At 37.4% G+C, this 117,835-nt stretch overlaps 12 protein-coding genes, 2 long non-coding RNA genes and 2 pseudogenes across 22 annotated transcripts; 10 read left to right on the top strand and 6 right to left on the bottom strand.

The window, feature by feature from the left end:
• Positions 1–1,355: 1,355 nt before the first annotated feature.
• On the bottom strand, positions 1,356–7,390 carry LOC110753341 (PHD finger-containing protein 6-like; annotated as a pseudogene). Its single transcript, XR_015836002.1, has 9 exons — positions 7,186–7,390; positions 5,498–5,583; positions 4,472–4,983; positions 3,394–3,564; positions 3,023–3,107; positions 2,493–2,723; positions 2,272–2,402; positions 1,892–2,110; positions 1,356–1,792 (listed from the first exon to the last, which is right to left on the bottom strand). The product of XR_015836002.1 is annotated as a PHD finger-containing protein 6-like (transcript).
• A 416-nt stretch (positions 7,391–7,806) lies between these two features.
• Positions 7,807–9,965, bottom strand: LOC110753412 (PHD finger-containing protein 6-like). The gene is made up of 5 exons (XM_088253587.1): positions 9,860–9,965; positions 9,178–9,301; positions 8,626–8,856; positions 8,407–8,531; positions 7,807–8,054 (listed from the first exon to the last, which is right to left on the bottom strand). The coding sequence occupies exons 3-5, from the start codon at positions 8,832–8,834 to the stop codon at positions 7,951–7,953; spliced, it is 438 nt and encodes a 145-aa protein (XP_088109713.1). The 5' UTR covers positions 8,835–8,856; positions 9,178–9,301; positions 9,860–9,965; the 3' UTR covers positions 7,807–7,950.
• LOC148294627 (uncharacterized) lies at positions 9,352–11,956 on the bottom strand (annotated as a pseudogene).
• A 10,939-nt stretch (positions 11,957–22,895) lies between these two features.
• LOC110753369 (uncharacterized) lies at positions 22,896–26,817 on the bottom strand. Its single transcript, XM_021954267.2, has 4 exons — positions 26,620–26,817; positions 25,867–26,106; positions 25,728–25,761; positions 22,896–23,672 (listed from the first exon to the last, which is right to left on the bottom strand). Exons 1-4 carry the CDS (start codon positions 26,672–26,674, stop codon positions 23,300–23,302), a joined length of 702 nt encoding a protein of 233 aa, XP_021809959.2. The 5' UTR covers positions 26,675–26,817; the 3' UTR covers positions 22,896–23,299.
• Positions 26,818–29,257: 2,440 nt separating this feature from the next.
• Positions 29,258–34,610, top strand: VIP4 (leo1-like family protein). 2 transcript variants are annotated; one of them, XM_088252844.1, is made up of 12 exons: positions 29,258–29,494; positions 30,379–30,698; positions 30,951–31,077; positions 31,181–31,366; positions 31,710–31,886; positions 32,162–32,293; positions 32,511–32,690; positions 32,778–32,909; positions 33,191–33,295; positions 33,379–33,624; positions 33,958–34,115; positions 34,270–34,610. In XM_088252844.1, the coding sequence occupies exons 1-11, from the start codon at positions 29,426–29,428 to the stop codon at positions 34,090–34,092; spliced, it is 1,809 nt and encodes a 602-aa protein (XP_088108970.1). In that variant the 5' UTR covers positions 29,258–29,425; the 3' UTR covers positions 34,093–34,115; positions 34,270–34,610. The 2 variants fall into 2 exon arrangements, with proteins under 2 accessions (XP_088108970.1, XP_021809945.1); XM_021954253.2 differs by having other exon boundaries at positions 29,262–29,539.
• Positions 34,611–36,008: 1,398 nt separating this feature from the next.
• On the top strand, positions 36,009–39,470 carry HSP101 (heat shock protein 101; the record flags this gene model as incomplete). Its single annotated transcript, XM_088252843.1, has 6 exons — positions 36,009–37,170; positions 37,292–37,473; positions 37,591–38,213; positions 38,295–38,574; positions 38,666–38,863; positions 38,967–39,470. Coding segments are annotated over 6 exons (2,742 nt in total), but the record flags the coding sequence as incomplete, so codon positions are not given.
• A 2,569-nt stretch (positions 39,471–42,039) lies between these two features.
• On the top strand, positions 42,040–45,117 carry TT7 (Cytochrome P450 superfamily protein). The gene is made up of 3 exons (XM_021954222.2): positions 42,040–42,537; positions 42,754–43,197; positions 44,223–45,117. Exons 1-3 carry the CDS (start codon positions 42,100–42,102, stop codon positions 44,871–44,873), a joined length of 1,533 nt encoding a protein of 510 aa, XP_021809914.1. The 5' UTR covers positions 42,040–42,099; the 3' UTR covers positions 44,874–45,117.
• An 11,965-nt stretch (positions 45,118–57,082) lies between these two features.
• On the top strand, positions 57,083–66,392 carry LOC110762303 (dentin sialophosphoprotein-like protein). 6 transcript variants are annotated; one of them, XM_088253871.1, is made up of 11 exons: positions 57,083–57,348; positions 59,240–59,297; positions 59,404–59,645; positions 59,796–60,332; positions 60,414–62,434; positions 62,617–62,741; positions 62,824–64,803; positions 64,943–64,991; positions 65,093–65,343; positions 65,459–65,563; positions 65,747–66,392. In XM_088253871.1, the coding sequence occupies exons 3-11, from the start codon at positions 59,456–59,458 to the stop codon at positions 65,979–65,981; spliced, it is 5,493 nt and encodes a 1,830-aa protein (XP_088109997.1). In that variant the 5' UTR covers positions 57,083–57,348; positions 59,240–59,297; positions 59,404–59,455; the 3' UTR covers positions 65,982–66,392. The 6 variants fall into 6 exon arrangements, with proteins under 6 accessions (XP_088109997.1, XP_088109996.1, XP_021820599.2 ...); XM_088253870.1 differs by having other exon boundaries at positions 59,408–59,645; positions 59,796–62,434; XM_021964907.2 differs by having other exon boundaries at positions 59,802–62,434.
• Positions 66,393–68,471: 2,079 nt separating this feature from the next.
• On the top strand, positions 68,472–69,502 carry LOC110762400 (asterix-like protein). The gene is made up of 3 exons (XM_021965037.2): positions 68,472–68,719; positions 68,822–68,922; positions 69,268–69,502. The coding sequence occupies exons 1-3, from the start codon at positions 68,477–68,479 to the stop codon at positions 69,332–69,334; spliced, it is 411 nt and encodes a 136-aa protein (XP_021820729.1). The 5' UTR covers positions 68,472–68,476; the 3' UTR covers positions 69,335–69,502.
• Positions 69,503–69,650: 148 nt separating this feature from the next.
• On the top strand, positions 69,651–72,083 carry LOC148294626 (UDP-glycosyltransferase 83A1-like). Its single transcript, XM_088253868.1, has 2 exons — positions 69,651–70,935; positions 71,076–72,083. The coding sequence occupies exons 1-2, from the start codon at positions 70,434–70,436 to the stop codon at positions 71,948–71,950; spliced, it is 1,377 nt and encodes a 458-aa protein (XP_088109994.1). The 5' UTR covers positions 69,651–70,433; the 3' UTR covers positions 71,951–72,083.
• Positions 72,084–74,154: 2,071 nt separating this feature from the next.
• On the top strand, positions 74,155–76,173 carry LOC110762259 (Ribosomal protein S19e family protein). The gene is made up of 4 exons (XM_021964864.2): positions 74,155–74,353; positions 75,407–75,497; positions 75,618–75,801; positions 75,922–76,173. The coding sequence occupies exons 1-4, from the start codon at positions 74,270–74,272 to the stop codon at positions 75,992–75,994; spliced, it is 432 nt and encodes a 143-aa protein (XP_021820556.1). The 5' UTR covers positions 74,155–74,269; the 3' UTR covers positions 75,995–76,173.
• Positions 76,174–76,887: 714 nt separating this feature from the next.
• DGK1 (diacylglycerol kinase1) lies at positions 76,888–82,155 on the top strand. Its single transcript, XM_021964892.2, has 8 exons — positions 76,888–77,098; positions 77,618–79,006; positions 79,388–79,754; positions 80,380–80,456; positions 80,793–80,912; positions 81,075–81,239; positions 81,517–81,654; positions 81,810–82,155. Exons 2-8 carry the CDS (start codon positions 77,837–77,839, stop codon positions 81,957–81,959), a joined length of 2,187 nt encoding a protein of 728 aa, XP_021820584.2. The 5' UTR covers positions 76,888–77,098; positions 77,618–77,836; the 3' UTR covers positions 81,960–82,155.
• Positions 82,156–85,115: 2,960 nt separating this feature from the next.
• LOC148294625 (uncharacterized) lies at positions 85,116–88,782 on the top strand. The gene is made up of 3 exons (XR_015835736.1): positions 85,116–86,343; positions 86,486–88,227; positions 88,390–88,782. It is a non-coding gene; the product is annotated as an uncharacterized LOC148294625 (long non-coding RNA).
• A 1,341-nt stretch (positions 88,783–90,123) lies between these two features.
• LOC110762287 (uncharacterized) lies at positions 90,124–94,862 on the bottom strand. Its single transcript, XR_002527513.2, has 3 exons — positions 94,588–94,862; positions 91,977–92,039; positions 90,124–90,382 (listed from the first exon to the last, which is right to left on the bottom strand). It is a non-coding gene; the product is annotated as an uncharacterized LOC110762287 (long non-coding RNA).
• A 1,646-nt stretch (positions 94,863–96,508) lies between these two features.
• LOC110762320 (UDP-glucose 6-dehydrogenase 5-like) lies at positions 96,509–98,958 on the top strand. 2 transcript variants are annotated; one of them, XM_021964928.2, is made up of 2 exons: positions 96,509–96,760; positions 97,293–98,958. In XM_021964928.2, exon 2 carries the CDS (start codon positions 97,324–97,326, stop codon positions 98,764–98,766), a length of 1,443 nt encoding a protein of 480 aa, XP_021820620.1. In that variant the 5' UTR covers positions 96,509–96,760; positions 97,293–97,323; the 3' UTR covers positions 98,767–98,958. The 2 variants fall into 2 exon arrangements, with proteins under 2 accessions (XP_021820620.1, XP_021820619.1); XM_021964927.2 differs by having other exon boundaries at positions 96,517–96,760; positions 97,307–98,958.
• Positions 98,959–99,324: 366 nt separating this feature from the next.
• LOC110762319 (serine/threonine-protein phosphatase 7 long form homolog) lies at positions 99,325–104,177 on the bottom strand. Its single transcript, XM_088253262.1, has 9 exons — positions 104,093–104,177; positions 103,350–103,384; positions 102,637–103,248; positions 102,366–102,548; positions 101,938–102,259; positions 101,528–101,795; positions 101,355–101,426; positions 99,839–101,203; positions 99,325–99,624 (listed from the first exon to the last, which is right to left on the bottom strand). The coding sequence occupies exons 2-8, from the start codon at positions 103,380–103,382 to the stop codon at positions 99,841–99,843; spliced, it is 2,853 nt and encodes a 950-aa protein (XP_088109388.1). The 5' UTR covers positions 103,383–103,384; positions 104,093–104,177; the 3' UTR covers positions 99,325–99,624; positions 99,839–99,840.
• Between the last annotated feature and the right edge of the window lie 13,658 nt (positions 104,178–117,835).

Below are 117,835 nucleotides of genomic sequence, written 5' to 3'. Positions count from 1 at the left end.
GAAGCTACTCACCGAGTTGATGCCTCTGTGGTTTGGAGGACGCTGGCTAGGGTTAGGGTTCTCGGCGGGCTACTAAGAAGAAGGTCGGGAGTGAAAGTTTAGGGTTTTATAGGATTTATATGTGCTTCGTGATGACACGGTGGACGGCTTTGATTTGCTGAAATACTTAGATAGATCTCATCCGTTGTTTTTAAGGGTTATCGTGGGCTGGAAACTGGGTTGGGATATTTCAGTCCGCTCGAAACTAAAATGAATTGGGCTGACCCATTTCGGGAAGGTTTGGATTAAGAATTTACCCCAAATTCAATTGCAATTAGGGCTTCTATTTAGCGACCCAAATGATCTTTGTTTTTAGGTCGAAGACCGAAATGATCTTCTTCTTTTTGTCGAAGACCCAATTGATCTTAAGTCAATGACTTGGTTTTAAACTTGCAAAAAATTTTGGAGGCAGCATAGTCAAGGCCCAACTTGGAGGCTCCGAAAGAAAGCCCAGAAAATAGTGTGAAAGATTGGTTTGACTGAAACTTGGCCTAAAGATTGATGCTCACACGCTTGAACAATAACTCTATAGTGAGGACCTTATCTAAGGCCCTTAGATGAGGCCCTATCTCTTAATCATTGATTTAAATTGGTTAACCATTAAATCAAATTAATTAGTTTGATTCAACAGTTAAAATATATGAGTATGACCTCATATAAGGGCCTTATAGAATGACTCCATGTTTGAATTGAATAATCAACAAAGACATAGTTTCAAGTTCGAAGAAATCAAGTTCAAATGGGCTCAAACTTGTATTGAATTGAATAGCTCAAATCTCATCTTTAGAGTTTCAAAATGGACCTATAAGAGGTTCATGGTCCTATGAGATGCTACAATGGAGGGGGGTGGAATGAACGGTTCAATCTAACCATCCAATTATTAAACAAATTTAAGTCCAATATTTTCTCTTTCTTATTGAATAGTGGGATTGAACCTTTGTCACAACCCCCTCGTTGTAGCATTTCCATATAGTCCCCTAATCTAATTGCATAGTATTAAGTTCTGAGTCAACTTGCAATCCCTCACCATAGCCCCTCATTACGGTATTTCAAGCTAGCGATTCCTAATACTTGGGCAGCATGATTTCAGTGTATCCCACACCATTGTATCTCTATGGTGGATTTCATTTTCAATTTACCAAATGGTTTATACATTATCTGTGAATTCATCAACATTTTTAAGGTTCCAAACACTTTTGAGAAAATGCATCTACGGCTACCTCGTGTTGTATATATTATAGTGATTGTAGAATGGCCTAAAAGAAAGAGAATATGTATTGCAAAAACATGGAAGAGCGAGCATGCACATGCCAATGCCATATTTAGGTCAATCGAAGGAGGCTCTATAATAATAGACACAACCAAGCCAAAAAGATCCAATACAAGTAAGAGGCGCTACAAACAGAGGACTCTGTTTTTTCTTTAATGGGTTTATATAATTTTTGTTGAAGCTAGCTATCTAGTCTACTGTGGTCATGTCTGATGCAAAGGGGTCCTAGATGAAGCCTAGTCTACTGTGGTTATGTCTGGTTAAAAGTTGGTGATGACACTTGAGCTGCAGTTTCAATCTCCATGGTTAATTAACAGTTGAAGATTCCCCTGTCATTCCCTCAGTTGAACCAGTAGCACTTTGAGGGCTGCCCTCATGAAAAACCTGGTGGGCCTGCCGATTCCTCCTCCTCCTCTGTTTCAGGGGGGATTTTACCCTCTTCTTTTCCCAAGTTCTTTTGCAAGCCACATCTGGTCTTCATTTCTGACAAAGGTTCAGGATAAGCAGCGTCAGTATGTTCCATTGATAGATCAAAAGAAAGTTCTTGTTTAAGGATCGAATATCAAGGTTTATAAATAGTACCCGATGAGGATTTAGTGTTCCAGATAACCTTTGAATCCCTCGGAACCACTATATCAACTCTTCCCACCATCTTTCCACCTACCATGTCAACTTCCATATCCACAGTCTTATTGTCATCCACGTTTTCTTGATCGACTGTTGACGGGAGTCCTTCATGTACCTTATTATGAGCAACATCCTTCTTTATACAACGAAAGATTCCCCATAAGAAGTCTGCCACTGTTGACATGAACCAGAATGTTAATGGTAGATAAGCAATGCATCTAATACAGAAAAAATCTAATTAAAAACTCCGAAAAAGGTAATCCAAATGGACTACACACACAAAAGAAAGCTGAAGTCATTGCAAGAGAGGAGGAAATTTATAAGAAAAAACTAACCCCGTGAGTCTAACTGTAGACTTCCTGATGTAAATATCAGCAACTCCACCCCCTTGCCATCAAAGCAAATTCGCATCATTGAATCTTGGTTCTCCATGCGGTTAATCAGCCGAGCATGGTTCTCTCTTGATCTACAAATCAGTAGGGACAAAATGTTATGATAGTTGCATCACCAACAAAACTCAAATATCAAAACCATGTAACCAGAAGACAAAAAATACCTCTCAATGTTTTCATCAGGGAAAAAGTAAAGGGCAACATCTTCAAGGACAGGGTCATCGTCTTGGAAGATATCAGTCCAAATACTGGATCGAGGAAGCCAGTTAGCATTGAGGATGAGAGGCATTTTTTGTGAAAATGCATAGGCTTTAGGATGGACCTTACATGGAGGTAGTGCTTGGAACCCACCAATGAATTCTCCAGGTGTGGCTGCATCAAGGATGAAGCCTCCCCTAAAGAAAGAAACATCAATGAAGCTTTTGAGAGCACTTAATTAACTTGATATATGTAAATATGTAAAACAGCAGCCATGACAAAACAGTGCATTCAGAACATCAACATAGGATGCAAAAGCGAACCCACCTAGAAGATTTAAGTTGGAAAAAGAAAAAACCACACGTATTCTTAAGGAACATTTTTCTCATCAACTTTTAATACAAAACAATATATTAACTCTAATTCAAATCAAAACATGAGTTGGCGAAATCATGATAGAATACACATATGTAACATCTTAAAAGAAGTTACCCACTTCCAAGGAGCATCTCGAGCAGGAAGATTCGAAGGCTTTAGATTGAGACCATCAAAAATATTCACGAGATCTGTTTCTTCACTATCTGCATGATTATGTTCAACAACACGAGTGTTACCACATAACTTATAAAGGGAGGAAGGTAGGTTCAATAAATGGCAAGCAACAAAATTACCCACCACAGTCACAACTGTGCTACAATTTCAATGTTGAGAAGATATATACTCTTAACTTGTTAGGAAAGAATTGGACACCCAAAAATAACACCTAAATATATTACCAATTTTATCGAACTTAAAAGAGGACTTAAAGAATAACTAATTCTGCAGTTCCAAAATAAATAATAATAATTTGTAAGTCATAACCCTTGCCTGGACTGGAAATAGGTGATGAGTGCCTCATTGTTGAAATTGTGCGTGGCTCCTTTTCTGTTTTGGACTCCATCTTCTTATAAGAAATTTCACCAACTAAGACATCCGTTAATTGCTTCTCCCCAATATACTCATTTCCAGAAGCTACGGAACTCTTTGTTTCTCCTATAACTGAGATAAGAGATCATAAGCATTGCACATATAGCATCCATTTACCATAGGAATAATATGCTATCTTCACACTTTTAATAACATATCCAAAGTATTTTGAACAAAAAGAGCTAGTAGATACAACAAGCCTCTCTCAACACTTTTACTAACCAAATTCTATTGCATGAACTCTACAGTAAGAGCAATTTATAATTTTTCTTTCTATAAGAAACAGAAATTTAAGTTACAAACTTTCATTAAAACAAAGAAAGAAAATTACAAGAAAGAGAATTGTATTTACAATTGTCCAACAAAAGAATATATTACTTCAACTCATAGCTCCCCCTCTGATCAAGATGAATAATGAATCAAACTAAGAAAAATATCTCTATAATACTTTGTCTAAGACGTCTAATAAAGGCTAAAAATCTAGTCTGAGAGTAAAAATCTTTGTCCAAGGCATCTCAAACAATCCTCATAAAATCGTTATCATACACCAATTGCAATTGCACCAATAAGAGCAACCAATTGCACCAGTAATAGTATAGCAAAAAGCAAAAAGTTTCACTATCTAGCATGTACTCAATCATCCATATATACAAGGGGAGAATGGAGATGATGTGGCTCATAGAATCAAAGCACGATAGGTAAAATGGAGGGTTTTGTTAAGCACATATATAGCGTGATCATCTTATTTTGCTAGAATTGAAAGCTAAGTTTATAGAACATCTATTAGACCAGCCATGCTATATGGGACTGAATGCTGGACAGTTAGAAAACAGACATATTCATAGTTCCTGTAGGCACATATTAGCCAAATGTTACAACCAGCACCGTGATATGCACACCTCTATCTCTGTTTCTCTAATGGAATATTAGCCATTATTAGACACAAATTCTTAAGAGATTAGATTAAAATATTTATCACCTTTTGAATCCTTCAAAATTGGAGATGTTTGCTGAATAATCTTTGCTAGGCTTTGCATTTTGACACTCCCGCCACATCTAGGAGGGTTCACAGTTCTTGAAGGCATAATGCTAGGATTTGCTTTGATCGCAGACATAGGAAACTTTGGAGTCACAATTCTAGACCCAAAAGGAGTCCTTTTGGGGATAGGTGCCATGAAATTTAACTGACGAGGTTTGGAGCCGAAAGTACTTCGCTGAGATCTAACTCCTGATGATAGCCTGATGACTTCTTCATTTGGAATAAATTTAACTTTTCCAGTCTCAACAGGTTTTTGCCTTCTGGAATGAGCTTGCCACCCTGAATCATCAAGAACTCTGCTGGGACCGGCTGGATGCATGGCATCATGGTGAACTAAATCAGCAGAGGATGCCATTATGTCTTCTTCCTCATCAGGTTTTGGAGAAATCACTTCACATGATTCACAAACCCAATCATCTGGAAATTCCATTGGAATAATCCGCATGCAATAACTGAAACGGAGATATCACAATAAATTACGATAACTGAACTCACCCCTCCAGAGCAGCTATATTTTTTGGAAATGTCTAACTGAACTGACGAAAATAATTCAGCAACTGAACAGGGGAAGAAACTAGAGATCAAACCAACAAACTTGTGGTTCAAAATACCATGCATGGAAGGGCATACAATGGTGATGAGAGTAATTTAAAATACTTAGGAAGCTAGCAAGAAACGTCTTCTAGAAGGATCTTTTGTGGGATAAGTTCATTTTTGACCAACTTTGTGAAATTTGGTTTTTCTACTGAATTTTGTCAAATAATATTTTTCTTTATCAGTTTATCCGTGCATATTGGAAGGCTAGCTGGTGAATTACGTTTGTAATTAGAACTGATTGTTCACCTTCATTGTATTTTGATTTTGATTCACTGATATTATTGAGACGAAATACTATTCAGTTCTTAATTGAAACAGGCAAACAAAGTAATCAAATGCAGAGAGAGGGAGAGAGAGAGAGAGTCATACGGGTGTTCAGTACTTATATTGCATTTAATGCAAGTTGCAACGAGATTTTCATTAGTAATACCACCACACACATCACATTGTCCGACCTGAAAAGTAGAGCAGATCACATTGAAAAGATTAAAATAACTCAGCTAACTGAAGCTTAACTTAAGCAAAAGTTTCTTAGTGTCGGTCTAGCATTATTTATCAATTAGTAGAAGTACATATAGGACATGGAGATGTCATCTTTGGTGAACAACACAGTACATGAAAAAGTGGAAATGAAGTTTGATGAAAAATATTATGGCAGCCATGGTGGAACTATGAGGAATATGACTGAATGGTTCTTCTATAGTACTCTGCATGCATATCCACATTTTTCACAACTTCTGTAGTAGTTTATTATTCATCTAGTCAGTCCTTAAATAATCTCACTAAGAGCCAGACTTGCAAAAAAGCTAAAGGCATGCTAATGGATACAAACTGGGATGGCAATCAAGTTGTATAATATGTTGTATTTAAATACACAAAACTTCTCTCCTACAGTCCTTGAGGCATTTAAACAAGGCCATGTTTCTCAGTTGTTCAATCAAGTATGGATGGCTGAGATGCTCTCAACCATCCCACGCGTGATTTAATACCTAAGAACATAGACATCATTTACTTAGAAGAGAGCATTGAATATGTACAAACGCATCAAAAATCTTACTCAGAAATTTTAAATTGTAGGATATTCTAATTGGTTCTAACAAGAGATTATTCAAATCAACCAAATCATATCCAATCTTGTCAGGGAAGAAAAGTCAACAAAATGTGTTACAACTCTTTTTCAAGAGTTGACATTACGTGAATACCAAACAAAATGCAAATGCAACAAGAACACCATATGCAAATTGATCCTCTGCCTCTTCGGCATGACTTTTCCACAATTTACACAAAAGCCATCTAAATTTTTTTCTTTATATACTAGATTTCAATGTAACATTTAAAATATGTTCGAAGCATGTATAACATGCATTTGGTTTGCAAGTCCAATACATGCTTAACAAGGCATTGCTTCTTTCGAGACCAACCATGCCTTGTAAAAATAAAAGGGTGGGGAGTATTAGAAAGTGGCATAACCCAACTTGAACCAAATTCAAAATTATAAACGCATGATTTGGATTTCATTAAGTGTTGTTTCATAATCATCTGCTTACTATTATAGGCACTCTGGGGCAAAAGGAAGCTTAATGGCAATCATAAAACCAAGAAGAAAAAAAAGGACTTTATACAAAAAGAACTTAAAAATACATAAACAAATGCCAGAAAAAAAAAAAAAAAATTAAGCAGAACCAACGGAAAAAAAATAAAAAATAAATCAACTTACAGCCAAAGGAAAACAAAAATCAAGAATAACTTATATCACCAACAAAAGTAACCAACCCACGTAGCTAAACCATAAAGGAAAAAACAAGAAAATGAGCATTACTTAAAAATGTTTATAAAAAAAAAAAAACTACAATGGCCCATATAAACAGTAAAAAAACCAGACTTTCCAACTGCAATGTACTGAAATAACATCGAAATGCAAAAAACTGATGATTCAAACATTACATTTACAGAGCCGACAATAATAGATGGAGGACAGAGAGGGTGGGTCGGCAGCAGCAAATGGACAAGTAAGGAGACAAAAAAGGAGGAGCTTTAGGGTTAATCGATACATTTACCAAGTGGGTCTCCTCTGGTTGCTCCATATTGTGCTTGCTTGGGATTGTTTTTTTTCAGACTCTTTTTGGTCCCCTCTCTCCCTTGTCTTGAAAGAAGTGTGGAGGCTATCTTCTAGCAGCTGCTGCTCATGAACTCACTCACTCTCAAAGAGAGAGAGAGAGAAAGAGAAAACAGAGAGAGAAAGCAATTATCAAAGCAAGTCTGTTTTCTGAAAAAGAATGTATCTTGACCAGATTTTGAAGGAACTAATACAACTGTACGGATGGGGTGTCGTGGCATTTGCCTATTGGCTATTAAGTGTTGTACATTGTACCCGCTATTCACGAGCCTTAACACAAAGCTTCGTGCATGCGAGCTGCGTGGACTGTGGTTGATAAAATCATATTTATTTGATTTACGAACCAAATGTTGGATAGATGAGTTAAATTAATGTTCTTTTTTCTGGGCGGGAGTTAAATTAAACGTTAGGTAATAGGGACTATCACCATTATGTTGGCCAAAAAATCACTATCTGTTGTTCTCGTGGTCCATTGTAATAATGTCATCAATGTGACAAGCATTTGCGGACCTCAATTTAGGAGCCAATATCATGTATGAAACTAACAATTTGTAATTTGCTTGACTTTTGCTTGATTTTGAGAAGGAATTTAATATCGTTCACCACTGCTAATTACATTGTAGCCTCTTTAATTTCCAGTGACTATGGTTACTCTCGGTTGAAAGTTATCACTGGGTTTGTTAATTCATGCTATGCCTATGAGCAGCTAATCATGTTCTTGGGAGTCAGAGAAAAGAAGAGAGGGAACTGCCAGATGGCCTTTTGCAGGGCAATATACTCCCCACAGGAAGGATTCCATTACTTCCAGTCCTACAAAAACATGGACACAAATGAATAGATTAGATTACATTGCAAAAACCCAAGAAAGCTTTCAATTATTCCGCACGAGCTGAGTGCATGTTATGAAGTCCCAAGAAGCTTAGATTTATACTCAAATTTAATAACACTTACTGAAAGAGAGAAGATGATGGAAGAAACTCAACCCACACAAACTGGGTGTGCAGTTCTCGTTTATATATTAAACTCATGTACAGAGAGTTACAAGTTTACAAGAATAACAATAAGCTATTTATGGATACAAGATAATGATAACAGTTGATATCAAACTCAGATGAGATGTAGCAGCAGATCACGTCGAGTCTGGATTAGGTTTATCACTTACCACAAGAATCTAGATTTAGCCTCCTAGAAGACAAAATCAATAGATTGACACCATTTATATGACTCCTCAGTGCCATATCTCGCATCTCTAGAAGTCCCAAGAGGCTAAAATACTGTTGTGTAGACCTACGTAAAATAATTGAAGGCTTCCTCAAATAGCATACGATCATCTATTTAGCAATTGCATATTAAGCACTAGAGATTTGATTCAGGAACAGACCTCTCAAAATCGCCAGGGGAAAAGAACAGTGCCACATCATTTACAGTGGGGCTGTCATTCTCAAAGATTTCTGCCAATACACTGCTACAAGGGAGCAACTTACACCAGAGCACGTTAGGCACGAGCCTTGAATACTCTACAGCTTTAGGATGGACTTTCCCCGGAAGATGAGCCCGGAACCCATCACAAAATTGACCACAAGAATCCATATCAAGGATCTCAAGGCTTCCACTAATCACAATCATCAAACAACAAATACTAATCAGATAAAATACAAGTTATAGGACTAGCTCATGAACAAATTCTCGTTTCGCCGACAATGATAGAGCTTTGGTAAAGGGAAGAGAGAGGTTGAATTAAAGTAAAGTAATAAAAGTCTCTAGCCAATGCTAATAATCTATCATATATTGACAGTATCATGACAATTTCAAAATAAAAAGTGGTGCTCTGTGCTCAGATGATATGCAGTGTTTGTGGGTGCATGCATGCTTGCTTTTCGCATTTATCAATAAATAAATGATTACGCAACTACATGAAATATGAGGTACTCACCACCAGGTAGCATCTAAAATTGGGTTACTTGGAAGATTTGTCTCAGGTTTGGGCAAAATGTTTGGCAGACCACATCCTTGAATGATAGAGTTCTTGGGTTTAGCATCAGCACATAAATTACCTCCTGAGAAAACACATATTCAATTAGCAAGTGACAATCACATAACTGAAGCACCATATTGCACACCAAAACATTATATTAAGTTATCGAAATTTTTTTTGCTTCAAAAGTTGATGCATGAAGTATGCAGTGACTCTGTCTTGCAAAGATTTTGAATCTCATACTCGATAGGGGTTGCTTTATCTGAAACTGAAATTGCAAGGTCAGTCATATTCATAAGGTACATGATTACCTTCTTACAGCATGTACAGTGGATATACAGTATAAAGAAACATATATCTTGCACATACACACACACAGACGCATGCAAGAGCTGATTCTCAGTGCTTAATATATAGCTGAGGACTTGTAGTTGATATGAGTAGAAGAGTCAAATTTAACTGCCGCTTTGTTCAATCATTCTCACCATCCATCTGGTGGGGGCCTATACTCAAGACCATGCATACTCAATATGTAATGCATAAAAAGATTTGAGATACTGCAACAATTAATTTTGACCCTTGTGTTTGCCAAATTTTTTTAGAAAAGTTTTCCATGCAATAAATGTTAGAGTTATCTTACATTTTAATTCAGTACAAGATTTAGGCTCTGGTGCCGGAGTGATTGAACTGATTTTTTCACTGCCATGTCCAGAGAGCTTTAAATCTCCAGCAGGGAAATTTTTTTAGGGGTAGATTTTAACTCAGTGGAAGCCCTTCGAGACATTGTTTCCATGGTATCTATTCGGATAGAGCTTGAGTGCAATTTACTTGGTGAGGGCAATTCCACCTTTTGAGCTCCAGATGACATTTTAAGAGCTTTTTCAATAGGAATAAACTTTACTTTGGCAGTTCCCAAGGAAGTTGGCTTTCGAAGATGACCTGAACTGCCTGACTCTTCAACAAGCCTTCTGGAACCCACAGATCGAGACATGTCAGAGTGGATTATCTCAAAGGTGTTTGATCCTTCCTAAAGCCTTCTGAAAGAGTATTTTTCTAACAGATTTTTGAGTGACTGATCTCCAGAACGACATGTCTCACAAAACCAAATTTCTGAAACATATTTAAGGAGGACCTGTATGCAATAGCTGGAAAGAGAAACAGTAACATGTTTGGAATAAGTGTCCAAATCGGCTATACAAAATACACAAATAAAAAACACACTGCAACTGATTATTCAATATTAACAAAAGCAAGAGGATGGATATTCTGCAATTCCATTGAGATATAGATACAAATCAAGCGGTATAAGTTATACAGCCATTAGGAAGTGGGTGACAACTGAAGCTCATTTGGTTATGTGATTAAGCAATGACCAGGTTTATTAAGCAAAGAAGTATGTTCTTTTAACTAAGTCTTTCAGAATATGTTCTTTTAACTGTTTATGTTTAAATAGGAAAACAAAGGGAATAACAACACGCAATCCCCTCTTCCCCCAACGAGTGCACTCATGGTTCTAGAAAGTTCTAAACGTATATCAACAAAGTTATCAAACAGAAGACAACCTTAAAATCAGAACTGCAGTCCAATTTTAACAGAAAGATATGAGCTATACAAGTGGTAATAGGAACCAAAATATAAAAATAATGAAAATAAGAACATAAGAACATATATACATCAATGTGCATGGCCACTAAAACACAGGGTCACACGTGCATGTGTAGGCGGACACACACACAGGCACACAATCACAGAAAAAACAAATATACAGATAGATAAATATATGCATAAGAGAGAGAGAGAGAGAGAGAGAGAGAGAGAGAGAGAGAGTACTTTTAATTCATACACGTGTTCCCGAGCTATTTTAAATTGAAAGCAAGTAGCAATCAGCTCTACAAAGCCTGTTCCAACACATACATCACAAGGTTTGTCCTACAGAATAAGAAGATCGAATTAGACATTATAGACAAGTTTCTTCATAGAGATAGGTCCATTTGCCTCAGATATATATTAAAGAATACTACATATAGATCTTTGACATCCCGTACAAAACATTGTAAGGCATAACAGAACGTATGTGGTTTCAAGTGGCTGCAGATTCTTGCTGGAAGTACATACAGGGCAAACTCGTGGCTTTAAAACTGAACAGGTGAGTGGTGCTTTTAATACTGCAGGCTTGGTTGTTGTTGCTTGATGACAGTAGTTAATGTTGGGGAAACACCGGTTTCCCCCTCGTCACAACATAACCCGATGGAAGAAATAAATAAACAAACCAACAAACTCAAGATGACAATGAGTAAATACATGAGAGAACACACCAAGAATTTACGGGTTCGACAGATAACCTGCCTACATCCCCAGAGAGTCACCACCTTCACTATAACATGAGAAAGATACAAGTACAAGAATAACCACTCAAGAGTTTTATACCCAAACCCGAGTCCCGTATCCAATAGGATACACCCCTTGTACACCCTCTCTCATTCAAGTGAAAAACACTCTCACCCCAAGAGATATACCCTCTCTTGAACCCTTGATGAACCCAGCTAATTCCCAGCTAAAACATCCTCCGGGAGTTTATGGACTGCTTGCTTGCATCTCACAAGCAACCCACTCTCCCTCTCTACCGTGCTCTCTCTCTGGTGCCTTTCCTTGGTGCGGCTGAAGCACACCAGCCCACACCCTCATGCCTTTGGTGCGGCTCCTCTGCACACCCACTCACATACCCTTGCATGCCCATTGTATAACCAAATGAAAGGGCTGATTTTTTATCTCCAAAAAAATGATGTTGGTCAAAGAACATCCCCCATCATTGCACCTTGTCTCCCACCAAAGGCATCATCATTCAAGACAAAAAAAACTATTCCTCCACTAAGGAGGAAACCCAAGGCGCCGAAAGCATGTGTAGCTCCCCTATTTTTCTCCTCCTTTTCAGCCATTAATTATTGACCATGCATGCATATTCCATACATGCATCCGTGTGCTTTGAGAGGGAAAAAAACAACAGCCGCACATCTTGACTCCTCTAAGGAGGGATTTCCAACAGTTAAGAAATAGACTTTAATGAGCCTATGAAAAGTACAAGGAGATTGCTAAATGAGCAAAAGGAAAGAAAAAAAAATTCCATGCTGGCTGAGCACAGTGTCATTGTCAAGTTGGGCTTTCAGCGATGAACATCCAAGTTCAGCTTTAATGAGGCAAATGCAAGGACAGAGATGGTTTTAGTAAAGGCTTTGAAAACAGGAACTTGTAACTACACCAAGAACCACAGCTATAAGATACAGCGTTTACAAATTGAAATTTGATAATTTTGATTGATTATTGGATGAGAAGTGGGAACTGCTGAAAACATTAAAGAGAATGAGAAGAATCTGAGAGAATTGAAGAAAAAGATTTTGTTTTCTATTTCTGTTTCTTACTGATAATGAATGAATTACTGCCTACACGATTCTTATGTGTTGTTACATTGTAATCTTCTCGACTAAGCAATCTAACTAACTCAACAAATCACAACATGACACTTGTCATCTTATAACAGGTACAAGTGCCTTTATATCCTATCATCCCCCCTCAACCGCATGCACAGGAGGACCAAGCATGAGGTTGGAACAGTGATAATCAAATTGAGGAGAGCAGAGGCCTTTAGTAAGCACATCAGCAACTTGCTGGGCAGAAGAAACGTGCTGAAGAAGGAATTCACCGCGAGTGACTCTCTCACGAACAAAGTGACAATCGATTTCAATGTGCTTGGCACGAGAATGAAGCACAGGATTAGAAGACAGAGCCATGGCAGAGATATTATCACAGCATAAAACTGGTTTCTTAACAAGAGGACAATGTAGATCAGTAAGAAGCTGCTGAAGCCATACAATTTCAGCTGCTGTCACAGCCATTGCGCGATATTCGGCTTCAGTAGAAGAACGTGAAACAGATTGTTGCTTCTTGGAAGACCAGGAGATGGGGTTTGTGCCAAGAAAAATAACAAAACCAGTTGTAGACCGACGATCATTTGGATCCCCAGCCCAGTCAGCATCAGTGAAAGCAGTCATGTCTAAAGAACCTTTTTTATACAGCAAACCATGAGACATAGTACCCTTCAGATAACGAAGAATACGTTTAACAGCTAAGTAATGAGTGTCCAAAGGATTATGCATAAACTGACAAACTTGATGCACGGCATAGGCAATGTCAGGCCGAGTAAAAGTGAGGTATTGAAGTGCACCAACAATACTGCGATAGTGAGCAGGATCTGAGTAAGGAAGACTACCTTCCTTGAGCAGCTTATGATTGGGATGACATGGGGTAACACAAGGTTTGCAGTCCAAGAGATTGGCCTTAGTAAGCACATCAAGAATATATTTGGACTGATGAACAAAGATGCGATTTGCTGGATATTGAATCTGAAGGCCAAGAAAATAATGAAGATCCCCAAGATTTTTCATATCAAACTCCTGTGAAAGTTGATCAATAATCAATTGAACAACAGCGAAATCAGATCCGGTGATGATAATATCATCGACATATAACAAAAGAAAGACCAGAGAATCAGACTTTTTGCAGACAAATAAAGAGGGATCAGCATAAGAAGCTGTGAAGCCTAAAGTAAGAAGACACTTAGTGAATCGGTCATTCCAGGCTCGAGGGGCCTGTTTGAGACCATAGAGAGATTTAACCAACTTGCAGACATGATGGGGATGGGAAGAATCAATGAAGCCAGGAGGTTGGGACATGTAAACCTCCTCGTGAAGAATACCGTGAAGAAAAGCATTCTTCACATCTAGTTGTTGTAGTTTCCAACCAAAGGTAGCAGAAAGAGCAAGCATTAACCGAACTGTAGAAGGTTTTACAACAGGACTAAAAGTCTCTGCATAATCCAATCCAGCCTCTTGAGAGAACCCCTTTGCAACCAAACGTGCTTTATACCTTGCAACAGACCCATCTGAGTTTTTCTTAATTCTATAAACCCACTTACAACCTACTAGATTGCGATTGGGAGGTAGAGGAACCAACTGCCAAGTACCCTGAGCTTTTAAAGCATCCATTTCTTCTTGCATAGCTAACTGCCATTGAGGAACTTTAGCGGCTGAGGCATAAGTATGAGGTTCTGAGATAACATTGTTAGAGATATCCGTAGTGAGAAAAGCTTTATGCTTGAAAATGCCAGATTTACTTCTTGTTTGCATTGGATGCCGATTTTGAGATGGAATAGGAGAAACCATATGCAGATCAGGAGATTGAGAGGTAGGAGCACTAGAATCATGAGGAGATGCAGAGATAACATCTAGGACAGAAGTAGTAGCTTGACCCGGCAAATATGGTGAAGATGATGAATCTGAAGGAAGCACTGAACCAGCATGATCCACAGATGGAAAGTGGGGAAAATATAAAGGATTAATTGGTGGAGAGCATGTGGAAGACATAGAAGAAACTGATGTAGAACCACCCTTGTCCTTGAGTTGACCAGAGGGGAAAACGATCTCATCAAATAGGACATGTCGAGAGACAATCAGTTTGTTGGCATAAGTATCAAAACAAATGTATCCTTTATACTGAGAAGCATAACCAAGGAAAATACATTGTGTAGTTTTAGGCTGCAATTTATTGTGATTATAAGGCTTCATAGAGGGATAACAAGCACAACCAAATATCCTGAGATGGTGAAGAGAAGGAGAGGATCCATACAACACTTCATAAGGCGATTGCATATGTAAAGGCTGACAAGGCAGTCGATTAATCAAGTAAGTTGCAGTTGCACAAGCATGAAACCAGTATTTTTCAGACAATGAGGCAGCTTGCATTAAAGTGATGGCAGTTTCCATCAAGTGTCTATTCTTGCGTTCGGCTAATCCATTCTGTTCTGGTGTGTAAGGGCAAGATCTATGATGTAAAATACCCTTAGAAGCTAAAAATTGCTGAAACTGATTACCAATGTACTCCCCCCCTCCATCACTTTGGAGCACTTGAATAGAAGTAGAAAACTGATTGAGCACAAAAGAATAAAAGTGCACAAAATGAGAGTAAACTTCTGATTTATTTCTCAAGGGAAAGATCCAAGTGTAACGAGTACATTCATCAATGAAAGAAACATAGTATCGAAAGCCTTCAATAGAAGTACAAGAAGATGGTCCCCAAAGGTCACTATGAATGACTTGAAATGGTTTATCAGACTTAATAGGAACTAAAGCAAAAGGCAGCTTAGTAAATTTGCCCTTCAAACAAGCTTCACATATAGCAGAATCTGTAGAGGATGCAGAGATACCAGATTGATCCAAAGCAAGTTGCACAACTGAGTTTGTAGGATGTCCAAGTCTGCAATGCCAAAGATCTGAAGTGACCTTCTGTCCAAGCAAGGCAGCAGAAGAAGCAGCGTGATTAAGAGGACGAGGCATAGGATAAAGACCATTACTGCTCAGTCCTTTGTACAGAAGTTTCCCTGTAGCTATGTCCTGTATATATAAGCAAGTGGCATCAAAGATACATCGGCAATTATTTTCTTTGCATAATTGATTGACAGATAATAAACCAGTAGATAACTGAGGAACATGAAGAACCGAATTAAGTTGAAAAACATGACTTGGAGTAGGAAGAATAGAGGCTCCAATGTGAGCAATATTGAGACCTGCTCCATTAGCAGCTGTGATAGTATCAGCATTAGGATAAGAAGCAGGTGTAGACAAAGCAGAGATATCTGCAGTCATATGGTTGGTAGCCCCAGAATCTGCAATCCAAACTTCTTGAGAAGGAGATGTTTGAGCAGACATGGCACTCATCTGAGGGGAAGGAGAAGCATAACTATCTCGAAAGTGACAAGTGAGGGCAGTGTGATTCCTTTTCCAACAAATTTGACAAGGTTCAATATCAGCAGATTGAGATGAGGTAGATCGATAATTGCAAGTTGCTGCAATATGTCCTCTTTTGTTGCAAATTTGACAAGTAGGCACAGAATATGAACCAGAGAATGGAGGAACATGTTGAGGCCGGCCAAGAATCCCACTTGAATTATTGTAATTACCATTCTTACCAGGAAATCTTTGAAAAGTATTATAGGATAGACGACCTCTACCACGATCTCGAAAAGATGAACCACGAAATCCAGAAGATGAATTGGGAGAATATGACACAGATTGAGGTGGCACAGGAGAAGGCACAGAACCTGCAGCATTTGGCGTGACAGCCATAGCTGAAAGCAAAGGAATTTGTCGAGCCGTTTCTTCAAGAGTAGATTCCTCAGCCTTAAGTTGAAAACGAAGTTCTTTCATTGATAAAACACTCTCCCGACCACGAATCACGGCCTTAATAGTATTGTACTCAGCAGGTAAGCCTTTGAGAGTAAGAATCATGATATCTTCATCAGAGATGTCGACACCAACAGCAGAAAGTTGATCCCTGGAATCCTTGATCTTCTGAAGATATTGATCAATAGACTCAGGGCCCTTTTTAATATTCTGAAGATCGGTTTTCATCTGGAAAATACTTGTTCGAGATATGCTTGCAAATCGCTCCTTGAGATTGAGCCACATGTCACGAGAACTCTGACTACCAATGACATAGGAAATTGCAGAGGAGGACAAAGTAGCAGTAATTAAGATCATCAAGGCATTATCATGGATTTTCCAAACCTGATAGGCATCAGAGACAGTGCGATTTTCAGCAGCACTAGTGAATTGAGCAGGACAGGGCATAGAACCATCAACAAACCCTAGAACGCCATGACCGCGAAGCAAAAGCTCCATTTGGAAATTCCAGGTAACGAAGTTCGTATCATCGAGTTTGACAGTCACTGTATTACCAACAGTAGGAATTAAAGAAGAAATCGGAGATTGTGCAAGAACTAACTGAGAAGCAGTCACCATTGTAATCAAGAATTTCTGAGAAATCTAAGAAATTGCAAGAAATTGGGGACAAGATCGAAGAAGAAGGATCAAGAATGAAGAGAGAAGACGACAGCGGAATCAAGATCGAAGAAGAAGAAGCGTTAGCCTTGTGGCTCGTGATACCATGAAAACATTAAAGAGAATGAGAAGAATCTGAGAGAATTGAAGAAAAAGATTTTGTTTTCTATTTCTGTTTCTTACTGATAATGAATGAATTACTGCCTACACGATTCTTATGTGTTGTTACATTGTAATCTTCTCGACTAAGCAATCTAACTAACTCAACAAATCACAACATGACACTTGTCATCTTATAACAGGTACAAGTGCCTTTATATCCTATCAACTGCTACCTTTTAAGGAGATTTTACCAAGTTCTTTGTTAAGAGCTCAATATGAATATTCCATCCAGCGAGATAGCAAACAGCATTTAACCCAATGCATAGGACCAACAAAGCTCAGATTTAACACAAAACTCAAAACTCCTGTCCAATCAACTGCTATTTTTATCCACAGAGCCAGAAGTTTATGGAGAACAAGTTCCTTGGGAGAATTTTTTAAAATGTTAGCCATCTTGGTGTTATAAATTATGAACCAGAAATCTTGGAGCAGTTTGCAATTACGTTTATTGAGATAGAGTTTTGTACAGAACCAACAGACTGTCAGAGCAATGCTTTCTTGAATCTTGACCACCCATTTCAATTTTGAAGACTTGCCCAAGAAATTCAATCATATATTACAAAATAAATCTTCAATTGTTGGTACACATAATGAATGAATGAAATGAAAGAATAAGACCAAATTACTTGAGAGAAAGAAGTGTGAATTCTAGCATTTTGCTGCTTCTCATTTTCTTCACAATCTAAAGAGCTCAAATCAAGGCACTTAGGGAGTGTACAATAAAGATCATATTCCACATTACATCATAATCAGCCAAATAGTTAGTAAAAAACAAATAAATAAATAAAACAGCAAAACAGGGTGTTCAAGTTCAACAGTAGCTATATGTGGTAAAATCAAGTACATTGAAGTTTGAACAGTGAAGAGCAACTATCACAGATTCACACACTAGACAAGCAAAGCAAGTAGAAAATAAATAAGGAAAACAAAAGCAGAAGCAGACAAATGAAAAAGAATGGAGAATATTGATGAAAGAGAAGGGTCTTTTAAGGGTGTTTACCATGTGGGTCTTTCTTGGACCTCTCGCTTTTGCTAATGGTATTCTTTTGCAAAAACATTCTTGGTGCTCTGCTCTCTAATGGCGGCTAAAGCTGGCGGGTACCGATAGAGAGATTCGCTCAAATAGCAACACGAAAATGCACCTGGAGAGTGATTTTTAATCTAAAATCAAAAAAAGGTACAGCATATTAAGTGTCAAATTCATTTTAATTAGTTCGAATGATTTGGCATTTCGTGAATAAGGCTAAATATATAATGTCGTTATTAGTACCCTATGATATTACAAAAACAGCGATGGCATTGTTGGCTTTTCACGGTTTGGGTTGCGCCTGACGTCGTCGTTTTGAAGTAGGAGATATGACTTATATAATGTGTTAAAGTATTAAACAAAAGTGGGCCCTTGGTTGCGCCTATCGTAGCTCCCTTCAGATAATGCTGCTACTTAATATGAATTTTTCAAAAAAGGATCCCAGTATATATAGCCCAGCGGCTATACTATTTATTAAACAAAAATCAAAACAAAAAAAAAACTCAGTACAGCCGGGCGGCTATACTATTTTTAAAATTTTAAAAAGGGTTATTTGCAGCAATGGTCCCTCAACTATACCCCAAGTTACACTTTGGTCACTCAACTCAAATATTAGTTGCAGAGGTCACTCAATTAGGTGTTTTGTTGCACCGTTAGTCCTACCGTCAAGTCTGTTACTTTTTCTGTTTAAAATAATGACGTGGCATGCATGTCTTAGATTATTGATGGTCAAATGTGACTTTTCAGTAAAGATTATTTGTAGCAATGATCCCTCAACTATACTCGGAGTTACATTTTGGTCACTCAATTAGGTGTTGTGTTGCACCATTAGTCACTACCGTTAGAGAGACTTGACGGTAGGACTAACAGTGCAACAAAACACCTAATTGAGTGACCTCTGCAACTAATATTTGAGTTGAGTGACCAAAGTGTAACTTGGGGTATAGTTGAGGGATCATTGCTGCAAATAATCCTTTTAAAAAAATAGAGAGGACCTGCCTAGCCCTTGTGGGCTCACGTGTCAAAAAACGTATAGCCGAGCGGCTATACTATTTTTTTAAAAACATTAACAAACAAGGTATAGCCGACCGGCTATACTATTTTTAAAAAAATTAGGGAAAATCACGTATAGCCGCGCGGCTATACTATATATAAAACATAATTAAAAAAAGGGAACCAGCCTGGCGCCTCCTAGAGATTAGGCGCCCACGTGTCGAAACGGTATCGCCGCACGACTATACTATTTGTTTTTTAAACATTAAAAACTGAGTCTAGCCGTTCGTCTATACTAATTTTAAACAAATTAAAAAGGACCGGATTAGCACCTCCTAGCGATTAGGTGCTCACGTGTAAAAATAGTACAGCCCCGCGGCTGTACTATTTTTGAAAAACATTAAAACCCGCGTATAGCCGTGCGGCTATAACATTTTTAGAAAAACCGTATATAGCCGCCCGGCTATACTATTTTTTTTTTTAAAAAAAAAAATTTATAAAAGACCCGCCTAGCGCCTCCTTGCGACAGGATGTGTAAAAATAGTATAGCCGGCTATTCTATTTTTTTCGGTCAAACCGAAGTATACCCTTTATATACATTATATTTAAAAGGTATAGCTGCGCGACTATGCTATTTAATAAAAAATAAAAAAAGGACCCTCCAAGTTTCATCAGTTTATACTTTATAGATATTAATTTGCTAGTTTCAACATATCCAAATGAGATATTGAATAGAGAAATTTCTCAGTAAATCAATTTGAGAGTTGAATTTTTTATTTTTTTTTTTTTTTTTTGTGTGGGAATGGTTTATATGAATTTTTCTTTTTCTTTTACTCAATGTTGATGAGAATTCGAATTTAGGATTTCTTTCAACATTAGAACGAGAAATATCTATACTAATAATTATTTGGTAATTTTCTTCTATTCTTTTTTAATATAAGCGATAGTCTCAATTATAAGAGGAGAGGATGGGGGTTCATATATACTACTAAGGTGTTATGAGGATTCAAACTTGAAGTCATAAGTTAATACCATTTTCCTCTATTCGTAAACCACAGTTACGAAGACTATAATATCATAAATTTAAACCACATTTGTTGTTGAGTATATGAGAGGATTAATGTATACTTATAAAATCAATTATTATGATATTGTATTTAATACATGCGTAATGTGATTATTACCTTTACTCTTTCGTCCAAAAAAAAATTATTACCTTTACTCACTTGTTAACTAAAACAAGAGACACATGGTATTGCATTCAGAAACCTTATGAATTATGAATTAGTCCCTTGAGCCTCATAATATATATAATAACAAGAATGATACAAGGCTGCTTACACAGATAAAGCTTTGCAAACAAAAGCAAGTCCAAGTAGCTAGCTAGTAGTAACTACATGAAGAAAAACTCTGAGTGAGAGGTAATTAATTGTCAATTGAAATTTTGGTATGTAGCATATAACTAATACAAGTTTGGCCTAAAATCACTCAAGCAAAAAACAAGATTAAGTAATTAAGAGTGTTTATCTATTCACCGAATTCAATTATTCTCCTTGAAATATCGATTGTGAAAGAAAGGGTTATTTACTAAAATGGTTCTTAAATTTATAACCGAGTTGCATTTTAGTCTCTCAACTAAATTATTTGTTCAGATGGTCCACAAACTCTTTATTAATAGACGGATTGGTCCTACTGTTACAAAGGATTTGGGCTAAGAGATTGAACCCTTTTTCTCTTTTGGGTCAAGGCTATGAGATTGAACCTTACGCTCAAAGGGCACTTGAGCCTTTACAACAACCCCAAAAAAGGGCGGTTGGGTATCACATTTCGCATCCTCCATGATGGTGATGATGTGGTGATAATGATAATGATGGAAATGATGGTATTGATGATGGTGATGATGACGATATAACACCCATCAATGCTACACTCATCACATTTTTATACCACATGATGTGGCATTTCCATATCATATGCCACATTAATTAAATTAATGAAGTGTATTTTAATAAAGAAATTTTAATTAATAGTGTTTTTTTAAATGTTAATAAATCATAAAAAAATTTAAATAAATTTAATTTATGTGGCTATCCACCTCATCAGCCACATAAAGTGATATAAAAATGTGGTATATAAATGTAGTAAGAGTAGCATTATTCATCTAAAAAAATAAGGGAGAGAGAAGAACAATATTTGTTGCCTGACATGGAAAGAAGGTCCTCACATGGCAAAGTAATTTATCTTGGATTTCACTCTTGGGTTACATAAATTGCAATAGATGGGGAGTGGAATCTACGTTAGAATGAGGGGTTAGTGTGAGGTGTTATAATGAGGGGTACTTAATAGCCGTTTGATTCAGTGAAAAATTATTATTGGACTGTTGAATTGAACTCTCTCATTGTAACTCCTCAACATAGCCCCCAAACGTGGAATCTAAATAAATGCAAAAGAGTATATATTGCAGTGACATTTGAACTACAGCATACCCTAAAATAAACATTCAGAAGAAAAAAAGTGGTAAAAACAAAAGAAAATCATAACGTGCTTTTAGCTACAAGAAGAGAAAACCGAAGCCCATTTCACAATATTCTAATTTCTCATGACCAGTTTGAATATATGAATCAAATTCTGAAATTCAGAATCAGAATATGGAGCACAAGTGCACAACAACAACGACCGATGTTCCAGATATCCCTGAAATGTCAGGACATGCAAAGCACTTTATAAGGTTAAAAATTTGAGTTAAACAAATGATGGGAAGTGGGAAATACACGTACAATTGGATTTAAAAATTGTTGTAACTTGTAACCATGTGGAGGGGAGGGTCTCCATTGATCTTGCAATCTCTCGTATTTCTAGTAAACCTTTCTGTACGTATATAATAGGATATAATTATTTTAACGAAGAAAACTTCTCTACCCGGTTGCATTGTCCCCTTCTTCCTATCTCTCTCTTCATGTCACTTAGCAAACGAGGAGAGAGCCATCGATTCTCAACAGAAAATATGGGAGCTTCTAACAGAAAATATGGGAGCTTCTATAATGAGGAGGTTGAGTGAGGAGCTTATTTGAGGAGGCTATCTCACCATCAAAAGGGGTGTGGACCCCCCAATGCACCCCCGTGCTTTGTTTTTAGTTGTTGATGGTGAGATTTCACCTCCTCAAATAAGCTCCTCACTCAACCTCCTCATTCTAGCCTCTCCAAGAAAATATAGCAAAGTGAAGTGCAGATCTTCCTTTTTGGTTTCCTTATGATTTTTACATTGTAATTAAACCCAGGCCTGCGAGTAAAAGTAGGAGGTTGGTGAGAGAAACTAATGCTTCAATGAAAAGCTTGGTCCACCACCATGATCAATGTGGACCAGAGCAATAAAAGGATCAGACTGCAACTTATTAAGGCCTATGTCCTTTTCAAAAAATTCACCAAAGATCATGTTCTGCCATGTTAACTGGTATGAACCTTTATATAGTTTTCATTTTTTTTCTTTTTGGATTTATACTGAAGGCATTATAAATTTATTGAATGTACAGTACACCCTGGCAGGATCACGAGGTAGCCAACACCAAACAAGATAAAAAATAATCTAAAATAATGGGCCAAGGAGCAAAAGAAGAAATAAATAACCATACTGAAACAGGGTTCTCCAATACCAACTAGGAAAATAGGTGCCAAATACTCATCAAATTAATAGACTAGCTAGCTAGCAGTACACTCAGATTAGATCTAATGTACAAAAAACTGAGAAAAGTTGGAGACAGAAAGACAGATGCTTTTCCATAGTCACTCCCACTAAGCAACACCACCCAAAAGGAATCAAAAGCCCATCTGCTTTTTTTCCCACATAGAGAACTTAGAAGGGTGAAGATAAAAGACAAAAACTTGGCAAGGCTGGCCCTAAGATGAACACCTACAAATCAACAGCAGACTCACATGCATCATACTTGCATATTGAAATCCAGCATCATCTCTGTTCCACCCCTACCCCACCTCACACCCTCTAATTTCTTTCTCAACCCCACCAAAGCATCAAGCCTGAAACGAATAAGGTTAGAATAGAAGAAAACAAACTAGCATCAACAAGTCTAATCACACCGCTGTCGTCCGAGTTGATGCCAGCTCCTGATGGCCCTACGCCCGTGCCAATCCCTCCTAATACCCCAGGAGTTGCAGTGTACGGAGTGGTGGTTGTCGGCGTTGTAGTACCAGTTGTGGGAGTGGTGGAGGTCGTTGGGGTTGTGGTACCGGTGCCGGTGCCTGTGCCAGTGCCGGTGGATGGCGTTCCAGTGCCAGTGCCGGTGGATGGCGTTCCAGTGCCAGTGCCGGTGCCGGTGGATGGCGTTCCTGGAGTATTTGTTACTGGAGTTGTAGTAGTGCCTGCAGTGCTGAAGGACAAAACGGAAAAACAGCATTCAGCGCAGAAACCACAAAAACTAGAAATTCCAGACAGAAACCTCCAAGCACATGATCATCATAAGCACATTGAGTGAAAAGTAAAAATTAAAAAATCATGGGTGATACACAAGTTCATAATTTTGCAAGAAATTTACCGTGCCATATGGTTATACAGTGTCTGAATAGAGACCATGTGGCATCAAGCTTACCACCTTGAAAATCTAATGTGTTCAATAACACCCATTTGGACTTTATCATATAGAGTTATTCATAGGTCCTACTGCTTTGGGATGGAATCATGGAAGATGATATCATTAGTATTATAAGTCATGCCATTGTAATTCCTGTATACTATATTCCTCACGTCATCTTGAGCCATGAAAATATTCAAATAGAAGCTATAGCATTATCTTTTGAAGATAAAACCGTCCTATGAAATTCATTGTAAAAGAACAAACATGATCTTGCAAATGCAGTTGAGCTAAGAGAGATGCTCAAAAGGCAAGCTTTGATCTTTGTTCAAAAGAAATGAGCTTCCTGTGAGATTGCTTGCACTCTTCGTGCAAATACTTGCCAGTCTTTTACTAAAGATAATATCAGCCTATTGATTACCTAGTCCATTGAAGTACTTGATATTGTATAGGCGGTGACAATTAGCACATGAATCCTAAAGAATAACCAAATCAGACAATCCCAGTCAAAACCATCTAGTATAGTAACATGCTATTATTAACATCTAGATATACCTCCATTTTTCATTACTAAGTAGTCCAGGAACAATGCTCCCTCACAAAAAACACTGTCTAGATCTACTTATATGTGAGAGGAGAGAGCATTGCTGCTGGAGAACTACTTTCAAACAAAACAACAGCATAAGTAACCAGCATATAAATCATCAAAGGTAGTTCTTGAAAGCTTTTGAAACAAGAAAGCTAAAGTATTCATATAGGTATAAATGTTAAAAAGTTAAATGAGATATATCAAAGGTAGAAAAATAATAACTGGGAAAGTTAAAAATAAAATAAAAAACAAGAGACAAATAGGAGCAACAGTAATGCATGATATGTAAGAACATGAATAAAAAGAAAAAGAAAACTCAGTTCAGAGGAGTAGGATTAAAAGGCACAGCCGTCGAGGATACAAAACTTCAAAAAGTTAGCTCAAATCTCAAAAAGTTTATCATCCCAAAGCTTTGAGGTAGCTTTTGAATCTTATTGAGATTATATATTGTCCCACTATATAAGTGGTACTGTGCTTTTTGCCAGGGACAAAATTTGCCCCATCACAATGTGGACAAAATACCCCTTAACCACAGTTAATGGTGGCCACTACTTTTGAATTTTGACTCTGAAAAAAGACCAGGCAAATGTAAAATGGGGCTGTGTGGTGTACCTAAAGCCAAAAAAAGGTCCTGGCATAGGTGGTTCAGTAAGGATCAATTTGTAATTTTGTGAGATATTACCCTTTGCACTGTTCAATTCAACAAGACTTAACCTTTTGGTAAAAAGCATTGGATCCCAATTATTTGCAGCATCTTTTGTGAAAAATGAACTGAGCTCCACTACCAACAAATGGGCAATCAGTCAGGGACATCATGATGCAATTACAATATTAGTCAAACGGAAAAAGGAGCTCATTTAGATTAGAAAAGCAAAAAGAAAAAGGAGCGTATCGGATGTTACATGAGATACATCATACATTGAAGGTATTCACAAAGAAAACAGTTAAAAGTAATTGTGATTGGTTTGAAAAAAGCATCCTTTTTTCAATGATAAAAGCAAAGATGCCTATTCCACCAAGGGAAAGATGTAATGTAAAATGTAAATGCAGATTGCTTAAAGGGCAACTACTTGTCTCTTCAAACGGGCTACTCCTACAGTCCTACTCATGCTTTATGAAAGAAAGTAGTAGTACATTTTGAGCTCTCCCCCAAAATTTGAAATACAAAGTTAAATGATGACATTTGAAAGATTCAAGCAGTGGTAACAAAAACTAAACAAAAATAATATCCATGGAAAATATAGAAAATGGGTCCAAAGCCATACCTGGCGCTAGAGGGGTAAACACAACCAGTTATGCCTGTAAATCACCATGGTAGAAATGAAAAGAGTTACAACCTTGCTCAAAACTATCTGAACCTACCCAAAAAATTAAAAGGACAGAAGGAGTTGCAGTTGGGCTTACTGGGATCAGATGTAACAGGGTTTGCTGTGCCAGCAAAGTCACAAGAGCCTTGAGCTTGGCCCTTCTTCTGAAAATAGCTGTTAACAGCGTAGTTGCAGTGAGCTTTAACAGTGTTGGGGTTGTAGCAACCCCCATTTGAATGGATGGGGTTACAGTCAGCCCCAGCTCCACAAGCATAGTCCAGTGTCTTCTGCCAGACTGCGTCACCTAATCCCTCTTTGCAAACACACCAATTGGCACCTATACAATTCCAAAGAAAATAAGCAAATAAAAAGTAAAAGAGTACAAATAAAAAAAAGGGAGAAACTTGCACATCTAAAGCGAGAGGAAGAAAGGGAGAGTATATAAGGTAGGAAGATCAAAGATCAGATCTTTTTTTAAAATAAATAAATAAAAATGGGAACATAAATAAAAGTAAGAATTTAAAACAAACAAGCAAGGTTAATTAAGGCCCTTGAGCAATTTCTTTGTTGATAGCTTCCACTACATGAAATGAAAAGGTCTAAGCAGAAAAACCATTATAACATACAATGGAAGGGTGCACTGGCTTCAAATCCACAAAAGATAGACACATTACAAGTAAAGATGTCATCTTTGAAAAGATTACATGATTTTAGAGGTTCCATTTAGAAATAAAGATGGAAAGCAAGAAAGAAAGAAAGAAAGAAAGGCTGAAACAACCATGCCTTATAAGGAAAATATGGAAAATATTATATAGATGTGCGAGTATGTTTCAGCTAAGCAAGGTCTTACTTGACTGGCCAGCCATGGCTAAGAGAAGCAGTGCTGCAAAAGCTAAAACAGCCATGATTGAAGAGAGAGTAGTGTGTGTTTGAAGTTAAACAATGGTGCTCAAAGCAAGCTAGCTCCTGCTGCAGTCTGATACAGAGAGAGAGAGAGAGAGAGAGAGAAGGAGAAGTGGTATGTGGGGGTGTGTGTGTGAGAAAAGGGAGATGGGTAATATCTAGAAGAAAATAAAAAAAATGAAAAGAAAAAGAAAAATTTGTGAGAGAGAGATAGAGACAGTGATGTTGACGGTGCGGTGATAGTGGCCCTGTGTATGTGGTGTCGGCTTGAGGGTGCTTTTCTCTTTTTCTGTGTCTTTCTATGTGTACCATTTTTATACACTGTTTATATCTCTTTTACCTCATTCAAAATTAAAACTAGTTTCATTTCATTTCATGGGAAGTAGCATCTCAATCAATGTGGCCGAATGTTTGGCTCTGCGGGATGGGCCTGGCCCATGCTATCAACAATAGCTGGAGTAAGTGTTGAGCAACTCCACCCATTTGCCCCTTGCCATGGCAGGGGGGCTAGAGTAGCCACTATTCATGTGAATAGTGGTTGCCCTTGCAAATAGTATATTTTGTGTTTCCACCCGTTGCCATGGCTAAGGGCAATTACTATTCATTTTTTTTGTTTTTTTCACAAATTTTTTTACCTCAATAATTAATTTGGATAATATTTTCGGATAAGATTTTTGGGTTCGTACATGTCAATATTTATTATAAAATTCATATCTCAATCGGATAAAATTTTGGTATTTATATAAAAAAAATTAGTAATTTTTTTTTTTTTAAAATTCGATTTTTTTTCATTTTTTTTATTGCACAAAAATTGGCTGCCGTTGGATTGGAGAAAAAAATTTGATCGGAGAGCTCAGAGCGCGACACGTGGACTTTAGTTGCACTGTAGTGGTACTGTAGCATGCGAGCACTGTAGCACGTACTGTAGCGCTGACGTCGCACATGACGTCATCCAAACCGCGAGTTGGACCTCGGGCTGAACTGGCCTTCGGGCCAGCCCGACTTGCTGGGACCCGCACCTTGCCCGGGCTTGGGCTCACCGCTGGAAACTGCTTTTTTTGGTTTTCTCCCCCCAGCCTTGGGCTAGGCTGATGGCTGGAACTGCTCTAATTGAAGGTGAATCTAAACTCGTCATTGACTGTATCAATAACAAAGTGTTGGTTCCTTGGAGCATTCGTCTCTTGATTCAAGACGTTAGATTGCTCAGCTCCTACTGCGAAGAAATCTCTTTCCACCATGTCTTTTGGGAAGCAAATTTTACTGCTGATGCTTTCGCTAATTTAGGCCATAAGTTGAACCCTTTCCACCTGTGGGAGCAGGGGCTTCCTCTTAGTTATTCTATTCCGTTTTATTTTGATTTAGTTGGGTCTGCATGCCCTTGTGGTTTTCGGTTGTAAGTCTCCTTTTCCTATAAAATTTAAATAAATAATAAATAAAAAAACAGAGCCTGCGTTCTGGTCTTGGTAATCAGTTGCTCATATGCCAAGCCATAGCTAACTGCACCACGCTACAACTGGGAATTTGAGGGGAACAAAAAATATGTACTTTATTAAACTACATTAAAGACAAAATTGGTTGGCCATGGATACGATTCAAGAGACAAACTTTGACACAATTTTGCCTGGTAAAGCATGGGTTACTTTATATGTTTATATATATTCTTAAAAATAAAACAGCAATGCAAATCAAAATATTTCCTTTTCATTATATAAATCCTAAACCCTAAACCTGCCGTGAAGACATTTCCCTTCGAATTTTGATCTGTCCCGACAAATTGTAGGAATTTTTTTTGAATTCAGGTAAGGGGCCCTCATTCAAAGACCCCAACGCTTTTTACAGCTGAGATGAAAGTTAAAATGTGATATTTTTCCATTCTAATTGTATTTATACGCAACTTGACTTGTGTGAAAGTATTCTTTTATTATTACATGGCTCGTTTGTGAGTGATTTGGGAGAGGCCAATAATCACTTTTATGAATAATCACTTAAAGTAATTTTAAGTAAGTTTATGAAGAAGCACATCATCTTCCTATAATCATTTAAAATCACTAAATGTGATTTTTTTGGAGAAGAACGTGGGAGATTCTTATTCCCATAATATAGAATCACTCCCAAATAATTGTATGGAGTGCTTCTCCCTAGAATTACTTTTTTATTTATTTATAATTTTGCCGAAATCCCTAGAATCACTTGAAATCACTACTGATTATGCCCTATCTAGAATCACTCTCAAATAAGCCCATAATTTTTTTTCCTTTTTTTTTTCATAAAAATGATCCCATAATCTAACCCCAAAGACATGCTGCTCTCATTCTATTTTTTTTCTCACAATTTCCTTATCAATATAAAATGTACCTATTTCTCACAAATATCCTAAAGTGATACTATTATTTTGTTTATGTCTTATCGTTCCTTTAATAAAAACACTAAATATATTATAAATGACATTGATGGATATGCCATCAAAACGGGAAAGAAAATTAAAACTAGTGTATACCCTTATTTAATTGATGTATATTTACTAATCAGCGGTGCTCAGGTCTGCCCCGTCCCGTCCATTTGACAACTAGCGTACGTAAAATAAAATTAAAAAACTACGTGATTTAATGGGAAATTAGAGATTTTTATTTTTTACTATATAGATAAATCACTGTCGTCGTGGAAATTTGGATTAGAGATAGAGAGGAGAACAAAATCAATCGGAGCCAGATCCGCGGCCAAGTAAAAGCTCCGAGCACAACGCGCACGCAGAGATGGGGGAGGAGAAGAGGCATCAGATGATGCAGAACCTGTTCGGCGATCAATCCGAAGAAGAAGAAGAGGTTGATTCCGAGCACGAGTCCAATCCCCAGCCCAATTACCCTTCTGTATGATCCCCCGATTTTCTTTTTCGTTTTCAATTCAGATACCAATTGCATATTTGTAAATTTTTAGGTTTCGATTTTCAACTTTACCTGTCTTCATCTTCAACTTTGAAGCGATGCTGTGCTTTTGTTAATGGTGGTAGATGCTTTGGTTAGAAGAATGTGTCTTGAGGATTTGATTACGGTTGTTTTTAGGGTTGGGGGTTTATATATATGTGTGTTTTTATTTTTTATTTTCCTGAAGAAGAAGAATGAAAGATAAGAGATGGGTTGTGTTGAAGAGCAGAAGCACTTTTGTTTAACAATGATTGACACAAATATCTAATGCATTTAAGCTGAAATTGCACAAGCACAAGTTATTAGTCTTATCATATTACTTTTCAGTCAATGGATAGTGGGAACATAAATTACGTGCGAGAAGCTCAACATGCATTGGTGTTGAAGGGATCATGAGCATTTTGATTTTCTTAAAGTCATCGCTAGTCATGACTCATGAAATAATATGCATCATTTTTTAACATGTTCAATTTTAGAGATGAAAATGTGCGGAAGGTGTTTGTGGAGGAATCTTGTGATTGTAAGGAACTAAAGGAAGTCTCTGGCTCACTAAAGTAGTTGGGAAAATTGCAGGATTTTGTTTGGCTATTAGTAATATGAGTTGCATCTTATATGATGTAGTGATTATAAGTTATTAGGTCGACATGTATTTAAGTATGTAATTGTTTTAATGTATCGTCATTATGCTTATGCTGAAAGTTTGAAACAATCCTTTAGCACTTGTAACAACTATACCAGCATCAAGGTGCTTTGTGAAAACATCTTCGTGATGGTTTTGTTTTCAGGATGAAGGGGAGGGAGCACTGGAGCCTGAGGGTGAGGGTGAAGTAGAGGGCCAGGGGGAGGTAGAGGTAGAGAGTGATGCTGAGCAGCGTGATGTTAACCCTGATCCAGGAGAAAGTGAGGGCGAGAGAGAACAAAGTTCCCAAGAAGTAGAAATTGGTGATCAAAGAGAAGAAAGTGATGGAAAATATACAGACACTGATGAAAAAGAAGAGTTGACAAGCCGGAGACGAAATGTGATTGAAAGTGGGTCTGAGAGGTCTGAGGAAAACCATTACCCTGACAATGAAGATGACGAGGTTAATCAGGCTAGAAGTCCGAGGTAATCTCTCTCTCTCTCGCATAAAAATATACACTTGTGCTGAGTGAATTTTAAAGAGCATACCTGAAGCAAAATTTTTTTCTTCTCGTTTATCTTAGTGGATCTTCATGGGAATGCGCTGGCATCAAGCACTGTGCTTATTTTTGTTTCCAGAGAAACAAAAAAACTTACTGTTAGCTTCATGTACATACACTTGTTTAGAGTAAGCAGCTGGCTAGTTTGACTAAGGGGAAACTTGATTTTTAACTTTAGATCCCCTGACGAGGAGAAGGACCATACTCACATCGCACACTCTGCTGTTCGTAATGTATTTGGTGACTCTGATGAAGAAGAACCAACAGATTACGCTGTTCAAAATGACATTGAGCATGAACCAAATGTGAGTACCAATTTGAAAACCAATATTCTTAAATCTTTCATTTGTTGAGGCTGTTGAAGAGTCATAAATTTTAAAATGATTTATACGTGTGTTCCTGCCTTAGAGATCCCCAATGGAAGAGGAAGGGAGCTATGGAAAGAGTCCAAGACTAGAGGATGTAGTGGCTGATGAAGATGCTAGATATGATTCAGAAGAGGACAATATTGAGGCTAAACCTAGAGAGAAACCGGTTGGCCCCCCATTGGAACTAGAGATTCCACTGCGTCCGCCTCCTGCTCATCCAGAAAAGGTTTGAATCCTTATTCTACATGGGGGACTCACTTTTAAAATATTAAATCTTTTGCTCTGTGTATGAGCATCTAAGACCACATTAGATGGATGCAATCTATTTTTTTTGTAAAAGTGCATTTAAGTTAAAGATGCTAAATTGGTTAGTATTTATGCTCTATAGTTTTCCATTCCTTCATCTTCTTTATTTCACTTGGGCACTTTTTGGGATACTTTGGAATTACTTGACTGCTATTGTTTATACTCACTATCGGATTATGAAATAATTAGATGAAATGTCATAACTATTTCAATTTTTTTGACTTGGTGGAACATTTTGATATTCAAATGTTATCCTTATGCAGATGAACATGATCAAAGTTTCAAATATTATGGGCATTGACCCCAAACCGTTTGATCCAAAGACATATGTGGAGGAGGATACATTTGTGACAGATGAATCAGGATCTAAGAAGCGTATACGTTTGGAGAACAATATTGTGCGATGGAGGAGAGTTAGAAATCCAGATGGCACAACATCGGTAAGTAATTATCTTTGTTCTATTCTGTTATACATGCAAATTGGTGCTTTTTTTTTGTCATAATAGGAAAACTTTGTGTGTTTGTGTGTATGAACCTTAACATTTCGATTTATCCTATCTGTTGTTGGGTCTTTCAAATTCTCTCTTTTCATTTTGAAAGCCAATATAAGTTCAACTTCACCATAATACCCATTTTGTGCTGCACTGTTTACAAGTTTGTTTTCATACATCGTGCACTCAGTAGTGTTTAACCTATTGTTTCCTATGATTTGTAGTGTGAAAGCAATGCACGCTTTGTGAGATGGTCTGATGGCAGTTTGCAGTTGTTAATTGGGAATGAAGTTCTAGATATATCCGTGCAAGAAGCACAGCATGATCAAGCACACCTATATCTCAGGCATGAAAAGGTAAAATTCCTAAATCTGTTGGGTGTGTCCGTGTGTGTATGTCATTCATGAATATATGCATGGCATACTCTGTTTGCATCATAAATTTCAGAAAAGATTCCAAAAATGTTTGAAGACATTTCTGAACTGCCAACTTAGAAATTGCTCATATTCTGTTCTAGAAAAACTTGGTATCCAAGATAATTTGTTCCTAATTTCCTGTGCTTTGTACGTGCAGGGAATCCTCCAATCACAAGGAAGGGTTCTGAAGAAGATGAGGTTTATGCCATCGTCCTTATCATCAAATTCACATCGACTGTTGACTGCTCTGGTTGATTCTCGACATAAAAAAGTGTACAAGGTTAAGAATTGCGTTACTGACATCGATCCTGAGAGAGAAAAGGAGGAGAAAGAAAGGGTAATTTGTTGCATATTGTAGTTGATTCTGTTTTGTATGTTGTGTCACTGAACATCTAAATTGATTTTTTTCGTTTGGTGTTTGTAGGCTGAAAGTCAAACAATCAGAGCTAATTTACTTCTTAATCGGAAGAGGGAGAAGGTCAGTCGAAAGTATACACCGACTGTGGACAGGAGGCGCCAACTTTCACCTGGTTTCTTGGAAGATGCTCTTGATGAGGTATGTTCTTGATATAGGGGTAGGGGGTGAGGATGGAGAGTGGACAGGATGGGAATTCCTTTGTGTTCTCGTCATTTTCAAGGTTTTGTGTTCTTTTACAGTACACTCAAATGATTAGTAATTTTTCAGTTTATGCCATTTGAAGATTCTCATTTTTCATTCTTTTTGTGGATGTGGAAGGCCCTATAATAATTTTCTAGTACATAACTGGAATTTTTTGTTTATTTACCTATCCATTCAGACCCAAGTTAGGTCTCTTAGTTGATCATTTTGGTGTTCAGGATGATGAACCGGATTATTATGAGTCTCGTCATTCTCGCCGCCATATAGAGGAGGATTTGGAAATGGAAGCTCGAGCAGAGAAACGCATTTTGAATGCTAAGAAGGTCGTATAACTTGAGCTTTACAATTTTCCCTTATAGTATATTGTTTCTGCTAAACTTGTTGACTCTGGGAATGTTACTCACAGGGAACTAAAGACATCCCTCGCAAGTCATCCTTGCCAACTGCCAAATCATCTCGTCGTTCAATGGATTTCTCTGATAGTGAGAGAGGCGAGTCTGAGTATGAAACTGATGGGGAAGAAGATGAGATATCTCCTCCACGTAAGAGGGTTGAGGATCCAGAGCCAGAATATGAAGATGAGGAAGAAGAAGAAGAAGAAGAACACGAAGAAGCCGAAGTTAATGAAGCATCCGATGAGGAGGAGGCTGAGGTATGTCCCTCTTCTTTTGAGTAGAAATGTTTCTGTATTATAATTTTCAGCATGTGGTTCTGTTATATTGTTACCATAAAAATAGACTCGGAAAGTGTTGCATCACGAAGATATTAAATAGGAATTATATGGCTCCATAATTCTTTCTTCTGAGTTGGCTTGAGAACAATTACGATCAATTAACCATTCAGTTTTCTATTGAACCTACTTGCTTGTAATTCTTCAAAGGTAGGGCGATTTTACTTATGTCAAGAATTAGTACGCTTAATATGTTCTAGTATGCTTATTACAATTTAATATATTTTAAATCCTATTTCTTGGATATACTTGTAGGAACCTAAGCAAAAGGCTAGGGAGTCTGGACACAGTCACAAGCGCAAGGAAATCGAGTCAGATGAAGACTCACCTCCTAGGAAGGCTGCACCACATCGCAGAATGGCGGTTGTTTATGATAGTGATGAGGACTAAAATCTTCGTTTGGATTTTTGCATGTAAGTACTTCAGACTATAAGGTACCTGGTTGTTTTTTGTTCTTTTCGTTTGGGACATAATAGATTTGACAAAGTCAGTTCTTTTTTGTCCAACGTTGAGAAAGATGTCATGGATTTTGAGTTTTGCTCTTGAATTTATCTCATTATTTTGCAGAAACCCTGGCCAGCCTGCGCTCATCCTGGGGATTAACCGAAGACAAGATCAAATGCCATGGGTTCAAATGATAGATATGAACCGTTCGTTGCAACTGTCTTTGCATCCAAACTGCCATGGGGTTCATATCTATTTTTCTTCAAATGTTGGCTTTGGTGTTAGAACTCTGTTATCTGTCTTTGTGTCTTTGTGTCTTTGTGTATATATATACCCACAAGTAGTTTGTTGATTGTTATATTGGGAAATTGATACTGAAACTCGGGAGATCTGTCATACAGTTTTTGCCCCTTGAAATCTACAATCTTATTGATAGCAAATTAACCCACAAGTTTGATTTCTAATTTGAAATATTTCTTCTGATTACGTAGTTTGAATTTGTTTGGTTGATGAGAAGCTATACAGTTCCATTTGGGCTGAAAAAATAAATAATTTTTGTAGGGTTTTCAATTTCAATTTTAATTTTAGTCCTTGAATTAAAAGCCTAACACAAAATAGCTAAACAAACAAATCTTTCATCTTCTCTGATCTTTATCCACCCGTTGGACCTAAGAATTTCTGGCATGGTCACGTGTTAGGCCACAGGACTCAATAATTTATCGCATTAAGAGCAATATGGGAAGATTATATGAGTAATAAGATAAAAAGAATAAAATCTAATTTCTTATTTATTTATTTTAAAAATAAATAAATATTCAAGTATAATTACTTTTTCAAAGTTGAAATGATGAAAATTGAATAGAGTTTTTGAGTTTTTAATTAGCAACAAATTACTTTTGGGTTTTCGATATGATAGGTGATTGGAACGGGCGGAAGCTACTGGATGGATAGATGGTGCGTTTCGAAGCAAAAGGCTTTAATAGCATTGCCATTTTTTTTATGAACGAAGATTCTGGAAATTACGAAAAGCCCGTGAAAGCTTCCCGCTTCGTCTAGTACATTCTGGGTGCTGTCGTGTCGGCCAGATGCGTCTCCTTAAAACTCACTCTCCCACACTCCCAAGCTTCATTCAGACAAGAACACAGAATCGGCTCTGTTTTTGCTAAACTAAAACAAAAGAAGGCAAAGCAATCAAGCGCATAGAAGATCAAAGTAGCCAAACGCAATTCCACAATACCCACCATTGTCATAGAAAGTTGCAGCTTCAGCTTCCATCTTACAAGCACAAGGTATGTGGTGCAAGACTTCCTTTTCTCGTTTCTCTCTCTTTTAATCCATGAATTTCAGACTCTTTCAGTTCGGTTCTCGTTTTTGGGTTGAACCATTTAAGTTAATATGCTTGTAGCAAAGCCTCTTGTCTTTTTTCGAATTTTAGCGAAATAAGTTGTTGACCTAAGATTGTGTTTAGGTTTTTAATTTTAGCCTTGCTATATTGTTAGTGTGAAGTGAATATTTAGTGGTTCATTAATCTCCCAACACGCTGTGGGCATGTCTCGAATTGTGGTTTAACCCAACAATGCATTATGCATGCATCCTTGACTCAATTTTCAGAAACCCAGAAAAAAGCTTAAAAATTTCTTATTATTTTTTAATTTTCGCTTGCGAAAAACATTGTTTTATGTATTGAAGAAAACAATTTTAATGATTCATGAATTTCGTCCCATGCATGTTGTTTTGGATGAAGCGTTGTGCAGCTTTTGATCCTGACTTTTCTTTTTATGAAACTCTTGATCCTGGCTTTGCATATGCATTAATGTTGTTTTTTTGTTGTTGTTTGGTAGTGTTTCTTGCGTATCAATTAACTGGTGAACGAAAAGAACCCTGACAAGTTCACCCGCAAGACCAATGAGTCTCTTTCCGGGGCTCATGAGCTGGCTACGGATGCCGGCCATGCGCAATTCACTCCACTCCACCTTGCATCCGCGTTGATTTCTGACCCTGATGGCATTTTCAGGCAAGCAATTGCCAACGCTAGTGGCAATGCAGAGGCTCCACGGGCCGTGGAGAGAGTGTTCAATCAGGCGCTCAAGAAGCTTCCATCTCAGTCCCCTCCCCCGGAAGAAATCCCAGCCAGCACTACTCTCATCAAAGTGATTCGAAGAGCTCAGGCGGCGCAGAAGGCAAAAGGGGACACTCACTTGGCTGTTGATCAGTTGATTATTGGGCTTCTTGAGGATTCCCAGATTGGGGATTTGTTGAAAGAAGCTGGCATTGCCCCGGCCAGAGTGAAATCGGAAGTCGAAAAGCTTCGTGGGGAGGGAAAGAAGGTGGACAATGCCCATGGGGACACCACTTTTCAGGCATTGAAGACTTATGGACGAGATCTTGTTGAGGAGGCTGAGAAGCTTGACCCGGTTATTGGCCGAGATGAGGAGATAAGGAGGGTGGTTCGGATTCTCTCAAGGAGGACTAAGAACAACCCAGTTCTAATTGGAGAGCCAGGAGTTGGAAAAACTGCTGTGGTTGAAGGCTTGGCTCAGAGGATACTGAGAGGAGATGTTCCTAGTAATCTAGCGGATGTGAGGCTCATAGCATTGGACATGGGTGCTTTGGTGGCGGGGGCAAAGTATAGAGGAGAGTTTGAGGAGAGGTTGAAGGCTGTTTTGAAGGAAGTGGAAGAGGCTGAGGGGAAGGTGATTCTGTTCATTGATGAAATTCACCTTGTTCTTGGTGCTGGTAGAACAGAGGGGTCGATGGATGCAGCCAACCTCTTGAAGCCAATGCTTGCTAGAGGTCAGCTCAGGTGCATTGGTGCAACAACTCTTGAGGAGTACAGAAAATATGTGGAGAAGGATGCTGCATTTGAGAGAAGGTTCCAACAGGTTTATGTGGCTGAGCCCAGCGTTCCAGACACAATTAGTATCCTTCGAGGGTTAAAAGAGAGATATGAAGGTCACCATGGTGTACGAATTCTGGACAGAGCTCTGGTTGTTGCTGCACAGCTTTCAAGTCGATACATCACAGGTATGGACTCAATTAGCTAATGGATGTATAGTTTCTTGTTTTACATTTATATAAACTGAAGCTCTGGCCGTGTTGCTTAAATTTTCTTGGCATTGAATTTCTCTTTTCTTTTTATGTATAGGGCGCCATCTCCCTGACAAGGCAATTGATCTAGTTGACGAAGCCTGTGCAAATGTGAGAGTCCAGCTTGATAGTCAACCTGAAGAAATTGATAACCTCGAAAGAAAGAGAATGCAGCTGGAAGTTGAGCTTCATGCACTTGAGAAAGAAAAGGACAAGGCTAGCAAAGCTCGTCTGGTTGAAGTGAGTGCTAGACCTCCAATCTATTATTAGAGAATGTTTTTCTTCCCCTAAGTTGCAGATTCTGTTTTTAGAGAAGTTGTTCTTGTTCTTCTGTTGGCTCTAACATTTAATTCACAGGTGCGAAAAGAGCTTGATGACTTGAGAGACAAGCTTCAGCCCCTGATGATGAAGTATAGAAAGGAGAAGGAAAGGATTGACGAGCTTCGAAGGCTTAAGCAAAAGCGCGAAGAGCTCTTAATCGCTTTAGCAGAGGCTGAAAGAAGATATGATTTAGCCAGGGTTGCTGACTTGCGGTATGGGGCTATTCAGGATGTGGAATCTTCTATTGCAAAACTTGAAGGTAGTACCGATGAAAATCTGATACTGACAGAGACGGTTGGACCGGACCAAATTGCAGAGGTTGTAAGTCGCTGGACAGGCATACCTGTCACAAGGCTTGGCCAGAATGATAAAGATAGGTTAATTGGGCTTGCTGAGAGGTTGCATAAGAGAGTAGTGGGGCAAAACCAGGCAGTTGATGCTGTTGCAGAGGCTGTTTTGAGGTCAAGAGCTGGCCTAGGAAGACCCCAACAGCCAACTGGTTCATTCCTTTTCTTGGGTCCAACTGGGGTCGGTAAAACTGAGCTTGCAAAGGCTCTTGCTGAGCAACTCTTTGATGATGAAAATCTGATTGTGAGAATTGACATGTCTGAGTACATGGAGCAGCACTCTGTTTCACGCTTAATTGGTGCTCCACCTGGGTAAGTGCATTTGCAATTTTTATTCATACGTATGTTTCCTGAATTTAGCGTTATAAAATCTGACTCATTAACATTTTACAGGTATGTTGGTCATGAGGAAGGTGGGCAACTCACAGAGGCCGTGAGGCGGAGGCCTTACAGTGTCTTATTGTTTGATGAAGTGGAGAAAGCACACACAGCTGTTTTCAATACTCTCTTGCAAGTGTTGGATGATGGAAGGTTAACTGATGGCCAAGGTCGTACTGTTGACTTCAGGAATACGGTGATTATTATGACTTCAAACCTGGGAGCAGAGCATCTCTTATCTGGTTTAATGGGCAACTGTACAATGCAAGATGCTCGTGATCGAGTTATGCAAGAGGTATCTTCAGTGATCCCTAACGGTGATTTGGCATGCTTATAGAATTGCTTGTTTGGTACGGTACTTAATTTGAGTTTTGGTACTTGGACAGGTGAAAAGGCACTTTAGGCCTGAGTTGCTGAATCGGCTTGATGAGATTGTTGTGTTCGATCCTCTTTCACGTGACCAACTGAGGAAGGTTGCTAGGTTGCAAATGAAGGATGTTGCAGTCAGACTGGCTGAGAGGGGAATTGCTTTGGCAGTGACTGATGCAGCATTGGATTATATTCTGGATGAGAGTTATGATCCAGTGAGTATCTCTGCGCCGAATTGTATTTTGCAAATCCAAATTTATGGTCTGCTCTACTTTTGCATGAAATACTAAACGATTATTTCATTCTTCCAATTTCCAGGTTTATGGTGCTAGACCAATCAGGAGATGGCTTGAGAAGAGGGTGGTGACAGAGTTGTCAAGAATGCTGGTGAGAGAAGAGATTGATGAGAACTCAACTGTGTATATAGATGCAGGGCCAACAGGAAGCGAGTTGGTGTATCGGGTTGAGAAGAATGGAGGGCTTGTTAATGCTGTCACGGGGCAAAAGTCAGATGTATTGATCCAACTTCCCAACGGGCCAAGGTCTGATGCTGAACATGCAGTTAAGAGAATAAAGATTCAGGAAATGGATGAGGATCATGACATGGATGAGTAAACTTCTTTTTGTCTCTAACTTTTGGCAAAAGGGTTGTAAGGAAAGTGTTATATATGTGTTCTGCAGTGAGTTTGTGAGAGTTTCTTTTGGACCTAATCAACTATACTTAATGCTATGGTCCCGAGTGTTTGAATAGTGTTTAACCTCTTGTTCCCTTGTAATGGGGTTGTTTTATATAATCGAAAGTTTGTGTTTTCTTTTGTTTAATTTCTCTTCAAGGATTATTCATATCTGTCTCAAAGACATGCTACTTTTACACTTCCATGAAATATGACAAGTTAAACAGATGGCTCTGTCGTTTAAGGTCTCCAGCTCCATAGCTCCATATCTCCATTCAGAAGAGTCAAAACAACCTGACTCTGTTTCGGATTTTGCACAAAGAAGAAAAGAAAGAAACAGAGAGAAATCAAAATCAAAATCGCCAAACGCAATTGTTAGCAGAGATGTCTCTGTTTCAGTTTGTGTTAGCTCCTGTGTTTCTTTGTTTCTCTCTCTTCGAATTTCGGGGTTGAAGATTCTGAATCCATCATCCATGGATTTTATGGGGTAAAATTAGTTAATCTTGTCTTCTGTTTTTTCCAATTTGTAATAAGAGAATTCATACAGTTGTGAAATTTGGAACATCAGAAACATGACTTTTTTATATTTTGGTTTTTATATCATTATGTCTAGTTGAATTGAAGCTTTAATCAGAATGCGTAATGAGGAGGAGATAATAAAGGAGGGTAGTTGAGTTGAGATTCTCTCAAAGAGGAGAAGTAAGAAGAACCCAATTCTAAATGGAGAATTGCTGTGTAGTTGAAGACTTAGCTCAGAAGATGCATGCCCACTACGATGGGATGGGAGGCTCAGAGAGAGTCATGGGCATTGGATATGGGGGGAGTTTGATGTTTGAGCATAGGTTGAAGGCCGTTTTGAAAGAAGTGGAAGAGGCTGATTCTATACATTCAGCTTGTTCTTGGTGCTGGTAGAATACAAGAGAGGAGTCTATGTCTACGAAGCCAAGCCAAGAGAGCACCATCTCCAACCCATTATTATAGTGTGCCACCACATACCATTTAGAGCTCGGATTATAGGTTTCTAATCAAGTTGATGTAGACAAGTTTGAAGTGTAGGTTTTGCTTTCTCAGTTTTAATTAGGTAGCAAAATATCTGAACAAGTGAGTAGGTAGCTAGCTCTTCTGTGGTACACAGTAACTTGGGACGTGGGTGATTGTAAACAAGCTGGTACATTTGATTTGATTTCAGGGGCATTCAAGTTCAATTCAAAGGTAACCGTCACATAAAGAGACAGAGTTGAATATATGAACTTGTTGAAGTACATTGTATTTTTATAATCTGATATATATGTGTCAACCCAACTTCCCTAATGAATTATGTGCATATTCTTTTTCATCAGTTTTCCGTTCAGACCAGGATTTGAACACAAAAAATCGATGGAGGCTAGCTATATATATAATATTGGATCTTTTAATTACCTACAAATCAAAGTGAACTTCAGTCTTTGAATATCTAGAAGGATTATAGGAATCATGATCACATTCTCATCTAATTAAATAGTTAATATAAAGTAAGTGAAGATATAACGTGAACATAAACTTTTTAAGGACTTTCAGGAGAGAAAATGTTGCTATTTTCGGCTAATAACATAATTGGTATATGAAAAGCACCAAATAATTGAAAAGATTTGATTAACTTATATGGGTTGAAGATGAGGCCATGAGATGCTATATATAATATTGGATCTTTTAATTACCCACAAATCAAAGTGAACTTCAGTCTTTGAATATCCAGAAGGATTATAGGAATCATGATTACATTCTTATCTAATTAAATAATTAATATAAAGTAAGTGAAGATATGACATGAACATAAACTTTTAAAGAACTTTCAGGAGAGAAAATGTTGCTATTTTCGGCTAATAACATAATTGGTATATGAAAAGCACCAAACAATTGAAAAGATTTGATTAACTTATATGGGTTGAAGATGAAGCCATGAGATGCTAATATATATAATATTGGATCCTTTAATTACCTACAAATCAAAGTGAACTTCAGTCTTTGAATATCTAGGAGGAGTATAGGAATCATGATCTCATTCTCACCTAATTAAATAAACAATTAAATAATTAATATAAAGTAAGTGAAGATATGATGTAAACATGAATCTTAAAAGGACTTTCAGGAGAGAAAATATTGCTATTTTCGGCTAATAACATAATTGGTTTATTGTGCAATCACCTCACCTCACTGTAAATTTTACAGCTTCATAAGAATTGCGATATTTTACTGCAGCCAAGCCAATATGCATAGATTTAAGAGAATAAAACTTCAACTCATCTTACAATTTTCATATGCTTAAGAGAAAAACCCTTTTATTTAAAAAAGAAAAAGAAAAAGAAAAAAAGAAAATAGTATTAATTAAGACCCGATTTAAGGTCCTTGAGTTTTTTTTTTTTTTTTTCAACAAATATATTTGAAGGTTAAAGTACCATTTTGTCCTCCCGAGAGGGATAAATGACAAGGAGGAGGAGGAGGTCCGTGCACTTCTCTACATAATTAACAAACCTTCAAATATGTATCTACCATTCATTGATATATTACTAACCCTTCCCCCCCAAAAACCCATAAAAACTAAAAAGAAAATATTCAACCTAACCCACCGAACTGAGCAAACACGTTGTGGTATCCAAAAACACAAACAAACAAACACGTTCCAACCTACTCAACGCACCCCTCCCCCCCTCATCCCCCTATCTATATATTATCTCCAACACATTTGACTTCACATGTACAACAACCACAACACAATCTTGTAAACTCAAAACATAAAAATGTTTATTCTCATATTCATCACCGTCGTCTTCGCCGCCTTCTTGTACCGCCTTCTAGTCCCCGGCAACCGCCACTCCCTCCCTCTCGCGCCAGGCCCAAAGCCGTGGCCCATTGTTGGGAACTTGCCTCATTTGGGCCCCGTCCCCCACCACTCCCTCGCCGCCTTGGCCCGCCAGTATGGGCCTCTCATGCACCTCCGCCTTGGCTTCGTTGACGTCATCGTCGCCGCCTCCGCCTCCGTGGCGTCCCAGTTCCTGAAGACCCACGACGCCAACTTCTCCAGCCGGCCGCCCAACTCTGGCGCCAAGCATCTCGCTTATAACTACCACGATTTGGTGTTTGCGCCGTACGGCCCGCGCTGGCGGATGTTACGGAAGATCAGCTCAGTCCATTTGTTCTCCGGCAAGGCGTTGGATGATCTTCGACATGTTCGCCAGGTGACCAAATTTTGTCCTCATCGTCTTCAATGACTTGGTCTTGGTTTATGTTGATTTTCGGCTTCATAATTAATGCATGTATTATTATGAATTAAGGCACTAACTTAATGCGCTAGCTCTTCCTTAACGGACAGGGTCACTCTTCTAACCCCAAAATATGTTACATGAGTTGAACTGAGGGAAAAATTAATTGACACAAATAATTTTGTAACGCAGGAGGAGGTAGCTGTGCTGGCGCATAGCTTAGCAGGCGCCGGGTCAAAGACAGTGAACTTGGCTCAGCTGCTGAATATATGCACGGTCAACGCCCTAGGGCGGGTGATGGTGGGGAAGAAGCTGTTTGCTGACGGCAGCGGCAGCGGCGACGCGAAGGCGGACGAGTTCAAGGAGATGGTTGTGGAGATGATGGTGTTGGCAGGAGTGTTCAACATCGGAGACTTTATCCCCGCCCTTGAGTGGCTGGACTTGCAAGGCGTGGCGGCGAAGATGAAGAAGCTGCACAAGAGGTTTGATGCCTTCTTGACCGCCATTGTTGAAGACCACAAGAAGAGCAGCGGCGGAAAGCACGTGGACATGTTGACTACTTTGCTCTCGCTCAAAGAGGATGCTGACGGTGAGGGGGCCCAGCTCACAGACACCGAGATTAAAGCTTTGCTTTTGGTACACACTCTGTCTATCTCTCTCTCCCTCTTTATTTATTTTTTAATATTTCATCACTTTTATTTGTGATTTAAAAAAGGAAATAATATGTCAGTCTAGTCGATAAAATTACTAACTCAAATTACCCACACAAAAAAAGCTCAATTGGGTTTTGTTATTACATTAATAGGAAAGGTAATTTATATGATGCAATTACCTAAACAGGTTGGATGTATTTTTCATCTTAAAAATATAAATAATATTAGGGAGAAATAAATTGAACTAAGAACTTCGAGAGAATTTCGAGAGAGTAGAAAATTAGATGAATTTAAAAGAAAAGGAATATGAAGAAGCCCCACGAAACCTATAGGTCTTTTTTACCATCCCCAAAATAGAAATATATTTATTTCCTCTTTTCTTTCTTAGCAAAGGTTAGATAAGTTACCTCTCTAGTTGCCTCCATTATTAATTATTGTCTTCTTGTGGTGCTTCAGTCTCCGGACCGAAACATGACAGCTCAACGAATATATTATTATTATTATTATTATTAGTGGGGGTGGGGGTGTGTGGGCCTTTTATCGTCAAATGACGCAGACAATAAATTAGACAGAAATTATTAAACATATAACTCGAGCAAGGCCCACCGACGAAAAATATAGTAAAAACAAATATAGTAAATTAGACACAAATGCACGCCCCTAACCACCACGTTGGAGGAATTCTTTGTGGATCACTTTCCTTTTTTGTTGGATCGATTTTGGATCGTTAATGTGTTACTAAACTTTGTTATTGACATGTTATCAACAATGATATACATTATCGATATTGCATTAACGTTCGTCCTTTTATAAAGAATGAGTCTCCTCTCACATTCAATATTTTTACATGTTAGCCTGTTAAGTGACCTTTTTGTTTTCTTCAAGATGTAGGGATTTGTGCTTTAATTTATTTATGGCATGTTAATGTCTGCCTTTTTTCTCATCAAAAAAAAAAATGTCTGCCTTTTTGCTTATGTAATTGACTTTTAATATAATGCATCCATACAGAACATGTTCACAGCCGGTACTGACACGTCATCAAGCACAGTTGAATGGGCTATAGCAGAACTCCTTCGCCACCCCAAGATTCTGGCCCAAGTCCAACAAGAACTTGACCAAGTCGCGGGCCGAGACCGGCTTGTAACTGAATTGGACCTACCCAACTTGACCTACCTCCAGGCCGTGATCAAGGAAACCTTCCGGCTCCACCCATCCACCCCTCTCTCGTTGCCTCGCATGGCATCTGAAAATTGCGAAATTAACGGCTTCCACATCCCAAAGGGCGCCACTCTCCTAGTCAATGTATGGGCCATATCGCGCGACCCAGAGCAATGGAAGGACCCACTTGAGTTCCGACCTGAAAGGTTCCTACCGGGCGGGGAGAAGCCCCATGTGGATGTTAGAGGGAATGATTTTGAAGTGATCCCATTTGGTGCTGGGCGCAGAATATGTGCTGGGATGAGCCTAGGCTTGCGTATGGTCCATCTAATGGCTGCAACCCTGGTCCATGCATTTGACTGGACCTTGGCTGATGGGCTAACCCCAGAGAAATTGAACATGGACGAAGCATATGGGCTCACCTTGCAAAGAGCTGCACCTCTAATGGTGCACCCACGCACAAGGCTAGCCCCTCATGCATACAAAGCATCATCATCTTGATTCTTGAGAGAGAATTTGAGGTTTTAATGCCAATTTTATGGTAAATTTGGTGCCTCCTAGCTCCTACTATTTCTGTTCCATGTTTAGTTTGTATGTTCAGTTAACTAGAATAGTGGTTTTATCTGAATATCCTATCAACAAAAGTGGTTAGCTATCCGTGGTTTTAATGAAAAGGTGCTTGTAAGTTGTATCAAATCGAAACCCATCAAATAGGCTCCTCGCTCGTATCAATCATTTTACTCAATTTATCCCAAAATCTCATACAATCTCATATGTTAATGTGAATTAAAATCATTGTTTGTATCTTCTTAATGAATTCAAGTAAATGTTGAATTAAAATTGGAGGGCATACTTTTGATGAAATATATTTAAGTGAATTCATTCATTTTTTTATAAATGCTTTTAATGAAAAGGTGCTTGTAAGTTGTATCGAATCAAAACCCATCAAATATGCTCGTCGCTTGCATAAACCATTTTACTCAATTTATCCCAAAATCTCATACAATCTCATATATTAATGTGAGTTGAAATCATTGTCTATATCTTCTTAATGAATTCGAGTAAATGTTGAATTAAAATTGGAGGGCATACTTTTGATAAAAAATACTTAAGTGAATTCATTCATTTTTTTAAAAAAATTTCCTTTACGAATTAAATAAATAATAACTGACTAATCTTTTTATTTACTCGTAAAGGACGGTTCAAATAATATATATTTAAATAGGCTCCATTTATTCCGTTTAATTCGTAAAGGAAGGATCATGCTTATTAGAGTGACGTTCCTCAAGTCAAGAGAAAGGACCTTATGGATGAAATCACTGTGAGTGTGTCACGTATTATGTTAAATCCAATGTTTCATTATTATTAATTTTTATTAGGGTTAACATCATTTTACCCCCTCAAGGTTTGGGGTTATTCTTGAAATGGATTACGAGGTTTTAATTTTGTCAATTTACCCCCTAACATTTTAAAATTCGACCAATTTACACTTTCCGTCAGTTTGACCGTTTGGTCTTCTGTTAAGTGATGATGTGGAAAATGTGGGATCCACTTTTTTAGTTTAGGTGTAATTAAATATTAAGAAATAATATTTAAAAATTAAAAATTTTGACAAAAAAAAAACCTATGTCTTCTCTTTCTTTCTCATCTCTCACTTCGTTGGAATTTAGCAGCCCTTTCCTTCTTCCCCATCAGTTCCTTTTTTTTTTTTTCCTCTCTTTCTCTCAGCAACCCCATCCTTCATACCCAAGCAGAATAGTTGTTATGGCCCAAAAAATCCAAGGCTGGGCCCAAATATATTTCTAGCCCAGCAAGACACCTAACTTGGGTACGCAAGAGTTCGTCATATGCGCTTGTACACGTACCACGCCAAGCAAATAAGCAACATGTCACGCTACAAGCTTAAGTGGGCCCAAGCCACGTGAATGCCTGGGGCTTGTTGAGCGGGTTATGGTATGGATGGTTATGAGTATTCATGAGGCCCATTGATGGTCCAAGGAGTGGAAGTTTTGGGCTGCTTGGGAGTACCAAAACTCAAGCCCTTGAGGCCAAACATATGGGTAAGCATGAGAGAGAAAACCCAATAGCCCATCACCTTAGGAAAAGGCCCACAACACTTGAAAAAATCCCACATCAGCCAAAACATCCAGCTGCTTGAGCAAACTCACAAGCTGCTGGAAACAAAACAGCCCGGCGTTTTATATCCAACATCATGGAAATATCCAGCATCTTTCTTAAAACCAGATCGAAGCCAAACCACCAAAACCAAGCAAAACCATGTGATGATGGAATCACCTTTTGACCAGCACCCTTACCCATTCTTTCCTTTACAAGCTTTGGTGAGAAAACAAGAAGGAAAAGTGGGTGGCTCCTCACCCACATGGAGAAGTCCTGCTGCCTGAGGACCTTGGAACCCCAAAAAGCTGCGTGCCTATGTGTTCAGGCTAGGGAAATTTCACTAAACAAGATTAAGTGGAAGAAAGTGAAGAAAAGGGGGAGGAGGCTTGACAAAATTGAGGTTTCCAGCGCCCATAAAAGGAGCCACTTTCTACCCATCAAAACAACTCACCTTGGTTGCTGCAAGCCTCCCAGCAACCATGAGAATCGATCGAAGGCAAGCATCCCCTTTGGAATCCTTCAATTTCATGCTTTGTTTTTCCATCTTCTTCCTTTCTCTCTCTCATAACACACATCCAGAGAGCAAGCTTCCCTCTCATCTTCAAAACCTAGCAATTTCATGCACTATTCATCCTTCTTCCCCATTTCCCTCTTGGCAGAACTATTCCAGTACTTGACAGAACTTTCGTCAAGCTGCCGGAAACTTGCTCAAGCCACCCGTTCCTCTTCCCCATCTTCTTCCTCTCTCTCCTCAACAAATCCTCCCAAAAACTCTCTCTTCCCCTTACTTCGAGCCTCTGTTCCTCATAGGAAACCCAAGCCTTCTCTCTCTCATGCTAAACTCACAAATGCTCAGCTCCCATGCCAAGCCTAAGAATTTATCTGTAAGTCATTATTAGTTTCATTGGTGAAGGAGACCAAGGTGTTTCCTAAGGCTCAGCTACCCTTTCGAAGCACTCTTGGGGTCTGATCCTTGAACTCAGACACAAAGGGCGATTCCAGCCATTTGCTCTTTACAGCAGCCTAGGCCCATTCGTCAAGCTGCTAGAACGAAAAAGCCCCTACATAAATTGGCGACTTCACTGGGGATTAGGCTGCTATCTTCACCAATACCTCCAAAGTCGAAGACCAGAAGCAATACACCAGAGAAAATAAAGAGATAAGAACATTCTCTATTTCTTCTTGTTTTTTTTCCTTTTGTCGGCTATCTACTTTGCACAACAAGCACAGTAAGGGTTACTAACATGTGCCTTTTGCTTGTGTCTTAGATCTCCATTCTCAAGCAAAACCAGATCTTGCACGACGGCTGGGGGCTTAGGCAAATCCATTATTCATGCCATTGAGTGAACTACACATGCAAACTCCAAAATACTTAGGGGCTTGGTGCCAAGAAAATCTGAAGAAAAAAAAAAGGAGTCAAGCATAGGCACTTCAAAGTTTCTCATGCTAAACCAAGCTATACCTCAGTTCTAAGAGCCGTGTGATTCAACATTATTCACATCTTCAATATCTTAAACACTCTCCAAGCACTTGCCTTATTTCAAATCTTCTTAGCCCCTGCCCTATTTCCAACATCATGTTAGTGTATATGCTCCTTAACCCCCAAAGCTCAATTTATCCTTTCAACAATTCAACAAACTCCTTACATATGTGAAAGAAAACTCAAAGCAGCCTCAACAACTAGCTTGTTCTCTGTCTCATCTAAAGTGTCTCTGGTCAAGCAATTCAAATCTTCCATAAGCCTTCACATTGCAAGTCACAATGAAAATAACCAAAAACTCACATTTATTCTATCAAGTTCCCAACAAATCAGTAAGAAGATTAAATTTCTCATGCTTTGGAGGTTCTGAACAAGAGAATACGTTAGCCAAAATCAGGCGCCGAAAAGGTACTCATACATAAAGGGAGGCATTGGAAGCATAATTTTCTCAAGCAAATTCATCTATCAAGCATTTGACAAATTCACATGGTGTAATACCAATCCACATGCCAAGAAATTTCATTTCACTCAAGCATTACAAGCAATTCAGGCATTTCAAGCAAATTGAAGAACTCACGCTCTTACGACAATACCATTCAACATCACGCTCTCACGACAATATTGCTCAAGAACATGCTCTAGCAAACCTAGATCAGCACTCAATGCCAAGAGAAAGGACATGCCAAATTCTCAAGCAAAAGCAACATGCCAAGCAAAACTTATACACAAGCTTTCCAACCATTCTAGCTAGAACATCCCATCTTTAGAAATCACTATAAATCAAGTTTACATCCAACAAATCCCAAACTTTCCATATTAGAACTAGACATACCAATCCTCATTTTTCCAAAATTTCGTTGAATTTAGAGTTAGGGAAGCATGTCAAACAGATTCCTGAAACATCCCATGCAGCAGGAACTGCACAACTCCAGCAGCTTAACCCTTACTTTGAAATTCCATCGAAAATTCATTTTTGCTTCAAGTGACACAAGACCAATTCCAACAACCATTGAGAATTCCATTTTCATGTCTCAAAAGCTCCAACTTAGATTCGAAAAGAAACATTTCAAAAGTTCAAAAAATAGCCAGCAAGCTACTCTGAGATATTTTGACAAACACTTGGCATGCATTACCCAAGTGAGTTTGTATGACTCTTGTTTATCACCCAGCTAGAATCCTAAACCAGAAGCTCAACCTCTGAATTCGATTTCTAGTTCACAAATTCTGGGAAATACAGAGGAATTCAAGCGTTCATACATAGAAAACAAGCATGCAACAAAGGCATCAACATCAATTCATGAACATGCTTCAGAAAAATGAAGGCAGAGAACACTATAATGGTTGGATGATCTTCAATTTTGGATATGTTATAAACTATATAATTTTGAGCCCAACCGTACATCAACAGCCATCAACAAAGTCGTGAGAATGGGGTGATTGTGAGAAGGGCGAGGAAGATTTTGAAGGCTGAGAATGGGGTGTTGCGACTGGGTTTTATGTATTGTGTTGTGTTAGGCAAACGGTGCGAGGGTGGATACGAAGGATGAGGTTGCCAAAAGAGAGGGAGGAGCAACTGATGGGGGAGGAGGAGAGGTTGCTAGATTCTGACGAAGTGAGGCAGGAGAGAGAGAAAGGAGATCTATGGTTTTTTTTTTTAATTATAAATATATTTCAAAAAATTTAATTTTTTTAAACATTATTTCTAATATTTAATTACACCTAAGCTAAAATAGTGGACCCTATGTTTGCCATGTCATCACTTAACAGAAAACCAAATGGTAAAACTGACGAAATGTGTAAATTGGTTGAATTTTATAACGTTAAGGTGTAAATTGACAAAATTAAAACCCCATGGCCCATTTCAAAAATGACCCCAAACTTGAGGAGGTAAAATAATGTAAGTCCTTTTTATTATTAATTGCACGTTAACTATGACATAAACTTAAATAAACATGATTGTTGTCATTATGTCAACAAAATCATAGCTAGGCAGTTTGAAGTATTAAATAACTATGATTGTCGTGATTAAAATCGTTAATCAAACATACTTATACATTAAATATAAAAATAAAAAAGTTCAAAAACTTACAAAAAATACTACATCTTTACAGTAGCAACATCGCTGCCTTCGGACGAAGGTGGAGGCATGGTTTTTGATTTTGGGGATTTTGGGTTTTCAAATAAGAAGAGACAAAAGAGTATACGTAAAAAGGAAGTGAGGGAAGAAGTGAAGCTTTAAAAAAATTGCTTAAGAATGTGAAGACATTGAAGTTGTATGGTCAAGGAAAAAGCCGTACTTTTTCGGGGTTTATGGATAAATTTGCAATATGTATCAATCATGATTCATCAATGGATGCAAGCAAGAGGAAGTGACAACAAAATATCCATGATACCATTTTCAAACAAAAAACACATGAAGTGCATCGATATTTGGCTCGATTGGTGTATGAAGTTGGTATTCCTTTTCATGCGATCGATAATGATAACATCAAAAGATTTATGGAAGCGGTTGGCCTATTTGCCCCGGGTTGCCGACCTTGAAGCCAATACCAATTAATGAAGCCAATAATCCTTTTCATCGTTGCCTCATTTTTGGCAACAACATCGATGTTGATGATTAATATTTTTTTTCTTCATACAATGCGTTGTAAACTTGTTAGTGAGGAGAAAACTAGCTTATTATCTCGTGATCTTGAGACTATTGTTCAGAAAATATGTTCGATGTATCATGCTTATTGCAGTGACATTCCTGAAGAGAAGAGAAATGACCTTATGGATAAGATCACTATGAGTGTGTCACGTATTATGTTAAATATCAAATGTTTCATTATTATTAATTTTAATTATTAATTGCTCGTCAATTATGATATAAACTTAAATAAGCATGATTATTGCCAATATGTCAACAAAATCAAAGCTAGGCAGTTTAGAGTCTTAAATAAGTATGATTGTTGTGAATTAAATCGTTAATCAAACATACTTATATTATTAAACATAAAAATAAAAAAGTTCAAAAAGTTACAAAATAATCACTACATCTTTGCATTAGCAACATCTTTTTCCAGTAGGAACATCGCTGCCTACGAAATTGGATAAGTTGAAGTGTAAGTTGTGTGGGAATGTTGTTAGTGGTGGAACATATAAAATCAAGCAACACATATCCCACATAAAGGGTAATGTAGCCTCGTGCCTAAGGTCTTCGGATGAGGATAAGACCAAATGTAAAGCTGCATTAGAAGGTGAAAAACATAAGAAGAGACAAAAAAGTAGACATATATGGGAAGTGAAAAAAAAGTCGAGTTTCAACAAATTGAAGAAGAAGTGGAAGACATTGAAGTTGTAGGGTCAAGGAAAAAGATGGTAGTTTCTTGAGTCATGGATAAGTTTGCATCATCTATCAATTCTGATTATTCAATGGATGCAAGCAAGATGATGCGATAACAAAATATCCATGATGTCTTTTTCAATCAAAAAACAAATGAAGTGCATCAATATTTGGCTCGATGGGTGTATGAGGCCGATATTCCTTTGTATGCTATTGATAATGATAACTTTAAACGATTTATAGAAACTGTTGGATTATTTGGCCCGGGTTACCGACCTGAAGCCAATATCAATTAATGGAGCTATTATTGAAGCTGATATTGCTCCTCATTTTCAATAGCAACATCGATGCCTCATTTTCCGCAACAACATCGATGCTGATGATTAAAGTTGTTTTTCATACAATATGTTGTAAAGTTGTTAATAATGAGAAAACTAGGTTATTATCTCATGATCTCGAGGCTATTATTCGGAAAATATGTATGATGGATCATGCTTATTGGAGTGATATTCATGAAGTGAAGAGCAATGACCTTATGGATGAGATCACTGTGTGTGTCACATATTATGTTAAATATTCAATGTTTCATTATTATTAATTGCACATCAATTATGACATAAACTTAAATAAGGATGATTGTCGTCATTATGTTAACAAAATCATAGCTAAGAGGTTTAGAGTCTTAAATAAGTATGATTGTCGTGATTAAAATTGTTAATCAAACATACTTATACTATTAAACATAAAATAAAAATGTTCAAAAACTTATAAAAAATCACTACATCTTTATAGTGGCGAGATGTTTTTTCAGCAGGAACATTGTCGCCTACGAAGTTGGATAAGTTGAAGTGTAAGTTGTGTCCGAAAGTTGTTAGTGGTGGAACATATAGAATCAAGCAACACATATCTCACATAAAGGGAAATGTAGCCTTATGCCTATGGTCTTCGGATGAGAATAAAGCCAAATGTAAAGCCGCATTAGAAGGTGAAAAACATAAGAACATACAAAATAGTAGACATATAGGGAAAGTGAAAGAAAAAGTCGAGCTTCAACAAATTGAAGAAAAAGTGGAAGACTTCGAAGTTCTAGGGTCAAGGAAAAAAATGTAGTTTCTTGGGTCACAGATAAATTTGCATCATCTATCAATTCTGATTATTCAATAGATGCAAGCAAGATGTTGCGATAACAAAATATCTATGATGCATTTTTCAATCAAAAAACAAATGAAGTGCATCAATATTTTGCTCGATTGGTGTATGAGGCTGGTATTCCTTTGTATGCTATTGATAATGATTGTTTTAAAAGATTTATGGAAGCGGTTGGACTATTTGGCCCGGGTTATCGACCTCGAAGCCGATACCAATTAATGGAGCCATTATTAAAGTTGATATTTCTTTTCATTGTTACCTCATTTTCAGTAGCAACATCGCTACCTCATTTTCCACAGCAACATCAATGCTGATGATTAAAGTTGTTTTTCATACAATACGTTATAAACCTGTTAATGAGGAAAAACCATAACATCAAGGATTATTGCGACAAGCAACTAGAAAAAAGTAACCACTTACCAGAGTCATTTTCAACACTATTTGAGTCAATCATGCCATCTGCAATTTAAAAAAAAACCACTTTATTTTATAGTTCTGAACATTACAAGCAAAACAAAAATAAAAAAAGTTGAACTTCAATCAATTTTCTTATCAGCTGATGAGGAGGTGGCACGCCTAGTTCGACCAGGGTACCTGTGACGAGAACTCTCTCTCACTGGAGGATGGGGTGATGGAGAAAGAGTTCCGCTGGAGGACTGAGTTTGAGTGGGTGAAAGACAGCATGTAGAGACTGTCGGAGGTTGAGTCGGAGCTGCAGGACGAGACAAATGTCGTTTCTTTGAAATCGAAGACATCTGCAGAAAAAGAAAAGACAATTTATAATTACCATATCATTGAGAATTGAAATACAAAATTTCATAACAGATTAATGCAAACAAATAAAAATAAAATCCATAAGAAATGAGTTAAACTATAGAAAATGAAAAAAATAAAGTAGACATTCGATTTTACCTATACGGCAATTAGGAGTCGGAAAAACCAATCTTATCGTTGAAAACCCAAAGAGATAAACAGAAAATTCAGAAAGAATTGAGGGTTTTGCAGAGGGAGGAGAATCGGATGCCAGTGGGTTTTGCAGAGTTAAGTGATGGTTTAGGCAGAGAGAAGATGAAAAGCTAATCGTTTTGGTTATGAATAGGGTCCAGCACGCGTAGGCCCATTTTGCCGCTTTACCCAAAACTGTTTCTCGCAAAAGAAACTCATAGACGTCGTTGTACATGAGTGATATATATATATATTTCCGTTTTCTATCCCAACAAACAAATTAAATCTGTTGGCTATAGTCGTTCATAAGTTGTTTTTTTTATACAATATGTTGTAAAGTTGTTAATGATGAGAAAATTAGGTTATTATCTCATGATCTTGGGACTATTGTTCGGAAAATATGTATGATGGATCATACTTACTGGAATGATATTCCTGAAGTGAAGAGAAATGACCTTATGAATAAGATTATTGTGAGTGTGTCACATATTATGTTAAATATTCAATGCACGTCAATTATGACATAAACTTAAATAAGCATGATTGTCGTCATTATGTTAACAAAATCATAGTTAAGAGGTTTAGAGTCTTAAATAAGTATGATTGTCGTGATTGAAATTGTTAATCAAACATACTTATACTATTAAATATAAAAATAAAAAGGTTCAACACAAAATCATTATATCTTTATTGTAGCAACATCTTTTTTCAGCAAGAACATCGCCGCCTACAAACTTGGATAAGTTGAAGTGTAAGTTGTGTGAGAAAGTTTAGTGGTGGAATATATAGAATCAAGCAACACATATCCTACATAAGAGGATGCGACAACAAAGTATTTATAATACCTTTTTCAAGCAAAGAACACATGAAGTGCATTAATATTTGGCTCGATTAGAGTATGAAGCAGATATTCCTTTTCATTCTACCGATAATGATAGCTTCAAAAGATTTATAGAAGCGGTTGGCCTATTCGGCTCGGGTTACCAATTAATGAAGCCATTATTGAAGCTGATAGTCCTTTTCATCGTTGCCTCATTTTCAATAGCAACATTACTGCCTCATTTTCTGTAGCAACATCATTGTTGATGATTGAAGTTGTTTTTCATACAATATGTTGTAAAGTTGTTAATGTTGAGAAAACTAGCTTATTATCTCGTGATCTTAGGGTTATTATTCGGAAAATACGTTCGGTGGATCATGCTTATTGTTGTGACGTTCTTGAAGAGAAGAGAAATGACTTTATGGATGAGATCATTGTGAGTGTGTCACATATTATGTTAAATATCCAATGTTTTATTATGATTAATTGTATGTCAACTATGACATAAACTGAAATAAACTTGGTTGTCGTCATTATGTCAACAAAATCATAGTTAGGCGGTTTAGAGTCTTGAACAAATACGATTGTCGTGATTAAAATAGTTAATTAAACATATTTATACTATTAAACATTAAAAAATAAAAGTTCAAAAACTTACAAAAAAATTACTACATCTTTAGAGTAGGAACATCACTGCCTCTTTTTTAGCACGAACATTGCCGCCTACGAATTTGGATAAATTGAAGTGTAAGTTGTATGAGAAAATTTTTAGTTGTGGAATATATAGAATAAAGCAACACATATTCCACATAAATAGGAAATGTAGCCCCATGCCTAAGGTCTTCGGATAAGGATAAAACTAAAAGTAAAGCCGCATAAGAAGGTGAAAAACATAAGAAGAAATAAAAGAGTAGACACATAGGGGAAGTGCGGGAAGAAGTCGAGTTTCAACAAACTGAAAAAGAAGTGGAAGACATTGAAGTTGTAGGTCAAGGAAAAAGTCGTAATTTTTTAGGTCATGGATAAGTTTGTATCCTCTATCAGTCCTGATTCTTCAATGGATTCAAGTAAGAAGATGAGACAACAAAATATTCATGATGCCCTTTTCAAGCAAAGAACACATGAAATGCATCAATATTTGGCTCGATGGGTGTATAAAGCTGGTATTCCTTTTCATGCGATCGATAATGATAGCTTCAAAACATTTATGGGAGCGGCTGGCCTATTTGCCCCAGGTTGTCGACCTCGAAGCCAATACCAATTAATGGAGCAATTATTGAAGCCAATAATCCTTTTCATCATTGCCTCATTTCAGTAGCAACATCGCTGCCTCGTTTTTCACAGCAACATCAATGCTGATGATTAATGTTGTTTTTCATACAATACGTTGTATACTTGTTAATGAGAAGAAAACTAGCTTATTATCTCGTGATCTTGAGGCTATTGTTAAGAAAACATGTTCGATGGATCATGTTTATTGTAGTGACGTTCCTATAGAGAAGAGAAATGACTTTATGGATAAGATCACTGTGAGTGTGTCACGTATTATGTTAAATATCCAATGTTTCATTATTATTAATTTTAATTATTAATTGCACGTCAATTATGATATAAACTTAAATAAGCATGATTATTGCAAATATGTCAACAAAATCAAAGATAGGCGGTGTAGAGTCTTAAATAAGTATGATTGTCGTGATTAAAATCGTTAATCAAACATATTTATATTATTCAACATAAAAATAAAAAAGTTCAAAAACTTACAAAACAATCACTACATCTTTGCAGTAGCAACATCTTTTTTCAGCAGGAACATTGCCACCTACGAAGTTGGATAAGTTGAAGTGTAAGTTATGTGAGAAAGTTGTTAGTGGTGGAACATATAGAATCAAGCAACACATATCCCACATAAAGGGAAATGTAACCCCTTGCCAAAGGTCTTCGGATGAGAATAAGATCAAATGTAAAGCTGCATTAGAAGGTGAAAAACATAAGAAAAGACAAAAAAGTAGACATATAGGGGAAGTGAAAGAAAAAGTCGATCTTCAACAAATTGAAGAAGAAGTGGAAGACATTGAAGTTGTAGGTCAAGGAAAAAGATATAGTTTCTTGGGTCACGGATAAGTTTGCATCATCCATCAATTCTGATTATTTAATGGATGCAACATTATTGCCTTTTTTTTTTCTTCAGTAGGAACATCGCCGCATACAAACTTCGCCGAGATAGGTCAAGGTTTATTAAATTTTTAATATTTATTAATAATAATAAATATGTGACACGCATACATAAGCATGTTCTATTTTTTTCCACTGTGCACTTGTGATAGTGAATTTTAAGCCACCTAAATGAAAACCCTTAGTCTAAGTCATTCCCCTCATTCTAATTCTAATATATATTTTGAATTTAGCCTCCTCTAAAAAATATGAAATGTTATTTGTTTAATAACCTGTTTAACATGACTCGAACATGATATGATGCATTTATTAAATGAATTGGGTTTGAGTTGAGCATTCTTGACACATATTGGCAGCCCTAAGTCAAGGGAGATATATATAATATAAATGTAAAAATTCATTTAAAATCTTTGGCCAAAGATAATTTCTCTTTTTCGGTGAAGCCAATGATAATTTTTTGGTAATTAGTAATTAGATATTGTTTCTAATTTCGTGGAAAGTTTATATATTTCCCATTTTATTTTTCCTTTTGGCTGATTTTTCAAATTCTCATATTTTATAAGGGAAATATCGTGCGGGCTCCACAGACCAAGATGCCACATGGCATAATTTAATTGCAGGACTAACTAACGCTCACCCTCAACAACTCTTCAGAAACCCACCCGGGGGCCAAGGCCTTCGAAAAACGCCTCCCTTTCCCCACCTCAGCTTCGGATCAAAGCCACCCAGCTGCGACCTACGAACCTTAGCTCCGTCCCGAACCTCAGTTTTGTTCCACAGTTCGTTGAAAATTTCGCACTATTTCGATCACTTTCTATCTCTCTCTCTCTCTCTCTCTCTCTCTCTCTCTCTCTATCCGAGCTCAAAGGTACATTTCTCTCTCCGATTCAAACCCTAACGCTTCGCAATCTGACAGTCTCAGGGGATCAGTTTCGAGCTTCAATGGGGGCCTCTCAGCGTCACTGTGAGTTTCCCATCCATTTTTATCTCCGAGAAACCCTAATTTTCTGTCCATACGAACCATTTTTGTTAGGATGCAAATCTGTACTAGGGTTTTGGCATTTTATTGCTGGGCAGCTCTTTTAAAGCTTATACAGTTAAAATTTCAGTGTTCTGTTTACGATCCCATCTGTTTTAGCTATAAATGCGGCTTTAGCATTCATTTGGTTGCTCAGAAAATGAGACGACAAAAGGAAACAATTAGCAATGATATTTTAAGAGTATCTGTTAGTTTTGAGTTTCAAAAATGAAACCTCTCCACAGGCTTAGTTTCGTGTGGTTTCATTTCATGGGGGTTCTAAATGATGAAAAAACCTTTTCATTTTTTTCCTACTGCATACAATTGGAGGAAATGGCTATTATGTCAGATTCGGGTTGTGTTCATAAATTTCACATATCTGATTTCCTCCAGTTTGATTCGATACGGAGGCATTGGTTTAACCCCACTTGACCATTTTTTATGAGTGAGGCACTCAAGAGTGCATGAACCCTGTCGATTGTATGTTCCTTTTGGTTTGTTTATGATTATTGTTGCTTTGAAAAATGTCTAATTTTATTTAATGCCTTAAATATGTTATCATTGGATAACTGCACCTTTTGTTATTTACATATAGGGTTGAAATTATTTCTCGCAGTAGTCCATTTCCTATTTGATGTATGCATTTTCCCACCAGTAAATTTACATGCGTGTGTGAACTTAATTGACGTACACTGGTGCTGTGTGATTTGTTATAGTGACAAGTGTAATGTAAAGAGCTGACCATATGAAACCCATCTTGGAATTGAAGCCGAGTTTTCTCAATAATGAATTACATGGACATGATACAAGGGGATATTGAAAAGAGTCTATATATTGCAGGCATATATAGTGTATGCAATGAGAAAACCACATGAGTACACCTTACTTCATTTTTTTCATATCTTTGAGCGAGGTCCTGGTACTTTTATTGGTTTAACCACTCAATCTGTTATCCCCAAGTATTTTTTTTTTCAGAGTTAGAAATTTGACAAACACAATCATAGGGTCCATGTGGAGGCATGTATTCATTCTGGATTTGAGGCTGAGGCTGTGGGACATGCCTCTCTGAAATCCTTTATTTGAGTAAAGATTAGTTTGATTTGTGTGTTTGACTTTCTTCTAAATTTCTGGTGGTTGGAAGGGCCTTTTTTGGGTTTCTGCTGTGTTCCTGATGGATTTCTTGTCCATCCTGTTTTCTAAATCTCTCTCTCTCTCTCTCTCTCTCTCTCTTCAATAAATAAAATCGCCGTTTTCTATTAAATGATGCAACTTATGTGAAGATGGGGATAAAAGCACTGATAACCTTTCCCTTAATTACCCTATTGCTTTGAGGTCGTTAGACAACTTTCTCAAGTGGCAATAGGGTGATTCCTTGAGAAATGTTGTTTATGCTTGGTGATTCCTTCTGTCTATGCTTCTTTTTTTATTGAGAAATGTTGTTCTTTTGGGTTGAAAGGAATAGCAGGAATTTTAAGGGTAAAGTTGTGCCACAACCTCAAATCAATAGGACAAATAAAGGATAAAGTTGATGTCATTTAGGTGTGCATAACCGTAATTTAGTTGGAATTAGAGGCAATTTCTTAAGCCACAAGCAATTTTTGAAGGCAGATACGTTCTCTAGGTTTTCTCTTTACTGCATATCAGTTTTATCTGTTTCAGTTGGTGCATATTTTTGGCAGATTTTATCTCCGAGTTGTTTCTGGATTGTCATCAATAGTCTGGACGTGGATAACAGGAATTATCTTGATGCCTATACCAGATTGATTGCTGTCATTATGTCTCTAATACATGATCTAATGGCTATGTCCCTAACAACACCTTACACGGTTATATTCAGGATAAGTTTTGGTGGAGAACATGGCAGTTGGAGCAACACTAAATTATACTGGAACAAGGTGTGTTTCTGAATGTGATTTTGTTTGGTCACATTTCGTATGATTGTATGGTTTCTTAGAATCATAGGAATATTGTAGCTCTGAACTCTATTCATATTTTCCTTAGGTAGTTTCTTTCTCCAAAAAATTTCCGCTGCAAATTTGTGGCTGGATTATCTATGCCTAGAAACGAAGTTGGAGACAGGGTCCACAATTTCTTCGGGCAAGAGAACTTGTCACAGGGTCAGCATCATCCACAGGTTGATGGGAACTGGCCAGGTCTAAGTAACAACCTGTGGGTTGGGAGTCAGAGACAAATTGGAGCTCCAGTTAATTCAAGTTTAAAGAATTATAATGTACAGCAGTCAGGTAGGATTATTTTAACCTCTTGATTAGTTTATTTCTAATTTATTGTTTCTTGTTGTTTTTTTTTGGGGGGGATTGGGGGGTGGGGTGGATGGTTTTTCTTGTGTTTGAGGAGCCATTACCTGTTTCTAAACATCTCTCTTCCTTTATTAGTAGCAGATTCTGAGAGAGGACATGGGAGTCAGTCTTTGCATGTGCCTCATGGTTTGGATTTTATTCACTCAAATCAGAGGCCTGAGTCTGGCAGAGTTCAGTCTCAAAATCAACAGCCAACTCCTAATGGCTATGTGCATGGGCACCAGATGTTTCAGACAAGGCAGAATGAAGCTAACTTTTTGGGAGTGGATGCAGAATCTGATCGGCAAAATTTAACATCTAGAGGCTTGTCCATACTTGAATCACAGAGAGGAAGTGGCCCTGAGCATAAAAATTTTTTAATGAGTATGGAAACTTCAGAATCCCCCATTGGTTTTGATTTTTTTGGTGGTCAACAGCAAATGACTGGTCCGCATCTCAGCATGATGCAGTCTTTGCCAAGGCAGCAGTCAGGGATTGGTGACATGCAGCAATTACAGCGACAGGTTATGCTCACACAAATTCAAGAATTTCAAAGGCAGCAACAACTTCAGCAACTAGAAAGGCAACAGGTTCTTGCAAATCAGGCTTCCTCCATTACAAGACAGGCTGCTGGTAACCACTCACCAGCTCTAATCAATGGTGTTCCGATCAATGAGGCATCTAACAATCAATGGCCACCTGATCTTGTGGCAGGTAACACAAACTGGCTGCAGCGCGGTGCTTCTCCTGTTATGCAGGGGGCATCTAGTGGACATGTATTGTCCCCTGAACAAGCCCACACATTACGGTTGATGGGTTTTGTTCCTCAACAGGCTGATCAATCTCTATATGGGGTTCCAATTACTAGCACAAGTGGCTCACCTGGTTCATATCCTCATGTTCAAATGGACAAGTCGGCAATGCAGCAGATGTCGGCACGTAATAATTCCTTTCCAGGGAGTCAATATGCTGCATTTTCGGATCAGGTTAGCATGCAAGATGGATCCCTGGTTTCTAGACAGGATTTTCAAGGGAGAAGTACGTTTGGGCCTACTGCTGCTGAAGGCTTGAATAGTGGGTTTAATTTGGAAAACTTGAATCAAGTAAATCCTCAGCAAAGAAATGAACCCATGGAGGAATTCCAAGGGAGGCAACAGCTAGTTGGACTGTCAGAACCATCACAAGAGAAAGCAGTCATACAGGTTGTACCCTCGCAGAGTGTGGCTACACTAGATCCAACCGAAGAAAAGATTTTGTTTGGTTCAGATGACAATCTATGGGAGGCCTTTGGCAGGAGCACAAATGTGGGAATGGGAGGTTCTAATGTGTTGGATGGTACGGACATTTTTGGAGGACTTCCTTCTGTACAAAGTGGGACTTGGAGTGCTCTTATGCAATCTGCAGTAGCAGAAACTTCTAGTGCTGATATAGGGCTACAGGAAGAGTGGCCTCCGAGTTTTCGAAATCAAGAACCTCCAACTGGGAATCAGCAGCCCTCAAGTGTTGGTGATACCAGCAAACAACAGTCTGGTTGGGCTAGTAACAACTTGCACTCTTCCTCTGACTTGAATTATAGGCCTTTCCCACACTCTGCTGATGTCCATAGGCCCAATACAAGTAGTACTTTTTCTAGTGTGCAGGGATTTCAGCAATCAGGGCCAAAAACTTTGCATGAACGAGGTGAGGTCTTTCGGAATGATTCTTCTCAGAGATTTATTCGACAGAATCCTGAACAAGGAAGTAAATGGTTGGATCGCAGTGCTGTACAAAATTTATCTGCAGAAGGTAGTCATAATTATGGAAATACTAGTCATTCATCAGGCGCAGAAATAAATGCAAATAGCATTTCAGGTTCTTGGAACCGTCAACAAAGCATTTCATCACATAGTAGTGATGGCCAGCCCTTCAATATGTTAAATGGTTGGAGCTTTAGCGAGTCTATGTCGACAGATGGGGGTAATAATCTGAAAAGTCATGGGAATCAAGTTTTATCACGATCAGCTCCAGGTGGTGATAGCAAGAGAGACGTGCATGAGGAAATGAACCGTGCTGCTGGTACATGGAAGACTGATTCAAATGCTGAACTGGAACAAGAAAAATATCCCATTGGAAGCCCACAGAGGAATAGAGAGGGTTCAGGCACAAACAATGTTGCGAAATCAAATTCCAGCACTGCAAGAGCCAACCAAGAAAGCCAGAAACAGCTTGCAAACAATCATGATTTCTGGAAAACTGTTGATTCTTCAGTGAACTCTAAAGGAAATGAGGTTCTGGGGAAAATTCAGCATCATCTGGATAAGAATCCTCTAATTTTGGAGTCATCAGGGAACCATTGCTTAGACAAGGAAGCAGTTGAAATGCATGATATGGAGAACTCAAATAGAAAAGAAACTTTTAATGACACTTTTTTCTCTAATGCACACCATCAAGCTTCAGTTGGTGGTTTGAAGGAAAGTGTTGCCGCAGATGCTGGCGATTCCCGTGTGTTTCCTGGAAGCAAACAAAAGTCGTCTAGTACTGCTGGTCGAAGACCCCCCGGAACTCGTAAGTTTCAGTATCATCCAATGGGAGATGTGGATGTTGAAGTGGAGCCTTCTTATGGAAGAAAACATGTGACACAGTCCCAGGCTATGTCCCAGAAGGTCCCTCAAGCTTTTAGAAGTCCTGACCAGGGGAGTTTTGGGCAGCCAAAATTTATTGGTCACTCTGATAGAAGTTCTATGGAAATGGAGAAGGTGATCGATGGGTTTTGCTATAATTGAGAATGATGCACAAAGTTCTTAGTTTTAATTTTCTTAATTAATCTAAAATATTTTGTTTTGGGTTTTCTTATTGTTTTTATTTTTTATTCCATCATATCTTTAAGTACAGTATAGTTGACATTTCCTACCCGCTCGGGTATTTACCTGGTTGTCAGGCTGACACAAAACGTTTGGATGAGAAACCTTCAAAACGTATGCTTCCAGGTTTTGTGCCCAGTACGTCTACTCCCTTTGACAGATTCACGGGTAATAATCCCCCAAACAAAGCTGCGCAATCAAGGTAGTTGCATAATTTAATATTTGCTCCCATTCATAAACAGACTTGCATAAGGACAGGATCTGATATTTTTAATTCCTTGCAGTCAACATATGCTCGAACTTCTTCACAAGGTGGACCAACCAAGGGAGGGTGGCAATGCTACGCACTTCAGCTCCTCTGATCACATTACATCATCTGAGATGCCTGAAGTGGAAACTTCTGATGGATCTGTAGATCACATTCATCGAAATCAGTCATCTGTTTCTCAAGGTTTTGGTTTACAGCTGGCTCCTCCATCTCAGCGGATTCCATTTGCAGACCATGCCTCGTCTTCTCAGATCTCCTCACAAGCAGTTTTCAGTTCGTCTCCTGTCCATTCTGAGATAGGAGAAAAGGGTCATACATGGTTGGGCTCAGCAGCATCTGTCCAGTCCTTGCCTTCTTCTCGTGAAGCATCTCAAGGAGAATTTAGAAATAATATCTCTGGTTCCTCAGGACAGATAGGGAATAAGGCTTCACCATACAATGTTCAGGGAAATTTTTCTGCTTCTTTCAAATCTGGTTTTCCTCTTTCAAGAAGTCAACTTGAAAATCAGCACATGGCTGGCTCTAGTGGACAAGTAACGGCAAGTCAGTCTGTTAACATACCTTTTGATAGGCTTGCTTTCCGACCGAAACAGATGGATGATTCTTGGGAGAAGGCTCAAACCAGTCAATCTGCCCTGCCACCAGTGCCAGATATGCCTGGAAGTACTTCACAGAATAACCTTGCCTCTGCAGAGGCATCCCATCTGAATATTACTGACCAATCCCGTTCAAGAGTTGTTGCCCCAAAAATCCCGAAACCAGATGCGGTGCCAGACTCTGAGCCTTGTGTTACATCTGGTATGCCCCATCAAGGTGCTGTTTCTAAAGATTTGACTAACGTATGGACCAGTGTTCCATTTCAGCAACCCTTAGTAAGTGCTGAACCTTCCAACGTTGCTTCGCATTTATTCAAATCCCAACTTCAAACAAATAACAAGGTGGTAACAACTTTCCCTGAATCACCAAAGCTCAATGAGCAAGATACCCGAGAACGAGGGAATGGCATGTCTGCCTTTGGTGCATATTCTTCTAGCATGCAAAGTGTTGCTGTGAAAGAGCAACCATCCAAACAAAGTACTGGGCAACAAGTATCACCTGAGAACATTCAGAGTGCGCAAAAGATCAATTTGTCACAGGGAAAAGAATCCATTACAAATAATTTTTTTGAGGCATCTGTTTCAAGCTCTGTTGCTACTCAGAGAGATATTGAAGCTTTTGGCCGCTCTTTAAGGCCAAATAACAGTTTGCATCAAGGTTATTCCTTGCTGGACCAAGCGCAGGCTATGAAAAGTACGGAGGTTGATGGAAATGATCGGAGTGTGAAGAGATTGAAAGGTCCAGATTCTGGTGTGGAGACTCAGCAGGTGGATGCCCAGGGAGGATCACAATTATCTTATGGATATAATAATATGGAAAGGAATTCATCAGCTGATAACATGTCAGTTCCCTCTGGAGATTCTAACATGCTTAGCTTTTCATCCAAGCTTGGGGATACTCGAAATTCAAATGCATCTTGTCATGATACGTTCACATTTAGTCGGAAAGATTCTCAGAATTTCTCTAGTAGTAGTAATGCATCGTTTTTTAGAGGTGAACAGTCTCATGTTAGCCCCCAGATGGCACCATCCTGGTTTGATCAGTATGGAACCTTTAAAAATGGGCAAATATTTCCAATGCATGATACACTGAGAACCACTATGAAGTCTCTGGAAAAACATTCTGTTACTGGAAAGCCAGGTGATGATATGCACACTCGGGAATCAATGGAGCAAGCTAGTGCTACTTCTGATGCTAGTAAGCTTGTTACCATCCCGCAGAGTTCAGTTCCTGTACCTATTCCCAGTGAGCAATTACCTTCCCCTTGTGTCGCGCGTTCTGATGTAACTGATGAAAGTTTAATTGTTGCAAGACCAAAGAAGCGCAAAAGTGCTACATCTGAACTTTCACCTTGGCATAAAGAGCTGACGAAGCTTTCCCAAAGGCTTCTGAATATCAGGTAGTTTGCTTGACACTTGCTCAATTACTATAGATGCTCCTTTCATTTTTGGTTCTTAGTTATCTCTATTTTAAGCAGAGAAATATTTTGTGTTTCTTTCATGATTTTTTAACATTTGGAAGGTTTATAATACTTGCAGTGCAGTGGAAACAGACTGGGCTCGATCAACAAACCGACTGGTTGAGAAGGTTCGCTTCTGGCTCAACCACTAAGCTCACGATTAAGCTCTGATGTTCTGTAGCTCTTTTGGAGAGTTCTAATTTCTAATTGCTTCATATTGGGTTGACAGGTCGAAGATGAAACTGAAATAATTGAAGATAGACTGCCAATGCTTAGGCCCAAAAGAAGGCTAGTCTTGACAACACAGCTTATGCAACAACTGCTTCGCCCTCCTGCAGCAGTTCTTTTTGCAGATGCTAGCTCATGCTATGAGAGTGTGGCTTACTTTGTGTCCAGATTAGCACTAGGCGATGCTTGCAGTGCAATCTCCTGCTCTGGCAGTGGTTCTCAAACTCCATTGCCTCCTGACAGTGTTGACCTGTAAGAGTTGTGTGGAAATTATTTAAATTTTCCCAATAAGGCAATGAGTTAATGGTTTACAGATTTTGCCTTATTCAGTGCATGCTAACTTTAAAGTCTTTCAAAATATTTATAGTTTGCCCGAGAAGCCTAAAACAACTGAGAAAATCGGTCATCAATACTCAAAAGTTGCGGAAGACTTTGTTGATAAAGCAAGGAAGCTAGAAAATGATTTGTTGAGGTAGCCTCCATGACCTCAATATTCCTTCATATCACTGTTTCTGCTTAATAGTTTTCACAATTTTGTTGATTTCACTTTACATAATAGATGCCTACTATTTATCAGCATCCTGTGGTTATTATGTATGTGGCCCCTCTCTTTTTCTTTCTTTCTCTAGTGTAATGCTTCCTTCCGCTGATGCAGACTGGACAAAAGAACTTCAATCTTAGACTTGAGAGTGGAAAGCCAGGATCTGGAGAAGTTTTCTGTCATCAATCGTTTTGCTAAGTTCCACGGGCGAGCACAAGGTGATGCGGCTGAGGCCTCACCATCCTCTGATGCTCTTACAAATGCTCAAAAAACCTGCCCCCAGAGATATGTTACTGCACTTCCAGTGCCTAGAAATCTGCCAGACAGGGTACAATGTCTTTCACTTTGATCATTAATTGATTCTTTTTCCCTCTCTCGGCCATTTGCCTCCACATTCCTTTTGATTGGCTGGTTCATTATCTTTCAACCTATCTAATGGGACATGCTTCAGAACAGCAGTTTCACAAATGGGAATATAGGAGAAGAATGAATTCTAGATTGTCTCCTTCATAAGCAACGGAGACTTTTAGTTCTTTGCGCTATGGACCATTGATGTCAATTTTGAAAAATATAAGGTGGTCTATGTATACTGTGAAAGTCTAGAAAGGAACTGCGATGCCCCATCATTTTTTAGCTAAAGGGGGAGGATAGAAGCGCAGTCCCATTACTCAAAATTGTACACACTTCTGTAATTCAAGTAATCATGTGTTCTTGTTCGCAATCCTAAGCATGGGAAATTCATCGATTGAGGTTTTACCTTGATTTTGGACCAACTAAGAATTATGAGAAGAGGGACTCTCTATGGTCTTAAGTTCTGAAATTTTCAATCTTATTTCTAAAATTAAGAATACTTTTTGGGTAAAAGCAAGAATTAAGAGGTTGGCCCTAAAGAATGTTAGTTAATTAGTTATTTGGTGACTTGTTTAAGTTTTTAAAGAAGTAAGAGAAATTTTATCTGGATTTCGGTTCAGTTGTGCAAAAGTCAATGGGGATTTATTCTTCTGGGTGGTTTATGAAGTGGCCTGGTTTTGGTGATGTTGGAATCCCTCTTCGATTTGTTTTAGGTTCCCCTTGGTATCCCTACTTGATTTACCATGACTTCTACAGCAGGCATAAAAGATAGGGTAGTCCATAATATGCTGCCTGCTTTATCGCGCTTCTTGTGTGCCACTAGTTTCAGAGCGAAAAGAATAAATGATGTCTGGTTAACATCTAATCAGTGGGATTGGAACTCCATAACCAAGTTTGAAACAGTGGTTAACTCTTTATTAGTATGTTAGATAAGCAGTGTATATAATATGTACGTTTCTGCTTTCATTTTACTTTCGAGGGTGAGCCAGCTTGTTATTACATAACCATTTGAATATATGGTCTGAACTTTTTTCTTTCACTAGAAGTTTTGCTTCCTTTGTCCTTCATGTGTTGCAGCACTTTTAGATTTCAGAATATTCTCCTGAAAATTTAGGGGTGCCTTTGTGCATCATTTTTGAAAAATACTGTGGGCAATGTATCTTGTTTGCCGAGTTGATACTAGATCCTGTTTCTTCATCTTGTTCTAGTAGTTACGTGTTACACATTTGTTATTGCACAATGTTGAAACCTGAGAGAGGCCTCTGGAGGGAACTGTGTGTATTGTAAGCAGGGGCGGACCCACAGAGGGACAAATGGGGTCGCTTGACCCCATGGACGCCGGAAAACTCCCTGAGAATCTCCGCTGATGACCCCTTGTGATGTTGGTGGGCGACCCTGAGGTGCCCACCAAATGCTCGACAAAATGACCCAACCAGTTGCTGCTGTCTGTGCGGTGCTTTTAGCCCAGCTGCGCGCGCTGGCTTCCTTTTTGTTTTTTAAACGCCTGGCCTGCCGACTTGTCTATCATTAGAATCAAAGCGGAACCCAATTTTATTTTTGGTGCTTAAACGAGCTTGGACATGCTGTTTGACTTGCATTCTAGCCTATGAAGGCCATATTGGTTGCTAAGTTGAATTGACAACCCAGCCAAAGTAATCGAATTTTGATCACTTTTGTCAATTTGATTAGCTGCATTTGGTTTATCAACAAGAAATAAATTGTAGTTGCACCCTTGATCGTCATGGTTTTCCATGTCAGTAAACCTGTGTGTTAAACCCAATCTGGGTTCAAAATTAAAAGTTTAACAGATGCAAAAATAGGAACATATTCATGAGCCAATTAAAGTCGTAGAATACATGAATATGTGTACTGAAAGGGGGTTTGTGTTTTACCATTAATTTGAATGAAAGTGTTACCATTTTTAATTTGGAGTAATTTTTGTCTAAAAAAAAATATAGAAACTTTTACACGTTGATCCTACGGTTACGGAGTAAAAATCTTGCATCCGTTTCCTTTTGTTTGCCGGATGTGCAATATAAATTTGCGGCTGGTTTCAAATTCAGTTCCGATATAAGCATCTGAAGAAGCTTCTCTGCCACATTTTCTGAGATTGTTCATAAGATGAGTCTGTTCCAGTCTTCGCATTATCTCTTTGCATATAGAAGAGTATTTTGATGCAAAATATTTAGACGGTCGCTGCTTTTGCTTGTGTTGATGTTGACAAATGGTTTAAAGAACTGAAGCCCAAAATTAAAGTGGGTTTAATCCAGTTGAGATTTACAGATGTAGATAAAGGAAAAATCATTCAAATTCTAATTCTAATCAAACTAGAAAGCCACATTGTTAACAAGAGTTTCAACAATTGGTACGCATATGGGTCAATTTAATTTCGAAGAATTGAGAGAATGTCGTTTCTATCCTAACACATTCCAAAGAGCATTGAGGGTAGTATTGACTATTTCTATTTTAATTTCATTTCGACTCTTGCCCGATATGTCAAATTTTCTCGTTGAGATCTTTCCACATCCAAAACGTCTCAAAAACTGGTACCAAAAAAATAAAGCCAGAGCAGATTCGATCATTAGAGGAGGAGAGATGTCATCGACGGCCAACGATCCGCGTCAGCCATCGGCGGTGAAGCGCTACGTGCCGTCAGCGTTGGCACCGCAAGATCTTCCAGTGGACTACTCCGGTTTGATCGCCGTCGTCTTCGGTATCGCCGGCGTCATGTTTCGCGTCCGTACTCTCTCTCTCTCTCTCTCCCCCCTTCCCTCACTCTCTTTAATTCATTTTGGTTATTTTAAATTGAATTTAGAATATTGAATATGCTTGCTTCAGTATAAGCTGTGCTCGTGGCTTGCCATCATATTCTGTGCTCAGTCACTGGTCAACATGAAGAACCTTGAAAACGACATCAAACAGATCTCCATGGCCATGATGTCAGTTCAACTCTTTCTCCTAATTCTCTCATCTATGTTTTCACTCTCTTTTTTTTCTTTTTGCTTATTTACTTAAATGTCTCATGTATTTTCTGTGTAATTTATTAATTTATCAAAGCTACGCAACAATAGTTTCTGAAGAACTGTTGTTTTTCTATGAGATTCAAAATTAAAAATCTCAGCTTTAGCTGAAAATAGTGAGTCTGTTACGCTCAAATGCTATTTGTATTCACCATAATTTATGGGTTTATTTCATTCTTCTTGAATGAATGTGATGGGATTGTAAATTTTGTCATCTGTTCTATTCTGAAGCCTTCCCTTTTCTGTCTTTTGTCTCAATAACAGGTTTGCTATTATGGGATTGGTAACCAACTACTTTGGACCTGCTCGTCCGGGCACACAAAAAAGTTGAAACTCCTTGGACGAAAGAGTTTAGATGTAATACTAAGCGGTTTTTCTTTATCTGGTTATGATTTTGTTTTTCTAGATGCAAACTGTTGTTGAAGTTTGATGGACCAATATGAAGGCAAACTAATGTGCTTCTTATATCAATTCTATTGAAGTTTTTAATTTTTTCCTAGTCTGCAGTTCATCTGTCTTTTGGTGTTTTCTCATGCTAGTGCTCCTTTTAAACTCAAAGAGATGGGCTATGTAGAGGCTTATAGCCCTACCATGTCAAATTAACTGGCACTTTATGATACAATTGTTTGGGGATTGTATTTCATTGTAATGGGAATGATTGTTGCTGCACATTCATCAAACCAGTCTATTGGTTGGGTTAATGTGCACATTTTTTCGATCAATTTCATCATACTTTGGGCTATATCATCGAACATAATATATTTGAAATCATGATCCTTATATTTTGGGATGCTTTTTTTTTTTTTTCAAAGCATACAGCTGAGAGTGGTAAGTTCCTCCTCCTCCTCCATTATTGAATGTGCTTATAGTAATCTGGAAGGTGCTGAATGTTTATGTTATGGGAAATAGTTTATGTGCTGAATGTTTTGTGTTCTCTTCTTTTGTGTCATGTCATGAATATGAGTAAAAGATGTTATAGCCAATAATTATTGTACTGTAAAATTAGTTTTCTCTTTTATTAGATTTCAATACTATGGCAGTCTATGGCCTCACATGACATACTGTTCCCATGAATTTCAGCCTTCAAAATAGGTTTTTTGTTCACAATATCTGGAAGAGAAATTCTTACATCAAGGATGAATGAGTACTATCAAGTATATTATAATCTTTCATGCAAAGCTGATGTTGGATTTTTGCATAACAAACGCGGGAAATGGCTGAATGCTACTTTAGAAACTAATATATATTCCTAAAAAAGAATGACTGAAATATCTAAACCAGTGGAGAAAGCATGCCATTTACCCTTTATAAAGGGCTATTGCATATTTTGAGCTCATAGTCTCTTCTTCGCCTCTTTTACTTGTGCTTTATTTTTACTTCTATCTGAGACAAAACCATACAGAAAGTGTGAGGAAAGACAAATAAGAAACATGGAACAAAGACACGTTCAAGAAAATTCTATCCATGTGCTACTTGTTTCATACCCTATGCAAGGGCATGTTGCACCATTCATAAAGTTGGCATACCTATTTGCTGGTCGTGGAATCAAGGTCACACTTGTGATAACAGAGTTTGTACATGCACGTCTGGTGGCCGCACATCCGGAATTGGATGGTGAGCAGTATGATCAGGTCAGGCTTGTCGCGGTCCCTGATGGATTACCCAAAGAAGATGTGCGAAATGATGAACGTAAGTTGGGTGAGAGTGTATTCAAAGTCATGCCTGGTCATGTGGAAAATTTGTTAAACAAGGCCAACCTGGAGGGTAATCAGGTGACCTGTGTCATAGCCGATGCAGTTTTTGGTTGGGCTTTGGAGATGGCGGAGAAGATGGAGCTTAAGTCAGCACTCTTCTGGCCATCTGCACCAGGAGTTTTGGCCTTGACACTCAACATTCGAAAGCTTATTGAGGCTGGGGTTATAGACTCCAATGGTACGCAACTAAGTCTTAGATGAAAGCTATACAAATTAGTTGATCTTTATACTTAGTCTAGTTTGAACTACATATCATATCTTTATATCTATATCTTTTCTACTGATGATCTGTCTAATTACAAAATTGAACTTTTGTAGGAACTCCAACAATGAAGGGGAATAAGGTTCAACTATCATCAGACCTGCCCCCTGTGACTAGTGCTGACATTGTGTGGAGTTATCCCGGGAACGAGTCAACGCAGAAGATCATGTTCCAGCATTTCTTCGCCATTCACCAGAATGTGAAAAAAAGTGACTGGCTTCTGTGTAACTGGTTTCAGGAGCTCAACCCCTCTGTCGGTGATTTAGTCCCAAACATGTTTCCACTTGGTCCATTACTTGCAAATGGAAAACCTGCCGGGAACTTTTGGCCAGAGGACTCAACTTGCTTGGGCTGGCTCAACAGGCAACCGGTTGGATCAGTTGTTTATGTTGCATTTGGCAGCAGCTCCATGTTCAGCCAGCACCAAATTGATGAACTAGCATTAGGCCTTGAACTTGTCGGTCAACCGTTCTTATGGGTGAATCGATCAGACCTCATCAATGGCTCTTCTGCCAAATTCCCAGACGGGTATGAAAAGAGAGTGGCTAACCATGGGAAGATGGTTCACTGGGCACCTCAAGAAAAGGTGCTGGCTCACCCAGCTATTGCTTGTTTCTTGACCCATTGTGGCTGGAACTCAACCATGGATGGCATAAGCATGGGGGTTCCATTTCTCTGTTGGCCTTATTTTGCAGATCAGTTTTACAACTGCTGTTGCATATGTAATGGTTACAAAGTTGGCTTGTGCTTGAACCCAGATGATTATGGGATTGTTACAAGGCATGAAATCAGAAAAAAATTGGATGGTTTGCTTGCTGATGAAGGTATAAAAGTAAATGCAACAAAGCTCAAACAAATGGCGGAAGAGAGCATCAGTGGAGGATCTTCTACAAATAATTTGGAACGTTTCATTGAACACATGAAGCAATGAAGCATAAATGGTATATAAATACATGTCCTCATTTACAGTCATAAAATACTTATTGCAGCTCTAAAAAATATATATAGAAGATTAGACTTCTATATATTTTAATTAAAGAATAAAAGATCAAGTACTTCGCTTTTGGCTGCCTGTATTATTTAAACAATAAATTATTAAGAAATAAAAAATTAAAAAATTAAAAAAATTCTGCAAATCCTCAATCCTCAAAGACCATTGTAAGCATTTCCTCTTTTCAGTTGGCCCAATACCCATTCTCTTCTCTGCACTGCGTCCAAAACTAATAGAGTTAACTAAATGGCATTGGCAGCTATATTAGATATATAAATGGAGAGGACTCAAAACGTAAAATTTTTTAAAACCCTGAAAATAATTTTAGTTAACTTAATTGCTAAAAAAACCACAATTTAATATTATGAGATTAAATTAGTAAAAACTAATCTTTTAAATAAAGAAAATTACAAAACTAAAACACATTGTGTCTCACATACTCTTGTGGGGCCGCCTTCATTAAAGAAGTGGTCAGTAAAGATGGTACAAATGGAAAGACGATAGCCACATAACACATTTCTCTTATGCCAAATGATTCAATATTTCTCACTTTCTTTTTACCTTGGTACTCTTCTTCCGTGTGAGAGTCTGAGTGCAAATGGTATTCCACCATTTTCCAATGTGTTTTCTTTGCTTTCCTGAGACTTCCAGAAAAGTAAGTGAGAAAGATCTTGGAGGCATAGACATTGCCATCTTCATTGTGGATAGGGTTTTCTGATCCATTTGGTTTCCAAAACCCTACCCCATTTCCAACTACTCGAATATTTCTTCTTCCTTGGGCACTTGCACTGCAATTTTCGTCGTCTTCATGGATAAAGAAGAACCACTCTCTCTCTCCACAGGAGAATGTTACTGCATATGCAATTAATATATTAATATTACATCGAGAATCACTTAAAATTTGTAAGTACATTTTTTATATGTCATTGCATGTGACCTAAAATAGGCTTATAGCTTCAGGATCAAGATAAATCACCAACTCACCGTCTTCCTCCCAGCTAGCCAGGGTTTACCTGAAACAAAGACATACATACATACATATCCATATAATATCATATAACTCATGAATCTCATATATATATATATATATATGATCACAACTTCACAAGGTAGAAAATTATTACCTAAATTCTTCGGATGGGTGCTGTAGAATTGGGTTGCATCAATGTCCTGAATTGCCTCAGCAGCTGGCACAGGCCTATGAAACACCTTGTTCATTAGATAGTGAGTGATCAACTCCTTATCTGTTGGCATAAACCTAAATCCCACTGGCAGCTGGCCTGAGCTCATCATTGCTCCTTGTCCATGTTCTGCTTCCATGTATATATATCGTGGACCGTTTGATCATCGATCACTTGGAAGAAATGATCAAGCAAATGGCTGGCAAAACAACTCAAGTAAATCAAGGCTGAATTTACTTATATATATATATATGTATAGGTGGTAATTGAATCCTAGTAGGACTCTTTGATTACAAAGACAGAACCCAATTCACCTTTTTTCTCTTTTTGTTGTTTATCGTTCTTGTGTATGTGTGTATACCTGGAAGATGTTGAGCTTAGAGTGGTGTTTAGTTTTTGACTCTGTTTTTCCAATGCGATATATATTGAAAAAAAAAACCTAAGAGACCTAGTCAGTCAAGAATTTGGTTAATTTAACAAAAAATTAAAAAGGCTTATTTATAGCAGTGACTTTGAAACCATAGTCAAATTGCAATTTGGCCCATGATCAAGGTATGGTGTTTCACATTGACTATCATCACCTTCATTAAGGGCTCGTTTAGAAGTGATTCTAGATAGACCAGAAGCACTTTTGGATAGTGATTCTAAAACGCCATCACAATTGACGACGTGAATCTAAGTGGGTGATGTGGCAAAATCAAGCTCACCTCCACATAGACCAAAAACATAATAAAGTATTCTTAAATCTTTGTTATTTGAGCTTGGGCCTACAATATATAGAAAATAAATCTGCAAGCTTTAGGCCAAAACTGATTTGTTTGACCCAAATATGGAAAACTTGAAGAAGAAAAAGCCCAATCCATGAATCTAACTGAGAGAGAAAATAACAAATGGGGGTAGGGGTAAATATGTAGTTTCGGGTTTAGGCTCCATAGCCCAAACTAAATAAAACCCTAATCCCAAACCTTGCTTGCACCCCTCTCATACGCACAAGTCAGAAGACTCGGAGGTGAGCTCCGCCGCAGCAGTAAGCAGCAGAAGAAGTAGAGGAAGAAGCAAAGCTTTACATAATCCGAAAATGGAGACGGCAAGAACAGTAAAAGACGTGTCCCCTCATGTGTTCGTCAAGGCCTACGCTGCTCACCTGAAACGCTCTGGCAAAGTCAGTCTCTCTCTCTCTCTCTCTCCTTCTCCTTATGTATTTGTATACGTATTTTGTCAGTATTAGTCGTGTATGTAATAATGTAGGGATGCAGATATTGCAAGCTTAGATAATTCGAACTTTTAGGTTCAGTTTTGGTTCTGCAACATAAAAATTTCTGATAGTTTGTATATTAATTTTGATTGGGAGTTAGTCTAGGTGGGTGAGAGGGAAAGAGTTTGTGTTCGGTTTCAGGAGGACCCATGTTGACAATGCCCTTAGGAAAGCAATTTTGTGAAAATAAGATGATGAAGTGAGTGTTATATTTAGTGGGGGAAAAAATGAAATGGGAGGCTGCGTTGGTGGGATTCATTGGATCTATTATATGGGTCAATTTTGGTTTTTCTTGAGTTGTTAAAGATTTAGTTTTTTTTAATAGAGGAAACTGATTTTGGCTTATAATGAGAAAACCAAATTATTGGATGATAATTCCTCAAAAAAGAAAAAAGAACTTAACTGCATATGGCATTTTCTCTATCGAATGGTGCTGGTGGACTGAGGGTATTAAATTGTGATGCCATATCTGCCTTGTGTTGTTTTGGTCCCTTAAAGCTCTGTTTCAAGAATATCACTTGTTTTAAGCATCTTGTAATATGTTATGTTTCTCAGTGTTTTTGAGTGAACATAGGTGGCATACAATGTGCGTTATGGGAACTTGTAATGGTTGCTATAACTTTATGAAAAAACCTAGTTATTGGTGTTGATGGTGCTACAATTTTTTACCTACTCTTTGCTAGAAGTTTTTTGTTTTTTTCTTTCATAATCTTTTAATGTAGATGTTTTTATTTTGAAATTAAAAAGAGAAGTGCTAATAGTCGAGTGACTTTGAATGTAGATGTGTCTTTGCCGGTGTTGACTGTGGATCATTTCAATCATTTAGTGTCTTTCATTTGTTTGATGAACCTTTGTTTTTGGAAGTTCCTCTTTCCTCATTCTCTAGCAGTTACTTTTTCTTGCTATGTTCCTTTTCAATGTGGATTCTCTTCTCATGTATTTTTTTGTTCTTCCCAATAGATTGAGCTTCCTGACTGGACGGATATTGTGAAGACTGGTACATTCAAGGAGCTTGCTCCATATGACCCTGATTGGTACTATATTAGATCTGGTATGCAGACTTCTCTCTCCCTTTTTCCACATATGCACACACACAAAAACTCCAACAATTATTGTTCTGATTAAACTGTATACTGTGCATCTGCTTATCTTAAATCATTTTTCTTTGTAGCATCCATGGCAAGGAAAATCTACTTGAGGGGCGGTCTTGGTGTTGGTGCCTTCCGCAGGATTTATGGAGGGAGCAGGAGGAATGGCAGTCGCCCACCCCACTTCTGTAAAAGCAGTGGCGCTGTTGCTCGTCACATACTTCAGCAATTGCAGAAGATGAACATCATTGACCTTGACTCCAAAGGGTGAGTTTCTTTCATCAGTGTCGTATATAAATTTCGGGGGTAGGGCTGTGATTATGACAAACAACAACAACATGAGTTAAAGTTTTTGGCTATTGAACTAATTGTGTTCCTGTGTTTTAGTGGAAGGAAAATCACATCCAATGGCCAGCGGGATCTCGACCAAGTTGCTGGACGGATTGCTGTTGCAATCTAAGAGATTTACTTGAAAGTCTTTGATTATTGATGCAAAATAGTTATATACTTTTTGCAGTTAAAGTTTGATTGAGAGCAGATATAGGAAGGATTTTGATATTTTATGTTGTGCCTGTCACTTTTACCATGAACATGGCTTCCTTTGTTATTCAATTTAATTTCCATGTGCTACTTTGTTGACTTCGGCTTTTCTTAATTGAAGTTTTGTTCTTGAAGCCCAATCCTACTCTCTTACTTCTACACAATGATGGCCCTATGTATTTTGGCTCCATGCCCATTGAATTTAAGCTTATCCGGAATTTCCCTGCATTTAAATTATAGGGCAAGAGCAGCCTAGTCATAAAACGCAGCAGCATTTTGTAGAAAAATCATCCAAATATTAACTGAGCTCTTTGATTGCTTGACGCGGCTTGTCAAAAATTAGCGTTTTTTTCATTTTTTTCTGTTTGTATAATTAAATTAGTCTACTTTTGGCAGATACGGATTTGGCCAGTTCATTAAGACAGTGAGTTCGCCTTCTTGCACTTAAATTGGAGTACTCTTTGTAAAATGGATTAATTTAGAGCAAATTCTAAACCCTGAAAAATTAGTCCAACTATTTTATGAGAAATACTTGACATAAGCTATCAAATTTAAAATTGATATTGAAGTTGCTCTAATGATAAAAGTTTTGATAAGCTTAACGATTAATGTGTTAATCTTAATTTTTTTTCTCAATTCAATATATATGTTTGTCGGCCCACAAAAGTTCGAAGCAAAGGGGAGCTGTCATGTATTCTGGCAGTGGGACCCGCAAATAGCGCTCCACCTCATACCCTCTGCTTTGGCCACGTGGGGCCTCGACAAATAGATTCGTATCTCTACGCGCCATCTAGACTCGACTACCACTTTGCATCAGAATCTTAAAACTAATACAAATTAGAGCTCAAGAAACCCAAAAAATATCAAAAATAAAAAATTAAATAAGAAGTGGAAAAGCCTTTCCCTGGATTTGGGTTTTGCTTCGATTCCTACACTCTGAACTTTCCCTCTCAGCGTGGATCAAGCTAAGGCTAGGGTTTTCTCTGATCGGCGCGATCCATCTCCATCTCCACGGAACGTCACTGTAAGTTCCGTTGTTTTTTTTTTTTTTTCAAAAAATTTAATCCTTTCACTTTTAATTTCCGAAATCTTCACGGTTCAATGTCTTTATTGATTATTATTTCAAAATCGAGACATACTGATACATATGTATTCGTAGTTACATATTAGAATGTATGTACGTATGTTATGTTTTGCTTTTAGACTATTCCGTTTGGTTTCCGAGAAATTGGAATAGAAAGTGCAGTATGAAGCTGGTTTTGTGTGGCGTGAAGGTTGTGTGTTGCTTTGGTCTCTAAAGATGGAGGTGTTTTTTTTTTTTTTTTTTTTTTTTCTTTCCCACAGGACTGTCATTTAAATTAAAAATATCACTACATTATGATAGAACTGTGGAATTTGTATTTCCTTCATGTTACATGTATTTTGTATCTTGCTTTTACCTCTGATTATTGATATGAAACTACCACTCATGGTAGCAAGTGCTTTGTAGAAATATTTGGAATGATATTTGCTTTACTTGTGAAACGTTTTCGGTTGTTTATAGGTTGAAGCGGTTACAGTGAGTAGCACCTATCAAAAGCATTGTTCGACACTCTGTTGCACATTATGAATTGAGTTGGGTCCGCAAATGAGTTTAAGGCTTTTGATAATGTTATAGAATGATGAAACCATATTGGAGGATATATGAGTTTGAGGCTAATTAAACTGGGATTGGGCAATTTGATGCTTATGTGCATGTAGATCAAAGAAGTAGCCATTGAGGATGGATGATGATGGTGACATTGATATTTTTTTCTCCAATTGGAACAACAAGAATCCCACGGATCGCCTTTTTATTGTCTCTTGCCTTATCGCTGCTCTAGTTGGAATTTTGACTATAGCCTACTCTGCATTCCAATGGAGGAGAAATATCAATCTAAGTTGGATGAAAGCAATAGCCAGGTCAAAGAAAAATCCCAAGGCACGTCACAAAGTTCCTATAGCTCCTCATACTTGGGTTTTAGAATCGGTATCTCGTGGAAAGAATTTGAATTGCTGTGTATGCTTAAAGTCCATGAGCCCTTCTCAAACTCTCGGACCTATGACAGCTTCAGACAGTTTTAGTCACCGTTGCAGTATTTGTGGTGCAGCGGCTCACCTAAGCTGCTCTTCTAGTGCCCACAAGGATTGCAAGTGTGTATCCATGATGGGATATGAGCATGTGATGCACCAATGGGCTGTCCGTTGGAATGAGGTAACAGATCAACCCGATGAAACTTCTTTCTGCAGCTATTGTGAAGAGCCATGTAGTGGGTCTTTTCTTGGTGGATCCCCAATATGGTGCTGCTTGTGGTGTCAAAGACTGGTACATGTTGATTGCCATAGTAGCTTGTCCAATGAAACAGGTGATATTTGTGATTTAGGTCCATACAGAAGGTTGATTCTATCCCCTCTTCATGTAAAGGAATCGAACCAGACTTCCGCTGGTGGATTTTTGAGCTCCATTACTCAGGGGGCCAATGAGATAGCCTCTTCAGTACGTGCAACTATTAGGAGTCAGAGCAAGAAGTCCAAGCATGGAAATGAAACCTCTGTTGATACGGGAAATAGTGGTGGTACTGGGGATATTTCCACAGAAAGCACAGCTGATACTCATCAAGCTGTTAATGGTTCTCATGAAATTGAGGAAAACCGTAATGGTACTTTGAATGTGGATTTGCAGCACCAAGATGGTGATGTAGATAGGAAATTGGATTCTAAGCCTAGTCTCAAAAGGAGCTCCTCAAGCAGTAAGAAGGATGAGTCTCAGGTTTTAGGGATGAAACAAAAATACGAGTTGATTGATTTGTCACCAGATGCAAGACCCTTGTTAGTTTTTATCAACAAGAAGAGTGGGGCTCAGCGTGGGAATTCACTGAGGCAACGGTTGAATATTCTTCTCAATCCTGTTCAGGTTTGATTTCTTTACCATCTTGATTAATTGGAAAAATATATTTGCCTTCATTTGTTTAGCCCAGTGAGGTCTTTAAGTAAGGTTTAAGGTTTAAATTTCTGTAATGTGTAAAAAAGATTTCCCTTCTTTTCTTTTCAAATGAGCCAAGTAAGGTTATTACTAAGGCTTAAGGTTTAAATGTCCATGGGTTTGAAAAATTAAGATTTACTAGTTTAGCCCCTTAGCGAAACAGGAAGTCCTAACAGTAAATTCTAATTTTTGATGGTTATCAACATCACATGCTGGGCTCTCTCCTCAGTTGATTTCTATGGAGTTTGGTTAATATTTCTGATATATCATATATTGTTGCTTAATTGTTGCATGTGCTTGTGTTTCATGTAGGTTTTTGAGCTGAGCTCAACACAAGGACCAGAAGCGGGTCTTTATTTATTCAGAAAGGTGCCGCACTTCAGAGTTCTTGTTTGTGGGGGAGATGGTACTGTTGGTTGGGTTCTGAATGCCATAGAAAAGCAAAACTTTGTGTCTCCTCCTCCAGTTGCTATTCTACCTGCCGGAACAGGGAATGATCTGGCTAGAGTTTTGTCATGGGGAGGTGGTTTGGGCTCAGTGGAGAGACAAGGAGGCCTTTGCACAGTTTTGCACCACATAGAGCATGCTGCAGTAACCATTCTTGATCGTTGGAAGGTAGCAATTGTAAATCAACAAGGGAAGCAGCTCCAATCGCCAAAGTTTATGAACAACTATCTCGGTAAGTAATCATATTACCTTGTGATCGTCTGGTTTATAAATGAAATAACTCAGGGTAGTTAGTTGGAGTGCTGGATTTTGGTTGGATTTTTCTGGTTCTCAGGTTCTTAGTATGTCTATAGTTATTGACTTGAGTTATGGCTCCAACAAAGTTCTCAAATCAGCTCACATTAGTTTTGTGCCCCTAGTCTTATTTGGTTGTATTGGGTCAGTTATCAAGTGGTTTGTTGTTTATTATGAAAAATATTGCCAATTGGTTTGGCTTTACATCTTTATTGTCTTCTGATTTTTCAGTCCGTATAAATAACATACTGTTACTGTTAATTGGATTTCTTCTGTAAGAAAAAAAGGAAAAACAAAAAAAAGAAATTTGCCTGGACATGGTCTGTGTTGGAGTTTATTCGGCGGATATTCTAAAACAGTCTACAATGAACCAATGGCTATTTTGGTTGTTTGATGAGTCAGTTTGGCTAATATACTTTTGAGATTTAACAACTTATACTTTGTACTAACTGCATGGGGATTATTATTACTTCTGTGCCTCTTTATTTATGCCCTACATCACGTTGACTGGGCTCTCATTTGTCTTCGCATTCATAACCAACTCTGGCATGCTTCATTTGCAGGAATTGGGTGTGATGCAAAGGTTGCTCTGGACATTCATAATCTACGGGAGGAGAATCCAGAGAAGTTTTATAATCAGGTAATACCAAACCTTAATTCAAATCAATCTCCCTTACACTGTACCAGGCATTAGACTCTGGTGGATCGGTTCTTGAGTTTAGTAGTAATAGGGGAGCTATGGAGCAGAGGCTAGTGTACTATTGGAGTCCAAGATCAAATGTGGTTGTAACTTATAAATCGGAATGGAATTAAAGTTGATATCATACTTCAACCTGTGTGGATCGCATTTTAAATCTGTCTGCTGCTTCTTGCTGCAATTGTTGTTTGTTAGTAGTTTTATTTGGATTTTACTTTGAGATTTCCTACTTAAGCTGTTGACATCAGTTATGTTGTTGCAATTGTTATATACCTGCAGTTCATGAATAAAGTCCTTTATGCAAGAGAAGGTGCTAAGGGTATAATGGATAGAACATTTGTGGATTTTCCTTGGCAAGTTCGAGTTGAAGTAGATGGTGTTGAGATAGAGGTCCCTGAGGTGAGTATGAAAAGATTTTAACCATAAAGACACAACACTTTAGTTGCTGATTCAGAAATCATCACCATATTGCTTGAGCTTTGGCTGTCTGGATATATCATGATTGACTAATTATGAGATTATCAGTGCTGGACAATTTCTAATTTTTAGACACATTTTCAGGATGCCGAAGGTGTACTTGTTGCGAATATTGGAAGCTACATGGGCGGTGTAGATTTGTGGCAAAATGAAGATGAAACTTATGATAATTTTGATCCACAATCTATGCATGATAAAATACTTGAGGTTGTGAGCATTTCTGGAACATGGCACCTTGGGAAACTTCAGGTATTTGGGTATTTGTGGATGCTCTACCTCTTGATATGCGATACACATACTTACATACTTACATATTGGAATTTTGCTAGTTTATTTTTCCAGGATATTAGGATATGTAAAATGCTCATTCTAAGCTAGATTACATTTTAGCATAAATACTCGTTTGGCTGTTTTGATTATTTACTTTGGCTTGTAGTCCCTAAAGTTTGGTAATCTCAATTTATAATGGATCACTATAATTGGTAATGCGTGCTATGTCTCTGAACTGCTGTTCTGTTTGGGACAGGTTGGGCTTTCTCGTGCTCGAAGACTGGCACAGGGGCAGTCAATTAAGATACATCTCTTTGCTGCATTGCCTGTTCAGGTTGATGGGGAGCCTTGGTTTCAGCAACCTTGTACATTGGCTATATCCCACCACGGCCAGGTCACTCTCTCTCTTTCTGGACAAAAGGGTGTTGATTAGTATCATCGAATTTAGGCTTTACTTGCAGCAGTTCCTATAGATTCTCTTCCAATGACAATCAAGTTTATAGCTAAATATTTGTCTACTCTTTTCATATTATCTCATGTGGTGTTCAGGCCTTCATGTTGAAGAGGGCTGCTGAGGAGCCACTTGGTCATGCAGCTGCCATTATCACTGATGTTCTTGAGAATGCGGAGACCAATCATGTAATAAGTGCTGTGCAGAAGCGAGCTCTTCTTCAAGAAATGGCGCTGAGGCTGACTTAGAAGTTTCCTCTAGCTGCTTAGATTAGTAATCAAAGTTTTGATTGTATCTTCCTTTTCTTTCTTTCAGAAATATTGACCATATCACCACATGTATCTTTCCTTTTGTGGTTTTAATAGGATGCTTCTAGTTGGAGCATGGTTGTAAATGAACCTTGTTGAACATCAATGGAAAGGGAACTTCACACAGTTTTGTTGATACCGGACTAAGACCGACTGCTATGAATTATTTTTGCATTTACAGCTTTGATTTATAAGGACGTTTGGATTGAGGAAATCATAAATTACAAGGCTTGAAGTTGGGTATTACTTTTTTGACATGTGGCGCGAGTCTTTTTTTTAATATATATATAAATGGTATATCGGTTTTTTCCTAATATTTTTAAAAAAAGTAGTACTGCCACTCGGCTATACTCGGTTTTAATATTCGAAAATAATTAAGCAGTATAGCCGCGCGGCTAGACTAATATATTTAAAAATTATAGCCACGCGGCTATACTTTTTTAATGATCGAAAGTTAAAGTAGCACAGCCACGCGGCTATACTATTTAAATATTTGAATATATTTAACCAGTATAGTCACCCTGCTATACTATTTAAATACATGAATATATTTAAGAAGTATGGCCGCATGGCGATACTTTTTAAATATATTAAATATGTTTAAATAGTATAGCCTATGTAAGTGTTCCATTCCTTGTCTTCACGCATTTAGAGCATTTTGTAATTTGGTTGATAAGTAAGCTCCCTAATATGACCAAGGCAAAGGAAGGTAGGGTTTGACCATAGTTTCAAGGGATACTATGGTAAATAAGCCTATTTCGGAAAAAGAAAAAAGGATCTCATTTAAGAAACTTCCTCTCCCTCTCTCTCTTTATATGTCATTAAGATACGTAAAACAAAACACACCGGTGGAAGAGCAAGTATTATATTTTCTGACATAATAAAAGTGTACTAAACAATATTTATGGTAATTGTGTTATTCTATAGGGAAAGGAAAATTGAGAAAAAGTAACAAAATTCTATGGAACTACAAGATAGTACATTATTTGTTGAGGCCTTCTCCCTCATCCGCTCAAAAATGATGAAAAAATAGGGCTTTCCTCCTAACTTGAACTAAGCCTCCAAAGTTGGGCTTTTATCTTCTTTTTTTTTTTTTTTGGTTACAAGGCAGGCCGAAGCCAGAAAGAAAAAAGCTAACAAGGCACAGCCCTACTTTGGGCTCTTCCTAGATCATCATCCAGCAACAAGCTTGAGAGGGAGACAGGAGCAGACTCATAGATATGAAGTCCCAAGGGTAACTCATACCCCAAGTTAGCAAGGTGATCAGCTGCTCTGTTTTGCTCCCTGTAGATATGAGAGACATTGCATCTCCAATCACGGTTAAGTAACAACTTGCAGTCTTCAATCAGACAAAAAGAGGATGTGAATGGTTACAAGCCTTAGCAATCAGAGAGACAACAAACAAAGAATCACATTCAATATCAAGGGACCTAATGCCCTTGGCCCAAGCCATTTGCAAACCTCTAAAAAGACTCCATAGCTCAGCCTCATTAATATTTCCAATCCCAATATTTGCAGAGAACCCACAGATCCATGCTCCATTAGAGTCCCTTAGCAAACCACCAGCACAAATCTTCCAAGAACCTGTTTTACAGCTGCCATCCACATTCAATTTGAAGTTGCCAAGACTAGGAAGACTCCAATGGATTTGGATGACCTCTCTAGTAGGCTTAGCATTAACCACAATATTGGCATCAAGCCATTCACTAGAGAATTGCAGAATAGTGTGATGGGGGTTGGGAGGAGGCTCATATCCAGGGTTAAAAATAGAGTTACATCTCCATTTCCAACAATGCCAAATAGATGCAGTAAAAACAAGAGTCCAAGGAAGGTTGCCGTAGAACATAATCTTGCTCTTAAGGTTGATTCTTAGCCAATCAAAAAAGGGTAATGAGAAAGAGTGAAGAACATCAAAAGGAACCTTTATGTAATTCCATACCTTAAGAGCAACTCTACAACCTCTGAAAACGTGATCCATAGTCTCAGGAAGGGAGAGGCATTTGTGGCAGTTAGGATCAGTTGTCATCAATCTCTTCTCCCTTTGAACATTAGTAAGGATTTTGCCATGCCCAATTAGCCAAACAAAGTTTTTTAACTTTGGAGGCAAGCATAGCTTCCAAATGAAATCCCAAGGCCAAGGCAAATTATCTTCTTTCTTTTCCCTCTAAGAATGCATAAGGAACGAAAAGCTTCCGCCCTTGGCCTTCTTTTTTCTTCTTCCCCCACGAAGAGATAAAGAGAGAAGCCTGAGAGGTAGGCCTCTCTCTCTCTCTCTCTCTCTCTCTCTCTCTCTTTAAGAATATGCAAGGAAAAATCAGTTTGAAAAGCAAATGTTGATTTTCTTCTCCTTCAGCCTTCTCCTCATTGTTCATTCCATTTCCTAAGTTCGTTCATGCTTGAAGTATCATAGGAAACAGAACTGAAAACATGAGGGTTTTTTTAGAGAGTTGACAAAGTAGCATCAAAGACTTATACGAACAAGAATCATTTCAAAGCTCACGTGTTTAAAATTTATGGCTAACACTTTTCCTTCTATTTTCCTTCACAAATATTGTGTAATAGACGATGATACTTTTAAATTTTGGGCGCCTTGCAAAGCTTGTAATCCTCTATTCTTTAGGAGTAAAATGAACTTTGACACATGCATTATTGTGAGTTCTCCGTTGAAAGGTAAATGTTGTGCTTCCTCCTGTACATAATTTATGATTAGGGAATTGTTGCTTTGGTGCTCATGATCTTTCATTCATGCATTATTTTTTGCTTTATCTCAACATTTGTGATACTTAAGATGGGCTCAAAGTGATTGGATTGGCTCCTGTATTTCTAGTGTAATATTAGTTGGAGCTTTTTGTGATAGCTGAAATTAAATTTTGTATAGGCACATCATAGATATAAAAATGTGAGTACTTATATCTTTTCCACACATCTTCTCTTCCTTTCCTCTCTCCTTTTCTTCTTTTGCAGGAGGAAGAGGAACTTCAAACATTCAATAAACAGGTTGAAGAAGATGGGAGAATTGTTATATCGAGGAGCAATTGAAATGAATTACATGAGGTATTTTTTAGTTCTGCTTAAATTTTATATATTTGAGTCCAAGGAAGGTTGCCGTAGAACATAATCTTGCTCTTAAGGTTGATTCTTAGCCAATCAAAAAAGGGTAATGAGAAAGAGTGAAGAACATCAAAAGGAACCTTTATGTAATTCCATACCTTAAGAGCAACTCTACAACCTCTGAAAACGTGATCCATAGTCTCAGGAAGGGAGAGGCATTTGTGGCAGTTAGGATCAGTTGTCATCAATCTCTTCTCCCTTTGAACATTAGTAAGGATTTTGCCATGCCCAATTAGCCAAACAAAGTTTTTTAACTTTGGAGGCAAGCATAGCTTCCAAATGAAATCCCAAGGCCAAGGCAAATTATCTTCTTTCTTTTCCCTCTAAGAATGCATAAGGAACGAAAAGCTTCCGCCCTTGGCCTTCTTTTTTCTTCTTCCCCCACGAAGAGATAAAGAGAGAAGCCTGAGAGGTAGGCCTCTCTCTCTCTCTCTCTCTCTCTCTCTCTCTCTTTAAGAATATGCAAGGAAAAATCAGTTTGAAAAGCAAATGTTGATTTTCTTCTCCTTCAGCCTTCTCCTCATTGTTCATTCCATTTCCTAAGTTCGTTCATGCTTGAAGTATCATAGGAAACAGAACTGAAAACATGAGGGTTTTTTTAGAGAGTTGACAAAGTAGCATCAAAGACTTATACGAACAAGAATCATTTCAAAGCTCACGTGTTTAAAATTTATGGCTAACACTTTTCCTTCTATTTTCCTTCACAAATATTGTGTAATAGACGATGATACTTTTAAATTTTGGGCGCCTTGCAAAGCTTGTAATCCTCTATTCTTTAGGAGTAAAATGAACTTTGACACATGCATTATTGTGAGTTCTCCGTTGAAAGGTAAATGTTGTGCTTCCTCCTGTACATAATTTATGATTAGGGAATTGTTGCTTTGGTGCTCATGATCTTTCATTCATGCATTATTTTTTGCTTTATCTCAACATTTGTGATACTTAAGATGGGCTCAAAGTGATTGGATTGGCTCCTGTATTTCTAGTGTAATATTAGTTGGAGCTTTTTGTGATAGCTGAAATTAAATTTTGTATAGGCACATCATAGATATAAAAATGTGAGTACTTATATCTTTTCCACACATCTTCTCTTCCTTTCCTCTCTCCTTTTCTTCTTTTGCAGGAGGAAGAGGAACTTCAAACATTCAATAAACAGGTTGAAGAAGATGGGAGAATTGTTATATCGAGGAGCAATTGAAATGAATTACATGAGGTATTTTTTAGTTCTGCTTAAATTTTATATATTTGAATACATATTAATTATAGATTTAAGAAGTATAGCCGTGCGGCTATATTTCTAAAATAGACTCGAATATTTAAACCGTCTAGCCGCGCGGCTATACTCTTTTAAACAGTACAGTGCACACAAGGATTGCAAGTTTGTATCCATGATGGGGTATGAGGATGTGATGCACCAATGGGCTGCCCGTTGGAATGAGGTAACAGATCAACCTGATGAAACTTCTTTCTGCAGCTATTGTGAAGAGCCATGTAGTGGGTCTTTTCTTGGTATGGAGCTGCTTGTGGTGTCAAAGACTGGTACATGTGGATTGCCACAGTAGCATGTCCAATGAAACAGGTGATATTTGTGATTTAGGTCCATTCAGAAGGTTGATTATATTCTATCCCTTCTTCATGAAAAGGAATTGAGCCAGACTTCCGCTGGTAGATTTTTGAGCTCCATTACTCAGGGGGCCAATGAGATAGCATCTTCATTCAGTACGTGCAACTATTAGGAGTCAGAGCAACAAGTCCAATCATGGAAATGAAACCTCTGTTAACATGGGAAATAGTGTTAGTACTGGAGATATGTCCACAGAAAGCACAGCTCATACTCATCACGCTGTTAATGGTTCTCATAAAATTGAGGAAAACCGTAATGGTACTGCAAAATGCGGATTTGCAGCACCAAGATGGTGATGTAGATAGGACCACAAGTTTAGATTTCGGGTCTTTTGGACTTGAACACGCCTAGTATAGAAGAACCTAAACCGGGGCTGACTGTGTTGAGTGGCTTCTCCGACAATTTGAACAAGTTATTCTAGGACAATGGTGGAGAAATTGGCCCGCACCAACTCATGGAAGCAGCCATCGCTGACAAAGAGTATCAAGCTCTCCGTGTGGTGGACTGACTTTATACTTTGAGGTATTGATGATCTAATCTGATGATATGGTTTCATAAATTAGCTAGAATATTAATTAATTGGTTTACTAACTTTTATGTAGCACTGATATATAGCCTACCCTGTGCTTAGAGATTATTGAGCAACATTTCATTTCATCATCCTGCATGCATCATCCGTTTTAGTTTAATTGAATTGAATGTGAGAGTCGAGTTATTTTCTAGCTAGCAATGTTTTCAGTTCTGAAGGTGAAAACTATTGGTATATGTAATGATTGGGGATGGATTATAGCTTTTATATTATATTATATTATATTCGAAACTTGAAGATTCATATGGTTTTTGGGCACTGGAAGGAAGATTAGAAACAAGATTACATACTGTTTTTTATTTGAAGTACGGGGGAGAAGAACTAAAATATGGCTGCTGCAATGGCTATATATGATCATGAAACTCCACATTGGATTAGGATTGTTTATATCACAGCCCTTATTCATGCTAATTCTGTAACATGCTTTAAGCCCTAGGTGAAAACTTGTGCTGAGTTTACTTTTACCTTTGTCTAGAACTCAAAGGGTAAAGCAAAAGGAAAGTTAAACATAATGAAGCCTTGAGCAGATGCTATTGAAAAATAAACTTCAGTTGCTTAGCTCCTCAATCTCTATTTGACACTCTTACTCTTACGACTCTCACTTGCACTTAGAAGTCTCCCTTTGATTTCTTGTATGACCTGCATCACAAGACTAGGGGAGGTGCCTTTTTATAAAGCCACACTTTAGTGCATCTTTTGAGTTCAATTCAATTTTTTGCACGTTGTTCTTTGCTCTTGTGAGGAACTTTCCTGGCAGATTCCCTCAGATCATACCAGACAAGTTAAATCTAGTCTTCCTCATAGCTACTGGCCACCTTGACATGTTGGGAGGGGTGGTGATATCCTTGAATGCCTCATCAACAATGTGTTAAACACAATAAAGGGTACTATTTTCTTTTTTGCTGTGCATTTTCTAATACTCGTTTGGCTGTTTTGATTATTTACTTTGGCGTGTAGTCCCTAAAGTTTGGTAATCTAATTTATAATGGATCACTATAATTGGTAATGCGTGCTAAGTCTCTGAACTGCTGTTCTGTTTGGGACAGGTTGGCTTTCTCGTGCTCGAAGATTGGCACAGGGGCAGTCAATTAAGATACATCTCTTTGCTGCATTGCCTGTTCAGGTTGATGGGGAGCCTTGGTTTCAGCAACCTTGTACATTGGCTATATCCCACAACAGCCGGGTCTCTCTCTCTCTCTCTCTCTCTCTCTGGACAAAAGGGTGTTGATTAGTTTCATCAAATTTTACTTGCCGCAGTTCCCATAGATTCTCTCCCAATGACAATCAAGTTTATAGCTAAATATTTGTCTACTTTTTTCTTCATATACACCATATCACCACATGTATCTTTCTTTTTGTGGTTTTAATAGGATGCTTCTAGTTGGAGCATGGTTGTAAATGAACCTTGTTGAACGTCAATGGAAAGGGAACTTCACACAGTTTTGTTGATAACGGACAAAGACCAACTGCTATGTATTGTGTTTGCATTTTACAGCTTTGATTTATAAGGACATTTGGATTGAGGAAATCATATATTACAAGGCTTGAAATTGGGTATGAAATTACATGCTCGGCTTGGTTTTGATGGCAGACTAGAATACTAGGCTTAATTATGCTATACATAGTTGATCAAACTCCAGGCAAGTTGGGGAGGGGTGAGGACCTGAAATCAGTCATTCCTTGGCTTGTTCTTGAGAAATCCTTGCTTTACTTTCCTCCATGCCCTTGTCACAAACCCCATCGAAGCTGCCCTGGGAGGCCTTGTACTCGGCTTTTTGTCAGCGGTGGCAGCCGCACAAGACAGTTGCTGGTGGCACAGAATTCTCTTGGGTGTCTTGACATTTTGTTTGGAAACGCGACTCAAGCCTTGTATATAGAAGGGTGACTTGTAGCAGTACATGTAATGAGGGGACGATGCTTTGGAAGCTTGAATGGCTTTGTTAAGTTGGTGAGTCACAGCTCGAAGCTCATACGAGTCATATAAGGTGCTACCGTTGTGCCTCGGGCTCAGCCTCCATAGAGGGCTTAATGGGTGCGGAGGACGATCATGTGTTGCAGTGATCATTCTTTGTGGGTCTTTCGCAATTGGGATTTCCAAAAATGTTGCTAGGTCTATATGTGTTGAAGCTTTTCCCATGTTCTTTTTTTTTTTTTTTTTTTTTCTGGTTTTGTTTTGAGAGAGAGAGAGTGGTTAAGGGTTGTTTATTAGGTTTAAGAAAGTGCTTATTGGTGGATGCGGATGGGTAGTTTACCTTGTAAGCGACGTTGGTTAAGTAAATGTTAATGTCAAAAGCTAGGGACTTGCATTGTTTTATACTTCCTCAATAGGGCATGTTCTCACATGGAGATTAAAATCTCAATTCTCCCTCGTCATCTTTACAACTGATGCGAGTATTTACTTTTGGGTTGGGAGACATGTTAGTGTCTCATGACGCATAGTCGTGCCATAATCTTAAAAAGCAAGTGAGCTTACTGCTTAGATCTGACTAGCAAAGGTGCCCGCGCGATGCTGCGGGTTATAAAACTGTTTAAAATGTGTACAAAATTATGAAAATATGTAGGAAGTTTAAGTTACAAAATAAAGACTAATAACATGTTTTATATGTTGCTTGTCATCTTAAAATATTGATTATATTTTATTAAACCAAGCAGCAATCAAAATATCAACAGTTGAGCTGCTCCTTGTTCAAAAGAGTTTGGACATGTCTTTACATATATGCTATTGGTGGGGGAAGGGACAACATAGAAAATAAACTCTGCAAGCAACAAAATCCCATAAAGACAGTGCCTAAACATATTATACTCATAGAATCAATAACAATTTTCCATTTTTTCTTGTAAAGTAGAAAACGGAGAATTTCAAAAACTCATCACAGAGTTCTCATTCATAATCTCGACTCGACCCTTAATTAATCAGAAAAAAATGTATATACAGAGTCATCCTGAACAAATCGTGTTGCCCATCATGATCCAATTTCGTTTGCTATTTCTAGTCCTTTTGTGCATTATGCACAAAAATTTAAAAACCCAAGCAATAGACTGAAAACAGGAAAGGAAATAAAACATGCGTAAATAAACTTTTAAATTATCAATCACACTTAAACTATAATTAAGCAAAGCAAATGCACAGTGATATTGATAGAACCACAGAAATAAGAATTTTTAAATGCCATAATATTTTATAATCAATAAGCTACAGCCACAGCTATCTAAAATACGAAGACAAAAAAAACAAAATTAGATCAAATCAACACAAAACAACCAAAAATATGAATATGAAACAAATTAAAACATGAAAAGTAACCAACTCATTTCACAACTCATTTTCGGTTTTGAAAAAGCTAGGAATCCCATTGCTCAATCAGTGGTTAAAAATAAGGAAATTAAGGAAAACAGAGGAAAATATTGAATGTCGTCAACACGTAATAGTGCACCTACATGCCTTTATCGACGTTGTTTTTCAACTGGAAGACCGAGAGCCAACTATTGAGACTTTGGGTTATCCGGATACATACTTTGTGAAATGGTTCGTTTGAGGAAATTACCCAAGAATTCCTAAGAATGATGTTCTGGACCACATATCCAAAATTAATTTCTCACGAATAACAATCTAATGGTAGAAGATTAAAATGTAAAAAAAAATACAAAATTACCAATTGAATCAACCTAAGCTGATGAGAAGTGAATCCACTCAGACTAAGAGCAGGACGTATCTTAAAGAAAATGGTTCATAACTGTTGTTGGGAGTCATTTGAGTTTCCCTGAAATTGGAGTTTCCCATTATTATTTCTCAAAAACCCAGCACAGCCCACTAATATTAGTGCTTGTGCCGTGCTAGGTCAGCCCTTCTAGTTTGACAGCTCTACTTCAAAGAAAAAAGATGCAAAAGCACATTTATCTGACACCTATAGTTCAAAGAAAAACACTGTAAAAGCACAGGAAAAGGGCTGTTTAAATGACCCTAGATGCATTTGAAACAAAGAGTATACGATCAAAAGTTACCTATGCAAAAGTCACCCTAAACAATGAAGATTTTTTATTATTTTTCAATTCCATTTTTCTGTTTTTCCCTTTTTTCCCTTAAACAGAGATCAAAATTTCATACTCTAATTCAATAATTGAGTTTTCTCACAGTCTCTTCTAACAATCTAAAGATCAAGCTCCAATTTTGTACTAAACATATATGTCTGAAAATCAACCTAAAACATCAATCAAATGAAACCAAAGGCAGTTTATAACGACTCCATGTCCTTTTTCATGTTAAAAAAGCTCTCCCTAAAAAAGAAAAAGTTTCAAAAAACTTCAGCACACGAAAAGGCATTAATATATAATCAAAAGCAGTATCATGTTGTTATCACTCTTATCAACAACCCCGCCAAATACATCATATCTTCCGTAAACTAAAGGGAAAGAGTCAGAAATATTAATATGTATCTAAGCACAGATCATACATGAAACAGCTTGTCATTGGTTCAAACCACATAACAATTACTTGGCTTTATTTATAGCTGTGCAACCATAACAATTAGTTCAAATTTATCCTAACCAATTGTCAATTGATACCATCAGCTAATTATCATGCTTTATTCACAGACTCGAAACAATAAATTGGAATTTCAACATAGAAATGTACCTCTTGCTTAACAGAACCAAGAACAACCACCAAACAGCTCTATCTAAAACAGCAAAACACCACCTACAAAACATGAAAAGCAGATATGGTTTAGAGAGATGAGGAGAGAAAGCAAGAAAAAATCGAAAAAATTGCAATTTCTGATTTTCTAGTCCCAAAACTGTCCAAATATGTTTTTCTGTGCAGTGTTTTTATATGAGATGCTTAAAATTTGTTAGTCCATTACTAAAACAAAAGAAAAATCCTGGAAAACAAAAACAAACAGAGACAGAAGAAAACAGGATATCTAGTGACAACAGACTAAACAACTAAAAAGACCATTGCTTGTAATGAGAAACCCCAAATCCATACTGTTTTTGCCCAAAAACTTCAACCCATCAATCCCACATTTTTTCCTATTTAAAACCATCATCCAAAGAGCCGTGAACCCCTAAAGTATAGCCATTCAAAAAAAATTAGGGGCAAAATATTTACTTCTTGTTGATCAAGCTCATGAAAAATTGATTCCTTGTTTGGACCCCAAAATTTTTAATCACAAACTACATTCCTACAAAAGGATCCATAAATAGGAACATCATTATTCATTAAGGTAAAATATGGCGAAAATCCTCCAAACAATCCAAATCCAAAACAAAATCATCAACCAATCGAATCAAAAGCAACAATCTTCTTTCCTTTATTTTTCTACTTCTGTTTTACTTTACAACAAACAAAAGAAAACCATGAAAGTTTAAAAAAAATAAAAAGAAAAAGAAAACCTAGAAGTACTGTAAAGCGATTCAAAAACAGCAAAAACAACAAAATAATCAACACAAATGATTACTCTCATCTATTTTAAGTCAAGTCCAGTGCCACACAACATGGAGTATCTCAATTAATATGCTCTATATATATTTGTTTTTTTATCATCAATCTATCTTTAACTCCCCCCCACCCTCAGAAATATTAGATAAACACATCAATAAAAATGCATTGAGACAGTTAAGAACAACTTCCACCATCGACTAAAGAGACAGTTAAAAGCCAAAACTCATATTATTCAATGTCAAAACGGTTTTCTACAACTAAAGTAAAACCTACCAAAGCCCATTGGTAAAAAGGGAAACATTTGGTTTACATACATTTCTAAGTAAGTTGAACTAAATAACCACAGGGAAAAGTAGCATACAAATTGCAGGGAGTAAGATTCATTCCCATAATGTATTGGAAAAGTCCCCTGTAATTGGAATAGCGTCGGCAACAGGGTTATTGATTACATTAGTTCTTGTCTATTTCTTGTGGAAGAAATACTTGGGAATGGAAGGTATAGTGCTACCACCCTTCTCTTTCTCTTTGTCTTTCTCACTCATACAAACACATATATTTTAGTGTTCCAAACAACCAATGCTCTAATAATAAGAATGAAACAGGGAGCACGGAAGGCAGTATGAGTGAGACTATAAGTAAAGCCAGAGCTGAAGCTGCGAAGAATGATGCAGAACTACCACTCTTCAATTTAAAAAGAGTTTTAGCTGCAACAAACAACTTCAATGTAGCGAATAAACTGGGAGAGGGAGGATTTGTCCCTGTTTATAAGGTGACACTTTCTAAACTGCTTGATAAATACTAATGTACAGTTTATCTAATATATGCTAACTTGGACAGGCCAAAGACATAACAGATTTAGGTTCCTTGAAGGAGGCAGCAAAAATTTTCATTCCGAGTATATTGTAGCATAATTTCTGTTTTCTCAGCCTCTCTGATTCTATAAACCAAAAACTTCAATATATAACTTTAATTTTCTGTAAGCATTGATCTAGATTTACATTCTCTTTGTCCTGACAACTCAATCGAACATCTTCTGGAAGCAACCCAATCAGAGGATCCATTCCCATGGGATAAGGAAACAGACATGAGGATCCATTCCCATGGGATAAGGAAACAGATAAGGAAACTTAGTTGTGATTTTCAATTATGTGCAGATGTCAGAGCAGGGTTATTCATTCTACTGGGGGCAATTCTTTTCAGCATAAATGAAACACAACCCAAAACAATTTAAAATTAAAAAAAAAAAAAATTAAAACAATCACTATATCAATCAACAAAAACAATTAAAAAGAAAGATCAAAAGAGAAACCAAATAATAAATATAACTAACAATTGAAATATTCATCAATTTTAATCTTTTTAAAAAAAAAAAAAACCTGCCTAAACAATCAAAACTCTCCCTAAACAATCAAAATCACAAAACCACTCTCTCACTTAGGATTGAATCGTTGCACAGACTATGTGATCTACATAAGCCTGCCGCAATCCTAATATCTAGGATATTATGTTCAATTGTAATTTTAAAGGACAAACCATACACATTCAAGCAAGAACTCTACAGCATACCTGCTCAATCAGGCCATACAATTTTCAGAACTTATGTACCAAGCGTATCGAACTGACAAAGTAAACCATATGTTTCCCCAGGCACCATATGCTTAAGAGTCCATCTAGATAAATGGGTTTTAAAACATGATTTATTTCTAGAAAATAAAAGGAAACCTTTCTTTCTCGATGACCCTAAACGAAATAACCCTAGAAATTGATGTTTGTTGAACATGGTTTTCTTTGAGGGGATGCAAACCTGAAGAGAAACGATGGAAGATCTTGCAGATCGAAAATCTCTCAGACGAACTTTGGAAAAGATGGCTGAACCAACGACAGATGAGATGAGATGAGATGAGATGAAGACTAAACGAACGGCGCGATTCGTAAGGCACCAGCCCAAATGGAAATCGACGCCCCAAAGGAATCCCGAAGACCGAAGCGGTGCATCCCATGGCTGCCCCCCAACCAGCCTAACCAAGCTGGTAGGAAGCGGACGATCGCTCTGTGGAAACGAAACAGTGGGGAGAGTTAGCATCCAAAGAGAGAGGGGCAAAAAGGGAATATAAGGAAAATTTTTTAAAAGGGCAAAATCGACAATTTACTGTATTGATGGGAAAAATAAGGCCGTGTAACAGTGAAACGGGGGTTTTTCTGTCAGTTTACTGTTCAAGAAACAGTGCTTATAAATAGTATCTGGTTGCATTGGGCTTTAGTATATATATAATTTCTTTCTTTAAAACTACTCTTAAGTAATTAAACTTCTTTTCCTCATTACCTCTCAAATCTCCTCCATACATATCGTTACTAGAGAAAGAGAGAGTTGAGGGTCCTCTAAGTTCATTCATCTAAGATAGGATAGTCTAAGTTCATCAAATGCTAGTTAGCGAATTTACTTATTAATTGAACTTTGAAGATAAATATTACTAGAGTAACGATTAGAGGCACCATCGGAACGTGATGAAAAAACATAAAATATTTACAAGTGACTCATAAAATCTTCCATTTTTATTTACAAAACGCATTAATACTTACCTTTCAAATTCTATTAAAACAAATGGAATGATTTCAAACCATGAAACCCATATATTAATACTCACATCCTATGAAAGTGTTTTAAAATTGAAACCAGGAAACAAACTTACATTCATAAAAGTAAAACTCTTATGAAGGCAAAATATATTGTTGCCAATATTCACCAAAGGTCAAGGCAATCATTACAAAGTCAAAGCTTGCAACTACCCCATTTATGACATTCTGTTAGTCTAAACTTTACTGTGTGCGCCCGATCTCATTCACAACTTTTATCACGATAATTCCACAAGCATAGCATGTGAGATGAATTTATATACAAACAATTGTTGCGGTATGATGGTAATACTTAGTAACTTACACTGTGTTACAAGTCCATTCAAATTATAACATGTATTTATATCGTTTATAAAGTTCATTATTAATTTAGAATTTAGAAATGAGATTGTATTTTCCACTTTAATTTACATTTTTTTTGTTAGACCACATTCATGTACTTAGTAAGTGAATGTATGCAAATCCTGTTAAGTAAGGTAACTTAATAAATATGCAATCCTGCTGCTCTGCCTCTTCTCCTGGTTGCATTTGTAGTTTACTTCACGCTTTGCCATCATCAACTTTGATTTTCTTTGTGCTAATTTGTGGGCATCTTCTCAGGTATGAACACGTTAATCTCATTTGTTTCGGAATCAAGGTCATCATTAACTGTCACTTTTCTTCAACTTTATATGTATAAATTGCACGTCCTTTCTGCACTTTGAAGTTTCCTTTTCACTAGCTATGGTAAAACTCGGTTACATCACATCACATGCCATGGAAAAGTACCAACTAAGACATGCTGTTTGTGTAGTGGCACATGAACCAAAAACGCGTTATGTCCAGCTTTTACTCATTTTGATCAGCCATTTGTTGTAATGTGATCTATGGGTTTGGTCAGACTCAGACCCTTGATATTGATATAAAACTTTGTTTTTATGCAAAACCGATTTTTCTTCTTCTGTTTTCTGTGTGTTTTAGATTTAATGAGATGGGTAGTCTTGGAAATTTGACTTTGATGAGTGGTTTTCATTCTTCGGAAGAGAAAATAGTGGGTGGCAGAATTTCCCTTGCTTGTTACTGAAAGGCGTGTCTGGAAACGTGTTGAACGCTCCAGTCCAGCTTTCTTTTAATCTATCTGACTTTGCTTTGGTGTGTGAAAGTATATAGATAGATGTAGATCTTACAAGTTACAAGTGGCTTTTGGGTAATATTTAAAGAAGGTCCTTGGTCTCTTACTTTCCTGTACCAGTTGTAGTTGTAGTTGTGGTCTCTCTCTCCTATTCTCTCTATAGTTGTGGTGGTCTCTCTCTCTCTCTCCTATTTCCATATTTGAAGTCTACAGAAAGCTTCTTCTTCTTGAGGTACTTCATTGTGAACTTTAAGGCCTACAGGGACCCTTTGTAAATTAGGTTCATATTTCATCATTCCTTGCATATTTGGATGCTTAACTGATATGACTTTTTTGAATTCTCTTGTGTGATTATTTTCACTTGTACAAGTACTCTGTTTTCATCTTTGTTCTATTTTCGCTTGTAATATAGAAACCTTTATGTTTTTGGTTTTGTTTGTGTGTGGAAGGACAATGCTAGATGTAGTCAAACTTATGCCAAATTAAAGGTCATGTCTTTTCTCTTTTAGTTCGGTTGAAATGCAATTGTTTTTTCCTTAGATTGGAAAATTTGACTCCATAAGCTTTGACAGGTTCATGTCATTGTCATGTAGACCATTCCTGCATCTATGTTATAGCCAAATTAGGTAGCTTTTATTCTGATTGTAGGAAAGAGGCAACCTATGGAGTTGACTGTAATTAGAAACTAATGTGATGAAGCAAATACTTGTTGTTTTTTCTGTGTATAAAACAAGTTTTTGTAGCCCCTTATTTTATCTTGGCAGATTGCTTCTTTCAGGTTTTTAACAGAACAAAATGGTGAAGATCTGTTGCATTGGAGCTGGCTACGTTGGGGGGCCAACCATGGCAGTAATTGCCCTCAAGTGCCCCTCCATTGAAGTAGCAGTGGTGGATATCTCTGCGCCCCGGATCGCAGCCTGGAATAGTGACCAGCTCCCCATTTATGAGCCAGGTATTGATGAGATTGTGAAGCAGTGCAGAGGAAAGAACCTCTTCTTCAGCACTGCTGTAGAAAAGCATGTCTCTGAGGCAGACATAATTTTCGTTTCGGTTAACACCCCAACGAAAACTCAGGGTCTTGGAGCTGGCAAAGCTGCAGACTTGACATACTGGGAAAGTGCAGCCCGGATGATTGCTGATGTTTCAAAGTCCAACAAGATTGTTGTTGAGAAATCAACTGTTCCAGTGAAAACTGCTGAGGCAATTGAAAAGATTCTCACCCACAATAGCAAGGGGATCAAGTATCAGATCCTTTCAAACCCAGAGTTTCTTGCTGAAGGTACAGCAATTGAGGACCTTTTTAGCCCCGACCGCGTTCTCATTGGGGGAAGAGAAACCCCTGATGGCCAGAAAGCAACCCAAGCATTGAAAGAAGTATATGCGCATTGGGTACCAGAAGACAGAATCATAATAACCAATCTTTGGTCAGCAGAACTCTCAAAGCTAGCTGCCAATGCCTTCCTGGCCCAGAGGATCTCATCAGTCAATGCCATGTCAGCTCTGTGTGAGGCTACTGGAGCAAATATCTCAGAAGTTGCCCATGCTGTTGGCAAGGACACCAGAATTGGACCCAAGTTCCTGAATGCTAGTGTTGGATTTGGAGGGTCTTGCTTTCAAAAGGACATACTCAACTTGGTCTATATCTGTGAGTGCAATGGCCTAACTGAAGTTGCAAACTACTGGAAACAAGTCATTAAGGTGAATGACTACCAAAAGAACCGATTTGTGAACAGGGTAGTTTCTTCAATGTTCAATACAGTTTCTGGTAAAAAGATTGCCATTCTTGGGTTTGCCTTCAAGAAAGATACCGGCGACACGAGGGAAACTCCTGCCATTGATGTTTGCAAGGGGCTGTTGGGGGACAAGGCACAGTTGAGCATATATGATCTGCAGGTCACAGAGGACCAGATCAGGAGGGAACTCTCAATGAAGAAATTTGATTGGGACCATCCAATTCATCTCCAGCTAATGAGCCCGGCTGCGGTCAAGGAAGTCAGTGTTGTTTGGGATGCTTATGAGGCAACCAACGGTGCTCATGGGATCTGCATTCTTACTGAGTGGGATGAATTCAAGACACTTGATTACAAGAAGATTTTTGACAATATGCAAAAACCTGCATTTTTATTTGATGGAAGGAATGTTGTTGATGTTGAGAAGCTGAGAGAGATTGGATTCATTGTTTACTCAATTGGAAAGCCGTTGGATGCTTGGCTCAAGGACATGCCTGCTATGGCATAAGATGGAATTTTTTTTGAGTTTCAGCTGCACAGGTAATTATTTGAAATTTTAATTTTCACCTCATGTTTTTACTTTACTTTTCACATGTGTTACTAGTTGCTGTTATCTCAGACACTTCTCAGAGGGAAATTATGACCTTTTCTTTATATTTTTATATATTGGGCATTATAAAATAAAATAAAAGTTCATTGATCTGATCTGAGTAATGAAATAAGCAAAGTCACCGTTTCCTTTTCCAGTAATCTGGAGAGTAGAATTTAACTTTTAAGACCAGGCAGATGTAATGCCTAATAAATTCAAAGATGCCACTTCAACAACAAAACTCTTTCAAAGCTAGATATACCTTTGATTTATTTAAAGGCCTCTGCTTCACAACTCACTTTGTAACAGATTTTTATGTTTTGAGTTATTGCCAAGCTTAGGCTCTTGCATGGGGCGGGTAGGCTGTATTAAAATGTAAGTCAAAAGATCTGATAATCTGTTTCAGAAATTGAATAATGTGATGCTCTCATTCAATACACATGATCTTGCTGATGCAACCCAAGAAGAAGAAAGAAGAAAACAGAAAGGCTTCAATTTTTGTAACAATTAAAAATGATTTTGTTTAGTCTTCTATCACCTAAGAGAAATAATATTTGATTAAGAGGTGCAACATAGTTGATTCAATGCTATCTATCTTATCAGAGGTGCTCAATGTATGCTAATTATTCAACATAAGTATTTTAGTAGAATTTCGTCTCCTTTTGCTCTACCATCCCCAACCAACAAACCACCAGTCAAAGTGATATCTACAATTATCTTCAAGTTCTCAATCCTGTTGTGCGCACCCTTCTCCACGAGGCATTTTCTTTGACATTGCTGCCATTGATAAAAATATTTCAGCAATTCATAGAATCAAATGATACCAAACAGTTATGTGATAGACTAATATACAGGCAATTATATGACGCAGTCATATAACAGATATCAAGCAGTCATATAAGAAACACCGTTTAAATAGAGATATCAAGCCCATATTCCACTTTCACTCCCTTTGCAAAAATACGTTTCAATAACACATACTATAACGTACCTTCACGGACTGATCACCATTGATGCCAAGTCCAACTCTTCATCAGAATCAATCACTTCTTCAAAATTGTAAAAGGGATTAGCCCTTGGTCTTGGAGTAATTGCTTCGGAACTATGAAATACAGGATCATCGAAATTAGGGGGTTCCAAGATAATGTAAGCCCCTTTATTTTTGTACCTCTCCTCTGTGCTCTGAAATTGTGGGTAATCTAGAGCACTAAACAAAGTGATGAGCTTTCCTGACTCCACAATGTGATCGATGGTGTACCCTTCATCCATTCCACCAAGACCTGGCCTCTTTTCTCGTGCATCGGGACCTTCGTGTGATCTAATAATCAATTTAAGTTCACAAGTCTTGAGAAAATCCTCAGTGCAATCAGGACCCCAAAGCAGCCCAATGCCTCTCTCTATATTTGGAGACAGGCCGGGAGACATTGAGGGATCCGACCACAGCACATCACCAGGAATCACGTTGGGACCTTCCCATGGAGGATCAAGAACTGATCTTCGAGCCTTATTCAGTTCTTCAATAGAGCCTAGAGATAACGAACTAGGTTCAGGATTGAAAGCTCTCCGACTCTTCTTTCCCTTTGATTTCTTGGAGATAGCAGGCATGTGGCGGAAAAGACCTCCATGTGCAGTGTACACGTGTTTACCAACTAGGGAAGCCAAGGGAAGACCTTCAAAGCACCCAAGACATTTACGATACATGTGTTTGCCTCTATCACCATACTTTGTCAGCACTTCCTTCTCAAAACCATAAACAGAAGTGCAATACTTTGATTCGTGGTTTCCTCGCAAAAGATACACCCTCTTTGGCATGAGCACTTTCCAAGCTAACAAAATTAAGAAACTTTCGAGACCCCAAGCACCTCTGTCAACATAATCGCCATTGAAGATGAAGAATCGATTTTCTGAGGGAAAGCCAGCATCATGGAGAAGGAAAAGAAGGTCATGCAACTGCCCGTGAAGGTCTCCGACGACAACGACCGTGGATTCAGGGGCTAAGTTGTCAATGGTGACACAATTGGCCTCTTTGTGGAGGATCTTGGAGGCAAAGAGGGCTAGGCTATCAAAAACCTCAACAGGAAACACGTCTGGCAATTGGGTCGGCTCAAGATTTCTAGAAGCCCAGTCGAAGACGGACATGAGGTTTTGGACCCAGTTGAGGGTGAGCTCGCCATCAAGAGGCCAACCAATTGGGGTTTGAAGTTGAGGCGACTGTGATGACAGGTTGTCTTCAGATTCTAAGTTGGAAGCTATGGAAGGCGATGAATTGAAGACTGGTTGTGTTGCTGCTTCTAAATTGGTATCCTCAACCTCATCTGACCTCTTCTTCACCAGCTCGTATATTTGTTTCTTGTAACTGTAGCACAAGATTCACAAATAGGGAAAAATATTAGATTCTGTAATAGATTTTTATGCTGCCAAGATAACTAAAATTAGTTTATTGGAGTAATAAAACACTAAGCAATAACCACCGACTGATCATAGCAAGGTAACTGCATTTCCATTACCTTAGTTCGCGATCTTCTGCTTCAGTGAGCTTCACGCCATCAAAGAAGTATTGCTCATCCTCTATATCGTCTCTGAGATACATGTCAAAACAATTAAGCACCACTGATTGTGCAGTTATACCTTTTAACTATTTCAAAAACAACTATTGCCTGCCAAAAGAATAGAATTTCACCTAGGCAAGGTGGAGGGCTCTGTCGCTGGGTCTATGACTGAAAATGCAAGCTGTGAAGGCAGGGTCTGCAGTCGCTTGTCATGCAAGGACAGCGTTGGGTCGTCATGAAGGGCATGCACAGGCACATCATGCGGGAACTGCAGTGTGTCGCCATGCAGGGCCTGCATAGGCATGTCATGCGGGGAATGCGGTGGGTCGTCATGAAGGGCCTGCACCGGCATGTCATGCGCTGGCAATTCCACAGCGTATGGAGGACCTACCACACCAGCTGGACGTAACCAGAAAACAAAAATAAATAAATAAATAAAATCAGAAATTTTAAAAATAATAATAATAAGAAAATTTAGAGCCGTGCGGCTATAAAAATCAGAATTATTAAAAATACATTAAAGAAACCAGAGAGCACTTACCTATCCGCATCCCTCTCAAAGGAAACCTGCCAAGCCAGCTGTTAATGTACAGGGGAAAGTGCCCGTGGTCAGCAAGATTTAAATCTTTCTTTGGCCCCTTCTTTCTTACTTCAACCACTACATCAGGAAGCTCTGGAATCGAATCTAGGTTAATATTCTCAAAACCAAACTGCCTAGCATAGTTGTTTGGTTTGTGAGGGACGACTGTGTGATAATTGATGCAGAGCGCGACTGAGCATGCCTTAGCCAGCTGAGGGGCATAACGCTCATAACCCTCCCCTAGAAGAGTATGGCTAAGCCTCTGATAAGGCTGTTGTATGAACTACAATAGAAAATACAAAAGAAATGAATTAAGAACTATATTTCCATATAGGCTCCAAAATTCAGTGTATTTAATTAAGAAATGTAAAGTCTTTTAAAAGACTTACATTTTCATCCGTCGCATTCCCCAAAATTTCCATATAGGCACCAGAATTGGGAACTGTGCTTGCCTTCAAGCGTTTGTGGAGAAGGTGGGACCACGGCACCATTAATGGACACTCCATAGGGAGATCTACTATCTCCCCTATCACCTCTATGCGTAGTGGCTCTATATGCTCTATGGCAAATATCTGGACAAGTAATAAACAAAGATCAGGAAAGTAGAGAAGTTAAAACATCAAATCCTAGTTTAGTAAAAGTGAGAATGGTGATGCTTACCATGAGAGCGTAGGCCAAGCCGTTTACGATTCCTCGATCCAAAGAATTGTGCAAGCTCGCCCATGCGGCTGCTCCCCACGCATAGCTGCCAACCTCCTGAAGATTGTCCAAGAGCCCCAAATATTGGGCAGAAACTAATCCAGTGCAGTCATCTGGTATTAGATATGACCCAATGACATACATGACATAGGCTCTAAGATAGTATGCCCACCCATCCTCATCTGGACGTACTGGGTTATTACTATAATTTTCTCTTAACCAACTAAGCCTAATCCTCCCTCCATCCAAAGACTGTGGAGGAGGATCGATACCAAAAGCATTTAAAAATAAACTTTTGGTTTTCCCTAGCCTACCAATAACCGGTCTACCGTCAATCGGCATACCAGTGATGAGAAGGACATCTACTAAACTAAAATATAGTGAATAACCATTAAAGGTAAAACACTTTAAATTACGATCATAGTGTCGTAGCAAAGCGTTTACCATGGTACAATCCAACCTCATTTGGAACCTAAAACGTTCAAAGAATCCTAAACCCATCCTAGTTAATGCCTCCCTAAGTTCCTCAGTTATTGGCCAACGCACCAAATTGTTCAACGGTTCATTTGGTGTCTATAAAAAAACCAAACAAACAAACAAACATTAGTGTCTAGTTATACTACTGCTGGCCAGCCTTGCAATATCTGAAATAAAATGGGCCATGAGTTACTTACATGAGGGGCCGGAGCTGGAGCAAGAGCTTCCATATCTTCAAAATAATTAAAGAAAACCGCAAATTTCAGATGGTGAATAAATACATAAGTGTTAAATATGTTATGTACCGTTTCAGAAATGTTACAAAAACAAAGTACAATCACATGTACCGTGCCAAAGTGGAAACTGATAAGCAGAGTATAAACCACCATAATGACATTACATTGGGTTATATTCCATAAGCTTAGATTAATTTAATCTCAGGCCCCAAAAGCCTTAATAGACCAAGAAAGATTATAGCTAGTATAATTATATGTAAAGGATCTCTATGTTTAATTTTTCTACTCTATGTGAAGGATCCCTATTAGGGATCTTGAATTTGGGTTGAAGCTCATGGATAAAGTCCCTAAAACCTGCCCCCTCAACTGCCTTAATAAACCCAAAACCAATCAGCCAGCTAAACATATTTCATTCAAAAAATCCTAACCATGAGACTAAACATTTTTCATTAAAACAGCAGCCATTTAAACATGCGTCATTCAAGAAAACAAAAGATCCTAACCAACCATCAGACTAGACATGTTTAATTAAAACAGCAGCCATATAATCAAGTCAAAAACACATGCATTTAAACTCAATCCTAGCAGAAAACCATGTAAACAATTCCAACACACACAAAAACAGCTAAACACTAGCAGTCTCAATCAATCCTAACAGAAAATCAACATATACATTTAATTACATAATTAAAGTTCAATTATACCTCAATATCAGCACCAACAGCTCCAGCACAGCAAAACCCTAGCTCAACTTGCTCAATTTCTGTCCAAAAACAGAAAACCCCCCATCAACATGAAATTCAGAAACCAAAAACCTTATGTAAACCCTACTTCAACCCTCAAATTAATGTATTATACACGTACCCATGTATTTCTCACGTTTAATGCACCGATTTTGGACAAAGAATTCAATAAGACACACAAAATTCACGTATTATACACATAATTCTCACACACTATTGAATACAAATAATATATATATATTTTAAATGGTATAGCCTCCTCCCGGCTATACTCAGTTTTTCCCATATTGTCTTTAAGAATAGTATAGCCGGGCGGCTATACTCCTTTTTAACATTTTTAAAACGAAAATAGTATAGCCGCACGGCTGTAATTGTTTGACACGTGGCGCGTATATAAATAGTATACCCTTCCCGGTTTCGAATTTTTTTGAAGAAATCGTACAGCCGCGCGGCTATACTCGTTTTCCTTTTTTTTTTTTTTATAAAAAAAAAAAAAAGCTGTCTGGACACGTGGCACCCACCCATGCGATGAGCCAGACTTTTTTTAATGTATTAATAGTATAGCCGCGCGGCTATACTGTTTCATAAAAAATAATTTGAAAACCCTCTAAGTAGTTTCTTTACTTTTGTTTTTTTGCCCTACTTCTTTAATTTAGTACATGTAATTAAGTAATACCTTAGCCTTTTTCAATCACTTTAAATTGTAATTATATTTCATTTATCATTTAATACATAAAAATTATAGAAAAAGTCCACAAAATGATTGATCTCTATTTACTAAGTCCTTTGCGAAATCGTTTGGGTGTTCCTAATTAAGTTTCTCCATCTCCCAAGAGCCCTATCCTTTACTATTCGGTCATTACTCGAGTATCTATTGTCCCTTTTTCACTTTTCCGTAGTTATTACCCGTATAAAGATTCTATTTCCGCCGCATTTCACAATGTATTATACACGTACCCATGTATTTCTCACGTTTAATGCACCGATTTTGGACAAAGAATTCAATAAGACACACAAAATTCACGTATTATACACATAATTCTCACACACTATTGAATACAAATAATATATATATTTTTTAAATGGTATAGCCTCCTCCCGGCTATACTCAGTTTTTCCCATATTGTCTTTAAGAATAGTATCGCCGGGCGGCTATACTCCTTTTTAACATTTTTAAAACGAAAATAGTATAGCCGCACGGCTGTAATTGTTTGACACGTGGCGCGTACATAAATGGTATACCCTTCCCGGTTTCGAATTTTTTTGAAGAAATAGTACAGCCGAGCGGCTGTACTCGTTTTCCTTTTTTTTTTAAAAAAAAAAAGCTGTCTGGGCACGTGGCACCCACCCATGCGATGAGCCAGTCTTTTTTTAATGTATTAATAGTATAGCCGCGCGGCTATACGGTTTCATAAAAAATAATTTGAAAACCCTCTAAGTAGTTTCTTTACTTTTGTTTTTTTGCCCTACTTCTTTAATTTAGTACATGTAATTAAGTAATACCTTAGCCTTTTTCAATCACTTTAAATTGTAATTATATTTCATTTATCATTTAATACATAAAAATTATAGAAAAAGTCCACAAAATGATTGATCTCTATTTACTAAGTCCTTTGCGAAATCGTTTGGGTGTTCCTAATTAAGTTTCTCCATCTCCCAAGAGCCCTATCCTTTACAATTCGGTCATTACTCGAGTATCTATTGTCCCTTTTTCACTTTTCCGTAGTTATTACCCGTATAAAGATTCTATTTCCGCCGCATTTCACAATGTATTATACACGTACCCATGTATTTCTCACGTTTAATGCACCGATTTTGGACAAAGAATTCAATAAGACACACAAAATTCACGTATTATACACATAATTCTCACACACTATTGAATACAAATAATATATATATTTTTTAAATGGTATAGCCTCCTCCCGGCTATACTCAGTTTTTCCCATATTGTCTTTAAGAATAGTATAGCCGGGCGGCTATACTCCTTTTTAACATTTTTAAAACGAAAATAGTATAGCCGCACGGCTGTAATTGTTTGACACGTGGCGCGTATATAAATGGTATACCCTTCCCGGTTTCGAATTTTTTTGAAGAAATAGTACAGCCGGGCGGCTATACTCGTTTTCCTTTTTTTTTTTTAATAAAAAAAAAAAAAGCTGTCTGGACACGTGGCACCCACCCATGCGATGAGCCAGTCTTTTTTTAATGTATTAATAGTATAGCCGCGCGGCTATACTGTTTCATAAAAAATAATTTGAAAACCCTCTAAGTAGTTTCTTTACTTTTGTTTTTTTGCCCTACTTCTTTAATTTAGTACATGTAATTAAGTAATACCTTAGCCTTTTTCAATCACTTTAAATTGTAATTATATTTCATTTATCATTTAATACATAAAAATTATAGAAAAAGTCCACAAAATGATTGATCTCTATTTACTAAGTCCTTTGCGAAATCGTTTGGGTGTTCCTAATTGAGTTTCTCCATCTCCCAAGAGCCCTATCCTTTACTATTCGGTCATTACTCGAGTATCTATTGTCCCTTTTTCACTTTTCCGTAGTTATTACCCGTATAAAGATTCTATTTCCGCCGCATTTCACAATGTATTATACACGTACCCATGTATTTCTCACGTTTAATGCACCGATTTTGGACAAAGAATTCAATAAGACACACAAAATTCACGTATTATACACATAATTCTCACACACTATTGAATACAAATAATATATATATTTTTTAAATGGTATAGCCTCCTCCCGGCTATACTCAGTTTTTCCCATATTGTCTTTAAGAATAGTATAGCCGGGCGGCTATACTCCTTTTTAACATTTTTAAAACGAAAATAGTATAGCCGCACGGCTGTAATTGTTTGACACGTGGCGCGTATATAAATAGTATACCCTTCCCGGTTTCGAATTTTTTTGAAGAAATAGTACAGCCGCGCGGCTATACTCGTTTTCCTTTTTTTTTTTTTTTTATTAAAAAAAAAAAAAAAAGCTGTCTGGACACGTGGCACCCACCCATGCGATGAGCCAGTCTTTTTTTAATGTATTAATAGTATAGCCGGGCGGCTATACTGTTTCATAAAAAATAATTTGAAAACCCTCTAAGTAGTTTCTTTACTTTTGTTTTTTTGCCCTACTTCTTTAATTTAGTACATGTAATTAAGTAATACCTTAGCCTTTTTCAATCACTTTAAATTGTAATTATATTTCATTTATCATTTAATACATAAAAATTATAGAAAAAGTCCACAAAATGATTGATCTCTATTTACTAAGTCCTTTGCGAAATCGTTTGGGTGTTCCTAATTGAGTTTCTCCATCTCCCAAGAGCCCTATCCTTTACTATTCGGTCATTACTCGAGTATCTATTGTCCCTTTTTCACTTTTCCGTAGTTATTACCCGTATAAAGATTCTATTTCCGCCGCATTTCACAATGTATTATACACGTACCCATGTATTTCTCACGTTTAATGCACCGATTTTGGACAAAGAATTCAATAAGACACACAAAATTCACGTATTATACACATAATTCTCACACACTATTGAATACAAATAATATATATATATATTAAATGGTATAGCCTCCTCCCGGCTATACTCAGTTTTTCCCATATTGTCCTTAAGAATAGTATAGCCGGGCGGCTATACTCCTTTTTAACATTTTTAAAACGAAAATAGTATAGCCGCACGGCTGTAATTGTTTGACACGTGGCGCGTATATAAATGGTATACCCTTCCCGGTTTCGAATTTTTTTGAAGAAATAGTACAGCCGGGCGGCTATACTCGTTTTCCTTTTTTTTTTTTTTTTATAAAAATAAAAAAAAAGCTGTCTGGACACGTGGCACCCACCCATGCGATGAGCCAGTCTTTTTTTAATGTATTAATAGTATAGCCGCGCGGCGATACTGTTTCATAAAAAATAATTTCAAAACCCTCTAAGTAGTTTCTTTACTTTTGTTTTTTTGCCCTACTTCTTTAATTTAGTACATGTAATTAAGTAATACCTTAGCCTTTTTCAATCACTTTAAATTGTGATTATATTTCATATATCATTTAATACATAAAAATTATAGAAAAAGTCCACAAAATGATTGATCTCTATTTACTAAGTCCTTTGCGAAATCGTTTGGGTGTTCCTAATTAAGTTTCTCCATCTCCCAAGAGCCCTATCCTTTACTATTCGGTCATTACTCGAGTATCTATTGTCCCTTTTTCACTTTTCCGTAGTTATTACCCGTATAAAGATTCTATTCCCGCCGCATTTCACAATGTATTATACACGTACCCATGTATTTCTCACGTTTAATGCACCGATTTTGGACAAAGAATTCAATAAGACACACAAAATTCACGTATTATACACATAATTCTCACACACTATTGAATACAAATAATATATATATTTTTTAAATGGTATAGCCTCCTCCCGGCTATACTCAGTTTTTCCCATATTGTCTTTAAGAATAGTATAGCCGGTCGGCTATACTCCTTTTTAACATTTTTAAAACGAAAATAGTATAGCCGCACGGCTGTAATTGTTTGACACGTGGCGCGTATATAAATAGTATACCCTTCCCGGTTTCGAATTTTTTTGAAGAAATAGTACAGCCGCGCGGCTATACTCGTTTTCCTTTTTTTTTTTTTTTTATAAAAATAAAAAAAAAACTGTCTGGACACGTGGCACCCACCCATGCGATGAGCCAGTCTTTTTTTAATGTATTAATAGTATAGCCGCGCGGCTATACTGTTTCATAAAAAATAATTTGAAAACGCTCTAAGTAGTTTCTTTACTTTTGTTTTTTTGCCCTACTTCTTTAATTTAGTACATGTAATTAAGTAATACCTTAGCCTTTTTCAATCACTTTAAATTGTAATTATATTTCATTTATCATTTAATACATAAAAATTATAGAAAAAGTCCACAAAATGATTGATCTCTATTTACTAAGTCCTTTGCGAAATCGTTTGGGTGTTCCTAATTAAGTTTCTCCATCTCCCAAGAGCCCTATCCTTTACTATTCGGTCATTACTCGAGTATCTATTGTCCCTTTTCCACTTTTCCGTAGTTATTACCCGTATAAAGATTCTATTTCCGCCGCATTTCACAATGTATTATACACGTACCCATGTATTTCTCACGTTTAATGCACCGATTTTGGACAAAGAATTCAATAAGACACACAAAATTCACGTATTATACACATAATTCTCACACACTATTGAATACAAATAATATATATATTTTTTAAATGGTATAGCCTCCTCCCGGCTATACTCAGTTTTTCCCATATTGTCTTTAAGAATAGTATAGCCGGTCGGCTATACTCCTTTTTAACATTTTTAAAACGAAAATAGTATAGCCGCACGGCTGTAATTGTTTGACACGTGGCGCGTATATAAATAGTATACCCTTCCCGGTTTCGAATTTTTTTGAAGAAATAGTACAGCCGCGCGGCTATACTCGTTTTCCTTTTTTTTTTTTTTTATAAAAATAAAAAAAAAGCTGTCTGGACACGTGGCACCCACCCATGCGATGAGCCAGTCTTTTTTTAATGTATTAATAGTATAGCCGGGCGGCTATACTGTTTCATAAAAAATAATTTGAAAACCCTCTAAGTAGTTTCTTTACTTTTGTTTTTTTGCCCTACTTCTTTAATTTAGTACATGTAATTAAGTAATACCTTAGCCTTTTTCAATCACTTTAAATTGTAATTATATTTCATTTATCATTTAATACATAAAAATTATAGAAAAAGTCCACAAAATGATTGATCTCTATTTACTAAGTCCTTTGCGAAATCGTTTGGGTGTTCCTAATTGAGTTTCTCCATCTCCCAAGAGCCCTATCCTTTACTATTCGGTCATTACTCGAGTATCTATTGTCCCTTTTTCACTTTTCCGTAGTTATTACCCGTATAAAGATTCTATTTCCGCCGCATTTCACAATGTATTATACACGTACCCATGTATTTCTCACGTTTAATGCACCGATTTTGGACAAAGAATTCAATAAGACACACAAAATTCACGTATTATACACATAATTCTCACACACTATTGAATACAAATAATATATATATTTTTTAAATGGTATAGCCTCCTCCCGGCTATACTCAGTTTTTCCCATATTGTCTTTAAGAATAGTATAGCCGGGCGGCTATACTCCTTTTTAACATTTTTAAAACGAAAATAGTATAGCCGCACGGCTGTAATTGTTTGACACGTGGCGCGTATATAAATGGTATACCCTTCCCGGTTTCGAATTTTTTTGAAGAAATAGTACAGCCGCTCGGCTATACTCGTTTTCCTTTTTTTTTTTTTTTATAAAAATAAAAAAAAAAGCTGTCTGGACACGTGGCACCCACCCATGCGATGAGCCAGTCTTTTTTTAATGTATTAATAGTATAGCCGCGCGGCTATACTGTTTCATAAAAAATAATTTGAAAACCCTCTAAGTAGTTTCTTTACTTTTGTTTTTTTGCCCTACTTCTTTAATTTAGTACATGTAATTAAGTAATACCTTAGCCTTTTTCAATCACTTTAAATTGTAATTATATTTCATTTATCATTTAATACATAAAAATTATAGAAAAAGTCCACAAAATGATTGATCTCTATTTACTAAGTCCTTTGCGAAATCGTTTGGGTGTTCCTAATTGAGTTTCTCCATCTCCCAAGAGCCCTATCCTTTACTATTCGGTCATTACTCGAGTATCTATTGTCCCTTTTTCACTTTTCCGTAGTTATTACCCGTATAAAGATTCTATTTCCGCCGCATTTCACAATGTATTATACACGTACCCATGTATTTCTCACGTTTAATGCACCGATTTTGGACAAAGAATTCAATAAGACACACAAAATTCACGTATTATACACATAATTCTCACACACTATTGAATACAAATAATATATATATTTTTTAAATGGTATAGCCTCCTCCCGGCTATACTCAGTTTTTCCCATATTGTCTTTAAGAATAGTATAGCCGGGCGGCTATACTCCTTTTTAACATTTTTAAAACGAAAATAGTATAGCCGCACGGCTGTAATTGTTTGACACGTGGCGCGTATATAAATGGTATACCCTTCCCGGTTTCGAATTTTTTTTGAAGAAATAGTACAGCCGCGCGGCTATACTCGTTTTCCTTTTTTTTTTTTTTTATAAAAATAAAAAAAAAACTGTCTGGACACGTGGCACCCACCCATGCGATGAGCCAGTCTTTTTTTAATGTATTAATAGTATAGCCGCGCGGCTATACTGTTTCATAAAAAATAATTTGAAAACCCTCTAAGTAGTTTCTTTACTTTTGTTTTTTTGCCCTACTTCTTTAATTTAGTACATGTAATTAAGTAATACCTTAGCCTTTTTCAATCACTTTAAATTGTAATTATATTTCATTTATCATTTAATACATAAAAATTATAGAAAAAGTCCACAAAATGATTGATCTCTATTTACTAAGTCCTTTGCGAAATCGTTTGGGTGTTCCTAATTAAGTTTCTCCATCTCCCAAGAGCCCTATCCTTTACTATTCGGTCATTACTCGAGTATCTATTGTCCCTTTTCCACTTTTCCGTAGTTATTACCCGTATAAAGATTCTATTTCCGCCGCATTTCACAATGTATTATACACGTACCCATGTATTTCTCACGTTTAATGCACCGATTTTGGACAAAGAATTCAATAAGACACACAAAATTCACGTATTATACACATAATTCTCACACACTATTGAATACAAATAATATATATATTTTTTAAATGGTATAGCCTCCTCCCGGCTATACTCAGTTTTTCCCATATTGTCTTTAAGAATAGTATAGCCGGGCGGCTATACTCCTTTTTAACATTTTTAAAACGAAAATAGTATAGCCGCACGGCTGTAATTGTTTGACACGTGGCGCGTATATAAATGGTATACCCTTCCCGGTTTCGAATTTTTTTTGAAGAAATAGTACAGCCGCGCGGCTATACTCGTTTTCCTTTTTTTTTTTTTTTATAAAAATAAAAAAAAAACTGTCTGGACACGTGGCACCCACCCATGCGATGAGCCAGTCTTTTTTTAATGTATTAATAGTATAGCCGGGCGGCTATACTGTTTCATAAAAAATAATTTGAAAACCCTCTAAGTAGTTTCTTTACTTTTGTTTTTTTGCCCTACTTCTTTAATTTAGTACATGTAATTAAGTAATACCTTAGCCTTTTTCAATCACTTTAAATTGTAATTATATTTCATTTATCATTTAATACATAAAAATTATAGAAAAAGTCCACAAAATGATTGATCTCTATTTACTAAGTCCTTTGCGAAATCGTTTGGGTGTTCCTAATTAAGTTTCTCCATCTCCCAAGAGCCCTATCCTTTACTATTCGGTCATTACTCGAGTATCTATTGTCCCTTTTCCACTTTTCCGTAGTTATTACCCGTATAAAGATTCTATTTCCGCCGCATTTCACAATGTATTATACACGTACCCATGTATTTCTCACGTTTAATGCACCGATTTTGGACAAAGAATTCAATAAGACACACAAAATTCACGTATTATACACATAATTCTCACACACTATTGAATACAAATAATATATATATTTTTTAAATGGTATAGCCTCCTCCCGGCTATACTCAGTTTTTCCCATATTGTCTTTAAGAATAGTATAGCCGGTCGGCTATACTCCTTTTTAACATTTTTAAAACGAAAATAGTATAGCCGCACGGCTGTAATTGTTTGACACGTGGCGCGTATATAAATAGTATACCCTTCCCGGTTTCGAATTTTTTTGAAGAAATAGTACAGCCGCGCGGCTATACTCGTTTTCCTTTTTTTTTTTTTTTTTATAAAAATAAAAAAAAAAGCTGTCTGGACACGTGGCACCCACCCATGCGATGAGCCAGTCTTTTTTTAATGTATTAATAGTATAGCCGGGCGGCTATACTGTTTCATAAAAAATAATTTGAAAACCCTCTAAGTAGTTTCTTTACTTTTGTTTTTTTGCCCTACTTCTTTAATTTAGTACATGTAATTAAGTAATACCTTAGCCTTTTTCAATCACTTTAAATTGTAATTATATTTCATTTATCATTTAATACATAAAAATTATAGAAAAAGTCCACAAAATGATTGATCTCTATTTACTAAGTCCTTTGCGAAATCGTTTGGGTGTTCCTAATTGAGTTTCTCCATCTCCCAAGAGCCCTATCCTTTACTATTCGGTCATTACTCGAGTATCTATTGTCCCTTTTTCACTTTTCCGTAGTTATTACCCGTATAAAGATTCTATTTCCGCCGCATTTCACAATGTATTATACACGTACCCATGTATTTCTCACGTTTAATGCACCGATTTTGGACAAAGAATTCAATAAGACACACAAAATTCACGTATTATACACATAATTCTCACACACTATTGAATACAAATAATATATATATTTTTTAAATGGTATAGCCTCCTCCCGGCTATACTCAGTTTTTCCCATATTGTCTTTAAGAATAGTATAGCCGGGCGGCTATACTCCTTTTTAACATTTTTAAAACGAAAATAGTATAGCCGCACGGCTGTAATTGTTTGACACGTGGCGCGTATATAAATGGTATACCCTTCCCGGTTTCGAATTTTTTTTGAAGAAATAGTACAGCCGCGCGGCTATACTCGTTTTCCTTTTTTTTTTTTTTTATAAAAATAAAAAAAAAACTGTCTGGACACGTGGCACCCACCCATGCGATGAGCCAGTCTTTTTTTAATGTATTAATAGTATAGCCGCGCGGCTATACTGTTTCATAAAAAATAATTTGAAAACCCTCTAAGTAGTTTCTTTACTTTTGTTTTTTTGCCCTACTTCTTTAATTTAGTACATGTAATTAAGTAATACCTTAGCCTTTTTCAATCACTTTAAATTGTAATTATATTTCATTTATCATTTAATACATAAAAATTATAGAAAAAGTCCACAAAATGATTGATCTCTATTTACTAAGTCCTTTGCGAAATCGTTTGGGTGTTCCTAATTGAGTTTCTCCATCTCCCAAGAGCCCTATCCTTTACTATTCGGTCATTACTCGAGTATCTATTGTCCCTTTTTCACTTTTCCGTAGTTATTACCCGTATAAAGATTCTATTTCCGCCGCATTTCACAATGTATTATACACGTACCCATGTATTTCTCACGTTTAATGCACCGATTTTGGACAAAGAATTCAATAAGACACACAAAATTCACGTATTATACACATAATTCTCACACACTATTGAATACAAATAATATATATATTTTTTAAATGGTATAGCCTCCTCCCGGCTATACTCAGTTTTTCCCATATTGTCTTTAAGAATAGTATAGCCGGGCGGCTATACTCCTTTTTAACATTTTTAAAACGAAAATAGTATAGCCGCACGGCTGTAATTGTTTGACACGTGGCGCGTATATAAATGGTATACCCTTCCCGGTTTCGAATTTTTTTGAAGAAATAGTACAGCCGCTCGGCTATACTCGTTTTCCTTTTTTTTTTTTTTTATAAAAATAAAAAAAAAGCTGTCTGGACACGTGGCACCCACCCATGCGATGAGCCAGTCTTTTTTTAATGTATTAATAGTATAGCCGGGCGGCTATACTGTTTCATAAAAAATAATTTGAAAACCCTCTAAGTAGTTTCTTTACTTTTGTTTTTTTGCCCTACTTCTTTAACTTAGTACATGTAATTAAGTAATACCTTAGCCTTTTTCAATCACTTTAAATTGTAATTATATTTCATTTATCATTTAATACATAAAAATTATAGAAAAAGTCCACAAAATGATTGATCTCTATTTACTAAGTCCTTTGCGAAATCGTTTGGGTGTTCCTAATTGAGTTTCTCCATCTCCCAAGAGCCCTATCCTTTACTATTCGGTCATTACTCGAGTATCTATTGTCCCTTTTTCACTTTTCCGTAGTTATTACCCGTATAAAGATTCTATTTCCGCCGCATTTCACAATGTATTATACACGTACCCATGTATTTCTCACGTTTAATGCACCGATTTTGGACAAAGAATTCAATAAGACACACAAAATTCACGTATTATACACATAATTCTCACACACTATTGAATACAAATAATATATATATTTTTTAAATGGTATAGCCTCCTCCCGGCTATACTCAGTTTTTCCCATATTGTCTTTAAGAATAGTATAGCCGGGCGGCTATACTCCTTTTTAACATTTTTAAAACGAAAATAGTATAGCCGAACGGCTGTAATTGTTTGACACGTGGCGCGTATATAAATGGTATACCCTTCCCGGTTTCGAATTTTTTTGAAGAAATAGTACAGCCGCGCGGCTATACTCGTTTTCCTTTTTTTTTTTTTTATAAAAAAAAAAAAAACTGTCTGGACACGTGGCACCCACCCATGCGATGAGCCAGTCTTTTTTTAATGTATTAATAGTATAGCCGCGCGGCTATACTGTTTCATAAAAAATAATTTGAAAACGCTCTAAGTAGTTTCTTTACTTTTGTTTTTTTGCCCTACTTCTTTAATTTAGTACATGTAATTAAGTAATACCTTAGCCTTTTTCAATCACTTTAAATTGTAATTATATTTCATTTATCATTTAATACATAAAAATTATAGAAAAAGTCCACAAAATGATTGATCTCTATTTACTAAGTCCTTTGCGAAATCGTTTGGGTGTTCCTAATTAAGTTTCTCCACCTCCCAAGAGCCCTATCCTTTACTATTCGGCCATTACTCGAGTATCTATTGTCCCTTTTTCACTTTTCCGTAGTTATTACCCGTATAAAGATTCTATTTCCGCCGCATTTCACAATGTATTATACACGTACCCATGTATTTCTCACGTTTAATGCACCGATTTTGGACAAAGAATTCAATAAGACACACAAAATTCACGTATTATACACATAATTCTCACACACTATTGAATACAAATAATATATATATTTTTTAAATGGTATAGCCTCCTCCCGGCTATACTCAGTTTTTCCCATATTGTCTTTAAGAATAGTATAGCCGGGCGGCTATACTCCTTTTTAACAATTTTAAAACGAAAATAGTATAGCCGAACGGCTGTAATTGTTTGACACGTGGCGCGTATATAAATGGTATACCCTTCCCGGTTTCGAATTTTTTTGAAGAAATAGTACAGCCGAGCGGCTATACTCGTTTTCCTTTTTAAAATAAAAAAAAAAAAAATCTGTCTGGACACGTGGCACCCACCCATGCGATGAGCAAGTCTTTTTTTAATGTATTAATAGTATAGCCGCGCGGCTATACTGTTTCATAAAAAATAATTTGAAAACCCTCTAAGTAGTTTCTTTACTTTTGTTTTTTCCCCTACTTCTTTAATTTAGTACATGTAATTAAGTAATACCCTAGCCTTTTTCAATCACTTTAAATTGTAATTATATTTCATTTATCATTTAATCCAAAAAAAATTATAGAAAAAGTCCACAAAATGATTGATCTCTATTTACTAAGTCCTTTGCGAAATCGTTTGGGTGTTCCTAATTTAGTTTCTCCATCTCCCAAGAGCCCTATCCTTTACTATTCGGTCATTACTCGAGTATCTGTTGTCCCTTTTTCACTTTTCCGTAGTTATTACCCGTATAAAGATTCTATTTCCGCCGCATTTCACAATGTATTATACACGTACCCATGTATTTCTCACGTTTAATGCACCTATTTTGGACAAAGAATTCAATAAGACACACAAAATTCACGTATTATACACATAATTCTCACACACTATTGAATACAAATAATATATATTTTTTTTAAATGGTATAGCCTCCTCCCGGCTATACTCAGTTTTTCCCATATTGTCTTTAAGAATAGTATAGCCGGTCGGCTATACTCCTTTTTAACATTTTTAAAACGAAAATAGTATAGCCGCACGGCTGTAATTGTTTGACACGTGGCGCGTATATAAATAGTATAGCCTTCCCGGTTTCGAATTGTTTTGAAGAAATAGTACAGCCGCGCGGCTATACTCGTTTTCCTTTTTTTTATAAAAAATAAAAAAAGCTGTCTGGACACGTGGCACCCACCCATGCGATGAGCCAGTCTTTTTTTTAATGTATTAATAGTATAGCCGCGCGGCGGTACTGTTTCATAAAAAATTATTTGAAAACCCTCTATGTAGTTTCTTTACTTTTGTTTTTTTGGCCTACTTCTTTAATTTAGTACATGTAATTAAGTAATACCTTAGCCTTTTTCAATCACTTTAAATTGTAATTATATTTCATTTATCATTTAATACATAGAAATTATAGGAAAAGTCCACAAAATGATTGATCTCTATTTACTAAGTCCTTTGTGAAATCGTTTGGGTGTTCCTAATTAAGTTTCTCCATCTCCCAAGAGCCCTATCCTTTACTATTCGGTCATTACTCGAGTATCTATTGTCCCTTTTTCACTTTTCCGTAGTTATTACCCGTATAAAGATTCTATTTCCGCCGCATTTCACAATGTATTATACACGTACCCATGTATTTCTCACGTTTAATGCACCTATTTTGGACAAAGAATTCAATAAGACACACAAAATTCACGTATTATACACATAATTCTCACACACTATTGAATACAAATAATATATATTTTTTAAAAATGGTATAGCCTCCTCCCTGCTATACTCCTTTTTAACATTTTTAAAACGAAAATAGTATAGCCGCACGGCGGT

This window comes from Prunus avium, chromosome 5 (assembly GCF_965620075.1).
Source record: "Prunus avium chromosome 5, drPruAviu1.hap1.1, whole genome shotgun sequence".
NCBI lineage: Eukaryota > Viridiplantae > Streptophyta > Magnoliopsida > Rosales > Rosaceae > Prunus > Prunus avium.
The sequence above is the reverse complement of the archived record's forward strand: the minus strand, read 5'-3'. Positions and strand labels throughout refer to the sequence as shown.

What these genes read in the sequence shown, in the direction of transcription:
- LOC110753412 (XM_088253587.1), bottom strand. Translation starts at nt 8,834, where the DNA reads ATGGATTCTTGTGGTCAATTTTGTGATGGGTTCCGGGCTCATCTTCCG. An exon ending in TCCCCTGGCGATTTTGAGAG is followed by an intron (nt 8,532 to 8,625) that starts GTCTGTTCCTGA and finishes TATTTTACGTAG; the next exon opens with GTCTACACAACAGTATTTTA. An exon ending in GCTAAATCTAGATTCTTGTG is followed by an intron (nt 8,055 to 8,406) that starts GTAAGTGATAAA and finishes ATGTTTTTGTAG; the next exon opens with GACTGGAAGTAATGGAATCC.
- LOC110753369 (XM_021954267.2), bottom strand. Translation starts at nt 26,674, where the DNA reads ATGGCTGTTTTAGCTTTTGCAGCACTGCTTCTCTTAGCCATGGCTGGC. An exon ending in AGCCATGGCTGGCCAGTCAA is followed by an intron (nt 26,107 to 26,619) that starts GTAAGACCTTGC and finishes GGAATTGTATAG; the next exon opens with GTGCCAATTGGTGTGTTTGC. An exon ending in CCCTGTTACATCTGATCCCA is followed by an intron (nt 25,762 to 25,866) that starts GTAAGCCCAACT and finishes GGTGATTTACAG; the next exon opens with GCATAACTGGTTGTGTTTAC.
- VIP4 (XM_021954253.2), top strand. Translation starts at nt 29,426, where the DNA reads ATGGGGGAGGAGAAGAGGCATCAGATGATGCAGAACCTGTTCGGCGAT. An exon ending in ATCCAGATGGCACAACATCG is followed by an intron (nt 31,887 to 32,161) that starts GTAAGTAATTAT and finishes TATGATTTGTAG; the next exon opens with TGTGAAAGCAATGCACGCTT. An exon ending in CCGATGAGGAGGAGGCTGAG is followed by an intron (nt 33,625 to 33,957) that starts GTATGTCCCTCT and finishes ATATACTTGTAG; the next exon opens with GAACCTAAGCAAAAGGCTAG.
- TT7 (XM_021954222.2), top strand. Translation starts at nt 42,100, where the DNA reads ATGTTTATTCTCATATTCATCACCGTCGTCTTCGCCGCCTTCTTGTAC. An exon ending in ATCTTCGACATGTTCGCCAG is followed by an intron (nt 42,538 to 42,753) that starts GTGACCAAATTT and finishes TTTGTAACGCAG; the next exon opens with GAGGAGGTAGCTGTGCTGGC. An exon ending in AGATTAAAGCTTTGCTTTTG is followed by an intron (nt 43,198 to 44,222) that starts GTACACACTCTG and finishes GCATCCATACAG; the next exon opens with AACATGTTCACAGCCGGTAC.
- LOC110762303 (XM_088253869.1), top strand. Translation starts at nt 59,178, where the DNA reads ATGTCTCTAATACATGATCTAATGGCTATGTCCCTAACAACACCTTAC. An exon ending in CAAAGGCTTCTGAATATCAG is followed by an intron (nt 64,804 to 64,942) that starts GTAGTTTGCTTG and finishes TAATACTTGCAG; the next exon opens with TGCAGTGGAAACAGACTGGG. An exon ending in CAAACCGACTGGTTGAGAAG is followed by an intron (nt 64,992 to 65,092) that starts GTTCGCTTCTGG and finishes TTGGGTTGACAG; the next exon opens with GTCGAAGATGAAACTGAAAT.
- LOC110762400 (XM_021965037.2), top strand. Translation starts at nt 68,477, where the DNA reads ATGTCAAATTTTCTCGTTGAGATCTTTCCACATCCAAAACGTCTCAAA. An exon ending in TCGCCGGCGTCATGTTTCGC is followed by an intron (nt 68,720 to 68,821) that starts GTCCGTACTCTC and finishes TGCTTGCTTCAG; the next exon opens with TATAAGCTGTGCTCGTGGCT. An exon ending in CAGATCTCCATGGCCATGAT is followed by an intron (nt 68,923 to 69,267) that starts GTCAGTTCAACT and finishes TCTCAATAACAG; the next exon opens with GTTTGCTATTATGGGATTGG.
- LOC148294626 (XM_088253868.1), top strand. Translation starts at nt 70,434, where the DNA reads ATGGAACAAAGACACGTTCAAGAAAATTCTATCCATGTGCTACTTGTT. An exon ending in TGGGGTTATAGACTCCAATG is followed by an intron (nt 70,936 to 71,075) that starts GTACGCAACTAA and finishes GAACTTTTGTAG; the next exon opens with GAACTCCAACAATGAAGGGG.
- LOC110762259 (XM_021964864.2), top strand. Translation starts at nt 74,270, where the DNA reads ATGGAGACGGCAAGAACAGTAAAAGACGTGTCCCCTCATGTGTTCGTC. An exon ending in ACCTGAAACGCTCTGGCAAA is followed by an intron (nt 74,354 to 75,406) that starts GTCAGTCTCTCT and finishes TCTTCCCAATAG; the next exon opens with ATTGAGCTTCCTGACTGGAC. An exon ending in TTGGTACTATATTAGATCTG is followed by an intron (nt 75,498 to 75,617) that starts GTATGCAGACTT and finishes TTTTCTTTGTAG; the next exon opens with CATCCATGGCAAGGAAAATC.
- DGK1 (XM_021964892.2), top strand. Translation starts at nt 77,837, where the DNA reads ATGGATGATGATGGTGACATTGATATTTTTTTCTCCAATTGGAACAAC. An exon ending in GTTTATGAACAACTATCTCG is followed by an intron (nt 79,755 to 80,379) that starts GTAAGTAATCAT and finishes CTTCATTTGCAG; the next exon opens with GAATTGGGTGTGATGCAAAG. An exon ending in CTATATCCCACCACGGCCAG is followed by an intron (nt 81,655 to 81,809) that starts GTCACTCTCTCT and finishes TGTGGTGTTCAG; the next exon opens with GCCTTCATGTTGAAGAGGGC.
- LOC110762320 (XM_021964928.2), top strand. Translation starts at nt 97,324, where the DNA reads ATGGTGAAGATCTGTTGCATTGGAGCTGGCTACGTTGGGGGGCCAACC.
- LOC110762319 (XM_088253262.1), bottom strand. Translation starts at nt 103,382, where the DNA reads ATGGAAGCTCTTGCTCCAGCTCCGGCCCCTCAT. An exon ending in CTCCAGCTCCGGCCCCTCAT is followed by an intron (nt 103,249 to 103,349) that starts GTAAGTAACTCA and finishes GTTTTTTTATAG; the next exon opens with ACACCAAATGAACCGTTGAA. An exon ending in GAGCCCTCCACCTTGCCTAG is followed by an intron (nt 101,427 to 101,527) that starts GTGAAATTCTAT and finishes CATGTATCTCAG; the next exon opens with AGACGATATAGAGGATGAGC.